The following is a 112,031-nucleotide window of genomic DNA, read 5'->3' on the forward strand; positions in this document are numbered from 1 at the left end:
TCTTCGCAGAGACGAATTTTTATTGGAGGTTATTCCTCTGTAAAATTATTTTGCAGAATCTAGATAATTACAGGCTAAATAATTTTTCAGAAGCCAGATGATTAGAGGCTACATAATTTCGCAGAGGCCTAGCCTCCAACGTAAAATCGTGTCTGCGGAGAAAGACATTTTGATTCCTGATGATTGGAGATGACTTAAATTTTGCTATATTTTTGAAATTCTTAGATTTATAATTATTAATAATATTTAAACATATAACTGCAAATAATAATAAAATATACAGTACATAAGACATTTATATGTTATACACACATAATTAAATATAGAGTAAAATCAATAAAATGTATTTATTCTGTACGTTTTGTAGACTTGACTCACGAATATTCCTGCCGAAAATTTCGATTAAATAATTAAAATTTGGGATAAAATGTAAACTCTAATAACATTAAAGTCGATTTTAAATGCAAATTTTCAGTAAAATAAATACAATTTCGTATAATATACATTAATTATATAATATTGCAGAGTATATTATTTCCCATAGTAGGTTTTACTTTACAGTACTGAGGTTTCCTTAACCTCAAATTATAAAAATATATTATCTAAATTGAACTGCTTTTCTGCCAACTTACCTAATTTTCTATATGAACAATGCATATCAGATAGTGTAGTGTATTGAATGGTTGTGGGCCTTCCTCTGAACATATTCTTCTGAATACAACAAGAAAATAATCATTACATATATCCGGGATACCATATTTATGTATGTTTGTCACGAGAGCAATGCAACTCTCGAGGTTTTAGGCTGATAATAGTAAATAAAGTTACATTCAATAAATTCCTATCTTCAATTGTCTCAAACTGTATAAAGTGCGTTAATATATATCCTAAAGTCAATAAAGTGTATTGTTTTGTATACGTTACAGACTTCATTGACGAATGCTATGTTAAGTATTTGGGTATCAAGTCTATAAAATATTTTAAAAATATACGGCTTATTTATGAAATATCCCAATACAAAGTATTTTTTTTTAAATGGATAATACAGGTATTTATTTCAACATAAGTTTTCGTTTTATCCCAAATACAAGTAAACTTGAAAACTTGTTATTTTAGAATCATTTTAAAATAGATTTTAATTATAAGTTTCTATTACATAAACACAGTATTGTAGTATATACATTATGGAATAGTGCAGAATATATTATTGGCCTGTAATGTCACACATAATTAACTTTGCATATTTAGTTGCGTATTGTTATTGTTTCAGTTCATTTAATTTAATTTATTTCAACTAAATCTCTCTCACTTTTAGTCGATGCAAAACAACTTTCTTCACGAAAAACAAGTTTGAATTTAGTGACAGAGAAGAACAGAACACTTAAAATTTTAAGAATTGTAAAGTAGCAAAAGATAAACATAGACATTTGAGAATGAATACATTGTTCTTTAGTCTATTTCGTTTTATGTAAACATTATTAGTCAAAATTACTTGCACATGATACGAAATACTTTCTTCAAAAAGGTGAAGAACTTTTTGTTTTGAATTAAATTAAAATTAACAAATGAGAATTGCTACTTCATCGTCACTATCCACTTCAATAAATAAATTATTATGGGCTCGTTGAGCAGTTCCGGAAAACTATCCACCCTTAAAACAGAACACAGTTCGTTTTTGACTCAGTCTGTTCTTCCCTAGACGCAAAGGTAATGAATGTTTAAATGTTGTTAATCTACGTTAGTAACTGAAGAATTACGACATAACTATTCTGCAGTTCAAAGTGCAATGTTCAAGAAATAGCAATACGTACAACACTTTACAACATCTTGTGGAAGAAGGATAAACTGTTCCAGCATGTTGCAAACGCTTTCCCGCTATTTTGCACTAACTACTGGCCTAAAATTATAGGAAAATCCGAAAATGCCTCAGGATCATCTTTAATAGTTAATACTAACAGTTAATACAGGATCATCGAACAGTTGACACTAATTTACTTTATTATTTGTAAAATATATTTTGATTTATATACTAGCTGATCCGGCAAACGTTGTTTTGCCATATAAATTATTTCTAGGTAATTTCTAGCTGACCCGGCCACGCGTTGTTGTGGCTCAAAATGTATCTATTATAAATGTATAACACTTCTCCCGTGGGGGGAATTTCAAAAAATCCCTTCTTAGTGTACATTCTCTTGACGTACCCTATTAAAACGCAATCAAAAACGCATCTAAAATAGTATAATAAAAGCCGAGTTCTTCACAGTAAGCCTTAATCCCGTCACTTTTCCCGCTGGGGAATATCGAAAAATCCCTTTTTAGTGTATATTCTGTTGACGTAACCTATTAAAACGCAATTAAAAACGCAAAAACCCGCATGTAAAATAGTATAATAGAAGCCGAGTTCTTCACGGTAAGCCTTAATCCCGTCCATCTCCCCCCACTGGGGGGAATTTCGACATGTATATTATATAAAAACACGTGCGTATTCGAATGCAACGTTGTGTCAAAATTTCAAAGGAATCGGTAGGAACGAACGAACGTTATATTTTATTTATATAGATAGATAGAAAATGATCTGCTTCAGTCCATTCTCACAGAAAAGCATAATGCCTGACAGAAAAGCAAACTTAGGTCGTCGGAAGTTAGCGCCATCTGTTGGACATAAAAGCCTTAATCCATATATAAATATATTTTTGAAAGGGGGGAAATGGTGTAGGGGTATGAAAAATAGATAGTAGCCGATTCTCAGACCTACTGAATATGCATATAAAATTTGGTAGAAATCGGTAAAGCCGTTTCGGAGGAGTACGGTAACAAAAATTGTGACACGAGAATTTTATATATAAGATATTTGTTACTACGTACGCTATTGTGAACTTCTTTATAACATTATTTACGAATTATTTTGTATCTTATATACTCCATTATGTAATTTGTTTTGCCTCTATGAATATATTCAAATAGATACAAGCACATAAAAATTTGAGATATGTGTAGATTCCTATTTTATGTTCGTCAGTCACGACAACAGTGCAGAGCTCAAGATCTGAAAAAATAAAGAAACGACATTCAACAAACTGTAAATATTAAGTGTTTCAAACCACGAAAAGCGCGTTAATATAATAGAAATAATTTTATTCATATTAAAACGTGCTTCAGTTAATTACGTACAAGTGCAATATTTGTTTTTTATAAATCCAATAATTTATTATTAATTTATGATATATACACTTTACTATTATTGATTATCATAAAATCAATAATGAAATTCATTTGTTTCGTGTATTTTAGATATCTGATTCTTGAATTACATTTTAAAATGTAAATATGTAATAGAATGTAAACTTATCTAATGTTTTCTAATAATTTCAAAGTTGATTTTGACTGCAGATTTCAAGTAATAAAAACATAGTAAATACAGTCAAACCTGTTTTTATGCGGGGGATAGGGACCGCATTAAAAAAAACGCATTAAAAAAAATCTCACGAAACTTCACGAATGGCTGTAAATAATAGTTTTCGCAACACAATTAAAAAAATAATTTTTTTATGCGGTCAATATGGACCGCATAAAAGAAGTCTCACGTAGAAAATAACTCAAAACTAAAGTGGCTAGAAAATATAGTGTCGAAAGCGCTATATCCCTCTATTATAACCGTTTGGTCCTGCGTCGAGGTTAGTGACGTCACAGAAAAGGTGGCGCTGATGTCAATCGTAGCGCTACTTTCGCGTTGTTTACATAGCATCTTTTCATACAACAACATTGAAAGCGATTAAATTTGTGTTTTTAAAGTAAATATATTCGTAGGAAATGTTAATCAAATAATGGCTAAACAAGAACCAAACACCCGAAAATCAAAATCAGGTACGTGTTTTGTTCCATTGTGTAAAACAGGGTACCGATCCTGCAAAGAGAAAAAATCTCTTTTCTTGGCACCAAAAGACGACAATCGTCGAAAAGATTGGGAAAAATTAATCAGACGCAGTGACTTAACTTAGGAGCCCTGGCATAGGGTTTGTGAATTACACTTTGAGGAACATTTTATAATCAGAAATTGGAACAAGGGTGTTCAATTTGAAAATATTTCACCAATTTCTTCTTTGCAGCAATTGTTTTAACATATTGCTTGAGTCTGATGTTCCTAACTCTGAAAATGCACTAGCAGAATTTACAAGGAAATTTGATAAAGGTGGTCTATCATATCCCACCAAATAACTGCAGGTCTTAATGATGAAACTAGAAGATAATTATACTTTTTCATTTAGTGTAAGAGAACTGCACAAGAATTTTGTACAAGATGTTTTGAATGATTTAATTTCAATGAAACGTATCAATTTAGTTGGCTGCAGTGAAAACAGAGAAATTGTCACTAAATATATTGTAAAATTTTACTTACTTACTAGATTACATTTTCTCATAAAGGGTCTAAATAAATCTAAAGAATACAAAAATTCTACCTAAAACAGAGACGAATCACATAGCTATCATACTGCAACTGCAGAATTAGGCTAACAATAGATGATTTCATCCAAGTTTCTGACCTAATTTTAATTTCACTGACTTGTGTATTTTTAATTTATAGATTTTACTCCACTGTAATTTTTAATTCCTTTCTTTTTCTTGAAAAGGTTGAGAAATCTACATGCCTATTAATCTGTAAATTTTTTAAGAGAAATTTTTCAAGTTTTTATTCAATGTATGAGTAGTAACATGAATTTTGTACCATTTTGAGAAACAGCTGCACATTAATAAGTTTAGTTATTGTGTGTGGATACTTGGCAGTAGGCTAATAATTGTTTATTTGTTACATACTTAATTTTGTAATTTTATATTGGAACAATAAAGTAACATTCTGCCTTTATATTTTATATACTGTGTAGAATTTAATTGTAATTTTAATATTGCTTTATACTGTCACATAATACTGTATGAACAGTATACAGTATTATGTAACTGATAGAAAAGAACTTATTAGGCAAATGCTAAGCCCTCACAGTGGAACACGTTCACAAAGCCATATAAAAGTTACATTTTATTATTAAAAGTAGGATAAATTCTATATTTTTTAGTAAATATAAATAAACCTTGTTGGTAATAACAAGAGTAGAATACTCTTGTACTCTAAATAATACTTGTTTGTACAGTACTCAACAGTTGTAATGTAAAAATAGACAATTCAGTATAGGCTATTTGATTTTAAAAAAATCTTAATTAGCATTAATAAAATCTAATTCCTTTATGTATAAATGTTAATAAAATGATACTATATAATAATTGATTGCTTGTGATATGATTTATTATCGATCTAAATTCTTTTACTACTAAAAGTCCAACGTAAAACCAATATAAACATAGGATGATACAGCCAACGTAGCACAACGATTGACAGCAGCGCCTCTAGCGACAACCTCCAATAGAGGGACAGAAAATAAGCTCGATTTCGACACTATATTTTCTAGCCACTTTATCAAAACCGCACGAAATAAAATTTATTGACAACAGATGTCAGCACTTGACTGCATCGTCTGGTCTATCGTCTGTTTTACATATTTTTGTCCAGGTGGTGTTTTGTTGACTTAAAAAGTAAATTATTTCATTTTTCGCATATTCATGCAATAATATTACTATAATAAGTGCATTTATGCTACAATAAGTTTATTTAGCTATAATAAGTCAACGTGAGACATGACGAATCGCACGAGACTAGTCGCCAACTATACCGCACAAATTAAAAATTCGCATTAAAAAAATCGCACAAATAAAAATCGCACATAAAAAGAGCGCATAAAAACAGGTTTGACTGTATATTCTGCAATATTATGTAATCAATATATATTATTGCCTTTCAATTGCCTTATTTCTTATAAATTTTGATCTTGACCATCTTGCATTACTTATACGTTTCAATTTATCACAAGAAAATTCGATACATCACTCTGGTTTCTTGATTTCAATACGACACAATTATAAGTCTTTTGTTCTTATCGTTAGATACATCACTATGCACTCATAAATACTTATGTAAATATATATTACGAGGTTTCCCCTCCAGGATGGAGCGAGGCCAGTCGTCCTCCATGCTGAATCTCACTTTAATGAACTCGATACGCTTTTTTTTTTTTTTTTTTGAAAGGTGTTGCGCCTTCCCGTGAATCCTTATGAACATTGACCATTTTCCACGAGGAATTTTAACAAAGCAAAGACTTTATTCATTGTTTAAATTTTTTTACCATAATTTAGATTTAAATTATTAAATTTAAACTCTATTAATCTATATTAATATAGGCTCAAACTCTGGAACGTTAGAAATCAAAAACTTTTGAAATACAAAATACAAAATTTTCTGCAAACTTCGAATTAAATTGTAAGTTTTGCTTTCATTATTCCAGTTTTATTAAATTACGCATTATTTATAAAATAACTATTATAAGTAAGGGAAAAACTACAGGATTCTCACGTGACTCGCTTTGCTCATATCCTACATAAATGTACTTAATTTTTTTGTTACCACCAAATTACATGCAAAATCTTGCTCAATTTTTCCTGTCACATCTGATAGTCAGCAGTGCAATTTATATGTGATCATTGCATTTGCTTTTGTCTCCATACAAAATGTATCCTTATATGCATTTGTACGAATACTGGCAAAATATCGTTGCAGAGATTGTATCTTCACACTAATATTGAACTTTCCAAAAGTACGGCACAACCAAATGGAGTGGACTTCGATCACTCATGTATTCCGTTGCCTTGCTCTGTCAATCCACTGACACAAATCTTAATGCTGACGTTTTAATGTTTTGTGAATAAAGTTACATTTCACCTTTTGTATGTACGGAAACTTTCGGGACACCCTGTATACACTTTTATGATGGCTTTTTTGTCACAAATAGCGAATTCGTTACACACACTGATGTACTAATACAAAACAATAAAATAAACTGTAGAATAAAATAAAGGTGGAAGCTGAACATACGAAAAGTCTCAATGCGATATCAGCAAATATCAGTTTGTCTCCAAAAAATGGGAGATTGAATTTTTCGTTTTATAAATATTAATAATAATAGCAAAATCATCGATCATAGGATCGATGAATCTGAAGTATTCTTGGAATCAAAAAGACATGTAGCTCATTAACAGTGAAAATTTTACAATCACATCAGTACAAATTTTAACAATACAGTATCTGCCGGTCATTAGAAGAAGGCATCAGATATCTGCCTCTTCCTCAAGATATATCTATCACTTATAAGAATTTACAAGACAAAGTTAGGAAATAATAAAATTTTGCTTTATAAATATCCATTAATAAGTTTATAACATAATACTATAGATAATATAGCAAAAAGTAAAATAAATATCATTATTACGAAGAAAATGGCAGTGAGGAACAATACCGAAGATGAATCCCAAGCATCGCCTTCATTATATCAGCTTAAATCCGGTTTTGTATTAGAAAATATGCGTCACATAGTTAAGAATATTCTTGAATATTTACCTAACAACAGTGGTGATATTCAGCGGGTTCGCACAGGTTCGGCCGAACTCCGTTGTTAAAATTTTCAGTTTTTCGAACGGGTTCGCCCGAACCCCTTGTTAAAATTTTCAGTTTTCCGAACCTTGTTAAACACACGGAACATTTCTCAGTGGTTTTGTTTTTTTTTAATATATTAAAATATACGTATTATACTCTGTAATACTGTACTACTAAACTAGAGCCTTATACTCCGTTCGCACCGAGCATTTCAATCTAGATTGTGAGCAAGGTCGGGGACTATGTCTTGGTGCGATCTCTCTCGACCGTTTCAATCTCGACCGAAACGAGGTTTAATCGCGATCGATTCAAGAGAGTTCTTGAAACTAGATCCAGTCATAAGAAAGATCCCACAATCTCACGCGCGCGAGATAATACAAGATGGCTGTGGAACACGTGTCGGGCTATGGATAGCGAAATAAAAAGGATATTGTATTTCGAGAGAGATGATGACATCTGTCTATTATCAGCAGTGGCATTCAGGGTGAAAAATTTCTCTGCCTAAAAAAAAAAAAGGTCGACAGCACTAATATATTATTGTTACCTGGTCTTCGCCCAGGGCCCCTTACGTTCCAAATACGCCACTGATTATTAGATATGTCGCAAGAAAAGTTATTGTATTTATTTCTAGCCAAAACTTCCATTTCGTTTGTCGGTGATTGTCAGGGAAAAATTTTCTGCTAGCGAACCCTTTGTTAACTATTTCGAATATCATTACTGCCTAACAACGATTTAAACATATGCAAAAATGTATGCGTTCTATGGAAGGATGTTGTAGAAGAAATCTTAATAATAGTAACTAAGGTAAGATTATCAATAATTGCATTTAAAAGTGTATAAAAAAGCAGTTTGTAGAAAACCTTCGCGTTTAATTAATCTAAATTTTTAAAAGTTTTTTCGAATTAGAAATTTCCACGATATTTAGCGTACAATTCCATCGAATGTCCATCAATTTTAGGCAAAATATAAACACAACAAATATCGAGTGCTGTTTACCAGAAACATTATCAATAGGATGGGAAACACCAATATGTAAAACCTGCGATGAAAGGAAGATTTCATTTCATAGATCACTATGAAGTACGTGTACAAGTATTGTATTTTACTGTACATATTGCACGCTTTATTTGACTGAGCATTTTGATTGTTTATTCTTTCAGGTGGAGACTCCGAACAAGATCAAGAAATTGAAAAAGACAACCCTTCACTGTTACATATTGAGATTCTTCCACCTTTTGCCGAAATTAACGTCCATCGCTTAGAGTTTTCTCCGACAGAAGTTCATAAAAAAATAAAAGACGGAATAAGAAACTGAGAAGATATTGTTAATGCACATCAAGAAAAAATCAAACGTATATTATTGTTTGTAGAAAGTGATGTGAGGCAGTCATTTACGAAAGTGCCACCGACGTGTGCCACTGCTGGAGTAATCAACAGCGGTGAAAATGAAGAGATTTATAAAGCAATAGTATTCACGGGAACGAATGTTAATGCCCTATCTTATGCATTGATAGGAACGGAAGGATCAGACGGAGGTATCGAAGTAGAGAATGCGAAAAACATTTTCCAAACATATAAGCAGCAATACAGGAACAATCAACGAAAATGTCTGGCTTTCATATTTGGCTATCTCTCGTGCAAATGCAATTTGAAACTCACTTTGGAGTTTAAAAAATGTTTTTCTCAGATACCGATTTTATTTAATTTTGATCGTACGGATTTCGGTTCGAATTACATTCCGAAATTAAGAGAACAAACAAAATACTTTGCCGAATTTTGTATGCCCTTGGTGTATTGATCGTACGAAGAAGCGTTCCAATACGAACGCTTCTTCTAATTTGGTTTAAATCTTATCAATTATACTTTTATCCATATATAGGTTTTTATAATATATCCAGTTTAACAATTGTACATTTTAGCATCATGTTAAGAGATAATCGTATTATAAACGGTGAGGTGTCACTCCGCTGTTAATCCCTTACAAAATTTCCACTAAATTATTTTCCGCGTACAAACAATAAGGCGATAGATCATCGTTAGCAAGAGAGGAACCTTCTGAGATTTTTCGGGAGGTCGTGGAAGGAAAGGGTAGTTAGTTAAACTCGCGTCAGGATGTACGAGGGGTTAGAACTGTATATAGGTAGTGGTGGACACACACTGACTCAGGTACCATTACAAATGAAACCCGTTTATTTGACATCAGAAGAGCTTATAATGTCCTCTTATATTATATTATATAAGAGCTTATATTTCTCTTTCTCTCTGACCGAAATCTGACCGAGTCCACAGATGCTAATTTGTAGTTGAGGGAACCTCGTCGGGGCCCCGGGGCGGTGTCGCCGGTAGTCCAGCGGACGGAGAACGAAGGCAAAGCGAAATCAGGAATTTCGTCCGGAGCGATGGCACACAAAAGCAGAGGGGCACGGGTTACTTTGGGTTACAAATAACAGAAATCCGGAGTATTTAAAGGATTTCATCTCCGAATTTCCTTCTCCGATTGGTTCCGATTCCCTCTCGTCGTTTCCCGATTGGTCTCCTCCCTTGTTTTCAGGTGGAAATAAAGTCGGATTGAATGACGAGAAAGGTCGATCTTAGTCAGTGTCAAAGTTCGAACTCTCCGGCCTGACACTGATCTATTGCTTAACACGTGTCGGAATCGCACTTGGAACTCGCATTGTTTACTTTCGCGTCGCGTTTATGTATTTCAGTTTTTCTTCTTCTATTTTAAAATATTTTTAGCGCGATTAATAACGGGATCGGACTCGGTCTATAACCCCACAGTCATTCTGCAGAAGGTAAACTCTCTGACCTTTCTTGAACGTTCCCTTTTATTTAATTCACCTTTCCTACGTATCTGGACATACCCAAATTTGGTAAAATCGGATAGAGAGAATGAAATTCGCTCCTGACTATATCCTAATAAGTTTTACGTCATCAGAGGAAGAAAAATGTAAAAATTAAAATATTGTTTAGAGATGATTTTTTTTCTTTTTAAACTACTGAAAATGTATTGTTAAAATTGATTGTGTATAAAATAAAGCATAAAGAACTTTTCGTTACCGATATATAAATATTACTTAAAGTTGGAGTTTTTGGGAGTTTTACTCAAAAGGGCCTTTCTATGTCGTGACAACATTATGGACAGAGCTAACGAAATTGACAGAATTCTACAAGTAGCCGAAGCCTTAGGGTAAAGAAAGACAATAACAGGAATTGTTAGAAGATGCGAGATGAGCATAGCAAGGAGCTCAAAACGAGGTCCCGGTAAAATCACAAAATTCACTTATAACAGAAATGCAAAAGGCATTATGTAGGAAATTGCGGACCGCAAAGAGACAACAATAATTCTAAAAAGAGCCCCGAACCTGTATAAAATTTTAATAAATGACAAGGATAACACAAGGAAGGAAGAAAAAGCAGGAGTGTATAAGATTCCATACAAAAATGCACAGCTGGGAATTAGGAAAGAATATATCGTCGTTACAACAAGGAATTTGAGTGTAAGACTCAAGGAGTACCAGTATAACATCAGAAAAAGTTCCAACGCGACGGTACTATCCCAGATGGCTCAAACCCAAGGCTCGGTAGTTAAATGCGATTATCAAACCCGTGAGCTCCCCAACGTTAGCGAAGACCGCTAAGAAAATAGAGATTTATAAGAGCAAAATAGAAGAGGCATGTATAAATGCGAGAGACGCGGAAGGCCTTCCATCGACCTGGAAATATATTTGATCTTGTGGAACGAAAATGTTCCAATTGCCCGTTTTCAACCTGGTAATGGCCTATGGAATAGGTCGAAAACGTTTGTTTTAAATAAACTTTATCGGCAATGATAAAGGTGTTTGATTATTGTACCATAGAGGTAGAAACAATTGTACTTCGATAAGGATTAATTGACAGTACCAATAAAGTAACATCCTTAATCTGTAAAAAAATTTAAATGTAAATTAATTATAATATTTATTACTTTACGAAATAATAAAATAAATATCTATAGATATAATCGAGACAAGTTGATGATAATAATAATAATAATAATAATAATATGTGCTCTCCCGTGGTCACCACCTGGTCGTGGTGGGAGAGCCCAGTAATTTTACTGATCCATAGGGCAATGCAGGCTGGAGCATAAGCTCCTGGTAGGGACACCCATGCCAGTAAGGTCTATGGGGAGAAATGAAGCTAAGAGTGACCACGCCCACATTCTGTGGAGATATTCATCATGGTAATAACTAGATCAAAGTGTGATACCGGCTCGGACGTCGCCCGGGTTAACAAGGTCCGCGTTCGTGGGTTAGGCAGAGGCTCACGTTCGAAAAATAGGTCACAGTCTCCCTTGGTTACCGGTGGCGAAAGCAGCACCGGCCCAAGCATGGCTACTGCAATGCCCTCAACAGATGTGAGGAACCAACCCAGCCTTGGTGTTTCTGTGGCAATGCATCCACAGACCACAAAGGCTGGAAAACCACGCCAACGGATGAAATGGACAGTAGAAATGAACGAGTTTATCATCCGTACTTATTACACCATCACAAAACTCGAAACAAACATGACAGCATACAGACAACAACTACACCATAGATTCACACAACAGTATCCTCATCTCACTGTCACCGAACAAAGGGTTGTTGATCAAAAAAGAACAATTATACACAACAACCTTATTCCACAAACAACACGAACATCAAACAACAGGTTGCTGATCAAATACATCAACAGACAGAAACATCTAACATTAATGAAGATCATGTAACCTGTCAGGATAATCCAGCAACAAGCATTGATAATAACACACATACAACAATTACCACTAATGATACTACAGACACTTCCTCATCCATCACTGATAACATAGACATGGATTTAGTTAATACGCTCTCACTTATATTTCAGGAAACACTCACTAAATATACAGGCACAGATCCCACACAAAGACCACGAATACCAAAAATCAACACGTCGAAGGAAGTAGGAAAAACACTAAATTATGTAAACACTCACTTACTACCACACTACATTCATTCAATTTCTACACTCGCAGACATTCATACATTAGTTTATGCTGGGGCAGTCACAGTAGTGACACACCATGGACTGAAAGTACAATCACAGACAAATACACAGAAAACACAATTCTATCACAAGCCTGCCTGGCAGAGAAGAATAGAAACACAAAAAAATGACATTAGACAGCAATTAGGCAGGCTGACACAATACACTAAAAACAACATAACACCCAAATTAAGGAAACAGCTGAAAATCATTTTCAAGAAAATAAAAACACACACAAAACATGAACATCATAACACACGCATTACAGAATACATTGATACACTAAAACAAAAACTTGCTGCCAAAGCATGTAGACTCAAACGATACAAAACATGTACACTACGAAAACAACAAAATAAATTACAGTCAAACCTGTTTTTATGCGCGATTTTTATTTGTGCGATTTTTTTAATGCAAATTTTTAATTTGTGCGGTATAGTTGGCGACTAGTCTCGTGCGATTCGTCATGTCTCACGTTGACTTATTATAGCTAAATAAACTTATTATAGCATAAATGCACTTATTATAGTAATATTATTGCATGAATATGCGAAAAATGAAATAATTTACTTTTTAAGTCAACAAAACACCACCTGGACAAAAATATGTAAAACAGACGATAGACCAGACGATGCAGTCAAGTGCTGACATCTGTTGTCAATAAATTCTATTTCGTACGGTTTTGAGTTATTTTCTACGTGAGACTTTTTTTATGCGGTCCCTGTTGACCGCATAAAAAAATTATTTTTTTAATTGTGTTGCGAAAACTATTATTTACAGCCATTCGTGAAGTTTCGTGAGATTTTTTTTAATGCGTTTTTTTTAATGCGGTCCCTATCCCCCGCATAAAAACAGGTTTGACTGTATTTACAAACAATGAAAAACTCTTTTACAGACAAATTAATAACAAAGCAAACACTGATACACAGCACAGTGGCACACCAACAGAAGAAGAACTCACAACATATTGGTCTTCTCTTTGGTCCAGTGCTGTCACGCACAATGCTGAAGCAGGCTGGATCGAGGAGGAGAACAGAAACTTGCACAACATACCAACTATGCCCTGTGCTGAAATAAGCATACATGATTTCCAATACACTGTTAACAGAACACACAACTGGAAGACACCTGGTGTAGACAACATTCACAAATTCTGGTACAAAAAGTTTACATCACTGCACCAGGAACTAGCTAAACATCTAACACACATCATCATCAATCCACAAGACATGCCAAATTTTCTTACTCAAAGCATCACCTACATGAAACCTAAAAACAACAATACCACAGACCCCACACAATACAGACCAATTACATGTCTTCCAACACTCTACAAATTATTGACATCCTGTATTGCAAACAAAATATACAAACATGTTGAAGAACACGACATTCTAACAGAACAACAAAAAGGTTGTCGTAGAAACCACAGGGGATGCAAAGAACAGTTACTCATAGATTCAGTCATTCTACGGCAAGCACACAGACAACACAGAAACATACACATGGCATATATAGACTACAGAAAAGCATTCGACAGTGTTCCACACAGTTGGCTGCTACATATCCTACACATGTACAAAATACATCCATCACTCATTGCATTCTTTCAAAACACTATGCAGCACTGGAGAACAACACTACATCTCAGGGCCCATAACACTTCCATACAAACAAACCAAATTTTTATTAGGCGAGGAATTTTTCAAGGAGATTCCTTGAGTCCTCTCTGGTTCTGCTTAGCCCTGAACCCATTATCCAACATGTTAAACAACACGCAATATGGTTACAATATCAGACACAAAAAAACAACACAGTTTACACTGTCACATCTTATGTACATGGATGACATAAAACTTTATGCATCCACACAAAAACAACTTCATCAACTCCTACAAATCACACATTCATACACCAAGGACATACAAATGGAATTTGGCCTAGATAAATGCAAAACAGTTCACATAGAAAAAGGAATCCTGAAGAAAGAAGATTTTGCACTTGGAAATGGAGACATTATTGAATCCATGGAAGAGGGCGAGTTCTACAAGTATTTAGGATTCCAACAGGCCAAACTAACAGAACATACACAAATAAAGCAAAGATTAATTAAAGAATACCAAAGTAGGTTAAATGCTATTCTCAGAACACAGTTAAATGCAAAACACACAGTTAAAGCAATAAACACATATGTCATCCCAGTACTCACATATTCTTTTGGAGTTATACATTGGACTCACACAGATCTTGAGCAACTCCAAAGGAAAACAAGAACAACACTTATTAAGCATAAACAACATCATCCTAAATCCGCCACAGAAAGATTAACCCTTCCACGTAAAGATGGCGGACGTGGCCTGATTGACATAGTTAACCTTCACTACAAACAAATACAGTCACTGCGAGAGTTTTTCTACAAAAAACAAGAAACATCACAATTACATAAAGCAGTAACTCTAGCAGACTCAAATAACACACCATTAAACTTACACTCACATCATATGGACACAACACAACATATAAAAGGCATAGACACCATTAAGCAATCGTGGGCTCAAAAGGCACTCCATGGCAGGCATCCTTATGATCTGGCCCATGATTTTGTTGACAAAACTGCGTCAAACAGCTGGTTAGCTCGGGGATGCCTCTTTGGGGAGACAGAAGGATTCATGATTGCCATACAGGATCAGGTCATAAATACTAAAAACTACAGAAAACACATACTCAAAGATGCAACACTCACGAATGACATGTGCAGAAAATGTCACATCATGCCAGAAACTATACAACACATCACTTCTGGTTGCAAGCTCTTGGCACAGACAGATTATTTACACAGACATAATCAAGTAGCAAATATAATACACCAAGAGCTTGCAAAGAAACACAAATTAGTAGACATCCACGAACCATACTACAAATACATTCCACAGACAGTATTGGAAAACAACACGCACAAAATGTACTACGACAGAGCTATAATCACAGATAAAACAATATACCACAACAGACCAGACATCACACTCATTGACAAACACAATAAAATCACATACATTATAGACATATCCATTCCAAACACTCACAATATACAAAACGCATGCACTGAAAAAATTAGCAAGTACACAGAACTCGCCCAGGAAATAAGGCATCTGTGGAGGATGGATAGGGTGCTTATTGTACCTGTTGTTCTCTCCTCTACAGGTGTCATACCACACACACTACACAAAAGCCTGGGCACATTAGAATTGAATAGAAACACATACATCACACTACAGAAGGCCACTATATTGAATACATGTCATATTGTGAGAAAATTCCTGAATACAGACACACACACTGATACACTTCTTTAATTTCTGTTTTGGTTACTATGCCTTGACTTTGGTCCGGCATAGTACACAGCCACCGGTGTTAACCGAGTATATCTCACTTAACCCAACATAATAATAATAATAATATTATTATTATTAACTCTCCCGTGGTCACCACCTGGGCGTGGTGGGAGAGCCCAGTAATTTTACTGATCCATAGGGCAATGCAGGCTGGAGCACAAGCTCCTGGTAGGGACACCCATGCCAGTAAGGTCTATGGGGAGAAATGAAGCTAAGAGTGACCACACCCACATTCTGTGGAGATATTTATTATGGTGATAACTAGATCAAAGTGTGATACCGGCTCGGACGTCGCCCGGGTTAACAAGGTCCGCGTTCGTGGGTTAGGCAGAGGCTCACGTTCGAAAAATAGGCCACAGTCTCCCTTGGTTACCGGTGGCGAAAGCAGCACCGGCCCAAGCATGGCTACTGCAATGCCCTCAACAGATGTGAGGAACCAACCCAGCCTTGGTGTTTCTGTGGCAATGCATCCACAGACCACAAAGGCTGGAAAACCACGCCAACGGATGAAATGGACAGTAGAAATGAACGAGTTTATCATCCGTACTTACTACACGATCACAAAACTCGAAACAAACATGACAGCATACAGACAACAACTACACCATAGATTCACACAACAGTATCCTCATCTCACTGTCACCGAACAAAGGGTTGTTGATCAAAAAAGAACAATTATACACAACAACCTTATTCCACAAACAACACTTGAACTTATCAAACAACAGGTTGCTGATCAAATACATCAACAGACAGAAACATCTAACGTTAATGAAGATCACTGTAACCTGTCAGGATAATCCAGTAACAAGCATTGATAATAACACACATACAACAATTACCACTAACGATACTACAGACACTTCCTCGTCCATCACTGATAACATAGACATGGATTTAGTTAATACGCTCTCACTTATATTTCAGGAAACACTCACTAAATATACAGGCACAGATCCCACACAACGACCACAAATACCAAAAATCAACACGTCAAAGGAAGTAGGAAAAACACTAAATTATGTAAACACTCACTTACTACCACACTACATTCATTCAATTTCTACACTCGCAGACATTCATACATTAGTTTATGCTGGGCAGTCACAGTAGTGACACACCATGGACTGAAAGTACAGTCACAGACAAATACACAGAAAACACAATTCTATCACAAGCCTGCCTGGCAGAGAAGAATAGAAATACAAATAAATGACATTAGACAGCAATTAGGCAGGCTGACACAATACACTAAAAACAACATAACACCCAAATTAAGGAAACAGCTCAAAAACATTTTCAAGAAAATAAAAACACACACAAAACACGAACATCACAACACACACATTACAGAATACATTGATACACTAAAGCAAAAACTTGCTGCCAAAGCACGTAGACTCAAACGATACAAAACATGTACACTACGAAAACAACAAAATAAATTATTTACAAACAATGAAAAACTCTTTTACAGACAAATTAATAACAAAGCAAACACTGATACACAGCACAGTGGCACACCAACAGAAGAAGAACTCGCAACATATTGGTCTTCTCTTTGGTCCAGTGCTGTCACGCACAATGCTGATGCAGGCTGGATCGAGGAGGAGAACAGAAACTTGCACAACATACCAACTATGCCCTGTGCTGAAATAAGCATACATGATTTCCAATACACTGTTAACAGAACACACAACTGGAAGACACCTGGTGTAGACAACATTCACAATTTCTGGTACAAAAAGTTTACATCACTGCACCAGGAACTAGCTAAACATCCTAACACACATCATCATCAATCCACAAGACATGCCAAATTTTCTTACTCAGGGCATCACCTACATGAAACCTAAAAACAACAATACCACAGACCCCACACAATACAGACCAATTACATGTCTTCCAACACTCTACAAATTATTGACATCCTGTATCGCAAACAAAATATACAAACATGTTGAAGAACACGACATTCTAACGGAACAACAAAAAGGTTGCCGTAGAAATCACAGGGGATGCAAAGAACAGTTACTCATAGATTCAGTCATTCTACGGCAAGCACACAGACAACACAGAAACATACACATGGCATATATAGACTACAGAAAAGCATTCGACAGTGTTCCACACAGTTGGCTGCTACATATTCTACACATGTACAAAATACATCCATCACTCATTGCATTCTTTCAAAACACTATGCAGCACTGGAGAACAACACTACATCTCAGGGTTAGTAACACTTCCATACAAACAAACCAAATTTTTATTAGGCGAGGAATTTTTCAAGGAGATTCCTTGAGTCCTCTCTGGTTCTGCTTAGCCCTGAACCCATTATCCAACATGTTAAACAACACGCAATATGGTTACAATATCAGACATGAAAAAACAACACAGTTTACACTGTCACATCTCATGTACATGGATGACATAAAACTTTATGCATCCACACAAAAACAACTTCATCAACTCCTACAAATCACACATTCATACACCAAGGACATACAAATGGAATTTGGCCTAGATAAATGCAAAACAGTTCACATAGAAAAAGGAATCCTGAAGAAAGAAGATTTTGCACTTGGAAATGGAGACTTATTGAATCCATGGAAGAGGGCGAGTTCTACAAGTATTTAGGATTCCAACAGGCCAAACTAACAGAACATACACAAATAAAGCAAAGATTAATTAAAGAATACCAAAGTAGGTTAAATGCTATTCTCAGAACACAGTTAAATGCAAAACACACAGTTAAAGCAATAAACACATATGTCATTCCAGTACTTACATATTCTTTTGGAGTTATACATTGGACTCACACAGATCTTGAGCAACTCCAAAGGAAAACAAGAACAACACTTACTAAGCATAAACAACATCATCCTAAATCTGCCACAGAAAGATTAACCCTTCCACGTAAAGATGGCGGACGTGGCCTGATTGACATAGTTAACCTTCACTACAAACAAATACAGTCACTGCGAGAGTTTTTCTACAAAAAACAAGAAACATCACAATTACATAAAGCAATAACTCTAGCAGACTCAAATAACACACCATTAAACTTACACTCACATCATATGGACACAACACAACATATAAAAAGCATAGACACCATTAAGCAATCGTGGGCTCGAAAGGCACTCCATGGCAGGCATCCTTATGATCTGGCCCAGGATTTTGTTGACAAAACTGCGTCAAACAGCTGGTTAGCTCGGGGATGCCTCTTTGGGGAGACGGAAGGATTCATGATCGCCATACAGGATCAGGTCATAAATACTAAAAACTACAGAAAACACATACTTAAAGATGCAACACTCACAAATGACACATGCAGAAAATGTCACATCATGCCAGAAACTATACAACACATCACTTCCGGTTGTAAGCTCTTGGCACAGACAGATTATTTACACAGACATAATCAAGTAGCAAATATAATACACCAAGAGCTTGCAAAGAAACACAAATTAGTAGACATCCACGAACCATACTACAAATACATTCCACAGACAGTATTAGAAAACAACACGCACAAAATGTACTACGACAGAGCCATAATCACAGATAAAACAATTTACCACAACAGACCAGACATCACACTTATTGACAAACACAATAAAATCACATACATTATAGACATATCCATTCCAAACACTCACAATATACAAAACGCATGCACTGAAAAAATTAGCAAGTACACAGAACTCGCCCAGGAAATAAGGCATCTGTGGAGGATGGATAGGGTGCTTATTGTACCTGTTGTTCTCTCCTCTACAGGTGTGATACCACACACACTACACAAAAGCCTGGGCACATTACAATTGAGTAGAAACCACATACATCGCACTACAGAAGGCCATTATATTGAATACGTCATATTGTGAGAAAATTCCTGAATACAGACACACACACTGATACACTTCTTTAATTTCTGTTTTGGTTACTTGCCTTAACTTTTGTCAGGCATAGTACACAGCCGCCGGTGGTAACCGAGTATATTTCACTTAACCCAACATAATAATAATTAGCGCAGAGTCCAAACGGTTAGGAGTTGAAAGATGAAATTTGGTACAGTTAGGGTAGGTCACGAGAAGGCACACTAAGAAGAGATTTTTCGAAATTCCTCCCCACGGATTAGTTCGGTTTTTCTCGACCTTTCTTTAGAAATACTTAGTTCGTTTACTGGAAAATTACGAATGGAATGTAGCAACAAGAGAAAGCGACGTGCAAGATTTACCGGCGCTGGAAAAAAAGAAAATAAGAGAAGCATCGCAAAAATTTAAAGAAAAGAATCCTGAGGCAAACAAAAGAGCTGTAAAGAAGCATTTTGATAGGAATCCCGATGCTAATAAAGAAGCTGTAAAGAAGCATTTTGATAGGAATCCCGATGCTAATAAAGAAGCTGTAAAGAAGCATTTTGATAGGAATCCCGATGCTTATAAAGAAGCATTTTGATAGGAATCCCAATGCTTATAAAGAAGCATTTTGATAGGAATCCCAATGCTTATAAAGAAGCATTTTGATAGGAATCCCAATGCTTATAAAGAAGCATTTTGATAGGAATCCCAATGCTTATAAAGAAGCATTTTGATAGGAATCCCAATGCTAATAAAGAAGCATTTTGATAGGAATCCCAATGCTTATAAAGAAGCATTTTGATAGGAATCCCAATGCTTATAAAGAAGCATTTTGATAGGAATCCCAATGCTTATAAAGAAGCATTTTGATAGGAATCCCAATGCTAATAAAGAAGCATTTTGATAGGAATCCCATGCTATAAGAAGCTGTAAAAGAAGCATTTTGATAGGAATCCCGATGCTAATAAAAGAAGCTGTAAAAGAAGCATTTTGATAGGAATCCCGATGCTAATAAAAAAGCTGTAAAAGAAGCATTTTGATAGGAATCCCGATGCTAATAAAAGAAGCTGTAAAAGAAGCATTTTGATAGGAATCCCGATGCTAATAAAAGAAGCTGTAAAAGAAGCATTTTGATAGGAATCCCGATGCTAATAAAAGAAGCTGTAAAAGAAGCATTTTGATAGGAATCCCGATGCTAATAAAAGAAGCTGTAAAAGAAGCATTTTGATAGGAATCCCGATGCTAATAAAGAAGCTGTAAAAGAAGCATTTTGATAGGAATCCCGATGCTAATAAAAGAAGCTGTAAAAGAAGCATTTTGATAGGAATCCCGATGCTAATAAAAGAAGCTGTAAAAGAAGCATTTTGATAGGAATCCCGATGCTAATAAAAGAAGCTGTAAAAGAAGCATTTTGATAGGAATCCCGATGCTAATAAAAGAAGCTGTAAAAGAAGCATTTTGATAGGAATCCCGATGCTAATAAAGAAGCTGTAAAGAAGCATTTTGATAGGAATCCCGATGCTAATAAAGAAGCTGTAAAGAAGCATTTTGATAGAAATCCTGAGGCTCATAAAAAAGCTGCAAAAAACATGCAAGCAATAAACGTACAGTAAAGACCTTACAGTGGGAAAACAAGGAACGTTCTGTTTTTCAATACCGAGCTGAAATTGATTATGCTGGTGATGAGAATGTGTTTATAGGACAGATGAATAAAATATGCAAATTTTGCAATGTCAAAAAATTTAACGATGAGATACCTGGTATGTGTTGCGCTAATGGAAAGGTTATGTTGCCCGGATTCAAAGAAGCACATGAGCCTTTAAGTAATTTTTCTTACAAAATAAATGAATCAAGTGGCAAAGAACTGCAAAAGGAATCAAAGAATTTTCTAAAAAATGCAAGAAAGTATAATGGATGTTTCGAAATGACTTCGTTCGGCAGTAAGGAAGTGAGAGAAGAGAATTATATGCCAATTTTTAAGATCCAAGGACAAATATATCATAGGATTGGCAGTCTTTTGCCATCAGAAGAACAACAACCTGTATTTCTTCAAATATATTTTGTAGGCAACGATGAAGAAGAGGTGAATATTAGGTGCAATAATTCCACAGGAGTGGATAAAAGATTAGTTTCTCAAATACAAAAGGCTCTTCATGAGCATAATTCATATGTCAAAGAGTTTAAAGCAGCTATTGAACGATATTCAACCAGAGAAAATTTTCAAATTGTAATTAATCCTGATAAACGACCTGCTGGTGAACATAAAGGACGATTCAATGCACCAACTGCACATGAAGTTGCCTTGGTGATTGTTGGACAATCTTTTGAAAAGCGCGACATTATTATTCAAAGCAGGGATAATAAGTTGATGCGCATTCCTGAAACGCATCGCTCTTATGATGCATTACAGTACCCATTACTTTTTTGCTATGGAGAAGATGGGTATTGTGTTAATATTCCTCAAGTCGATCCTGTCAGTAAACTTCCTGTTACAAAAACAGTATCAGCTTCCGATTTTTATGTGTACCGAATTATGATTAGAGAAAATTCACAGAATTGCATACTATATTATAAAAAATTGTTCAATCAGTTTTTGGTTGATATGTATGCAAAAATTGAAACTGAACGCCTTAGCTATATAAGAAGAAACCAAACCAGGTTGCGAGTAGAAACTTACGCGCATCTCAAAGATGCTATTAGTAAAGCTGCTGCTGAGGTTTCTGAGTTGGGTAAAATGACTATTTTACCAGCAACAATTCATGCAGGTGATAGGTATATGCATGAGCGAACTCAGGATGGTTTAGCACATGTACTACGCCATTATGGAAAACCAGATCTTTTTATTACATTTACATGTAATCCAAAGTGGAGCGAAATTAAAGGTAATTTGCTCTTTGGCCAAGAAGCTCAAGATCGTAACGACTTAATTGCGCGAGTCTTCCATTTGAAGCAAAAGAAATTTATGCAACTAATGACTAAATGTGCTATTTTTGGAAAATGTAAAAGCTATATGTCAACTATTGAACAGCAAAAAAGAGGTTTGCCTCATAGTCATAATTTATTTTTCTTAGAGGAATCTGTTAATCCTAATGATATTGACATGATTGTGAGTGCAGAAATTCCAGATCCTGAGAAAGACCCTGAGTTATACGAAATTGTGAAAGCACATATGATTCATGGCCCATGTGGCTCATTCAACAGAAATTCTCCATGTATGAAGGATGGATTTTGCAGTAAAGGCTTTCCCAAACCATTTTCCAAAGAAACACAATACGGTTTTGATGGTTTCCCGAAATATAGAAGACGATCAGCAGAAGATGGTGGATTTACAGTAACTTTAAAAAATAATGTACTTGATAACAGATGGGTAGTTCCATACAGTCCAGTGTTAAGTCTCACTTTTAACGTACATATTAATATGGAAATATGTAATTCGGTGAAATCGATCAAGTACATTAACAAGGGTTCAGACCAGGCTGCGTTTGCAGTTGAAAATAAGTATGACGAGATTACTAAATATGAAGTTCGGCGCTATATCAGTAGTTCTCATGCTGCTTGGAGAATCTTAGGATTTCCTATTCATGAACATTTTCCCCCTGTCATGCACCTTGCTGTACATCTAGAAAATGGTCAAAGGGTCTATTTTACTGAAAATACTCTTCAAAACAAAATTAGTAGCCCTCCAAAAACAACGCTTTTGGCATTTTTTGAGTTGTGTAAGGTTGATGATTTTGCCAAAACGCTTTTATATAACGAAATTCCAGCATACTACGTATTGAAAAATGGTAAATTTGTAAGAAGAAAAAAGGGAATGAATGTATCTAATCACACTGACATTAAGAAAGATCATGTCATAGGTAGAGTTTATACAGTACACCCGAACAATGCAGAATGCTATTATCTCCGCATGTTGCTGCATGAAGAGGACCTACATCATTTTTAGATCTAAAAACTGTTAACGGCACAGTTCATCCTACATTTCAAAACGCATGTAGAACATTAGGATTACTAAAAGATGACAAGCACTGGGAACACACACTGGAGGAGGCAAGTCTTTGCGATTCTCCAAAGAAAATTTGAGAGCTATCTGCTACAATGCTAATGTTTTGCCAATTGCCAGATCCCCTAAAATTATGGGATAAATATAAGGATTATTTAGGTAAAGATGTTAAACATCAATTGAATCGTGAGTTTCAGACGTTGAACATTCAAATTGATATGAATGAGGTTTACAACAAGTGTCTTTTGCTGTTACAAGAAACTTTGTTTGAATCGGAGGATTGCAAATAAATGAATATGGACTCGCGATCGAATAATAAAATTCAAAATCACGACTATTTAAAGGAATTGGCGTTTGATGTAATTGAGCAATCAGAAAAGGTATCCAAAAATAAACCACTGCTGATGATCAAAGAAAGATATTTGACGAAGTCATGGATAGCATTAATTCCAGTAAAGGAAATATATTTTTAGACACTCCAGGCGGAACTGGAAAAACTTTCTTAATAAATCTGATACTTGCCAAAATAAGAGCAAATAAACAAATTGCCATTGGCGTTGCGTCCTCTGGAATTGCGGCTACTTTAATTGAAGGTGGAAAAACGCCCATTCCGCTTTTAAATTACCATTTAATTTAAATTTTTCGGAGACCCCGGTATGCAGCATATCAACACAAAGTGCCATAGCTCAAATATTGCGGGAATGTAAGATCATTGTCTGGGATGAAGTCACCATGGTTCATAGACGATGAGCAGTTGAAGCTTTAAATAGAACACTCCAGGATTTACGACACAATAATGATGTGATGGGCGGTGCAACGGTTTTGTTATGTGGAGATTTTAGGCAAACACTACCTGTTGTACCCAGGGGTACACGGGCTAATGAGGTGAATGCTTGTTTAAATTCGTCCTCTTTATGGCTGAAAATTAAAATACTTCATTTGAAAACTAATATAAGAGTTCATTTAAATGGAGATGCTAAAGCGAAAGAGTTTACAGATTTACTAATTTAAATTGGAGATGGAAAATTAAAAGAAAAATAAGGTTATATTACCATTCCTAAGGAGTTGTGCAAGTTAGCTGGCGATTTGGAAGCGTTAACTGAACACATCTATCCAGACTTAGTAAATCTGCGAAAGAAACCGATTTCATGGCTGAAGGAGCGAGGAATTTTATCACCAAAGAACGATAGAGCTCAAGAAATCAATCAACTTTTATTACAAAAATTTGACGCAGATGAAATGACGTATAGTTCTATAGATTCAGTTGTAGAAAAAGAAGAGACTGTAAATTATCCCGTTGAATTTCTAAATACTCTGAAGCCTTCTGGTATTCCGTTCCATAAATTAACTTTGAAAATTGGAACTCCTATCATGTTGCTAAGAAATTTGTATCATCCCAAACTATGTAACGGTACGAAGGTACAAGTTAAAACACTACATAAGAATGTGGATGAAGCAACTATTATTACTGGTTGTAGCGTTGGTGAATCAGTATTTATTCCTCGCATTCCTTTAATTTCAACTGATTATCCATTCCAATTCAAGAGGCTTCAATTTCCCGTAAAATTATGTTTTACTATGACGATTAATAAAGCACAAGGGCAAACTTTGAAAAAAAGCTGGAATAGATCTGAGAGAGAATTGTTTCTCGCATGGCCAGTTTTATGTTGCATGCTCCAGAGTTAGTTCTACTAAAGATTTGGCCATTCTTAGCAAAGAAGGCAAAACAACTAACATCGTATATAAAGAAGTACTGTGGAATTAAAATTAAAATACTTCATTTGAAAACTAATATGACGTTTTTTACCCGAGCAACGCCGGGCTTATCTGCTAGTATAATAATAAAATCAACGAATATGAGAAATTTAATTTTACTATATTTAGAGAGTATTAAAAAAACATGCGTTTATATTGTCAGAATCTTTCTTATATTCTGTTGTATACAATATACAGTAATTAATACATTTATAAAGATCAAAATACTTACAATATTCAATTAAAATTGACGCAATATCAATAAATTAAGTAAAATTTCTTTCCAAAACGCAGTTACTCGACTTTCAACAATACAGATCAACAATAGACTAACAATGGGCTATTTCGTATTGTTGAGAATTTTTTTTTTTTGCATCAAATATGAAAAATGAATATTTTTGTTTTATATTCATTCCTTTTGCTAAAATTGAAAAATCAAACAACGAGTTGCATAACTTTTCAGCCGATATGAGATATTATTTTAAAAATAACTGTTATATCATCAAATATAATAAATAAAATTGTGTGTGGCGCCATCTGTTATGAGATTTTGTTATAAAATCAATTTTATATTATTAATCATTATAAAATGGGAAAAAGCTTAATTTTGTGGATACAGATGAGTTTTATTTAAAAAAAATTGTAAATGCTAATAACGAGGTTAATGTTACTCTTGGTGCCAAGATGGCGGCTTGTCTCTGATTCCAGCAAGGAAACAGTGGGACGCACGTTCTAACCTAACCTATTCTAATGAATTATTGTAATTATTAGCAACCAAATTATTAGAATAGGTTAGGTTAGAATGTGCCTCCCACTGTTTCCTTGCTGGAATCAGAGTCGAGCCGCCATCTTGGCACCAAGAGTAACATTAACCATAACGAGTATAAGGTTCACTAAGTCCTACCCCCTTCTCGAAATACGTCAGGTTTAACAGGTTTACGAAACTGTTTATGGTTTGACGAATGGCAATTTGTCTAGATGAAGATATTTGTGCTTGAGGTTCGCAGATTGTATCTCTTTCTGAAGCTGCTGTCTTTCGGAGGCCCCAAGAATGCGCTTCTTGCGTCTGTGCGATAGTCCACCACCGGTAACCACGAGAAACTGCATGATTGAGAATGGCTATGAGAAGAAAATCATTTTCCTGCACTATCATCTTCCTACTCTTCAATCCTGACTGATAATTTTGGAACGTGATAACGCACCTGCATAACTTTTATATCAAAATGTCGCAGTTTTGCGCCGCATATAGAATTGAGTGCAAAGTATTTTAACGGCTTATGTTCTGTCACTATCCTAATCTTACTATCAAAGATAGTGCACAAATTTCTTAAGATGCCATACCAATGTGAAAGGTTCCTTCTCTATGGTTACCCTACGTAATTCACTTTTCTGAGCTTAAGATTAGTGAACGCTAACAGGTGTTCTTTTCCTTCCTGGGTTATTTGAGCAAGACGCTCTCCTATTTGTCTATCTGAAGCATCTCTTAAACAATGTGTATGGTTTATTGGATTCAGGGAAGAACATTAAAGATATTTCCCGGTTTGTGGACCTCATTTTTCGGAATGTCACATCGCGCAACAGCTAGCCATTTCATAATCGCTCCGCTAATCACGATACAGTTTGTATTAAATTTTTGTTTCTTTTGATGTGGATTGTATTGGTATTCATTAGTTAAATGATTATAAGGAACATTACGAATCAGTATATGAAGTCGTCCTTAAATTTTCTAACCTCATTTTTATAAACTTTTGAACTACCATCTCGTGTTCGTGAAGCCCTCCATAACGCCACATAACCACCCTCAAAATTATGTAGGACTAACACACATCCTCGATCAACCCTCTTAATTCTACTGAGGAATAATATACAGCACGGAGTGCTGAACGCTACATTATTTTATTAATTACGTAAAGTACAAAGTACTGTAAACAGTATACAACACTTTGGAAACAAAAATGAAACATACTATTCCTTAGAGTTGAGATCCTGGCATTAAGAAAGTTTTTGTAAATACCCCACCTCCTTGTAACGCATAGTAATGATTACCTGCAAACCCACCCACATCTACATTACGTAATTTTTGGATAGCCCTATATTTATAAAACAAAGACAAAACCAGTTGTCGCGATTGGCGCTGTTTGCCGTAGCGGTATAATTTAGAACTAATGTTTACCAGAGAGCTAGACTCTTGTCAATTCACATTAACCTACATGAGAGTTTGAATTATTGTATATTGCAAAGAATGTACAGGACAGTACTATGGAAATTTTAGTTTTGTTTCCTTTTATAACATGAATTAAACTTTTATTAGGATTCAGTATTGTATTCTAATTACAACTGTATGTCAACTTTTTCTCATAACCCACTGAGGTGGCCAGAAATTGTACCTCAAAGGTGGCCATATTATTCTAATTTTTAGTCATTGTTAAATATTGTATTTCAATTCAAAACTTGAAAGACATTTCAACATTAATTTGTTTTAGTAACTTGCAAAATCTTTAATCACAATGGTACAAATTTTGTTTAATACAGTATAAATCACAAGTTTAAATTTTGAAAAAATGCAATTATTAATGGTCAATATGCCAATAAATAAATAGCCAGAATCCATAATTATTTCATCTAGATAAGTTTTATAACTATTCCAGAGTTTAGTATAAACAGTTAATTATTTTCTCAATGAAAATTCCATCTAATTGGCGTTCCACAAATATTTTCATACATGGCAATAAATCTTACATTTAGTCTTACAGAGAGCATTTTGCTATAATTTTATACTTTTATTCATTAATCATACATCATCTCGCAGAAAGAATTTTGTAATCAAACCTCTCTCAAAACAGCCAATCAAAATAAATATCTACATAATTTGTATTAGAAAGAATTTTTGCTGTATATGTAGCTATTTATGGCAAAATTGATATCAAGTTTCCAATTTGTTCTGGATTTATATCAAAAATTTTGTTAACATTAGTCTTATCATTCTATGTATTTAATTATTTGGCATAGAAAATTTAATGCATTTTTCTAAGCATTTTCTTTGTTTTTAGGCATTATTATAATAAAAGAAACCTGGTTTATTGTGTATCAATACCCTGGATAACTTTTTAAACATTTTTAATCATATTAATGATGTTTAAATTTCTCTCTCAATCGCAACATTTTAATAAATAAATAAAGATCCACATTTTAGAAGTTGGAATAAAAACATTTATGAAAAAGTTCCATGTTAGTCTTTCTACTCTGAAAGAAAAAAACATGCAAAATGAAACACAATATTTCAACATACTACAGATAAAGGGCTATTATAGTTTTAAGGATGTAGCTATATATAAAAATTATCCATTAAACACACTGCAAACTGTATACATAGTATTTCTTTAAAAAATGCACATGAAAGATGGTTCTTAGTAAGCAGAGGTATATTACTACATTTTAATAATTTATCTGAATTTAATTAAAATCTATATTGATTAATTTGATACAGCAAGTCCTTGTTATTGTTTTTTGTTTTTCAATTGTCTGTTACTTCATTAATGACAAACTAGCCATTGTAGTTAATTCAACATTAACAAGCAAAAAACATTTTGCATTTTCTTTTAAAGTTAGTAATAAATACATAAATGCAATTGTTAATTTGTGAAATTATTTAAAATAATTATACATGACTTACGCAATATAAGAGAACCTTCACAACTGATGATAAATGTAATTGAAAATAAGACAAGACTTAATTTAAGCAACCTTATTTTTGCTTAGTTCACATTTGAGTCTTTAGGTTTCTTTTTAATCAATTTAATAAAACATGAAGTATATGAAGTGAAAACACACATAAATTAAACAAAAAATTTTTCATAAGAGCAATCAGTTGTGAAATTTCTCAAATGTTTAATTAAAATAAATGCAATATAAATATGTTTATCACATAATAAATATATTACACAAGGTATGTTGATCCCAATATTCGTTGCTTTTGCTTTTGTTAACAATTTTGAAAAAACAAGGATGACTTACTGTAATAGATGTTTCTTTTGACAGAAGTTTCACAATAAATTTCATAAAAACTTTCCGAATTCCAAAAAAGTAATAATCTAAATAAAAAATAATTTATATTATTTCTTTCATTTTTACGAATAAATATTAAAGTAGTTTTATTTATACACTCCGAAATTAATGAACAGCCAATAGAGAACTAGTGCCAATGATTTCAATTGCAATACGTCTAATAGCTATTCAGCAAACATTACAGAATCTTAATTATTAAAAAAAACAAGTTTTAACAATATCATAAAAAGTGAAAAACATTACAATTAGTTTACAATTTGTTCAGTATTCACACAATAACATTTATGAACTATGATAACTATATTTTCAGGATGCACTTGTTCATTGTGTCCATGATTTTCCACATCATTTCACAAAACACCATTGATTGTTCAATCAATAACACAATTACAAAATTTCATATTTATGTTAAATTTATAACATAAATTAGTTTGAGTATTCTTTGATATCTTTCATTCTTATAAAAGCAACAATAACAAATTATCCATATAAAAGTTCACAAAATATTACAAGCATAATGATTTACAATATAAAAATGAAAGCACTATGATACAAATATACACGGCTACAACTAAATTTTGTAGCTCTTGATGTATTTAACTGCCTTGTTTGGTCTACAAATAGTGTGCAGCAATCATATTTGTTGACTGATTATTATAATTTAGGAAACTAAGGCATTATATAAGAATGCATGATACATATTTAGTATAAAACTGCAGTATGATAAATATATATTTGTGTGTGTTTTGTGTGTGTCTGTATTTCTACACTAGAAAAAGTTATTTCCTTATTGACTAAACATTATTCGTTTTAACTATATGAAAAATTGATGCACAATGAAAACATTCTAAACTTTGCATCATTACAACTTGAATGGACAATTTCAAACCATTTGTTAGATTAAATTGACAAATTATTCAATATTTACATTTCTTTTTTTAATATGTATATGTATATATATAATATATATATTTAGAAAATGTAGGTAATCCCAACAATAGTTCGTTTGACTAAAACATATCTAGTATGTTAAGATTGTAAAGTGAACAGAAGTTATTAATTACAAAATTAACATGACAGCATTACCCGCACTCATTACAAAAACAATTCTAAAATGCATTAAAGTTCAAAAATATTTTAAGAATATTCTTTGAAATTTAATGCAAATAATTTTAAATGGCATTACTGCTGACAATAGGTTAATTAAATACAGTAATATATCTATATACAACTGTCAAATATATCAAAATTTATACAGTTTTGCACAAAGATTTCACATCATCAAAAAATTTCTGATATGAATAAGGAAGTCAAAGCAAAAATATCACCAGGAGAGCCAAGACTGCAATATTTAAATTATATATATATAAAAAAATATACACGATCACATTTTGTTTTAGAACAGAAAGATTTAATAAATATTGAGCATTGAAATAGTAACAATATAACTTTGGACTTTGTACTTAAAACAAAAAAAAAAGAACTAAAAAAAAGAAAACAAAGCTGTTAAAATAATTTTAATTTGGCAAATGCACATTAATAACATGTAAACAAAAGGTATTAAAAAGATGCAAATATATTAGTTAAAACATATTTTAAAGCAAAAATTAAAGCAGGTAAATTACCTACTTCGAAAATTGGCACCTGAGAACTATACATTAAAATATTAATTTGAAAAGTTTAGACGAAAATTTTGTATCAAGACAGTTTATAGCTTAAATAATAATCTTCACATGTGAAATAATACATAAAATTAAAGATTTTATGCTAATAAATAGAATGATGATTTGTAAGAAGTTAAATTTATTATAATAAACTTTCAAGTATGACCTGCACACAGTACATCGTTTTAAAACATTGCACAACCACAACATAAATTTTCCTTATATCCTAAAATAAGGATTTGTAAAGATCTTTTACAAAACTACAAATGATAGTCTGCTTTAATTATTTAGGTTTATAAAAAAAAGGAAGCAGACAAAATATCTGCATGAGTATGGATTTACTTTTGACAATAAATAATGAGAGGAAATTTAAGTACAATGGTTGCTAATGACAGTTCCAGACATAGAAAAAAATGACTACTTTGCAAGGCTTTTCAGACTATTGCATTGCAGTATATGTTTTAAATGGACACATTATGGTAAAGACGGAATGGAAGATTATAAAGAAGCCTACAATGCTATAGTTTTGCCTTGCAAACTGTTAGAATGCTTTTGCTAATTTTCCTATGATGATGGGGCACCAAACTGCAATGGCAGTCACACTGGAATCAACATTACCTACAAAATAAAAAAAATATATATTTTTACATTAAAATAAGCAATTTAAATAATATAAAAATAAAAAATTTAAATTATTTTAATATTTCATTTTAACTCCCACTTATTATTTGTATTATAAATGTATACAGAAATAAACTTTGATATAGCACCATTCTTGTAAAATAACAATGCTTAATTATGAATAATGGTCCTTCCTGTATTAAATGTAAAACTTTGCATTGTAATAATAATATCACAGAATCGTGCAATTTTCAAACTTTCAAATTTGAACTCGTGCACAGATTTCATTATTATATACATTTCTTACTGTTTGAAATTCTTCAATTTAATGCCACAGTCGATTCAATAGATGAACAAATTGTGATACTAAACCAAGGTTTGACTGTGTACAGAATTTTGCTTAATGCTTTTAAAGATGAAAAATAACACATCAAATACTTGTATAAATATAATAATCATTATTCAGTCATCTATAATATATATTATTTTTATTTTCTGGCTTTATAGTCATATTTTAAGAAAAATTCTAAAAAATGAAATATCCAGAACTAGGCCAGCTCTAGATATTTAATTTTTTATATAAGCCTGTTGCACCTCAACTTTTAAACTTTATATAATCTAAAACTAATCTGATATTTCAGAAAAAAGATGACCACATCCTTTCCATCACTACATTATATGTTTTGCTACCATAGGTATGTACCTAAATTGTCTAATAAATGTGCTATCCCTGGAAATATCTTATTCAATATTAAAATATTTAATAATTCTAAACAGTTTTTTGGTCTAATATTTATGAATTAAATATTCAAAAATATTTAAGATTAAAAATTTAATAATTTTAACTATATAGAGTTTTAATGTATGATGCTCAATTATTTAAAATGAAAAAGTTTTTCAAAATTTTAAACAAAATAATGCATAAGATAAAAATATACTGCTCCCTCAGCACTTCTATCAGACAGGACAGTATATTTTTATGTAATCTCAGCTCCTAATTAAAAATAGGGCAACATATACAACAAACCAATTTCTGTTATCTTTTTTGTTCGCTGTTAAATTTTAAAACCAAAAGTCAGTATTATTCCTTATTTTTATTGGATTTTGTTTTTTGTGTCATCATTATATATAATTCTTAAGTTTTTCCATTTAACGAAATTATATACAGGTACTCCTCAATTTACAACGGAGTTCCGTTCTGATGACTACGTCGTTAAGTGAATTGGTCAATAAGCGAGGAGCTTGCACCGGGAATATAGGATCATTGTAAAATTATACAAATTATGCAACAAACTTCAAATTTATTCGTAAAAAGACTATTATAGTACGCTATTAGCCGATTATAGTACTATAAGACTACTATAGTAAACGCAAGCCTATTATAGTACGCTTAGTGCACATGTCACCATTTGCCACTGACCAACACTCAAGCTGAGAAAGGGGATTCCCCGAATTGCAGGTCGAAACTCGATTGGTCGTAAGTGCAAGTGGTCGTTAAGCAGATAGGTCGTAAAGTGAGAAGTACCTGTATTATAAATTAATTATTATTATATGAAACTTATTATAAAACAATGAGCTTAGTTTTTATAAGATTTAATAAAATTTAGCAGAATAAGTAATTAAAACAATTGTGATTTTTCAATTTGTTAAGTAGATAAGACATTATCAATATAGTGTTGTTTTTATTTTAGTCATTTTAAAATAAAATATATTGCTAAAATTTAATTTTTTAAATACATGTTATAATATAATTAGATATTAAAATAAACTTTTTCAGACAATAAAATTCAAATATTCAATTTAAAATCATGTATTTTATACTAGGGGACATTTCCAATATACATGTCTTGTAACAAAAATGTTGATGTTTTATAGATTCCCTGTGCTGACGTTTCTATTTTTATTTCCATTCTTTCATGTATATAATGTATACTTAAACATCTTGCTGCACTTCTATATCTATAGTGAATAATCTCTGCATTACAACACCATGCCATCATCTCAGAAGTGGTAAACGGATTTCCTGTAATTGCCACATCACAATTCACTGCAGTCACTGACATGTTGACCTGTCATATGCATATTAGAAGAAAGCAATAGTTACCAGTCATGGGCAAACAGGACAACCTGAGTGATTTTGAGCACGGACAGATCACTGGGGTCTGGAGGAATGGTACCATTATTTCCGAAACAGATGCACTCATTGGTTGTTCTTGTACCATGGTGTCAAGAGTGTATGAATGGAAAGGTCATGCACAAACATCACCAAAAGATCAAATAGCGACTGGCCACATGTGATTGATCCCAGAAGTGAGCATTGTGTGTCAAGACTGGTATCTGAACAAAGACATGTCACAGTTGGCAAAGCATGAACAGCTTACCTGCCAGAACAACAGTGGGCAAAGCAAAGATGTTTCAACAATGACTGTGCAACGTAATTTGCATTGACAGATTCAATAGCCATTGATGTGCATGGACCTCTGTTGACTACATGTCATCTCAAACAACCCCTCACATGACAAGAAAAAGGTGTCATTGGACCTTGGACGTGTGGATGAAGGTTGTCTGCATTATTTATTTGTTGGTATAGATGGATGGCCTGAGGCAGCAAGGATAAAAAGCAGATAAAAGTTATTTATGTGTTTATTCCATGAGATCAGTATAGAAAGAGAGCAAACATATACAATAGTACAAGGACCCAAAAGGATCACGGATAGCAAGATAGATCAGATGTCATCATCAACCAAACCCTTCCTACCATCCAGGAGATAATGGTTAAAAACATGTGATAGCCACACATTTAACAGTATGACGTGATGAGTCCCTTTTCATGCTAAACCATGCTGATGGTTAGGTCCAAACCTGCTGTAAACAGCACAAAGCTGCATCCCTGGTTGCACAGTTGAGATTTCACAAGCTGGTGGTGGTTGTATCAAAGTCTGGGGAGCATTCTCTTGGCAAGGCCTAAGACTATCGGTCATCATCCCTTAATCCTTAAATGATACAGGAATTTGTTAGATAATCATCAGCACACATCTCCAGACTGTTTCCTTACAATGATGCCATATTTCAAGGTATATAACACAGGTCTGCAAGTAAAAACTGCATAGGATTTTTATATATTTTCTCTTAAAGGTTTCAACTTGGTAAAAACGAAAAAATACCAAAAAAATTCCATCTTGTCAATTTTTTTTGTTACACTCAAGTTTTTGTTTGTATTTAGTTTACGCTAAATTCCTAGTTTATTCCTAGTTAACTTAAAATTTAGTTTATTTTTTTTAAATGGCCTTAAAACGAAGACTTCTCACATTAATTCTATCAATTATAGCTGGACCTGGCAATAAATAAAAAAAAAATGTTAATGGTTGAAGAGAGTAGTGGTAGGGGAGATGGGTTGAGTAGTTTTAGCATTAAGAGGAAGGTTGCATGATCATGTAGAAACAGGTTAAAAGTTGATAGTGAGTACTATTACTGGTGACGTTGAGCATGTTTCGACATGTTATCTGGGATAATAGGAATAAATATAAATAACCTGCTGTTGGATTAGATCATGTTTCAACAAGCTAAATAAGTTCAGTATCTCACTGGCCATCTAATGCCACACTCAGTTTATATCCAGCATTCAAACGCTACTGTGCTTGTATTTTTATTTCTGAAATATGGCTCGCAGAGGTTGTGTAATTTCGCCCGACAGCTTCTGTTATGTTTGTGGTGAATACACAGTGAAAAGTCAATAAAGAAACATATTAAACATCATCAAGTGAGTTTGTGAAGAAAGTTTATTTTTCATATTTCAAATTGAAACTTGGAGATCAAGACAAAGCATGGGCTCTGCGTAAGGTGTGCAGAAGATGCGAGGAAGATCTTTGTTTGTGGTTTAAGGGTAAGAAAAGCTAATTTTGTTTTGGTATTCCTATGATATGGCGTGAATAGAAAAATCACACAACCGACTGCTACCTCTGTTCGGTAGATATTAAAAGATTTAATACAAAAAATAAAACGAAAATATTTAACCCTAACCTTGACTCAGCTATTTGTCCAGTGTCTCATCATTCTGAAATACCAGTTCCACAGCTGCCTTCTAATTTAGATGACATCCTGAGTGAGTCAAAGGACTCAGAAACATTAGCTTCCCAGGACAAATCTAGCTTAGATTTTTCTGTTGACAAAGGACCTTAACTTTTTTCTCAGAGTGAGCTCAATGACCTAGTAAGAGACTTAGGTCTTTCAAAAGATGGAGCCAAATTGCTAGGATCAAGGTTAAAAAACAAAAAACCTGCTAACATCTGGGACCTCATTTTTGTGGTACAGGCATCAAGAGAGAAAATTTACTCAGTTTTGCTCCAAAGAGGGAAATCTGGTTTATTATAATGATGTCATAGGTTCACGAAGTGAGTTAAATAGAATATGATTCATCAGAATGGCAAATATTTGTTGATTCATCTAAAACTAGCCTCAAAGCAGTCTTGCTGCATAATGGAAATGTATTTGCATCTCTTTCTATGGCAAACTCGGTTCATATGGGAGAAAACTATACTGACTTGGCTACAATTCTTGAGAAAATCAAATATCAAGAGCATCAATGGATAGTTTGTGGAGATTTCAAAATACTAACCATGTTGTTGGGTCAGCAGGGAGGTTATACAGAATATCCTTGCTTTCTTTGTTTATGGGATAGTAGAGTGAGACAACTGCACTGGACAAAAACTGACTGGCCACCATGAGACAGTTTAACCCCTGGCAAGAAAAACGTCATCAATACGACATTGGTTCCCCCAGAAAAAGTGTTATTACCACCTCTTTATATTAAATTGGGGCTCATAAAGCAGTCTGCCAAATCACTGCCAAGATATGGGGATTGTTTCAGATATCTGTGTTCCAAGTTCCTGAAACTGTCTGAAGCCAAGTTAAAAGAGGGAGTAAATATCTGCATCCATAATTTTTCCAGTATAATAAGTCCTGTTAATATATAGAATGTACTAGTATACAAAGCAAATTTTAAATAGTGTTAGAAAGGACAAAAAGGCATAATAATTGAACATATCAGAGCAATCAAAGGAAAATATGCAAATTCGGCAGTATCGGAACATTGTAATACAGAAGGTTGTGCAATAGATCTAAATACAGCAAAAATTAGAAAAAAGGAAAAAAATAATTTTAAAAGACAACTGTACGAACATTTAAATATAATTAAGCAAACTAACAAAATGAATAACAACAATGGTAGAGAGATCCACCAATCATGGTTAAGCATTATAAAAAGGGGGGAGGAAGAAGTGTAAACGACGAGATGGGAATGTATTTGAAACAAAATTGCGTGGAACGAACAATCCAAAAGAAGAAGTAAGTGAATAAAAATAATAATTTAGATAATAACTCAATTTATTGTTTTAAACTAATTTTAATGTAAAAAATTAGGAATGTTTAAAATTGTTTGGTGGCTGTGGGTCATAAGTTTAAGTGGAAATGTAAAGAAGACTGGAAATACAGAAATTGTAAGAATTTTAGATATTTATTGTCGGGAAATGTTTGTATTCTTAATTAATTTTAGTAATAGTTGTATCGAAACAGGTTTTTATTGTTGATTATTGTTAATTACAGAAAGTGTCATTTAAAGGCCTGCTGAGGAGGGACGAACAAGTCCGAAACACATGTTTAAAGTGTATGTGTTCAGGTGAACTAAATAAAGAACATTATTTTTGATCTGTATGACTAAATATCTGCATCCATAATTTTTCCAGTATAATAAGTCCTGTTAATATATAGAATGTACTAGTATACAAAGCAAATTTTAAATAGTAAAAGAGGGAGTTTTCACTGGCCCCAGCATAAGAAAACTTTTATCTAATTCCCTCTTTTTGGAAACAATGGGAGAAAAGGAAAAAGAAGCATGGGACTCTTTCAAGAATGTAGTGCATAAGTTTTTGGTGAATACTAAGGACCCTAACTACAAAACCATTGTACAACGCATGCTGGCAGTGTATGAAGCTCAAGGATGCAAGATGAGCTTAAAAATTCATTTCTTACACTCCCATATTGACTATTTTCCCGAAAACTTGGGAGCCTACAGTGAAGAACAGGGTGAAAGATTTCACCAGGATGTCTGTGATATCGAAAGACATTACCAAGGAAAATGGGATGTCAATATATTAGCTGACTACTGTTGGATGCTCAATCGAGAAATCAGAGAAGGAAATCGGAAAAGAGTTTGGAGAAGCATCAAAGAGAAGAAGAAAAGGTTTCATAAGAAAAAAGAGTAGACCTAAAATAGTGTATAAATATCAAACAATTTTTTGATTTGTTATAAGAAAATATAATATATTTAGTTCATTGTAATAAATAAGAGTTTTTATCAAAAATTTGTTTTTATTTTGCAAAAAAACCTATACGTGATGGGATGTTACAGAAGTCATTTTTAGAATCTCCGATCTTTAAAACATATAGTTCAGCAAAAATATCCCATGCAGCTGAAAAAATTTTTTTTTTGCAGTCCTGTGTAATGCGCTGTGCCATCTGGCGAGGTTCACTTGGAAAGAGTTGAAAGAACATGACAATGAATTCCATACACTTCCTAGGCCCCAAACCCACCAGACTGGACCCCTACTGAACATGTTTGGGCTATGCTGGAATGTGTGGTGAGGTATTCACCCACTCCTTGAAATGTGCACCAACTGACAAAACTGCTCGAGCAGACATGGGTCCAGTTAAGTATAGAGAATGTTCAGCATCTGTTAGAGTTCATACCTGACATTTGTAAGCCATAATCACCCAGAAAGGTGGACCAACCTGTTATCAGGCAGGTGTTTCTAATGTAGTGATCATTCAGTATATATATGGAACTAGTGGTCAAGCAGAATAGCGTTGTCAGTCAATAAAGGTGAAAGAGGCAAAAAGTTCTCAGTGGAAGGAGATCTTGCATGAAGCCCTAGTGCTAACATCCAATGATTCTGAAATGTCTCTACTAGCAGTGAGACAGGATGATGACTGCAATGTGCTTATAAGGGCTGAGTTTTGGTGATGATCTCTGGTGAGTACTGGCTGACACTGTGTGTGTCACCACTGAAGTTCTCAAGCTGCAGTACACGAGATACAGGAAGGCCATGCAGCCCATGATATTTATAAATATATACATTGTATATATTGCTTATCTCATGGACTTTGCTCACTTGTTCAAAAATTTCATGATAATTCCGTGATTTTGAATACCACCATTTCTATCCCCCGTGATGAAAAAGTGTTGTGATAATTTTAAGCTAAGTATTTTATTTATAGAGAGTAAATATGCAAAAGTTAAAAAGAATTTTATGGTAAATTACCTAAGTAATGAGTAGAATTTTCCTCTGACGCTATAAACATTTAACAATTGTTGTATAGGAAACATTCAACATATGATGTTGGCACAAAACCTTCTTCTAAGTTACTTCTTCTAACTCTTGTCCATCCATCCCCTTGGTCCAATTCTACAACTTCAAATTCCTCACCCTCAAACATTGGAATAGAACCTTCACTTTGTGCTATTAAAAATAAAACACAAACTATAACAAATGCATTTTTATTTTTATATATATTGCAATTTAGCTGTTAATACAAAAAGCTGTTTATTTTAAATTAAATTAATCATTTTAATGCATGTTCAGATGGTAAATTTTCAGCATTTGTAAAATAAGAATAATCTCATTTATCACATCAGGTATTTTGTTAGAAAATTATTTAATAATTGGTAATAAATTTCTTTTGGATTACTAGGCTTGTTCAAGAAGTAGTGCCTTGAAATTTTTGCTATAGCAATAAAATGCCTTAGCTATGATAAAAGTGAAGTGGAATTTGTGAGTCTCCTTATAATGGAATACTGTTTCAAGGTATAAAAAAACTCATTTTCTGTCCCGTTTGTAGCCTACCAATGGCCCTACTTAATCCCGTTTGTAGCCTACCAATGGCCAAGTGGATAAAATCACTAAATATTGGTGTTTGGTGCAAAGTTTGCACCTGACCAACAAACTGGCCATGTGGAATTTTCCAGGTTTCTTCACATGCCTAATAGCTAAACAGGGACTAGTTTTTCCATAGAAAGCATTCTGAAAAGCACCCCCCCCCATTATAGTGCATTCCATATCAAACCAATTAAATCTGTCTTATATGAAACATAAATTTTTCAGCACATTTTTTATTCATAAGCTTATTGCTTTAACCTAATTATTATTATGCTTAACAATATAAAATTGCCCTCATAAAAGAAAACAATGTACTCTTTATTGTTAAATAGCATATGATTCTGCATGAAAACAACTTGGCAATTGATTCATTTGGTAGAATATAAATTAATTAATTATATTAAATCTTTTAATTAATTGTGATAATTATCATTTACCTTCAAAAGGATATAATGCTCTTGCAGTCCCTAATACAGGCAGTGGTTCCAGATCAAAATCTTGGTTCTCTCCATTGTCATATTCAGGTTCACCATCTGCATTCACATCTGTCTCACCATCTGCATCAGGTAAACTAGGATGACTGGTTCCAAGACCACTTTCAGGACTAAAAATTTTGTTCAGTATAAATAAAAATAATTATTTAATGTTAAATGATTCAGTACATTAAATGGCAAATATTCAAAGAATCATTTGATTTTACATTTTTTCTTTCTTCAATTTTATATAACCAATCAGAAAACAGATCTGATCTAATACAAAATTTTTTTAAATCAAATTACCAGATTCTCAAGTAAAAAAAATCTTTGATTATTTACACAAAAAATTGTTTGGACTAGAAAATGTGATTTTTCTAAACTCAAGTTTATGTATTTCTGTTACATAAATTTTTTATGAATTATTTTAAAACATCAGAAAAGTAAAAAATTTTATCAATATCTGGACATTTTAATAGAAGTTAAAAAAAAAACAGTAAAACAATCTTTAAAAACTGACAACTGTTTTTGTATTTATGCTGATTTCAAATTAACTAAAGTATATGTAAAGATAATCTGACAGAACTTATCTTTGAATATATATATATTCTGTGAATAAAGGAATATAAAACCTGAATCCCAGTTTTATCTGTATCTGGGTATCTATTCTGTATTAATTTCAAATCACTATATCCATCATACATACCCCTATAATGGAGATAATGATTTGAAATTAATGGAAATAAAGAAATGAAATTCATTTATCAACTACAAAAAACATATTCTAGTAATATTTCTCTTATGTGGATTAATTAAATTTTTTTTTAATACAGAGGTAGTTGCACTAAATTATTGATTCATTGAATCAATATCCAATATACAGTATAACAACTCATGTAAGTGATCGAACAGTACATATTGCATATATAAACAATAATTAAAGTCAAAAAAGAAATAATCTGGATGAAAGCAATTAAATAACTCAAAAAATCTTTAAATTACAACATTGCAATATTGGAGTTACATCTAACCACAGTAGAGAAAGATGCCAGAGATAATTATTATTGAACCAAAAGCATTATTACTGACATAACATAAACTAAAGGTAAATTAGAAGTAAAAATTTCTTTTTATGTACTTCCTTTGTATTATTAGATTGCAAAAAAAAAAAAAAATTATTGCACACGATACATAAACTATAAAAATGTATAGAAGTAGAATAAATTAAAAACAAAAGTAATAAAATGGAATCTAAAATATACCTTGCAGCTTTTTGAGACAAATGACAATGTGCTTGTAGGGATAAAAAATAAACTGTATGCAAAATAAAGACACATCAGTATGCCAATCCACTTAAACAAAAATATTTAATATAATGAACGTTTTTGTCCATATCAATCAAATTTCTTCAGGTTACATAAGCCTATATACCAGTTCTTAAGGTGTTTAATATGCAAAATTAACACATTTTACAATTAACATTTAAAAATATTAGTGGAATAACAAATCTCAATAGCAACCATTTTAACATTACAATCTTGAATGTATTGAAGCAAAACAAACAAAAATAAATAGCATTAAATAAAAACATTTTGAAAATTATTGCTCAAAATCATTAAATTAGAAGTCAATCCCAATTATAAATGATCATTTTTCAATATTTTACATTTTTATTCTAAAATGATACTATCATTTTCAGATAATGTTTTCTGAGTAGAATAGGTGATACTGACATATTCAATTATAAAAGGCAAAAAAATATAATAATTATGCTAAAATTTAATGTTTATCTAAATATATTAAATTTTAAGTTACATAACAATGCAGGTTTTACCATTGTTCCTTTCTTTCAAATAATATTTGTAACTTTTATAAGTAAAAGAAAAGCATGAACTTTATTGCTTGATATAGAATACTGTATTACCTTGAATAAGCATCTGGCATTTATTTATTTCAATGGGTCAAAATCCCTGACATTTACTCAATGCTAGTGCTATTTGAGACTTGGTGCTTAATTTTTATAGTTAGTTGATTATTATGACTACTATAATTCAATTTGTTTCAGTACAGTAATACAGAATTTTAGCAAAAAAAAAAAAAAAAAATGAAAGAAAAAAAACTATGCTTTCCATTGCTAAATTATAAAGAACTAGTATTTCTATTATTTTTTATCAGTAATATTTTTATCAGTAACTTACCATAAAGTTTAAAAAAATTATTATTTTATTCAACTTACAGTTCAATTTTTTTTCTACAGTCCAACTAAATACTGATAGCCATATCCTTGCAATAAAAATATCATCATGAATGCAAAATGTGCTGTTGCACATTTTTCATGCATGGTATTATTTTTCATGTGAAGATGTGCTATTTTCACATGAATTTTCTTAAAAAACAATAAAATAATTCTTCTTTAAAGAATTAAGAAAATAATTATATTATTTAATGCAAGTCAACAGAATAAGTTTATTTTGTACAGTGCAACCTAAAAATGCTCATATATAGGTACTTACTAGGTAAAATAATACTGTATTTTCATGCAAACAACATTCTCTTACATGTGAAAATTGCTTGTTTTGAAACATGTCTTGCTTCACTTACAAGAGCATGTTTTTAAATGCACCAGCTTGTTTTGGCTTATAAGGAAACTACACTGATGCATAAATGTAAATTAAATGTAAAGGTATTGATATAGTAATTATTCAGTGACATCTCTGTGGTAACTATTATTTTTAGTTTGGCTTTTTAATGTTTTTGAAACTATAAAAGTTTTATTAAAAATAATGAATTTTTTAACATACTTTGCAGAATACAGTGCCATTTTGTCCAATTAAGAGCATGCTCTTATATACACAGAAACATAATATTCTTAATTTTTAAAAGCAAAGTTTATCTTTTATCTTATTTTAAGCCATAGTAATTTAGCTTTCTTAGCTAAATATAATCAATTGTCAAATACAACCCTGGTATTTGATTTTCTGTTTCAACAAATTTATACATTGCAATATCAAAATAAAATAATCCTAATAATATGAATCTTTTGAAGTGTAATTGCAAAAGCTTCCAAACTTCTACTAGTAAACAAGGGATGCAATGAATGATTCTGTTCCTATTGTCTGTTTTCATTTGTTTCAATAGTTTTGTATCTATGTTCTAATGTTATTGAATAATTTGGTAATTTTTTTTTATAAAATTTGAGCTTATTCTTAACAGTTCATTGTAATAGTTTCATTATCTTATTTGTTTATTTTCATTGTTATTCTGTTTTTATACAGCAATATTTTAATGTAAAATGTACAATAACATTATAACATTTTCATTACTGTCTTTACAAATGACAGTAATGAAAATGCAGCTCATATATACAATTCCTAATAGGGGCACTAAACAAACTTATTTCATTTTATAGTTGCTTACAAATATATCCTTTCATAATCACATTGTTTGTTAATAAATTTCAATGGCCCTACTGTTATATTTAACATCATGCTACAATCATGGACTGATGTATAGTTGTTTTGTAGTGTTTTAGTGTCCTTTGGAAAAATTAATTTGGATTACTTAGATCAGAGCTCTGCAACCAGTGTGCCCTGGCACACTTGTATGCTGCAAGATGAGGCTAAGTGTGCCATGGCACAATGCCTCCAAGAGGAGGAAAAGTGCAGAGTTTGTGGTGGACACATGAATATGATTAATACAGGTTGATTGAAAAGGAACAATGATTTGCCTATTACATGTTTATTGCCACTGATGTTTGTGACAGAAGGGATTGTTACAAGCTTCAAAGGTTTACACCTATGCAGTGATATTTCACAGAATATGTGCATCTGTTTACTCACAAACTCGTCTATAAATTTAGCACCATATTTAACAAAATCTGTACATGTGAAATTTGCCAAGTTGCATGTATCAGTTGTGCACTCTGTTGCATCCACCCTTGAAATGAAGATTCCGATCATGTGCTTTTCATGCCAGGCCTGCATGATACTTCGTCTAGGGTGGTTTCCATTATTTCTTACTTATGCTAAGTAAGAAATAAGAAAATTGATTACAAACAAATTTAAAATATTCTTATATTATGACAAGTAAAACAACAATAAATCAGTATTTTTTGTTTTTGGTATACACTTTTTAATGTCTATATTTTTTGTATATTTTTACTTGTGGCATACCACGGAATTCTAGAAAGTATCTAAGTGTACCACCATGCACAAGAAAAGATTGCAGAGCACTGATTTAGATGGATGGAAATCAGATTTTTTCCATAATAATTCCATAAACATTCCTCAAATTCTAAATTTCCAATATTTGAATCATTTTGAAAAATGAATTAGACTTGGATAACAGGTAATGTGGAAGGATATATTTTGCAGTGTACAATGATGAGATTGCTGCTTTGCTTCTTCATTTCATGCATGAAGTTACAGCAAATGGACTGCAGATATATGCAATCTAAATTACATGTTAGTTATTTAGAAACTGAGCTGATCTAAATAATTTAGCTTTAATTTTACAATTTTTTTTCTGATATCCCAAGCAGAAATTACATTCTGCACATAATGTAGGCATTTGACTATTTCCAAAATTTAAAATTTGAACTGCCTCTTCATAAAGAATTACTACATGCTACAGTATTATTGTGCATATAACCTGCAGGTTGTCTGTGTTGAAAAGACAATTTCAAAAAGGGCATGGGTTATATAAGCATATTTTAAATTGCAATTAAGAACTTGCACCTATGGAGAAATGGCTGCTCAATAGGCATAAGGTATGCAATTGTATATGTTATACAAAAGACTTATTTTTGTTCTAGCAATTTTCTATGAAACATATGCCAATGTGAGTTAAACACCGCTGCAGGTTACACAGTTGTACACAGGAAAATATGATACTAGAAAACAATTTTTTTTATACTATTTCTGATAAAAATATACGAATATAGCAACGACCAGAATTAAAGTAGAGGAGACTGGGCTGGTTGTAGTACATGCGGATTGTAACACTAGCAATATATTTTATTCTAGTCAGTTGGCATCATTGTAATTTTACATGCACATGCTTATGTAACATTTATAACAAAAGGAAGAGATGTATATATGAATTATGAATGTGTTACAGTTAATGTGAAATTGCAAATTTTAAAATTTTGATGTATGAAGTAAATATGTAAGCATTTTAAAAAAAATTATGTTTTGTTTTTTAAGTCTAATCTATATAACTAACAGTTTAAAAGTGGTTACTGAATATTACTGAAGATTTTCGGCAATTAAATGCTTGCCATGCATTCCACTAAAAAGTGTAGTGTGGACAGGTTTTAACATTAAATGTTGGATATGTTGTAATGAGTTAAACATAAGCCCACCAAGAAATATTAGTATATGATAAAACTTACTTATGAAAATGATGTGGGGATTTGGTTTATAATGAAATATATGGAGACAGTTAGATAGGAGAGCATAGGTTCAGTGTATTCATTGCAAACAGTAAGCCCACAACAACTGTACTCTTAGACACTTATCAGATAGCTATGTTGTGATTTTTGTGAGTAGTTACAGCTATTATTCTGCTACTTATAATTGATCCACATTCTCAATTTGGAATAAAACATTCTTTCAATTAATTACTGTTTATACTGTAGGAAATTTTATAACATGCCCCAGCAAATGTTACAAACCTGCTGGTGCAACTTTAATTTATGGTAACAGTTATGAAAGTCCCTGGAATTAATAATTTTCTAGAAGTGCAAAACATGTACAAACATTTTGGTATCTAGAGTTTCATAAAAAATCTAGTATTAATTTCTTTATGGTAAAAAGTTTTGAAAAGTGTTATGACCAACCTTTGTCTTTTCCTACTATTTTCAGACAACCATTACTTATATAACTATTTAAAATCTAAATAAGTAAATATGTAGGTACAGTAGTCCCACAAACTTGACTTAATGTGGACTGAGATGACAAGTTACCAAAAACGATGAGTTTTATGGACTCCTGTGTTAACAGTAAAGTGACCAGCAAATCTGACCTCTTTTCATCTGTGGAAGCATGTTGCTTAACTTTAGCAGAACTCTGCTAAATTAATGAATATGTTTAATGTGCAGTGGCATAGCAATGATGCTAGTCTAAATAGCATAATACAAAATTAGTACATCTATGAATTTTTGCAAATTTATACATGTATTACTGTAATTACATACCATTAGTGACTATTTCTATTTGCAGTTAAATTTTAATTTAAAAATAAATATGTTGGCTGTTCAGTGGCTACTTTTGAGTTAGTGACATTTGCTTCATGGCGTTTTGCAATGGAACCTTGGAAAAAGGATTATATTCTTTAACACTTGGAACTGATGCTATTACCAAGTGTCACCAATGAAGAATGATAACTTATTTGATTCTAGAGTTAAGTTATAGATGTAAAAATTAATTATATGTATTTTGTTTTTGAACAAAATGACAAGTTTGATGGAATGTCAAGTTATGGAGAGTCAAGATTCTGGAACTCTACTGTAACTATAAATATTTGGTTGCCTGAAAATAGTAATTTTATCCTGGTAATTCATACCATGGTGCCAAGCTTAATGTATTTTCATGTAAGTATATACAATACTTATGTTAAAAAGTGTTTATTTTTGTCTACAGACATCTTCAGGATAATATAATAAATGATGGAATACAACAAAATTAATTTAAATTCAGAATATTCTCAAAGAAAAGATCAACCTGGAGAAGTACTCAAACCTGCAACTCCTGTTAATATTTAAATTAATTAAACTCTGAAAGCAAAGATCAAACAGTGCATCCAGGTGGCATAATTGGCAGTGCATCTGCATGGTAAACAAAACTGAACTTGCTTTAAAATATTCCAGATTTTCAAATAACTAAAATATTTAAATGTACTGATTTTAATCATAGATTTGAGCTTTACAATTATAATCTGATCAGAATAATCTTATGTTTAGAAAGAAATAAGATAATAAGTTTGACTTATTTCTCTATCCAAAACTATCACGGTTTATCAAATGATACATTCTTACATATTTATGTAATATATTAAGAATAAGAATTCATATAGTAGTTTATTCACAATATACTTTCATGTAATATACATTACATAGTTAGACACTAGCAGCATACCAGTCACAATTATGATTTTAGAATTTAGTAGAATTTTAATGCAAAAAAGACATGATTAAGATCAAAGATTATTTTGCAAATTTCTTGTAGTCAGTTGAAGAAAATAAAGCAACATTGTATTGTAATAAATTTATCAAATATGTAAACCTTTCACTTCTTTCCAGCATGCAATTTTCTGAAAAGTAGTAAGAAGTGAAAGGTATGCATTTGAATATTATTCCAGCTTTGTTGATATTCTTATCAAATGTGAACTATTTAAAACTACATTGGTCTTTCTTAACAGGCTTCTTCAGTTAGCATTCGAGCAGTGCAATATGCCTGACAGATTAAACTATGCATCTAAACAGAAAAATTAAAAAGCTAAAATAGTAAAAAATTGGGAAATAATAATAAGGAATATAGGTATTTTAACAAACATATTAAATAGATGACAATAATGAAATTCAGGTAGAAAAACTAACAAACTGTCTATTTTTTTTATCACTTGACAATAAATTCATTGTTGTAGCACTTAAATATAACACTATACATAAAAGAAAGACTTTATACACAAAAGACTTCCACCAAGTTAACAGACTTGGAAATAAATCTATTGTTAAATACCAACAGGAATAATTCAAACTGTTTGAAAAAGTAACAAGTTTGTTATTATTTCTTCCATCTGAATATTCTGTTATCTTGTCATTAGAACCAGCACATAAACTGACTTTTCATCTTCATTTCATTATAATAACTAATATTCATTATTAATTCTCAATTATTAGATTTTTGAAATTTTAGAAATATAATGTTATAAATAAAGAAATTCATATACATTACATAAGTAAAAATGAATATGAATTATTTTAATGAAACCAAGATGAAGTAAACAGAAAAATTAAAATTTTAACTAACTATTCATATTATTTTGTACATTTTAAATATGTTTTTTAAAATTAACTCTTGTTCTGCTTGAATGCTAACTAAATAAGACTATTTAATAAAACTAAAAGTTTTTTTTTAATTTTATACTTGTATCAATACAAAATTGTCTAAGCTGGAGCTTCACCAATATAAGACGACACTAAACACACTTTTACACACACTTTTTTAATTTAATGAAATAGAGATTCTCTCTTTAAATGTCATTCTGCACAAACATGACAAAGTCTTATCAATCAGACCAAAAATGTGTGTAAGGTGTGTTTAGTGTCTTATTATACTAGTTTATACTTTATTATTTAGTTATAATCAAGATAGGCATTTGAAGTGGTCTTATGTAACATTAATAATTTCAATCTCAAATCATATTATTTCATTATGAAAAATTTCTTGTCCATCATTATCCAAATAATTCTCTTTCTATTGATATAGAAAGCTTTTGCTGCATCCACAAGTTTCCAGAGAAGGTTCATGTATTTTCTGTACTGTAGCACCACCATTGCCTGACCTTAAGATACTACAAGAACTACAAAACTGTAAACCAGTGTTTCCCGACGTGAGGCCCACACCCCACAGAGGGGCAATTCGATTGTTAAGGGGGGCAATTCGAAAATGCACTTGTCCAGAGTTAAAGTTAACCATATAGCCACTGTACGCCATATTTATTGTAAATATTGATTTTGGTTAGTTTTAGTTTTCTTTGTTCTTCGTTTCCCTTTCCTTCTAGAACTTTCCTTTATAACCCTTTTCCCTTGGGTAGGATTAACAATTCTGGGAACCACTGAGAACAAAGAGATGAACGAGGCCCTTAGGCTGGTGAAAGAGGAGAAAGGACTCTTTGCCCAGACCTCAAGGTGGACAGACACGAGTTGTGATGTTTCAGATCGCGTTTGGCAACGACTGGAAAGTGCAAGAGACTTTGATGAAAAGATCGGGTTTTATCGTGGTTACCATAAAACAGTGTGGCAATTAAGTGCAAGAAAAACTTCAACGAACACAACAAGAGATCTTCCAAAAGAGTTCAACGTATACGTGGGGAGACACAAGAATTTTAGAAAGACTTAGGTGGGGCATAGAACAAAAAAGGGTGGGAAACACTGCTGTAAACTATATAATTAAAAATATAATTGATTTTTAAATGACTAATAGAAATTTGTTCATAACACCCATTTTGTTAGTAATTGTAAAGGTTTTTATATTTTAAATTATAAAGAGAATATTTTCAATAATTTTTACACAAGTTTTAATTTTTTGTAACAAAGAACAAAAAGCCTGTACATGGTGGGAAAATATTTTTTAAAACTGATAAAAATTTAAAGTAAAATTAAGAAAACTTAAATCCTATTTTCTTAATTTTTCCTGGAAGGAAATAATTGGCAAAATTGACTTCTGTAGTTATACTAATATTCCATTGTTATTATCTATCAGAAAATATTTATATTGCCATTTAATTCATAAAGTAGTCCAAAATATTCACAGAATATCACAGAATTAAGTCGAATGCAAACTTTTTGGGTTTTTGTATAGTTTCTTCTACAAACTTTTATTTTCTAATTTATTTTCATCAATTAGAACTATAAAATCATGGAATAATGACATGAGAGAATGACCACCTTTGGAATATCCAGCTATATTTGAATAATTAATGAAAAGGAGTCTTGATTCTCATAATTATTTTTTCAAGTGGTAAAGTAGGTAAAATTTTAATTACTAAATTATCATAAAGCATTTGTGTCCTTAAGACAAATGTAGACTCCTAATATAGGGTCATCACAAAGCCTATCTGCAAGTAATCATTCTGTATGACCTGTATGTCTAATGATGGCAAAGTTATTTATCTAGATGGATGTACAGTACTTGCATGGTTGGTTACCCATCCTCTTAAATTTTCATCACATGAAAATGAATGCAACTGGAAGGTTGAATACATGGGCAATCTCGATTCATCATGTTTTCATGAACATCACATATAGCTTCAAACCATTTATAAATAACTCTCTGGCTATTATGGCAGCCAAACTCTGCACAATATCTATCTGAATTGATTTTATAAGGTATGTCACCAATGAAAAACTAAAAATTGTAAACCTACACTAACAATTATCAGTAACTTAATAGCTGTCAAGACACACCCTCATGTGGCAGAGTTCAAAAATGATTTCTAGAAACTTGTGGATACTGTTGCAAAAAATGTAATATTGTTTCAGTTATAAATGTTCAGTATAACTGTTAAAATTCCTTATTTTTATAATGTTTAATGTTATAAGTAACAGTTTTTATGTGAATATTATATGATATATCTGAAACATTATCTGCAGATCTCTACAATAAAAACGGATAAAAGAGCTTGTTAAAAGATGTAATTGCAACTAATTCATTTCATATATTTAAACTCTTTAAACATAACTTACCTATAAAGAATTAATTATTAAAAACCATTAAAATTCACCAGATAATAATCTAGTGAACTTTGATTATTTTAAGAGATTAACTGTAAGTATTCTTTACAATAAAATCAGAAATGGAATTTTCATATTATTTATGTAATCTTTTTAGTAATTTACAGTGTGATTATAAATTCTCTATCCATTTTTGTGAAAATGGTAACAAAATCATTTGTATGCAAGTTGTGCGAAACATGCTGATCCAAAAAGACATAATTGCTGTTTGGACATGTTTTAGTGGATTAAAATACATGGAAGTAATAAAATCTTCATCCAGAAATTCGGAAAGTCTGATCATACTAGAGCCAATATCAGACTGTTGGTTAACAAATTAAGATGAACAGATAATGTATAATGTACACAATGTTCAGGAAATCCATTATACTGGATGAACTGGTTCAACATGTAGAAACTGTAACAAGACTGAGTCTACGTCATTAACCAGAAGACTAAGCCAAATAGGTTCTCACTGTGTCACAACCAACAGTGTGGGAGAGCCTTCATTACAAAGTCATAAAACATAAATGGCCAGGTGTTACTACACTGTAGGAGGAGAAAGACAACTATGCACCTGCCAAGTAGTGTTATGATCTCTATGGAACAAGAGGTTTTGATGATACTTCCATATATGTTAATCCACTGAAACATGTGCAAACCACAGCAATTTCGTTTTCTTGGGTCAGAATGCTTCTCATGACTTGCAAACAAATGATTTTGATACCATTTTCACAAAAATGGATCAAGACTGATAATCACTCTGTATGTAAATACCAAATAAAAACTCCAATCACAATAAAACTTCAAAATTTGCTTTATTGGAAGTCACTGTGCTTTTATCAAGTATCACCTTCTCAGGTACTTTCAGGTAATCAAACCCATCATCAATGTTGTTTCTCCTAATAATTGAGTTGGTTGCCTGAAAGAATTTGATATACTTGATGCTAGTTAGTGATTCCACAAAAACAAATTTTTAAATTTATGAATATACATGAAAATTCTAAGTAATTTAAAGTTTTACTGTAATAAAATATGGTTCAAGTAAATTTAAAAGTTACTTAAAAATTACATTAAAAAATTAAACTTCTTTTTTTCTTTTTACTGTTTTATTTATAAAGAATGATCTAAAAGTCAGCTGTCCAAGATATATTTTAAGAATAGTTAGAATTAATTTGGAATAGCTTGCCACTTCTAATGAAGTGACTGAATCATAAACAGCAATAGGCTGATATTACTAAGTGGTTTTAACTATTCTTAAAATAATCTTCAAATAATAATATAATTAATGACTTTTGAACTAACTGTATTTCTGCTACATTTTATTATTAAACATTATAAATTTAAAATATTTACACATATATTATTTAAATTACTCTTGATATTTATTTTAAATAAGTATGTGATAAGATTTTTATTATCAAATATTGGGGACATAAATCAGGCAAGATGATCTTACCCATTGGGAGGGAGTGCACCCAGAGTGGCATTTTTGTTGTTTGGATAAGTAACACTTGAATCTGATGCACTTCTAGATAATGAATCTTCAGATATACTGCTTCTACTTCTTTTTTGAGTAGTTGGAGTCAGAGCTTTACCTGTTACTTCTGTTAGGTATGTCTGAAAGTTTGATGGAATGCTACTAAATTTATAATAGAAGAAATAATCAACTTCAAGCAGTTGCAGACATGCATAATAGCATGAAAAGCACACAAAGCCAAGGTGTAGTTTTATATTGATATATTATATACACACATTAATTGCAAAGTGGAAGGAAAAAAGCATTTAAAAAGGTATCTAATTATCATCATCATTTTTAACTAAAGTTCATGCTTTATGTAGAACTACTGTTTGTAATTTACTGAATGTTTTAAACATTGTAAACAATAGTTGAACCATATAATGTAAAATAAAATAGTTTTATTTAGAAAATCTTTCATAAATTTCTATTATGTATTAATATTTTCTAATAGTTTTATTGTACTTTATTATTGAGAGTAGTTAATGACACTAAAATAATTCAAAGCAAATATATTATTAAAGTAGCTAAATTAAATTTCATTATAATAAAAAGTAACACTTTAAAAATACAATAAAATTTAGAATTATACATTTAAGAAAAATCCAAATTCATAAAAAATTCAAGAAAGAATGTTAAAAGTATTAAATAAATGACACTTCCGTGTTGCGGTGTTACTAACAGCGATTTATTAAACTTTGAATACCTTTATTATCGAATTATCAGCTGATAATTCGATAATAAAGGTATTCGATTTTCATCTGAGGATGGCAGCTGTAAACTGTTGAAAGTACTTGCGAGTATATCTGAAGTTTAATAAATCGCTGTTAGTAACACCGGAACACGGAAGTGTCATTTATTTAATTTCTAAACGCTGGCATGAAGTGTACTATATGTTCATTATGTTAAAAGTATATTTTCTGTTTTCAATATAAGTCTAATGTCTGATTTTTCTTTATTTAAAAACAACTTTTTTCAATAATTTATATTAACCCAGCAGTGCTTATAAAAAATATTGATATATCTTAATAAACTCTTCTGCATTAAAATTAAAAAATATATATATAAAAAAGTTGTGCTATTTATGATTTTCACAAGGTAAAGAATCTAAGAATCACTTTTGATATATAATGAACTTAAAAAGTAAATGCTGGAAATCTATAACTAAAAATTTTATTTTGCTTTAAAAACATCTAAATTTCAAAAAAAGTTAATTCATCTATTAAAATCAAAGCCAAGAACGTGCCTTTTAACAATGTAGAAATAAAAGTTCAACAAAACAAATATTCAGAAAGATATTCTTAAGGTAAAATTACCATCAGTTAGAAACTATTCAAATTTACTGTTGATTGAAGCATTAATAAATAAATCAAAATATGATTAAAAGTAATCAATTCAATACAGTACTCACAAACATGACTCAGAGTTTGTGTTTTTATGGTTAAACATACATTTTCAATGTATTTATATTCATAAATACTATTTAAATGTTAAATTGGTGCTTAAATTAATTTTATTATTAATTATTAAATGTCTGTTCAGTTTCTCACTTATTCCAACAAATTTAAATATGAAACAGCTTTCTAAATGTGAAATTAATAGTTTTCTTTAAATAATTTATTATAGATATCTTACTTGCTTATGATGCAATAACATTCATAAAAATCAGTATCACAAGTAAATGATTTCTAATTTGAATTATTGAACATTTATTTTAGCATTAAAAATTATAATAAGAGGCTTAATTTTAAGATTTCAACTAATCTCATATAAAATTTACAGTTGTAGATTGTGAAGACTCTCTATTGAAAATTATAAGCAATGAACATAAACTAGTAAAAACTGTTTCCTTTAGATATCTGTATAATTCATTATTTTACAAAAGATAAGAAAGTACAGTGGAACCTCGCTTAATGAGCATAATTCATTCCAGAATCTTACTTGTAATATAAAACGCTCGTTAAACGAAACAATTTTTCCCATAGAAATTAATGTAAAATATGATAATGCGTTCTACACCGAAAAAATAGTCAAATATTTTATGTATAACATTTATTCAAAGAAAATTATGCAATATACATTGTTAAAGAGTATGAATCATCTTCATATTTCCTTCTAGCATGGAATGAAGCAACCTGTAATGGCAATTCGATTTGCAGGGGAAAAAAAAAAATCAAAAAATATGTCAAACAATATGCCAAATTTTTGGGCTATGTAAAGGTTATAATTAAACATTAGAAATTAATTAATTTGACTAGAGGTAGGTAGTTATGCTTTCATCTCGTATTAAATTTATTAATTATAAATAATTAATTTTTAAGTTAGACATTTCTAAAATTTAATTTGGAATTGGTCATTAAATTTAATGACCCAAGAATTTGGCATATCGTTTGGTGTGTTTATTATATAACGGGCTATGGTCATTGATGTTTATACATAATATGTGTGAACACAAATTTGGAAAAATATCTGATCACAAGCAACACTAAGATGCTAGAAGAACGAGTGCTAAACACAGACTGATGGAACATGCGCACAATCGGGACTTTCCCTCTCTTTGTCACTTATGCAAAACATCACTCATTAAGTAAGTCATTTTTGTTACAATTTGTTTCGCTTGTTATGCGAAATACTCATTGTGCGAGATGCTCGTTAAGCGAGGTTTCACTGTACTTGTTTTTATTTGAGGAAGTCTTTATGAAAAGTATAGAAATGAAACAGATACTAATGTCTATGAATTTTCATTGTCTATTTATGTTTAGGTTATCTCCAAAAAATTATGTATTGTTATATCTAATAATCCTTTGATCAATGAAAGAGACAACAAAATCCAATTCAGATATTTTATGTTAACAATATAAAGAGGATCAGATTACAATGCTTTACTTTTATTTAAGAATGTTTCTGTTTCCTGTTATTAAAAATTAAGGAACAAAAAAATTTTTTTAAATCTTTTTCACTAACAAAAATTAAAATTTTAAATTTTCTTTGGAAAAAACATCTTGCTCAAAAAAGTGAATTCTGATTTAACAACTAAGCTTTCTTACTCTTTTCTTCAAATTTCAACCTGATATTAAGACCAATGGATTTTTAAAACATTCATTAACATTTATTACTTAAAAGTAAACTTATAAATGAACTTAAATATAATAAAATTAATAAATTGTTCCATTATAGCAGCATTACCAAATGCAGTGTTACTTCAGGTAAACATTTCATAAAAAACTAGTTAATTTGGTCTTAGTATATCTTTCATAAGATATTTCATCTTTATCTTAGTTTAATGAAATCTCAATTTTAAATTAAATAGTTGTGCTAAACACCGACTGATGGAGCATGCGCACAATCGGGACTTTCCCTCTCCTTGTCACTTGTTATGCAAAACATCGCTCATCAAGTAAGTCATTTTTGTTACAATTTGTTTCGCTTGTTATGCAAAATACTCATTGTGTGTATTTTGCTCATTTTCATTGAGCAAAATACTTATACATTGCAACATTATGATAATATAGAAATTAATTTCAGCAAGTTATTAAACATTTTATAATATATCATTTAAACTGTAATGATTTTAATTTTCAGAATATCTCAGAATCTAATATAAAATATAATCTTGGTTAAATACAAATAAAAATATATTTCTTGTAAAATTTTTCATTTTCTATTTGATAAGTGCAATATTTTTATTAAATATATTACAAAGTTGTCATATTGTGTAACTAGTTTAACATAGATACATACAGAAAATTATTATAAAAGGATATATATTTGAATATAAGAAATATAAAATACAGGGTGTTAACAAAATTCAGTATCTATACAGCAGGTAGTACACATCATACTGAGTAAAAAAACCTTAACAAACATATGCTGAAAACTCAATCATTTCTGAGAAATACTAACATATAAAATTGTTACTATCTGTATGATGCATGCAATGCAAAAAGAGAATAATCTTGCTAAATCTTCACCTCAGTATTTATGGATGTTCTACATGTCCTCCTTCCATTTCCATGCACTCTTGGCATATAATTCTTATACAGTTGCAAACTGTCCCAAAAATTTCAGATCTTCATCTAATTATATATCTCAAAAACCTTAATAAACATAAACTGAAAATGGTCAAGTTTTCAATATTTTCTAAGGATTATTTTACTTCGTATGATGTGTACTATCTATCATATAAATGCTGAATGCTTTTTTAAACACCCTGTATGTAACAAATTAAATAAAAAATTCTATATTGGTATATTATACTATTCTTGGAACAATGCTAATTTTGTTTGTTTTCATAATTTGTTTTTTCTTTAATTCTATTTACATGAAAATTTTCAAGAAATTGCCTAACAAGATTAATATATATACATAATACTCATATTCAATATTTTTAAAACACATTTATTTATAGTTCATTCATATGCTTAATGATAACAATTGTTCCATAAACAAGATAAATAATTTAGAATTTAACGTATCTATTGCTCTTAATTACAGAAACTGAAAAGTGTCTGCACATTAAGTAAAAGATATGCAATAAAAGGCAACAAATATGTTAATAGATAAATCTTGTATAGCATGAATGGAAACAGTATTGCTTTAATATATTTATCTACAGCAAACAAACAATCAAAGCATGATGAATAACATTATCTATTGCAACACTTTTAATTAGTCTACAATAAAAAAAATCAAATAAGACAGATTTAAGTGCAACTTTCTTTGTAGTATTTTATTTGCTACATAATCATCTTTGCAATTTACTTTTCATAAAATTGTATAAGTTCTGAAATGAAGCTAAATGATCTACTATAATCATTTCCTTATGCTTTTTACATAGAATTTGTACAATACAGCAATAAGTATTGGAATAAGGACAAAACAAAATAATAATAAAAAGAAAATATTCTAAATTATGAATGGAATTCAATTATGATAATCTAACTCCAACAAAATAGAGAGATTTCCAAAAGATGACAAGCTTCACATAATTAATAAGAAGAAGAAAAAAAATGATACTAAGAAACAGTAAAAACATTGGATTCAGCAACTTACTCTAGCAAATAATATTCTTAAAAAGTTCAGGATAAAAAAAATTTTTGAAGTGAGATTAAAAACTTGAAAATCTTTATTGAAAAGTGAAATGATGAAGCAGGAAAAAAAATACTAATATTTCATTTCCTTTATCAACTGATTAACTATCATGTCAAATAATTTTTAAATGGTTAAACTTTTAAATTTCAAAATACAGTAATAACTACATTATAATATATTCTCTTTATGTAGAAAGAAACTATGAAACAAGAAGTATCAAATTACTATAAATTCAGTTTTATTTCCTTTCACTAGGCTAAAATATAATGTAATTTATCTTCATCTACGAATAAAATAATTTTTAATTCACACTGCAAGAATGAGTTAATATAATTATTTATTAAACATTTAGAATTTTAATAGATTCATGATCGACTGTAGCATAAAAACTTTTTTTTATAAGTGCCTCTATAAAAGTGCATGTGCAAAACTGAATGAAGCAGGTAAGTGAATACATGCATATCTGTATATGATTATGTTTAAATGTATATGAGTGTTTTTCTATTTGATGTTTGCTAAGAGAATTGATATAAAGCTGAAAATTGGCAGTTAAAATGGTTCTCATTGATACACAGTAATTATATCATGCTTTTTTGTTAGGGTATTATTTAGTTGAAAAATAATTTATCAATTTTCGTAGGGTTGTGATTTTTCATGCATTTTAAAATCATGCATTCTGCAAGCAGGCAGGAATTATGAACAGACTGCCCACCTGATATTTCTGTAACTCTGATTGCAGTTTTTCTAATTTATACCCAATTTCAACCAACTGACCCTCTAGACTATGAGGGTTACCCAAGGCTGGATTCTGTTCATATGCATTTTTCATCCTCTTCAATCCTTCTCTACAGTAAAAAATGACATTAATATTATCTTATACTTTTGAACATAATTAAAATAAAAAAACCAAATGAGTGTACCTTATAGATGTTAAGAATTACAAAATGTTCCCATACTACAGAATATTCAGAAAGTATACTACAAATTTCACAAGTAAAATTCTTGTTTTGTTAAAACACAAATATTATTTAAAAAATGTATGTTCACTTATTCAAACTGAATAGCAGATAATATCAGTAAATAAGATATCATTATTGAATAATAATGAAACACACATCACCTTATAAATCATTAAGCTGAATCTACCATATAAAAATATATATATATATATATAATAAATATGATGATTTTATTTAGATTCATATTAATATAATTCATTATTTACAAAGAGAAGTTTAAAAAATAAAAATCATGTTTTAATAATATTTAAAATAATTATAATTTTCCATAATTTTGATTATGCTGCTGTCTCTGATGTATTCAATAGATAGTATGAGTTTAATATAACCAGACAATTTGCTGAATTATCAGGCTTTGACTATTATAAGTTAAAAGTTAATAGTCATAGACCAATAATTTGGCAGATTGTCTGGCTTCAATCAAAAATCAGGTTTACTAAGTTGTTGTTGATAAGTTTAATTATTAATTTATTAGAAAAAATCATCATATATTTCAAGGAAAAGGTTTTCTTCATCTGATATCAAAAATACAAAGAAATGACAGCAGTCTCATATCATTAGATATTAATCATTTAAGAGGATGCTAACTTTTATTTTTAACAACAGAAAGAAAATTCAGTTTTATCTTATAGAACATGAAAAATCTCTCGCAAGATACCAAATACATATTTCTAAAACTATTAAACATTATCACCAATCAAAAAATATTCCTTACATTTTTATTTAAAGCAATGTCAAGTGCTTTTTGTTTTCTTTTTACAGTGGAATCAGATCTGCACTTCATATATGTTTGAATGATTTAAAAACTAGAGAACACACATTTTAAATTTATGCACTATATACACACACAGTCTTCCTAAATAAATGCTACCATTTTCAATTACTGTAATTACATTAATCATCATCTGAGAAGTATGCAATGTATGCCAATCAATAGAGTAATTGTATGAGATCTATCTCTCATCTGCATTCAAATATCTTGTCTACTATCTCTAGGAAACACTGTAAATTAAAATGGCAAATCTGCAGTAAAGAAGGTAATTTGTGTTCTTCAGTTTGCAGTCAGAATCACTCATCATTGTTGCACAAATGATGAGTGATTCTGACTTTGGATGAGTAATCTGCAGGAGCTGTAGAATTGTAGCTACTTTAGGAAGAGTGACAATAGATATACTGTAGTGAGTGTAAGATTTGAGTATTGGCCAGGTATGTATAATATGATATGACTTGCACACAGTGAGAAATTGTAATGGGGCAAATGTGTTTTCTAAAGTTTTAATGTACATTATAATATTCCCAGATAATAAAAAACAATTACAATAATTTAAAATGGTAGTATTCTTGTTGGAAGACTTGTTAGACTTGTATTATAACTTCTGAAAAATTAACATTCCAAATAATACTATATGTAATATAGATACATAGTGATCAAAAAATGCATTATCAAAATTTAGTGACTATAAAATAAAATAAAATCACAAAAATATAATATCAAAATATGTTATTTATCAAGTATTTAGATGATGGTAGATTTTATATAGTTAGTTTTCCTTACAAATTATTTGCAAAGAAAAATTACTAACAAGAAAAATAATTTTCTTGATAAACATACATGTTTGTGTAAAATTTCACAAAGGGTTTTTGAGATTTAATTAAACATCAGTAGTTATATAAAATACTAATAATCAAATAATATACAATATAAAAATTATGCATTCACCTTAGTGTCAATAACAAATATCTCTCAAAGAACATTTGATTTCAGCATATTAAGATTCTAAAATCATTAAGAATTTTAGTTTTTCTAGTTTAAGGTACAGACACAAAGATTTTAAACTTAAGATTTTAAAGAGTATTCTTGAGAAACCATTGCTTCTAAAACTTGGTGATAAAATAATGAATTTAAATTCAGAATTTCTTATTGGATTTAGAATTTTCTTCACTGGAGTCTATATTATTCTAATATTTAAATTAGTACTGTAATAAAACAATCTAATACAATTATAATCTTGATAGTAAATAGCAATGATAATTTAATACTAAATTAAGTTATTTAAACTCAAATTTTTAAAAGATTGGTTTTTTTTAAAAATATAGAATTAGATGTTTTGAAAATTAACATTTATTTTAATATAAGAATACTTTAGTGAAGAAGAATAAGTATTCATCCAAACTAATATACTTGATTACAGTATTTAAAATCTGCTACTTTAGCTGCTTGACCATTGATCAGTACAAACTGTTATCAAAATAGTTAAAGAATTGTTCATATACATAAAAATAATCTAAAAAATTATACTTACACTTATAAAAAAAAAATTAAATTTTAATTAAAACATACTGCACTGATTCTAAACAAGTATTCAGGTGATTAAATAAAAAAATTCTGTATATAAAACAGGTAATAATGATTAAGTTGATAAATATCATTTAATCAATAAATTTTAAAACTAATTTAGCTTAATAGTTTCTCACAATAGAACAGCTTCTCAGAAAAATAAAAAAATAATTTGTAATTAAAATTTAGAAACAACTTTTAAAACTTTTTAAAAAAGGTTGACTTTATGTTCATAAATTAAAAGTAATGGCAAAATTTTTTTCTTTCTTTTCTATTTTTTTTAGTAATGTGTTATTTATAATAATATATATGTTTAACATGTTTGCTATCATTCTTAGAATATTTGCCATTGTTAATAAATATGCTTTAAATAAGTATCATTTTATCTATTTCATTACTTAACTCTCATTAGTATATCATGCTAAATGACATTAATAATAAACAATAATTTCAAATTAAACAAAATGATTTTCTAGATAAGATTTAAATCAGTAATCTTAAACTATTATCATTATATAATCAATCATTATTTAGAAAAATTAATAATATAGTTTTGAAAAGTTTAGCATGTCGATGACATCTTACTCTTATACATAATTTGTAACAACTATATTAGTAAATCTTTAAATTGAAATTTACATTTCACAATTCTAGTTAAACAGCAAAATACTGATCGTCACTTGGTTAATAAAGATTACTGGTTTAAATCTGATTTTAACCAAATATGGTACCAGACCAAATATCTGAATTCCAGAAATCCAAAACTATCAGGAAACCAGATATTTTTGGACTGGCTAGTTTTGAATTTGGCTGGTTGCAGTAAGCTACAGTTAACCATGCACCACTTTGTTTTGGTTTCCATGGTGTATGCATATGTCTGTGGCTGCTGACGTATGTCAGTGTATGCATACCATATGTAAGCAGTCACAGTTTTCATGGTGCATGCACCATGAAAACTGTGACTGCTGACATATGGTATGTTAAAAACAGTTCAGTTTTTTACTTTCCATTAGTTTTATATTTAAGTAATATATTTAGTCTAAGTCCACAAAACTGAAAGTCCAGAAATCCAGACCACTTCTGGTCCCATACTTGCTGGATATTTGGTCCAATACTATGTTCTAATTTATTCCATTTACTTAAAAGATACATCCTAAATAATTATGAAATGTCTAAATATATCTTCTTTTTTAAGAAATAAATAAAATTATAATACATAATTTTAAAATAATCTTAAATTACTTATTATATTAACTCATATAATAAATTTTTTATACAAAATTGTAAAACTATAAATTAATATTTAATCATTTTTCATTTATATATGACTCTCAATTGACTCTTAATTTTAAATAATGAATATTATATAGTATCAGAATATAAAATATATATATTATTAACTGTATATATTTATGTAATAAATTTTGGAGATTTTTAAAATGGTAACTATCTAGACAGGATAGCTCAAGCAATATTATATCAGTCTATCAGTTGAGTACTAGAGTAAGCTCAACAGATTAGTTCTTTATCTTTAACTCTATCGCATGGGCTCTAAGGTAGGAACTGACTAAAGTGATGGGGTAGGAAAGAGGGGCTATGTCATTGTTCTAAATTCAGTTAGATATGTGCAAGGATAAAATTATTTTTACTTCAACAATAAAGATTTCAGATTTCTTAAATAAATTCTCTTATAAACATTTATTAAAACATTGTTACTGTTATGTCATTCTTATACTTTTTAAAAATTTTTTCAATGATTAAGCTATATCATTAATTAATTGAGAATCAGTATATAAAAAAATGAACAAGTTTAACAAGTTATATTGAAATTACCTTGTTGCAGATTCTTGTTGAATCTGATTATTTATATGTTCAATTTTTTGCTGAAGTTTCTTTTTCCTTTGATTAGGAGGTAAATCACTATAATCATCTTTTGAATCATCAATATGATGCTGTGGATTAATTTATATTATAAAAATTAAAAATAAAAACAACTAATTTAAAGTTGATTACATTTAGTAAATTAAATAAATTCAAATATTTTTTTAACTTTAGATATGTTGTTTTATGAAAATAATTATTAATTTTGTCATTCAATTTTTTCACAGAAATACATAATCATCATTCAAATGCTTTGTTAAAAAATTTCAAGATATATTGTTCTAAATTAAAAACAAATTTAAAATTCTAAAATGTACAATTCAAGTTTCTGGTTAGGAAATAAACTGTACATTTGATCTGATTTAAAAAAAAAAACTAAATTTTATTCATTACATAAGTAAAATTATATAAATACATAAAAAGTTCTAATCTAGAGCAAACTAACATTAATAGAATCTAGACACTCCATTATAAACAGCTTATAGAATATTAAATTAGCATAAGATTCAAATCTATTGATATTCTGTAGTTGTATTATAAATAATATAGGTTATGATTGGCAAATTATAATTTTAAACATAAAACTCATTACATATTTATATAATTCATTATATCTTATTTTCCAGAACTATAAAGCTAATAAAGTAATATTCATTTTCTAAAAAAAGATTTTGCTTGATTATTAAAACTATTTTAAGTATAAAACTTAAAATAGTTTTAATAACTTAACTTAAAACTTAGTTAAAACTTACTTTCAACTAATTTTCTAATTTTTCATAATTTTATTCCATTAAAAAAAAACAATAAACTGATTTTACAAAATACCATTTTTCCTCAATTCTAAGATGAACCATGAGATTGGAATAAAATTTTAATTTTTTTATAGAGGGAAATCTTTCAAGGAATGATGTTAATTAACAACAGGTTATAAAAACAATATAGATGCCATAAAATAGATGAACAGACTACCTATTTATGTATATTATCTATGTATTTCATGGAAATTTGGTAACTATTTCCATGCTCTTCTGCATATACTGTACAATAACATTTCTTTTAATAAAGCAGCATATCATTTCAAAGATAATTTAAATAATAAATAGTAGTTTCAATTAAATGCTAATTACCAGCAAAGCTTCTAATTTGTACTGATGTGATTGTTGAGCAGTATAGGCAAAAAATGTCCACTATTGGTGCATAACGCATCATCACACATTCTACTTGTGATGATTTTTTTGGATCGTAAATTTAATGAATTACAAATGAATTATACAGAGAAAGTCTGGTTCAATAGAGATATTTTTTGTTTAATTGTTTGAACATTTTCTCACAGAAGTGCATAAATAGCAGAATAATCTCTTTAAATTTAATTTTGAGGAAGGTAAATTTCTGATTACTGGCAATACAGCATTTCATTTTAGTACCAAACAATTATAATAGCAAAATTAGAATTATATTCTTGCCCTTTAAATTAAAAGGTAACTTGAAGGTGGCTTAAGTAGTAAAATAAATAAAATTGTTACTTTTTAAATTATATGTAAGAGTAATAAAACATGCTCTTTTCCTTAGCTATCATTTAAGAATTCTTAAAACAGATAATAGAAAAAGTGTCTTAAAACAGATAATAGAAAAAGTGTCTTCTAACTGTCCTTTTGCATGCACATGAGAAAATTAATAGTTTCACTGCTTTCATTTGAGGTTACACATCTGCCTCAATATGTAAAGGTTTAAAATCTTTTCTATGGTGACAGCACAATTAAAAAATAAATTTATTATTTTTTAATTGTGCTGTCACCAGAGAAAAGATGTGACAAATATAAATTAGATAAACCAATGCTTTTCCTTTCTACCAAATATATTTAATATTTGATAGAAAGGTCAACTCTGCCATGAAACTGTTAATTTCCACACATGCATGCAAAAGGACAGAGTTAGAAGACACTTTAATGTATTGTCTATCTTAAGAATTTTCTTAAATTTTGTAAGTTTAAACTTATTTGTCACGACAACTTTTTATCAAATGTATCATTTAGAGGTTCACTACTGATTTTCCAGCACTAATAGCTCAACAGTTCTTTTTATCTAAGCAGAATTATGAGAGGATACTTAAGAACTTCAACAATTGCTTGACTTGTTCACTGGATGACCATAGATACCATTTTGTGTAGTGTATGTTCACTTGGAATATATCATAATTATCTTTCTATTGTAATTTCTATCTCATTTTACTTATGTTCAATGTTATGTTATGGTTTCTAAAAGAGATAAAATGTCAGTAATTTCAAATGTAAACACCAGTACACATTTAATTTAATTTTTTTAGTAATCTATAGCAGTATCAGATCCAGTAATTACATGATGAATTCATAGATATGATAGGTATGTAATTACTGGATCATTAATTGTACTATTGTTACATGTTAAATTTGTCAAACTGTCAATTTGGAAAGACTTTTGAACAAAGCATTCCAGAAAAATCATTGGTTTATCTAATTTATATTTGTGACAAAATTAATTATATTTGCATATCAGCTTATATATTAGTATTATGTCTATAGTACAAAACTGTAATCTTGTTTTGGTGACTTTTTAGACTATGTATTGAGAGAGACAATTTGGAATTACCAATAACTAGTATTATTGGACTCCATCTGTCAGTTCATTCTAAAGAAGAGTTACTGATAAAAACATATGCATAAATAATGTAATTCATGATAACTGTTATTTATCCACAAATTGTCTCTCAAAAATTACAAAATGTAATATAGTGAGTGTAACTCAAAAACTTAAAATTAATTTAATTTCTGAATATCATCTCATTCAATTGACTGTTAATTAGTGATGGGCTCATTCAAATAAAAAGATATTTATTTGATTACTATGTATTACTGGTTCTCAACTGTACAAAAAAACTTTTTTGATAAGACTTCACCAGAAAAATTATTTTACTCAAACATTTTCAGCCAAATTTGATTATGAAAACTGTTGTGTTTATTTTGTTAGTTGAGAGGGGAGCTAACAACTTGCTCCCTTCCTTTTGTAAAAATTTTATTAAATAAACTGACATTAAAATACAATTATTCAAATGAACCCATCTGTACTCAAATTGAGATAAATTTATAAATTAAAAAAAAAAATTTAATTATTATAGTTAAATAATAATTCTTACTTTATTTGAACTAAAAATGCCAAATATTCCCCCTCTTTTCTTTTGTTTATTTGCAGAATATGTTCCTTTTATTGTTTCAGACTTTAAAGTTGATACAGGAGTAGTATTTGATGTGCTATCAGATGATTTTTGATTATTGAGATCCTCAAAACCAAAATCTTCTGGAGGAATATATCCTGTTTTATGCTTTTCTATCACTAATAGGGAATCCTGAAAAAGAAATGCATTTAAAATAAATTAATTATATTTTAGTTTTGATTTAAATAAATTTACAATAAAATAATGATTTTAAATATTCATTTCTCAGTTCCTTGTAAATGAAAAGCAAATTCATTTTTATTTTCTTGACTTATTTAATACTTCAATGTTTACTGTTTGTGGAAAATTAGATTTGATCTACAGAACCAATATTTCACATTAAAAATGAACTTAATTTAATAAAATTTTAGATAAAAACAAAGCCATTATGAATTACGGCTTATTTATAATTAGTAAATTTACTAGGTATTTTCGAAGAAAACAAAACTGAGCTCTAGAGTGTAAAAAAATTAAAACTGGTCTAAATCTGAAATAAAAAATTGCTGTACAGAACAATGTAAATTGACACCAATCAGAAACTCAAGTAACATGTTGCATGCAACCAGCAAACAACTGCCAATTGTATTCATTGCGTACTGCCAGTTGCATACAGACTTTACAAGGTGACTTTAAACTTGAATATCTCAGCCCATAGACTGAATTTAAAAATTTCAGCCCTCATTGACCTTGCTGAGTTGTACATATTTGCAAAAAATCATGTTTAGTGGGTGTACAGTTGCTTTAAGGATTAATCACAAACAAAACACTGTTATGCAGAGCTCTACTCAATACTAAAAACATAATTTGAAAGTTTTTAACTGTTATTTGGTTTTTTTACTTTGAATCAATCAATTAGAAACTAAAGAAATAAAAATGTTAGCGACTTAAATTTAGTTAATAAAACTGTGATTATGTTCTTTTCTTTCAAACATTAATAAATTTCAGAGTTTTCTTTCCAAAACTTAATAAATTTCTAAATAACATTCTTATTTCTTCTTTCTAGTTCTATAAAATATGACCACATCATCTTGCCCACTAGATGTCAGAGGCAATTAAGGCATCAGCCTAATACTCTGGGAAAACAATATCAAATCTGAGTGAACTGAAAAAAACCTCAGGAATTTTTTGGGCTGGTTCTATCTATATATGTTGGACCCCATCCTTCACATTTGATGTCCCACTGTGGATCTGCCAAACCTATAACGGGGCTTGATAAACAAGGCCCTCTTAGTGCCCACAAGGCAGAGAGTTAAAAAGAAAGCCACATCATTTGTAACATAAAAACAAAATATACAATTCAAATTTTTAGTTATCAATAAAACACAAAAAGATTTACACAAAAGTCAGCTTTTGAAATTTATATTTCATTTCTTTTAATATATGCATATTTAAATTCTATTAAACAAATTATAAAGCTTTTTAATAAAAACATTTTAAAAATTTATAAAATACTTTGAACAACAAAAACACTCAAAATAAATTGCAAATTGCAAATAGTAATACAGAACTTCAAGTTTACATTTATGCTATTAAATGTGAAAATAAATCTTCAATCTAAGCCCTTTTATTGAAGATACATACTTAACACTAAAATTTGAAAAAATGAAAACAAAATAGTTTTCTTTTTCTTCTGTTAATAAATTATAAAAGATTTTATTTAATAAGCTTATACATCATATTTATCTAATATTTTGTTGTAGTCTTTAATTCATATTATGACCTAATTTTAAAAATAAAATTAGATCATAATATATAAGTTGATTTCAAAAATAATTTTAATAAATAATCAATGAAAGTGTTAAATGATATTATGATGACCAATCAAATTCCAAAATATTCAATTAATAGCAATAAAATAAAAATAACAATACCTGTCTTGGATCTATAGACTCTGCTGCTTTAATCATTCCATCTAAACATTGATTAATTATAGGAAATACCTGCCGCTGAATATCAGCTGTTTGCTTCATAAAATTTTGAGCAGCAGTAATTCTTTTCTCATCCATATCTTGCAATTGCTATAATACATTTACTATTCATTAATATAATTTATATAATAAAACATCATTTTTCATTAAATAAACTTATAAATAAAAGAAAAATTTATTTTGTTTGTGACAGACTTAGATCTGTGTAAGGCATTTGTAGACAAGTTTATGTTTGGATTTGCAGTAACATTGAATTTTATCATCTTTTCCCTCAAATGTTTTTTGGGAAATTTATCCTTATTTTAATCTGTACACTTTGCTATGAGCTCGTATTTAATATTACTCAATTTTTTTAAGTAGAAAAATATAAAAGTAATGAGCATTTACACAAAAGTTTTAAGAGATTAAAAATTTTGTCCTTTTGAAAAGCAGAAATTCTTTAAATACCATTATTCAGTTAAATGAACATTCTAAAAAAATTAACATGTAATTGTAATTACACATTAGCATTTACAATAAGCACATATAAATATCAACCTTTTCTTAGAATCTCTTTTCTTTCATTTAAACATTTTCAAGATAAAGCTTAAGATCAGTGTTTCAGTTGTTGAAAATTTTAAACCAGATTTCTATGCAGAAAACTAAATTTAATGACAGTTCTACATAATTTAAAAAAACATCTCAAACAGAAGCAGAGATTTTAAAGAAAGAGTAAAATTAATTACTGACTATTAAAAGGCCTATTAACCACTGCCCTGTCAACATGCCAGGGATTCAGACATGAAAGTCCATTTCTATCAGGACAAAATCCAAAATAGAACAGCAGATAGATCATACATCAGATATCTGGAGTTAATGGAAATATACAAGGTGGCTGCAAGAAAAAAAAGCCATCAACTATAAAGAGGATAGAGCAATCCCAAACACGTGGAAAATATATATCAATTCAACAGAATCATCATATTCCACGCAAGATGCTACATACAACCTTTCCATCAATCTGTGACTATAAACTATCCTCCAATCAGCTGCAGCAATGTAAAGATTAAGATCTGTTCAAAAAATGAGCCATTTGAATTTTGAACACCAGCACAAAGATTGTAATAGCATCCAGCACTACATGCCTTTTAAAAATGGATGACAACATTCACTTTCCAAAGTGAGTGGTTCTTTTGCTGGTTTATTGGTTTAGTGACAGTGGAAATTTTATTATTATTATTAACCAGTAATTGGGTGCTGTTTTTTTATTTTTGACTGACTATTTAAAATGAATAATTCATATAATATTTTTCTGTATTTGATTAAAGAGAATCAATCAATAAGTAATATAATTACATATATTTTAATAACAGTTAAAATTTTTAAAAATATTTATACAACCTGAAAAACACTAGGCATAAGTTCATAATAATGCTGATGTTGTAAATCATTTGTTTTTTGAAGTTGATTAGCATATTCTGTTTTACTATCTTCACAAGCTTGTATTTTAGTAGTTAAAACTGTTCTGGCCTGGAAAAGAAATTAATTTTATATACATATATACATTTAAACTTATTTAACTTGTTAAAAATATAATTATTATTGTTAAATAGTTAATCTATTGTCAACTTTATCATTCCCAAATTGTGGAGCAGTTTTTTAAAAATCAAATTATATATCTATAAATTGTTGCAATGTTTGCTACAAAAACTGACATTTAATATGTTTTATTTAAACTGAATGTAACTAGTTAATAACATTTTTTTATTTAAATGCAGTAAAACTTCAATTATCCAAATTAATTGGGATCTTGGGCCATACAGATATGTGGAACATCCAGATAATTTAATTTTTGTTCAAAATAGTCTTCTTCCATCCAAATATCCTGTACGTGTGCATAATTATGTACAAATAAAACATTAAATGCAGAAATGTACATAGAAATAAATACAATTTATTTTCTACATTTAGAAAAATTTAATTTTTATGCATATATGGAACATATACATACATGCCTGTTTACTTTTAACAAAGTTGGAGGGCAATTTGGATAATTGAAGTTTTACTGTATATTGAAATTATTGAAAAAACTTAAAGTTAAAAATTTGAAACTAGTTTTAAGTCTTTTATATCTAATAGATTATAACAAACTAATAATAAAAATAAATTTTATTTCTCTCTTTGAAAAAAATAAATTTTTTTTTCTTCAATATAATAATTTTTTTTAGTGGCAAGAAATTTTTAAAGCTTCTTTGAACATGATTTTAAATTTCCTGTCCAATTGTCCTATTTTAATGTTATCTTATAAAGAGATGGCTTGTCTTCAAGTTGTACTATTAGCAATGTTGGCTCTGGTCCAAGCTGTATGGCCAATGGCAAATTAAAAAATAACTGGCAAACTAAAGAAACTAAAAGAATTCAATTTTAGAATAGTTTCTTATTAGAAACTAATAAAATTCATTGGTACAATCGAAACCGTGTTGTTATTTATATTTGGTATATTGACACAATGAAGTGGCGTTTTCTTAATCAACACTGGGCGAGTTTTCCATCTTTATTTAGTTAGTAAAAGTAGTTAGTTAATAAAATCCAAAATATTCAAAATAATCGACTTACGTGAACCTTTTACTGCTGCGTAATACAAATTCTCACTTAGAAATCAAACATTTTCTTAACCCCTTCCGGGTTCTTCCTCAGGAAAAAACAAGCTGGATCTTCTAAACAAATTTGAACCGTTCAAATTCGTTTAGAAGATCCAGCTTGTTTTTTCCTGAGGAAGAACCCGGAAAGGGTTAAGAAAATGTTTGATTTCTAAGTGAAAATTTGTATTACGCAGCGGTTAAAGGTTCACATAAGTCAATTATTTTGGTTATACACCCTGCTGTGCGGATTGACTTTATATGAAAACACTATCATTTTTGAGACAAGTTATGTAATGAATAAGTTAAGTTTTTAAATTCCTGATTAAGTCTGATAAGTAACATAGAACTAAAAATTGATTATTTAGAAATTATTACTTTATTATCATGAAATTAATCATTTTACTAAAATTACTGAAATTAATCACTAAAAACTAATTACACTTTTGTTTCTTGACTATTATTAAGCAAGCAATTGCTTCAATACATCTAGGTGGATAAACTATAGATCATCATAAATAATACACATGACAAAAGTAAACACTACATGTCATCCATACACGACAAAAAGTGAAACTACTGCTAACTGAAATTTAGAACCAAAAGCAGAATCAAAATCATAATTGAAACTGGAAACGCAAAGCAAAATCTAATACTGAAAATGTAATGTTAGAAGTAGAAACATTACTCAATTGTCAATGTAATTGGTCTGGTAGCCAAGTTTTGAATTCTAAATTTAATGCTATGCTGTTATCAATGAAGAAAGATTGCTAATTCCTTGTTTGGCATTGCCTAAGAAAAAATGTCCAATCACTAGAAACAGAGAATTCACGAAAATGCACAGACAGTATTTTTAATTCTCAAAATAAAGATGTCTTTGGATAACAACTATGATAATCCTAATTAAATCTACATTGTTAATTGTTTAAATTACAATAAACTATAAAAATAATAATCTGTTAAAGAAATATCTATAATTTAAGAAGAACTTAAACTTTCAAAATACAGTGTGTGATTAGTTATAACGAACAGTTCAGACTACGAGCACTTTTGCAAAAAATTTTTATGTTCGGATAACAAACATCTCACAGAACAAACACAAGTGACAAATATAATGAATACCAATTGGTCTTCCCTTGTCTTCAGGTAGCAATTCGATACTTTTTGTAGTGTGGGAGACATCGACATCAATGCTCAACCTGGTATATACTGATCGGATAGTATTCCTCCGAACTTCGAAACTCTCCCTTGAAATTCCAGCCTTTTATTTTTCTGACAGAAACAATTCTTTTATAGTATTTGCGAGACTGTCAGGTGGGCACTCATTAAGTTTTACATGGGTTTTTATTTTCGAAAGGTGAGAGTATAATAGCAAAAGTAGTGTGTGGGCAGAAGATGTCTGATGTTGCTGGAAAGTATGGCTCAAACAGGTCTACAGTAGGCCGCAGTTTAATCTTATCTAAGAAAGATACAGTATAATCAAGAAGACTCAAGCAGCTAAAGGAGTAACAAAAATTACATCTGAGAAATAAAGAACATTGAAGAGCTCATAATGAAACATGAAACTGATCTGACGACAGAAGAATGCCAAGAACCTTTGAAGGAAGAACACCAAGAAACTCGTTGAGATATGTTTTCTTCTGACAAAGAGGCTTAATGCCGATATCTGCTATTAAAGAACTTTTGAAGAAGTGGGAGGATGTTAGAACAATGGTCTTAGAATGGCATCCAAACCAGGTTGAGGTTAATAGGATTGATGATCTCTACAATTACAATGCTATTAATTATTTCTGAAAAATCCTGAAGAAGAGAGAAAAGCAATCAACATTAGACAGATTCTTTAAAACCCACAAATGGAAAAAATATGACTAATGAAAATGCAAAACTGTGTATATATGTATTTTTATTATTACATATAAATAAACGTAGTAAGAAAGTATATATTTTTTATTTTTTGGGATTTCCAGAATGAATTAATCAAATTCCTATAAAAACTTATGGTAAATCAATAATCAGTTAACGAACAAAATTTTGGAACGGATTATGTTCATTAACCGATCACCCACTGTAGTGTGCTTCTTTAAATTAACAAATAAAAAAATTAAAATTCAATAAAGAGAATGAAATTTCATCATTAAGATTAAAAATATTAAAATTAATTGTGTTAATCCTAAACTGTATTTGATAAAACCACCATCATAAATGAAATAATAAAATTAGCCTGTCAATCAAAACATGTTAAATCCATATAGTCTAACTTGAATTTTAAGAAAAAAAATATATATATAATAAATTATATTGTAAAAGGTTAATTATAAATAAATTGAAATAGCTTTCCTATATAGATTTCTTCCACTGAGAGATAATATTGCAAAATTACATACAAATTAAGGCAACAAAGTTTAATATATAATAATAATTCACTGTTGGATTTAGCATGTTTTGGAAATAACTTCTTCAATTATCAACATGATAAACTTAAATTTTGTTATATAAAGAATAAAAAATTTCTGATATAACTTACTTTTTCTACTTCAGCTCTTGACAAGTTTAAATCTGCATCAGCTTTTTGAAAATTGTCATGAGCTTTTTCAGCATCTTTAAAAGCTTTTTCATACGCTTTTTTTGCCTGAAAATAAATTTTCATCAAAAATCAAACTTGATGTTATTAATTAGTTATGCCATAAATTATTAAAATCTTCTATCTTATATTATTTAAAGTAACATTCAAAAATAGAAATTTAATGTAATCTTTTATGCATGTTATCTTTATATGAAATGAAATTATATTTTAAAGTAATCGTAATTTTCTTAAAAATTAACAGTAAAAAATGATAAAGTTTAATTCATATATGTTGAAATTACTTATTGTATTTATTAAATTATTTCCTTGACATAAATGTACTATTGGTCACACAAAAAAATTAAAACTAATACTCTAAATAAATCTAAACAATATTCAGAGATTCAAGAAGTAAAATTTTAATATAGAATATTTACAACTATGAAAGATTTAACAAAAGCTCTTGTAAAAATCAGAATTTGGTGTTCTACTTGTATGTAAAAAAATTCAGATATAAATAATTTAAATTAAGAAAAACTAAAGAATATACAAAAGGTACTAAAAACAATTTATGCTTAAAATAAATTTAATGTTTATTTTTATCCATATAAAAAATTTTTAAATATTTTAAATTAATTTTGATCAATTGTAGTTAAAAGAAAAGAGCAATGCCATAAGGAAAAGCGTTAGAGAATTATATAAAATATTTTAAGAATAAATAATAAATATGAACTCTCATTTGATAAATACTGACCAGATCATTAGTTTAATAACAAAATCATACCAGCTAAGAAAGAAATGTTAAAACTCAAATGAAAATTTATATAGTATTCAAGTAACTTCAGAATTCAAAATAATTTTATTTTTTTAAATTAATAATTTTTCACTCTTATAATTTCATATAACAACATAAATTATTATATTTCACTACAAATATGACTCACCTTGTCTAGCTGACTCAAAGATGCTTGTAGATTTGTTTGAAGTTTTGAACCATCATGCAAATGCTGTTAGAAATAAATCATCAGTAAAATATAAGTTAGTATTATAAATTTCAAATAAAAATTATCAATATTTTTAAACAACATTTTTATTGTTGAATTCATGTCTAAACTGAAAAAAGTCATTTTACTTTCAAAATCATAATTTCAAAATAGATTAATCAAATCAGATCAGATTAAACTATTCTAATTTTCTTTACTGTATAACATTTACATTTATTTCAGTTTTTATTAATGTTTGAAACACAGTAACATGTTCACTATATCATTTTCATTAGTTAATAAATTCAGATAAAAACGTATGATAAGTTAACACTAAAACATTAATTTTAATTACAATACAAAGTAAACGCATAAATTTTAATTATTAAAGCATTATTACTTAAAATGTAACATTAAAAATAAAAAAAATACATAAAATTAGTATTCAATGAAGAAATTTTTAATTTTCATTTCATTTTTAATTTAATAGACAAAAACTTAAGATATTCAGATAGAATAACTGATAATATTAATATTACTTATTTATCAGAATGGGTTATGTATAATTAAAAATTATAATCTCAGATTTTAATTCAAGTTTTTGTTTTACTAACTTAAAAAAAATCATAATTATTTTAAAATTCAAATAATACTTTATCATTCTACGTAAATATGGTACAAACTGCTTATTTACAATAACCAAAAGTGGATTTTATTGGAAACATTTTCAACCTATGATTCAGCCTACATTGGTCAACTGTACACAACTCCAATAAAATCCACTTTTGATTACATGAATGCTGATCATAACCACTTTGGTTATGCATGACCTCCAATAAATGGCATTAAAAATATAATGTCATTTATTGGAGATTCATCCTTTTTCAAAAATTCTCAAAAATGGAAACAGATAGAACCAAACAGTTTCTTTATTAGAATCATATTGTTTTTCTATTAATGTGTGATTCAGAATTTTGAAAATCAAATTCACTGATTATCTGTCATTTTTAAAATTATAAAAAATTCATATATTTGAGTTTCAAAATTCTGAACCAAACATTAATAGGAGAACTAAATAGGATTCTAACACATGAAACTGTTTAATTCTATCTGCTTCCATTTTCAAGATTGTTTGGTAAAGTATTTTTCTCATAAAGAAAGCATTACTTTTTTTAATGCCATCTATGGGAGATCACATGTATAACCAGAGGTTACAATCAGCCTTAAATAAGCAGTTTGTTTCCTTTCTATATAAAATTATGTAAGATAGAACAAATTGATATTAGTTGAAAATAATTTAACATTATATGATAATAAATCTAAATTACTAAGTAATTAAAGACATCAGTAATTTATTTAAACAATCAATCACTAAATCAAACCATTTCGTAATCCAGTAACAGTAAATCTGATTCAAAGCAGTTTATTTCAATGTATTTTGATACATAAATACCGTATTTTACGGACTATAAGACGCACCTTAATTTTTAAGCAATTTTTTTTAAAAAAATACCTATAAGATGCACCTGAATTTTGGAGGCAATTTTTCGAAGAAAAAAGTGCGTCTTATAGTCCGTAAAATATGGTATATATAACTTCTGGACATTACCATCAATTTGACCTTTCATTAAAGAAAACATTTAAAATTATTAAATACCTTTTTCCTTTCTTCCTTCAATTCTTTAACTAGACTACCAATTTCTTTAACTATTTCACTAGTAAAATTTTCTCCAATTAATTCATGTTGTTTAGCAATATCATTCATTTCATTCATTACTTGAAGAAATGATTTATATGAAGAAAACCTAAATATTTAAAAATATATTATTACATATTTGAAACAACTTAAGATGATGATGATCATCATCATCAAAAATACTGAATCACTATCTGTTTATCTTGTATCTTCTTTATAAAATAAATGCTTAATATACTCTATTCTTAATATATTTCTTTATTTTCTCCTATAAACACAATTTTAATATTGATACATGCTTCTTGTCCTTAATTACTTATATTATACTTTTGTCGACTTTGGAATTCTTGTGAACTAGGACTTGTTACGCCGATGGAAGAGAAATACACAATTTCAAATTAAAACATATTTAATGTAATGTAATCCTGCAGGCCACTACAATTCAGCATTTCGGGTAAAAAAAGATAATGTCTGCTGAGGAGGGGCACTGGCCCAAAATGCTGGATTGTAGTGGTATAAGCGTAACAAAAGTATAACACAATTTTAATATATTTGAAAAACTCAATTCTATAGTAATACATGATTTTTTTTAATTTTTTGTCTTTATTACTAGCACTTTTTTAAAATAGAAAAACTAGTTAAATCTTCAAAAATAGTCTTTAATATAACATTTACTTTTTATTAAACATTTTAGGACTTAAATTTAAATGTAAAGACAACAATTAATGAAAAAATTCATAATGACAATACAGAAAAATTATAGCAAAATATATTCACAAATTTAAATATTTTCTAACTGTAAACAATTAATTAAAATCAAAAAAAATGATACTCATATTATAGAAGCTACAGGTAGTTATACATATAGCATAGTTTGTTTAATTTTGTTAAATATATTTGTTTCTGTAATCATCATCAAGAATATTTCAGATTTCTTTAGTAATTGGACATGACTATTTTTAAGATCAACTGATCAGAATGACAAAGTTCTTATGAAACCTCAAAAATTTACAATAATCAAAATCAAAATTTGTATCAATATAAAAATATACATGTCACTTAAATTTTTCAAAATATAAAATTTATTAAACTTTTTTATTTGGAGAAATATGTTCCTAATTTATGATAGATTGAAATAAAAAAGAGAAAAAAAAAATAATAGTTATTTATTGTCTGCCTGAATCCCTAGTTATATCAAAGTTTGTAAAATATTACAAGATATAGCTCAGATCATACATGCAATGCTGATATCACTGAAAGTATTGAAAATGAAATCAAATAATAAATATTTTGTTACTCTATTAGGAAAATTTTCTAGTTACATTTAGCATCACAAGGCCTAAATTGATAATGTGAGTAAAACTACATTCAATACTAATTCAAGTCACTTATATTGTTGATATATTATAAAAAAACAAATAGTACTCCAACAATATATACAAAATAAAAAATAAAATAATTTTGTTTAAATTTCATCCTCATTAATCTGTCTATGGAAAGAATAGACTTGAGAGAAATATCATGCATGATGATATTTCAGTTAAACCAATCAGCACATTCCCTAATGATATTAGCACTTTTCGCTTAATATGTCAGACAATGTGTGAATTTGTTTTTTTCTCACTAGATGGCAGAACGACTTTTCCATTAATTGCGTTAATTTTTATAGCGGGTGATGAAAAAAAGCATTCACACCAGACAACAAATAAATCACACTATAAACCTATTGTCTGACACTGAATATAGTTTATAGTGCAATTTATTTTTATAGCATGCATTAACAGTAAAGAATGATGCATTTAACAACCACTATAGCAAACTTCCTCTTATTCCAATACTAGAACATGTATACATAACACTGTTTATAATGGTGGTGACATGTTTAACAAATGAGGAAGAAACAGGAGATAACTTGTCACAACTAAGTGATCAATGGCTAATATTCATTGGTTAATGCCCAAGTTAATGCAAGACAACAAGACGTTAGTGTCCAATGGGATCAGGTGGCAATCATCAGAACATCATTGAATAGGCAAGCAGTGAAGCATCTTGAGAAATTAGAAATCTTCAAGGCACACATGGGAATTGGTTGTATAAACCATAGAGATGCAGATGCATTGTCAACCGCTTGGAGATCATTTTACAATAATTAATGATAATGCTAATTTCAATGTTATATCTTATATTTATTCTTTTTCACTGTATTTTGACCTCATTTAAGTTGTTTATTTATTTATCTGTACTTTGTCCGCAAGGGCATTTTTCTGTTAATTTTTATATTTATTTCAAATTCATGTTATGTTTGATATTTTATGTTTGATTTTTCTGTAACTGATGAAGAGCATTTAAAACGATTGAAAACATTTTTATTGTATTAAAAGTTTTGCTGGATTTAGTTTTTTATGTATTCCGTTTCCAGTATGTAGTTTATTATATCCAAAGTACAGTAGAGCATCGATTATCCGACCCCCGATTAACCGACTTATCGGTTAACCGACCGCGTTCTAGTCGGCAAATTCAAATGTCTGCTAGTGATGTGGCGCTACAATATTTGGTTGTCTTGGCTACTTTATTATTATTTTTGTTAAATTTTTGCATGTTTTAGCTGGCAGCACTGGCTTGACCATGAAAGGGAGACTAGTATTTAAACCACGCCGAATACACTATACTAATAATGTATTTTTTCATACTTTTCAGTTATCCGACCAACCCCAGTCCCCAATTAAGTCAGATAATCGATGCTCTACTGTAATTCTTTCCATAGACAAACTTTAGTAAAAAGCAAACAAATTTGAAATTGATCATTGATTTATACTCAAGTAAAATTTTGATAAAATATGAAAAAAATTCTGCAATTAGACTTTATATAAAAATCTATTAATAACCGGATTGGAATTTTTAATCATATTTTTAATTTATTTAATTTAAAATATATGCTCTCCACCTCAAATTAGTAGTCTCTTGCCCATGTACATTGTACTTTCCTGCTAGCAATAGTCATGTCAGTCATTTATCTAACTCCATTCTCAAGATTAAGGAAGGACAAACAGACGGCCAATAGTAGGAATTTATAAATCTACAATTTTTCAAATTGCAGCCCAATAAAATAAAGAGTACCATGCAAACAAAATTATTTTAAATTAAATTTGATATTATAATTATTATAGTCCACATCAATACACATTGAAAAATTGTTAATAAAAAAAATGACTTTTCACCTTTGTCATCATTCATTTTTAAGTTATAAAACAACCAGTGAGTAACATTTTATATCAAAATTATCTGTTAATTGTTATTAAATAGTAATTTTAATAATTAATAATAATTTTTTATGATGATATGGTTTCATTTTACTTTCAATATTTACTTATCAAATATAAAACAGCAGAAATTTGAGAAAACTATCCAAGGTCATTTTAAAATATTTCTATTTCACTTGAAACTATATGACTCATTCTTACTTAAACAAACAAAAAAAATCTAATTTAGTCAGACTTTAGTTCTTTCAACAGCCTGAGATAATATATATATATTTATTTATCTAATACACTAGATTTAATACTTGACAGTAGTTAAAATTTCTGCAAGAATTATTTATTAGATTAATAATGAAAATCGAAGATTTCCAATTTATGCTTACTTGATGATGTTCTTTCCTAAACTCCATGAATCATTTTTTTTTATGATCAAAATTAATTAAATAAAATAATTCTTTGGAGTATTTCAATAAATTATATATATATATATATTATATATATATATATAAAATTAAAATCACTTATTATTTTTTTCTTTCTCCTTTCCTCTTTAATTTAAACATTTATTACATGATAAAATATTTTATTTCATCAAAAAATAACTTTTAATATATTTTACCAAGTCAATCAAGTTTGTTGGTTGTATTTTATTGATGTCATAAAATTATGTTCAATATTAAATCACATGATGATATTGACTCAGTGAACAGAGCTAAATTGTTAGAATTTTCTCATACATAACATTAAGATAAAAATTTAATTTTTCATTATCAAAAAATGTTAATTCATATACAAGAGGTATTTTATCTTTTTTATTTGAAATAATGTTTCTTGGTGATAATTTGAATTATGGGATTGGAAAAAGGCTGTAATCAATTTAATTTTTAAAAAGTGATATTTAAATATACTGGTAAGTATTGTATACAGTATTGTATAAATATTGTATACAAGCATATTATTGTATAAAGTGATTTTATAAACAGATATGTAATATTTTATATGGTTAGTTTTAAAAACACTTCAATAATCTAAATTAAAAAATTCTTAATTGTACATAGCAATTTACAGCAATCGACATTTGCATTTATTTGGATTAGTGTTGAAAAAAGCTGAACATTCTCAAAATCGATTAACCAGTTTTCAACTAAACCGATTTCTGTAAAAACTGGTTTTTAAGTACCAGATACTAAACTAGTTTCAAAACCAATTTGAATCCAGTAGAATTAATATTTTATTATTGCATTTTATTACTATTAATAAAGTATTACAGTAAATTCTACAAAATTCACAAATATAACTATCATGTATTATTTCTACCAAAAGAAAAAAAAAACATCAGTGTTTCTTCAATGTTGGTAAATGCCAAAGTCTAAGTGTTTAACAATTAGCATTCAAAAACTTTGTTGTTTTAAAATTAATTCATGCTAGTTTTCACATTTTAATTTTAAAATTTAAACATGAGTACTATGTTAGGAAAGTTAAGGATAGTAAATTGTGCTACATAAAACTGTAATATTTTAGAAATTATTAGTAATATATCAGTTCTGTGTAATTAAATTAAATCCAAGCATAGTTTACCATCATCAAATTTAAAAAAATTAGTGAAGTCAAACAAAAGCAAATAAACACAAAGATACCAATTTCATTTTTTGATTTTGCTAAAACTGCAGTTTATCAAAGATCAGTTAACTGATTTTACCAAAACCTCGTTTTGTTGTCTTCACTAATCTGGATATTATCTACAAGAGTCAGAACCACAATAAAAATTAAATACCATTTGTATAAAAAAACAATTGTATTAGTATGAAAATTTTGAGGATCTAAACAATTATCTCAGAACTGCTACAATCTGTAAAATAATCATCATCATTATTATAAATGCAATTAATGCTAACAGATAATTGGAATAAGAAGATCATGTAAGGAACTCCTTTACCAAGCAGCTATTTGAAAAATTTACATCATTTATACAATTATTAATTTATTGATAATTGTATAAATGATGTAAAGAAGTTCCTTATATGAGCTCTTGATTCAGCTTTGAAACCACTTTTTTTATGATCTGAAATATCAGAGGTCAGAGAAGTTGAAACAATCTGCATCTCTCACTCAACTTGAATGGTCTATCTCAGGGCTTCTTAAACTTTTTTTAATCATGACCCCATTTAGGATTGTGATTTTTTTCGAAACCCCCCTCAAAAAAATATATAAAATAAAGATATATAAATATTTTGTAATATACATATGAAATACAATGAAAATATACATATATATTGAAGATATATACAAATTTGCAAAAACAATAATGGTGTACTACCACAGTTTCACTCTTGTGCTACAATGGAACAGAGACAACTGAAAACACTGAAAAGCAACAACACTACACTAGTTCACACTACAATCAGTGTTGCTGAATCGTTGTCTCGCTGCACCAGAAGTGACACAAAGTGCAACTCACGAAACCTACGACACAAAGCATGCCATTTTCAAACTCTCACAAATTATTTTCAATATTTTTCATTAAAATCTCGTGACCCCAAGATTTCGCTAAGTGACTCCAAGTGGGGTCTCAACCCATAGTTTAAGAAGCCCTGATCTATATGGAAGTTAAAACAGCTCCTAAAAACAAATCTGAAAATAATAATTTAACTTAATATTGAAAATTACAGGAATAAAATCCAATCTAACTCACAATAATATAAAGCAGAATTGGTAGCATATCCAGATATCATTAGAAGTCATTAAGAATAGGTTTGTGCATAAATATACATATTTCTTTCTAGCTCATCTAAAAATACATATAAAAATGTATGTGTCTGAGAGAGAGAGAACGTGTATGTATTTTTACATTTAATATATATTATTTTAATTTTTGGTTAATAAACTTGTGCACCCTCTGCTCCTAAACACACCTGAGCAGAATTATTCAGAATATTGAGTGAAGTATATTGCTACTATCTTCCAACGAATTGCATTATATATCTATCATTCATTTTAAAAAACTGAGTATTTGTAATGCAGTTGATTGGAAGATAATAGCAATATACTTCACTCAATATTCTGAATAATTCTGCTCCTCCTGAACACACTTGTTATTTTATTCTTAGAATTTTTTTCATTAAAATTTTATAAAAAGTTGCAAATAAATTTATGAAAACTATTAAAGAGTGGAAATTTCTCCATAATTTTTAAAACTAGCTGTTAATCTGTTTTAAAAAAAATTTATGAACTTTTACTTTTCAATATTTTTCAATTTTTAAAAATTAAAGGAAAAGAAACTAATTGAATTTATAAAATTCAATGATCATCACTAAAAATCAATGTTTGAAACCTTTCAAATAGGTATATTGCTTTACACTAATTTCAAAAACATATTCAATTTTAGAAAGTATAACTGTTCTAATTACAGTAGCTTCGAGACAGTTTTCTTTAGGTAATTTTTATTGCATCTATAGAGAAAATATTTAATAATGACTACTAAAGATTTGTAATGATAAATTCATAACTTATAAATTTAACAAATAAAATAATTATTTTAAGAGTAAATCATTTTAAAAAACTTTTATGTTTCTTAATTAAATTAGTTTGAATATACAGTATTAACATCAGAAAATTACTTACTGGTATTCCTCCTCATCTTTCTTCTTTGGCTGATAATTTTTTACAAGTCTCCTAGTAAATAATATAAAATATATTTTTCAAAATAATTTAAACATAATAAACTTTTGAACTAGTAAAAGTTCTAACAAACAGTACACCTTTAAATCATCATTACTGCATTATTATTTTGAAATCTACCAAATCCATTTCAATGAAAAATGAACATAAATTTTCAAATTGCTAAATCAATCAACTTTTATTTAAATTAAATAGTAGATTATTATAAAAAATAATTATTACTCCATCTCATAATTTTTCATTTGTTAATGACAAATAAAATTGAGTATTTTTTTTCTCTAAGTGCAGTTATTGATTATTCTCTTTTGATTAATAGACCAATATCAAGCAAGATATTAAACCTTTCTTGATATTAGTCTATTAATAACTTCATTTTCATTGTATATACTAAAGTGCTTTTTTTTTACTTGAAAAAATTTGTAAACAGAAATTCTCTTCTATTTGAAAAAATTTTTCAATATAACAAATATTAAATTAATGGTAATATTTGTTCTGTTTAATAACTAATATAATTTTTATAATGTCAGAGTAATATTTGGCATAACTAAACAAAATTAAGACATTTTTAATCAAAAACTGTTGATGAGAAAAAAGTTCTTTTGATTATCCTTGCAGAAGGGAAATAGCTAAATAAAAGTGAAGTGTCAGAATAAGCATTAGTAAGATTTAAAAAGAATTTTCATTTGGAAATTTATTTAATAATTAATCAATTATATTATTTTTGACAGATACCAGAAAAATAATTTATAATAAAAGTTACAATTAACAAAAACTGTAATGAAAAAGTTAATTCATTGCATGCATATATATATATTGTAATTTATATACAATTTTTTCATATAAATTATAACTATTTTTTTATTATAAAAAAAAAGAAAATATTTAGAAAGAAATTTTTGATGTTTTATTTTTAACTATTCAGACTGCATATTACCATCAATATAAATTACAATACTATATTTTCTCAAACTTTATGAATTAAGAATAAATAAATAAATAATCACAGCAAACAGATACTTCAATGGATAGTTTGGGTTATAGATTAACTTTCTGTTACAAGAAATTCAAATCAACCAAAATTAATATTATAACATTCCAGAATAAAAGATGATCAATCAATAGATGACATTCTACTGTTGTCATGGCAACCAAACATTTTCAACATTAATTAATAATAAAATGTAAAATTACAATCAGATTATGCATAAATTATAGAATGTATAGATTATACAAAAATTATAAAATATTGAAATAAATTATACTATAAACTTATAAATCATTACATTAAATCATATTTAAATTTAAAAAATATCTAAATACATTAATAAGTGAAAATCATTTAATATAAAAACAGACATTAAAGACGTAAATCTAATTATTAATCCTCAATGTAAATTAAAACTTTAAATAAACTCCCTGAAAATAATATACTTTGGATTACACATTACTTGGTTTGAAATAAAATAATTTTTTTTTTAATACTTTTTCAAAATATTTGGAGTGACTTTGAATTTTATGACCAAAAAAAAATTTATTTACTTTTATTATTTAACCCATTAAAACTTAGTAGTATAATAATGAATCAGTATATATAAGTAGACATTTCATGATATATTTTTACAAACTTTTCCATAAAATTTCTATAAAAATATTATTTTAAGTTCAAAAAATATAAGACTATACAATAAAAGAATCTTCTCTTTTCCTTTTCTCACATCTCAGGAAATAACAGCCTTACAGAAGAGCTGACCTTTATTTAGAGGCTTCTCATCTGCCTCAATATGTAAAACATTATAATCTTCAAGCCGGTGAAGGCACAAGTAAAAAATAATGTATATTTGATAAAAATGGCCAGGATAGTAAATACAAATTTACAAAACAAAAGAGTCAATAAGAGTCTTCTTTTGTCCTTTTCTCACACATAATGAAATAACTATTTTGCAGTGGAGTTGACCTTTAGAGGTTAGATCTTTATTGAAACAGACAAAAAGCCTCTAAATAAAGGTTGACTCCACTAAAAAACTTACTTCCTGAAGTGTGAGAAAAGGACAAGAGAAAACTCTTTTATTGTATAGTCTTTTATTTTGTGAATTGTATATTTACTGTCCTAGACATTTTTTATCAAATATTATTTTAAGATTTATTTTAATTTATTTGTGGACTTTTTCACTTTTTTTTCAGTTTAGACAGAAAATTAAAATAAGAAAAGATGTGACATTCCTAAAATGGATTTTGAACAGAGGCAAGTTATGTACTTTTAAAATAATTATTTTGTTATTTAATAATTGTGACCATAGTCCTAGTTAGTTCACGAGCTATACTTTGAAAGCACTTTAACTAAAAATTATCCTAATCGTTTTTCATTGAAAAACTGAAGATATAATGTTGATACATTTCTGGGTGTCTCCCTCTAGTGTGTGTAGTTTGCTGTTTTCTTAATGAAAAACTTGAATTTTTTCAAAGTAAACTCTTCAGATTTTGTATTATTTTAACCTACTACTCATACATAGAATGATTGCCAAATCAAAAGACAAAGTATATATATTAAATTTATTATAATCCAAAGAAATCTAGCCCTAATATTCTTATAAACCATTTTTAGAAAACATTTTAATTCAGGTTAAGTGTTATTTTTGACCTCTAACATAACGCAAAGACATTCATATGATACATGTTTACATATATATGTACAGTACATACGTACATATCCAAATGTACGAGGGTGGATCCAAAAAAAAAGATTACAAGGGTAATAAAAAATTATTTATTAATAATAGACAGAAAATACAAAAGGGAATTAAAAGGCATACTTACTAATCACTTTTCCACATAATCACCACATCTATTTAAGCATTTATCTAAACACAGGACCAACTTGTATAACCTGGCTTGGTAGAAATCACATCCCTGCCCATTGAGCCAGTTCTCGGCAGCTGTTTTCACATCACTGAAGAGAACCTTGTTCCAGATAAGTGTTTCTTCATTTTCGGAAAAAGAAAATAGTCACTGGGTGCCAAATCTGGGCTCTATGGGGAGGTGGCTCCAGACTTCCCACTTAAACTTTTGCAGCAATTGTTGAGTTTTGCAAGCAGTATGGGGCCTGGCACTGTCATGCAGGAGGATGACACCATCACTCAATATGCCAGGGCGTTTGCATCAGATGCCCATAAGAAATGAATCACAGCTTGCACCTCCGAGCGAGACCACTTTTCTAAACATCTTGCCATTTCAATCACTCTGACACATCAGCGAACTTACACTACCTACCTGCACAACCGCTATAAGACAACTAGTACCATCTGTCTCTGGGAAAAAGTATTCCCTCCACATTAATTACTTTCAAATGCTGTTGTTTGTAACCTTTTTTTTTTGGATCTACCTACGTAAAACAAAAACCTTCTCGAATGTTTCGGTAAAAAAGTCTTCAAGTATACCTCATAAATCATATATTCAATTTTAATCATACGGAGCTGAAGCTAGGCCCTACTGACAGCCTGAAAACATTTCTCTAACTTAGTAAAAACAATTTTGGTTCCATTAAAAAAAAAAAAAAAAAAAAAAAAGAAGAAGAAAATTTTATTACCTTTCTTGGTCATTATCATAAGTCCATCAATCTGACCCAACATATATCAAATATCAACATAATAATCTTGCAAAATGCTTAAATTCTTGCTAACATAAATTTTCAAAATATGTCAGATAATATAATAAATGAAATTGATTGAATTTTCATCAAAATATAAATGCAATGATTTTCATAAATCAAATCAATCATAGTGAACGATTTTGAACATGAAAACTAGATAAAATCTTTCTACTGATATTATTATGAAGAAATTTGTCATAATAAATATACACACATAGGAATTAAATAACAAATTAATGTAAGTACACCCTGTATCATTTGGATTTGAGAACAACAATGATCTCTGACAAAAAAAAAACAAATTCAAATGCTTTATGATATAGTATCTATGAAGAAATGAATATATATTGAAATATTGATCTTTCTTAAATATGATGTCCAAGAATAATGTCAAATTAATTGTGAATGATGAAAACATTGCACATATATAATTGCCAGAAAAATATAGACAGGTATTTAAAAATTACTGTTTGCATATTACATTGGATGAGTAGAATCTAATAAAAGGTTGACTTCACTGCAAAAAAAAACAGTTTTGTTCCTGAGGTGTGTGAAAGGATACAATAAAGACATTTTTAGTTTCTTCTATTTTTTAAATATTAATGTCATCCTGGCCAATGTGTTAATTATATATGACTATCAAAAAATTTGTTGAACATATTATTTATCAACAAAGGCAACAATTCTGTTAATTTCTGTATCTGTACTAATTTTAAATTATTTATTTATTTTTGAATTATTGTAAAGTCCTGAATAGCTTTAGCTATAAAAAACATTTAATTCTAATAAAAATAATTTTATTTTATGAAGGAATCTATTTATTTAATATAAATTATTATAGCATTTAATATTGTTTAAATTATAATAATAAATTTTCAATTATTTACATGAATGACAAAATAACAATTTGAGTAATTCAATGATAAAGTATATCATTATATTAATCATTAATAAATCGCTATGTAAAATAATAGATTAATTAAAAAAAGTACTTCAACATTTTTTATTATTCATATATGCCTATGACAACAGCAGCATCCCCCATTAAAATAATTAAAATGATATAACTGAAAGAAATCCTCTATTTCATCAATATGCTTATGATATTCAATTTAATGTCGTTTTGATAAGAGAATAGTTGCATGTTTATAAGAATAAGCTTTATTTCCAGAGAGTAAGTGTTCTATCTAATAAAAATATCAATAACTGTCTTCTGAATGATAATAAAGTCATCTCTAGCATAAAGATACGTGTAGAATTTTTGACACACACACACACATATATATATATATATATTTCAACGTGAATCTGCTTCTCATTAGAATAATGATATCCAGATTTGAAAATATTTAATCAATTAAATTAGTAGCTTGCTTTTTGCAGTTATTTTTAGTATAATGTTTTCTATATCTGCAGAGACACTTTTTATATTGGATTATTGTTATTAATTTCAACTGATTTCATACAGTTAATTAAATATTATCATCTTTAACATTTCGGAAATTTCAAGTAAATGGATAATTTCACTCAATAAATATAATCATTTTAAAACTCAAAATATAATATATGACTTACAAAATATAATTTAAATGACTTACTTCAACTTATTTGCATATTCAAATTCAATAGCACATCTGTCTTTTATAAATTGACTGTATTTTTCTAAAAACTCAATTCCTCTTAATGTATGAGCTGCTAAATGATCATACTGGTCCTGAAAAAACAATTATAAACATTCATTACAAAACAAGAAAATAATTTGCAAATTATGTTAAAGTTAAATATTTTGTAAATTATATTTAAAAATCAAAAACTTTAACTGGTAAATATTAACAATGGCACTTTGTTTACACAAAATTGTAATTGACTGCATATTTCTTCTTATCTTCAAAATCATTAATGATTATTTTATCTTATACTTTTATAACAAATCTAACAGAAATTTAATGGTAAATATCTAAAAAGTGTAACAATTCCAAAATGTTTTAATATTCAATATTTTAATATATTAGCTCCAACTTTCAAATGCTGTTTCAAACTAAATAATTACAAAATATGAATACTTTTATATTTTGAATTTATTTTCTATTCTTTAGTGTTTATAAATGCACTGTCTTTATGCCACTAACAGTATTGAAATCATTTATAACAACATGACAATCGAAGAACTGCAGACATTTGTTGTCTATAAATAATTTTGACTATTTCAGTACAGCTGGATTGGAATTTTTTTGTATGGATGATCAATGTTCCATTTACCCAGGACTCAATTTGTCAATGACTTTATACAAAATGAAGAAATTTAACGAATGCATTAGTACTCAGATTTCTAGACCTGAATGCAATTGGTGCATTTTCCTTCTTGGAATCTTTTATAAATAAAAAATTTTGCCTATTATAGTAATCAATATAATTTCCATTCCTTAAGTTGTTGATCAATAACCAGTATGATTTATCACTAATGAAAGTTTGACCAGAAGAACTGATTATATTACAAATTAAGTTTGTTTACCAGTAATATTTTATAAAATGCACTAATTGTCAAAATGTTTTCAATCTTTCAATGGCCATCTTCTGAAGAAAAGAACAAGAAAAGAAATGGAAATATATTTAAAATTCAAAGCAAAAAAATTAGAAAATTCACTGAAAAGAATCCTCTAGTAATTTAAAAATCTTTTCCTGCACTGGAATATTTAAGAACTGAAAATTAAAATGCAATGGTTGGAATTTTGAACGTGCTTCTGTTTCTTCTCTTGTTCTTTTGTAAAGACTGACAAGGATGACCTTTGAAAGGCTGAAAACATTTTAGTGATAATACCATTTCCTGCTGAAGTTTAAAGTAAGTGAAATTTAATTTAAAACTTCACTTTTGAAGAGTATAAAATTAATAAAACAAAATTCAAAAGGAATAAAGATAAAAATTATAAAAGAAATATTTGTATTAAAATTTTTTTGTTCTATTGGTAATCTTATTTTTTTTAACTCTTTGAAACAGTTAAAAATAAACTTTACAAAAATTCTTCTTTTCAACTGGACAGTTTATAAAAAGAGAGCACATACAACCTCAAAATTAGTCCAGCTTCTATTAAATTATTTAAAAGTTCTACAATACTTAGTAATATTTAAATTATAAGGCTATTTGTTTATGTAAATTCTGTGTTCAAAGTTTTATTTTCTTAAAAAATTTATTTAATTCCATTTATTATTATTCCTTAATATTTCAATTACATTTATTTCATCATAATTACAATAAGTAATTACTGTATTATGAAATTAAAGTGACTTTTAATTACAGTTAAAATTCAAAAACTATATATTTCTTTAGCTGTTTTGATTAATTGACTATTTTATTTTTCTTAAAACAAAAATAAATAAATGTTATGGAAATGGTCAAGAGAATGATTATATAAAACTGTTCTCCAAAAATATCTCATTAATTTAAAATACAGTCTTCACAAAATAACTCTGAAATTTCATATATAATTTGATAAGATTGGAAATTTCACATGAATTAAGAGATAAAATGAAAGGACACAGCTTAAAGTTTTTTTTATTTTTTTTTGGAAATTTGTTCATTTTGATATATGCTCACTTTGTGGCTCTGCAAACATCCAATCAATATTCTATCACTTTCCTATGTCCATGCCAGCATGTCAAATATGATAATCAGTGACATTTTCTTGCATGTTCAACATCCAGATATCTACGTTAACCATGTGCTTTACATACTCCCATATAAAAAAGTCAAGAGATGTTATGTCTGGATTCTGATATGGCCTCAGAATCAGACCACCTCTTTCAATGCAACTGTTAGGAAATCTTTTGTATAAAGCAAGAACATGATTATTGAAATAAAACAGGTTTTTTTGTGTATTGCTTTGTGTATGGTGATAATAGAAATTTGTAATTGTGTTGCTCTAATCACTTTTGTAGACTTCAGATGCAAGGAAACTGATTCATTCTACATTATCTTCCGATATGCATGACCTCCCAGACAATTTCCTTTTTAAAATGCTCTTAGTGTCTCTAAAATTTTGCAACCACTGACAAATAACCTTATATGAAGGTACTTTACCACCATATTCACAGTGAAAATTATATTAAGTAGTAGCAACAGATTTAGTTTCAAAAACAAATCACATACTTCTCTTTCTGCTAGATACTGATGCTATAGTGCTGCATGGTATTACCTTTACTCAATGTGATATATACTAAAAAACTTATTGAATTTCGATTAATATAAATTTTTGAAATCCCAGAATTATTTTACAAAGACCCTGTATAATATAAAAAAAACTCAGCAGTGAGTTATGCAACTTTCCTGGCTATAACATTTAAAACTACATGTGGCACCATCTGTAATGATATTTTATTTAAAAACTTTTTATATTTTTAATTATTTTAAAATGACAAAAAGCTTAATTGTAAAGGCAGAGATGAGTTTTATAAAAAAAATTGTAAATGCTAATAACAAATAAAATTTTCATCAATTCTGACCCTACTCAAAATATGACAACCTCCCTATATCTCCCTACTTCTTGATCAAAATTTAATAGCATCAATCCTCCTAATATACAAACCTCCCTGTAAAATTTCAACAAAAAGCATGAGTCATTAAGCTTCAAAGTAGGTGAACGAAATCATGTGCACGTGCACACACATACTAACATCCATACATACAAAAAACCCTCAGATTTTTTTACATTTCTCAACATTTCAAGGTCCTGAGTCCAAAAATATAAAATCTTGGGGGTCATTTTTTGACCAATCACCAGACTTTCTCTCTGTTATACAATATATAGCAGAGCCAGAAAAGTAAAAAGAGATGATATCATAATACCAAATATCATGTAACAAACAATTTTTTTCCTTATCAAAATTAGGACCATAGGAAATTAAAAAATTAATTTTGATGCTATTTATCAATCTGTTAGAATATTTGTACAGTAAAAATAAATTATTATATTTATTATTCAATGTAGTTGTAAATGTAAACAAAACATTTACAACTACATTGAAAAATAAGCTTAGTTGCAAACCATCAGTATGCAGTATGTGGCACGACGAGCAGCGTTTTGTATGATCCATCAGTGGACAGACCACTTTTCCCTTTTGTCAACATTTTTAAAGAATCCGATATTATCACAAACAATTCATTTAATGAGTCTAATACCAATATATACCACATATATGCCAAAGACATTATATTTTATTGTGAAGAACTGAAGCAAACCAGAACAATGTTCTCAGATGCATTTAATTGAGAAAGAACCAAGAGTAATATTTTTATATATGTATGTCAGTATATGTATGAGAATTTTAGGTCAAATGTGATAATTTGAAATGGCAGATAAGATAATGCTACAGAGTAAACAACCACTCACCATAACGGGATATAGTTAACCACGTTTTCTGAACTAATTAACCGGGCCAAACTCATCCTCGCTACACTCCTCACAGAACACCTCACATGGTTGGAGGTGATGCACATTTTTAAATCCAATTTTACATGTGCATAAATTATAAAGAGGAAATAATTTTGTCAATGGCCTGACAAGAGTTGATTGACAACACGGATTAGCCATTTGTTGAGTCCTGGTAGGGTGACTCTCTGCACAGACATGATATGGTTTTCATAATTTTTCAGACTTATATTCGAACTCTTGTTCGAATTTTATTCCAAAACGAAAATCCATCAAGGAATCATTAAAAAAAATCCTGATGGAGGACTCGGAAAGAGTTCAAAAACGTTCGTTTTTTGTTTGTTTTTGTCATCTACACACCATAATTGGTTCAGAATATGTGATTAAGATAAATTGCATCTACAAGTCTGGCAACTTTAGTGCCATCATGTTGGTGGTTAAATCAATTATGGCTGACTCATCAGTGGAAGGAAACAAATTAAGAAAGCTTAATTACTTTTACAGTTAGACTAAATTATTGAGCAGCACTGTAGTTTCTCCACCCAAAAGGACGAAACATTTGATTCATCACTTAAGAATATACAAACCATTTGGTATGAACTTTCTCAAAAAAGAAAACTAGATGGTTTTTTTGAGATTTAACTCCCCTGCATTGCTGTGTGGCAAAAGGAAAAAATATTCAGTACAGTAAGAAAAACAAAAAGATAGGAAATGATCCACAACCAGAAAAATTATTGTCACTAATAATTGCAGCGAAAGTTAATAAACTGACTGATAGCAACTGTCATGATTTCCATAGTAAGAAACAAAATTATTAACAAAGCAAAATATCACACGAAGGTATATAACAGGAGGCACTCATCATGAAATATTCATGACACATCAAGATGGAACACATCATCAGATGTAGATTTATATGTCCCGTAAAATATTTGACCTTTTTTAAATTGTGATGTTAGAATATAAAGCTATTGCTATACTCTTGACAGAGTTTATGGCAACAGCTTTATAAGATATCATATGCATAGATAACATTAAATTTTGTTTATTAAAGGTATATAATATAAGCAGTGGTGATATTCGAAATATTTAACAAAGGGTTCGCTAGCAGAAAACTTTTCCCTGACAATCACCGACAAACAAAATGGAAGTTTTGGCTAGAAATAAATACAATACCTTTTCTTGTGATATATCTAACAATCAGTGGCGTATTTGGAATGTAAGGGGCCCTGGGCGAAGACCGGGTAACAATAATATATTAACGCTGTCGACTTTTTTTTTTTTAGGCAGAGAAATTTTTCACCCCGAATGGCACTGCTCATAATGGACAGATGTCATTGTCTCTTGAAATACAATATCCTTTTTATTTCGCTGTCCATAGCCCGACACGTGTTCCACAGCCATCTTGTATTATCTCGCGCGCGTGAGATTGTGGGATCTCTCTTATGACTGGATCTAGTTTCGAGAACTCTCTCGAATCGATCACGATTAAACCTCGTTTCGGTCGAGATTGAAACGGTCGAGAGAGATCGCACCAAGACATAGTCCCCGACCTCGCTCACAATCTAGATTGAAATGCTCGGTGCGAACGGAGTATAAGGCTCTGGTTTAGTAGTATTACAGAGTATAATACGTATATTTTAATATGTTTTTAAAAAAAAAAAACAAAACCACTGAGAAATGTTCCGTGTGTTTAACAAGGTTCGGAAAAACTGAAAATTTTAACAACGGGTTCGGGCGAATCTGTGCGAACCCGCTGAATATCACCACTGAATATAAGCACTGTGCAATATCAATGTTAATAAAGAATTTTTTCACTTTTTACGCTATCAGCATTCGTATTCAAAAATAAGTGTTTTTCTACCAATATCTCAGCTATTCCCTATTCTAAAGGTTGGCAAATATGAATAAGGCATTAAAAATTTATGAATATAAAAGTAAAATAGATAAATCATGAGATGAGATTAAAGAATAATTAAGATAAAATACCTTTACTTCACTGTGCCTTTGCTTTCTCATATGGTGGTGGAATCAAACAGATATGCCAAGCAATTCATAAATGGCATGGGGGAATGTACCCCAATTGAACAGCCTATGAATTTTTTAAGATATAAAACACACTAATATCCAAAATTCATTTTTGAAAAAAAAAGTATATTTAACAAAATTTATTGAGATTTGTCAATCATATATATAATTACAAGATTAAAAAAACAGTTAAATATAACAATAAATCATTTTGGTAATCATAATCATAAGATTCAATCTGAAATGTCACATCATCACAATAGAAAATTAACTAGAACTATAATCATTCCTTCAGCTAAATTCTCAGATTAAAACTTATGCTGAATAATGATCAGTATGACTTTTGTTCCTTGACAAAGATAGAACTGCATGTTCAGATAAAAATTCATCTCCTCTACATATTGATGCATGTTCTATTGTGTTCAGATTACAGTATAAATCTGGTCTGACAATCCACTCTTCAATTATCATATTTTCATTTTCATAGAAATCAGTGTCAAACTGAGATATAGATTCTAGCCAAAATCAAAAGCACTTCAACCTAAGGCTCTCTAAAAGTTCAGATAAAAGACATTTCTGTGGAATGGTAGCTGCGCAGTTACCATAGAGAGCATTGTTTCTTCTCAAGACACTGTAGACATAAGACAGAAGAATTTGTTTTTAGTTGGTTAGTTGCTATGAATGCTTGTGAACTGCTGATTTCAGGTTTGAAATAAAAATTTGTTTGATTAAGAAACACTGTCAAAAAATGTTTTAAAGCTATTATTAAATGCTAGTTTATAAATCAGTACATTTTGTTTTATTGGCAAAGACACTTTTCTCAACCTCCATAATATTTCAGCATCTATCTTTTCTATGTTCAGATCACTCATGTCAGATTGAGGATCTTTCTACAACTGCATTTTCCAAATCCATCACTAGGTGAACAATAGGTCACCTATGCATTCTCTGTATAACTGATGCTTCCACTTATGTGAATTATTCAATATGATGCAATAGCCCATAGCCAATCTGTGATTGCCACACATCCATTCTGCTACAGCCAATACAACTGGTAAACTATGTCATTTTGCAGCTGCAGACTTTCCTTCAAGTGTGAATTATTACATTTAAATTAGTACAGCATAGCAATTGGTATAACTGCTACACAGTAATAATGCAGCTGACATTCAGCAGAAATTCAACTTGTTTGGACTGGGCCTAAAAGATTCATTGCAAAAGAACCAAATAAAAATAGCAGATTTCTAAAGAATAGCTAGGTAATGCCACTAGAGCTCAACAAAGAACTCAGTTGAACAAGTCTATCTAAGCAAAGACCTGCAAACTCACAAATGAAATATAGAGTCCACAGAGGTGACAGAAAACTGATGAAGAAAGTTTCAATCAGCACAAATGTTTGCAAATGTGACCAAAACTGATTACAATGCTGATTAAGAAGTGAACATGATCTTGCTAAAAGCTGGAAATATCCATAGTTTGTACAGAGAGCAAGCCAGGCAAAATCTCTTATTCTGGTTTAGTCCAGAAGTTATATTCCACTATTTCATGTGACAGGAAATAGCCCAGTTTTTGACAGCTACATAAAAAGTACTAGAAGTATTAGTACTGTGAGCTAGTTCAGGACCAATAAAGAAATACAAAGCTCTCCTTAGCTAGTGGATCAACACTTACATTAACAGCAATTTCTTCATGCTTTCCACCCTGCCAATGACTCTTACCTTCTTAGTTAAACTGAGAATAGCCCTCAAATGAGGGTGAATCCACTGAGATGCTGCAGCACAGATCACAAAGCTCTCCACCACAACATAGCGAAGAGAACTTAGAATTCTGTACAGATGAATGTACTGTAATAATTCATAAGAAGTAAATTAGATTAAGTAACACTTAAGAGGTTTGAATAACATTATAAGACCTTTTGTTTATAACAGGGTGTATCCTATAAATTCATGCACATGTTTCCACAACTTCTGGAACAACAAATCACTGCTATCTCTCTTCTGATGCAAAGAATATTGTCTAAATTTCTTTTTTTTTCTAATGGCTGTCTTCTTTCTGTTAACAGAAAATATTGGCTAGATTCCAGTAGCAATGGCATATATATCAGTTCAAATGAACAGTTTTATGAAAAGGTCAAAGGAGAACAACAAATCTTACGTGAAGACTACTCTTGTTAAACTTTTGATATTTTATTTGCTTTGAAATGTTTATCCTAGCAACTAAAGAGAATTGTTTAGAAAGTTGTTTAGCTTTAGGTTTCCTTGACATCTTGCTATTAATGCAAGACAGCAGTTAATATAAGTCATAAAATCTTTAAACAATCTATCTACGCTTCTCAACATTTCACTAGTCTTTTGAAATTGTTAATGTAAGTTAAAAAACTATTTCTGAATAATAGTTATATCTTTTGACAGACAACTGTAAATTGGCCCACTTTCAAGCTTTTTGAATCAGATAAATGTTTATGAAATTCTGTTAATAACTTTCATTAACAAAATAACACTTAATTAGACATACTTTTCAACAAGAAATAATAATCTTATTCCATGTTAGCTTTAAATTACTCAGATTAGTTTATTTTGACATTGAAGAGTGAAACTGCAAATCTAAATTACAGAAATTAATTTATTATGTTAAATTAATGTGTGTAATAAATAATGTAAATAAAAATCTTAGTTCGATTAGCAAACATTTTTAATAGTCCATTAATTTTCAACATTGATGATATTTCAGTGTTCTTTCCAGGTGATATGACATATAAGTGCAAAACTGTAACTAAAAACATAAATGAAGTGTTTTTATAATGGAGAAAGTATTATGCAGAAAATTTCTAATACATAATTGTGAAAATGTACACTGAAAAATGGGATTTGACTATATTCTATAAAAACAAATCTATTATAAATGAAATTTTCAGTAACATCAATGAAATCTGTTGTAGTTCATTGAAAATGGTGATTTAAATGTAAAATATATTCTAATATTTATCAATATTGAAAATAAAAAAGTAAAAATATTTACTTTTTGAAAATATACTCATTGTAAGTATCATCTATATTTACAATGATTATCTTGAAAATCTGATCTTATCTTTATAACTTCCTTCTTTTGATAATAAATAACTTTCTTCTTTTAGAATCAAATAAGGCTAATTTAATATTTGAGAATAAATAATGCTGAAGTCAAACAATTTTGTGAATTTCTCATATATATTCTATAATAATGGGAAAATTTTTATGTTTAATAAATAAATATATATACCGGTACATATATTTAGATTATTATTTTGCTAATTTTTAATTATTAATATTTATATTCAGCAACAATCTAAAATATATTTAATTTTTCATTCATTCCTGTCTAATGCATATCATTCTGAACACAATCAAGTCAGTAAAATTTCAAATTAACTAACATGGGAAGATCACAGGTGTACACATTGAAGCTTTTAAATGTGGGTCAATCTTTAAAGACAGCAGACATAATTAGCTGTGAATAAGAATAATTAATATGAAATACATTTAAAAAGTACTAAATTAAATTGTTATTTTCTTAATAAACATTATACATTTAAATTTTTCAAATAACAATTCTGGTAATATGAAAATGTTTTATGGAATTTTTACATTTTTCTAATGAAGATTTTATGATTTTTTTCTTTTTTAGTTTAGAAATAAATGATTCAAATATTGAAATGTTATCTTAATATTAAATTTAAAATTCCAATATTTAAAAAATCTTAAGGAATTGTTATATATGGACAATAAAAACCAAAGCCTGAATCTCAGTTTAAATTTGGAAGTTTAACATTATAATAATGCATGTTAAAGTTAAATTACTCAATTAGAAGCCAAATATGACACTTAACAGTATAGAATTTTTATTATTATTGTTATTATTGATTGTCATTTTTCTTTTAGAAAAAAAATCAATATCGAATTATTTTTTATAACATGGTGTCATTTTTCATTAGATAAATTAGAAATTTGGGTTATTTTGAAAATTAAAAGTCAATATCAGTTATTTCTATTAAAAAACTTTCAAGTATTTCGTTATTAGAAAATTACTATATATATTAATCTTTCAGAATTCAATTATTACATCGAATCTCACAGGAATGAGAAAATATTCAAGATAGACACAGGTTTCAAGATATAGAGGTTCCTACACTGTAAACAGTAATAGGCCAATAGGTTTGATTGGAAGTATGATATTTTATTAATAAAATAGCAAGTACAGTATATACCTATATTAAGTATAAATAAAACATTTTTGACATACCTTAACAGAAATAGTTTTTCAATAGTTTCTAATGCCTGACTTTCTTCAACCAATAAGATGCAAGCCAAACTCAGAAAAGCAGCATTAATTGCAGCTATGTATTGTATTGCAAGAGATGTTTCTCAACTCCAATTTATGCTATCGAAATGTAAGTTGCTGAGCTCTAAATTTGTAACTGCACTCAGTCCATAATTTGACATATAGAGGTTTTGGGAGAAAATTTTTTGAGATAAACATGAAAAATATATGGCTGAAAATGCAGGTAAAAAAATAAATTTTGAGATAAAAGAGGTTTTTCAAGTTAAACATACTCGAAATAGACAGATTCAATTGAATATTTATTTTACACCTATACAGCAAATAATGAATACATTATTTAATGGTTTTTGGTGTTTAGGTGTATTTATTACTAAATTACACCAGTATTGTCATAGAGACTGTGTAGATATATATATATGTGTGTGTGTATATATATATATATATATATATATATACACACACACACATACATACATATCTTTATTTATTTATTTATATTAATTAATTAATATAAATAAACATATGTTCTATGTTATCTCATTCTACAATTCAAATGTATTCTGTCCTTTGGTATTGGTCTAATAAAGACTGAAAATGTTTATAGATTATTATTATTATTAATAAAATCCTTTCAGTTTACTTAAAAAGCAGCTATTTTGACTTTATATTTAATTAATCTATTAATCGCATTTCCAAAATTTTACTATAATAATCTACATGAGAAAAATAGCATTCATTTTACACCATTTATTGAGAAAGATTAAACAAAAGATTTTGTAATTTTATGGGCATCTAAAAGCTTTTTCTCCTATTTATCAAAATTTATCGTGTATGAAATCATCATATTCTAATGTTTTCATATGCTGTCAGTAAGAATAAAACTTTTTCTTACTTTGTATTTATTCATAGTTCATATGCCAAACTGTATATAATGCAAGTGTAATTAAATTATTTAACAAAATAAAGATGTATTTATATCTTTTAATAAAACATTCACTTTCGGTTTGCATTTTAGTATATAATAATATCATAAAAACAAACAGAAAAAATCATAATTATGTTATAATGTGAAAGTTGTTTTTCTAAATAGGTTTCCATATTAAAAACTAGACTAATTTATTTAATATTTTTGTCATTACAAAACTGTATGCAATGCTTTAATTGATGATTAAACTATTTTGTTAATGTTATTAAAGTAAGATTCTTAATTTAATATTTTTTATGATGTAAATTTATTTTAAAGATTTTTAAGAAATAAAACACAAAGTATATTCAAGAAAAAGTTATGTTCCTCCATATTATGAAAAAAACAAATTCTGTAATTATTTTAAGAAGTCATAATATCATTTAATTCTCAAAGTTTATTTTTATTCTTAAAATATTTTATATACTTTTCCACATTAAAAAAAACTGCTTTACAATAATTAATTCAATTTCAAATACCTTGAATTTATTCAGTTTTTAACTGTTTCCATTTAGAGAATTTATTAAAACAAATAAACCAGCAACAAGTTGCTTACCTTTCCCAGCAACATTTGATGGCACCATCTGTTATGATATTTTATTTAAAAACTTTTTATATTTTTAATTATTATAAAATGGCAAAAAACTTAATTTTTAGGATAGGAATTGGTTTTATAAAAAATTTTAAATGATAATAACGAGTAAAATTGTCATTAAGTCCGACCCCACTTGAGATATGACATTACTCCCTACATCTATCCACCTCCTCAACCTGTAACCACTAAAATTTAATAGCATCAATCATCCAATACACAAACCTTCCTGCAAAATTTCAGAAATTTTCAACAAAAAGCACAGGAGGCTTTTTTGTTAGGCTTCAAAGAGGATGTACAAAATCATGCCTCCCACACACAAGCATCCATACATATAGAATCCCCAAATTTTTTTTTGCATTTCTGGGCATTTGAAGATCCAGAGTCCAGAAATGTAAAAATCTTGAGGAGTCATTTTTTGACCAATTGCCATACTTTTCTTTTGTTATATATAACAGAGCCAGAAGAGTAATAAAACTGATAAATTGTGAAAATCTGGACTTTGTATTTTTAGAAATTAACATCTATACTTCTTTCACAATTATTAAAAAACTGAAAAGATGTTTAAACATTCTATCAAATTTCCTTCTTTATCATTGAAACAATTTTTTATGATGATTATCTCCTTGTATTTTATTGTTCAACTCATTAACATTTTCTCTAATAAAATTTTGTCAACTATTTTTCTTGTCCATTAAATGATTATAGTAGTATATATTATATAATAGCTATAAATGACATAAATGGTTTTGAAAATAAAAAGCAATAAATAAAATAAGAATTCATTATAACAATAATTTAATGATGTAATAAATTCATTGCTTGATTGCATTACTAACAATTGCAGGAATTACTAAGCATAATGCTTCAATGAAGTGTTAGTTTGATATATTAAATGCTACATTACCAGAATTAAAGGTTTAGTAATGGTGAGCATAACACTTGTTAATTTCTACAAATTATTAATTTTATATCTCATGCACAAGATACAAAATTATCTTTATAATTTGTGTGAAGTGAAAATAAGATCTCCATTAGAAAAGACTATTATACAGTCCCTGATCAAATATCCAACAAGCTTAAGACCAGAAATGGTCTGGATTTCTAGACAAAGACTAAATATATACAGTATGTACACTGTAATATAAATTTAACAATGGAAAATAAAGAACAAACTTGTATTTAACAGATACAAATTAATACATTTCTAAAGAAAAGCTTGTTTGATCATTATTAATTTTCTTAAAATATAGAATAGCATATATAGTGTGATATTTAGGAAGTTAAATGAAGTAAAGAACACAATTTTATTTAATGCCTTTATATAGGATGAATATGAAATAAAGAAAAGTAATGAATATTTCTTTAACATACAATCTGCACATAACAGAACTGATATTGTGAAACACATACACAACAGAAACAAAAATATAATGGCTATATGTCAAACTACATCCCACATATTCAAAATAGCCAGTTTTCTAACAATTCCAAACTTTTAAAAGCCAGATATTTAGTCTGGTAATGTAGTGTAAAGTAACCATTTATATTTTGTGTCAATTTTAAAATCCTTATATTATAAATCACCAATATATAACCAAGTTAAAAATGGTGATAGACACATATATAAAGGGATTGCCAGAATTAATTTTGCACATTAATTAAATCCTGTGTTAAGCAAAGGATACCTGTAGTGTTATTTGCAGTGTGTATAAATGATTTTAATGTGTGTGTACAGTACATGCATAGAAATATACACACATGAAATAAGAAAATGAAACATTAAATGTTTTAGACTATAATTTTTTAAATTAACTAATAAGGAAACTAAAAACATATTTAATCACTACACCACAAAAAAATCTTAAAATGCAGTGATATTTTTAATATTCAAACATTTTTGGTTGATTTTATTGACCTTCTTAATAATAAAAAATAGTAATTGAATGACAGTTTTCATTTGAAACAAACAGAACATAAACATATATTTAAATCATCCAAGCTGAACTTTATAATAATCAAATCTTTACATGCCAGATTATATCAGGTTATATTATGGCTAACTATTAATTATTGATACAAACTACTTTGTAATGATAATTAATAGTTATTAAAATATAATCCAAAATAATCTGGCATTTAGAAATTATTATTATTATTTATAAATAATACTTTGTTTCTCATTTATGTTTCCTTAGAAATAAAAATTTTGTTAAATTCCAAAGGATAAAAAACTTAATGTGAACAAACATTTTGATTCATAATTTTCTCATTGGCTTTAAGAAAACTTTTTAAATTCTTTTTCTAAAATCAAAACATTATTAAAAAACCAATAACTGAAATGGCTTTATTGGAATTAAATATATCATCTTACAGCAAATACTTTCAGACTAATGTAATAAAGAAATAAACAAACACACACATACAAAAAAACAACATACACACACCTAACATCAATTATTTAAAATGACATTAAAATTTATCTTTAAATGTTTTAGCAACTTATTCAATTAATTTTGTTTCATAAAACTTTTTCTTATTTAACTGTGTTTTATTTTTTTAAGAAAAATTAGGAAGCCTTATACTGAAGCCTCTAAGGAAAGATATACTTAAATATTTAAATACATTGAAACTTTCTTTTGAATATATATTGTTTTTTACTTTTGTTTAGAGTTCAACTCAAGCAGAAATGATATCATACAAAAAAAAACAGTCTGCTTTTTGAAGAAATTTTTTTCAAACAACATTTTCAAGTGCTTTTAAAGTATCCTATATATCTTGATAATGAGCATAATAAGCACTTAAAATGTTAGCTGAAATGAATTGTTCTGGAAACAGACTTTTTTACATATCTTGTAATTTACAATAGAGGAACAGATAAACTAAATAAAACTATTGTAAATGATATGTTTAATTACTAACATAAAATTTAACTAAATTAAATTGAATAAAGAATAAAATGTAATTCAAATAATCTTTTTCTTTACAAAATTATCAATTTTGTACAATAAATTTAGTCTACAGTATAACAATTGCTATACATGCATTTGAACTTATTTTTCATCTGACAATTGGAATTTTGAGATTTAGTTTGTTAATTAGAACCTACTTGCAAAAATAAATCTCAAAATTTTGATAGATAATATTCCAACCAAATACTGCATCTTAAAATTTTTTAAAATTCTACGTTACTAGGTCATCAGATAAAACATTTTCCTGCAAGCACTATCATATTTAATATTACATATTAAAAGACAATCATGGAGAAAATCATTAATGAATGACATGCTACAGGAAAAATATAGATGACATATCAAGGAAATTATAAGAAGTTTGGAAAAATTTTCCTGAAATCACAAAATAGAATTTGTAATAATTTTATTTCATTTTTTGATTATTAAGGTATAAAAGTAAAATCTTCATTTTTCTATATATTAATTAGTTTTCTAAAATTTATTTTAAAATTTATGATATAGGCTAATCTATCAGAATTTTGAATCACAAACAATAAAAGTTTTATAATCTTCAAAAAAAATTTTTGCAATTATTTATTTCTTGATTTAAATCATTATTATTTTACTTAGAACATTCTCTACACTCTTACAGACTATACAACATGGAAAAACTAATCTTAATTTAAGAAATATGAAATATATTTTTTATAAATCAACATAATTATGAAGAATTTTCATATTAAAACTGAATATAAAGTTTTAACCTGGCAAATGGTATTTTTTTATTATTAAAGTACTATGATTTCTATAAAACAAGCCATGTTTCATTATAATTTACCAGCCAGGAATTTGAAACAATAGAATTAGTTTAGTAAAAAAAAAATTAAATTGAAGAGACCATGCATGTTCCAAGATCAAAGACAAAGCATATAGTTAAAGTTTCATTATATGGTTTCAGAATACGTAAATTTTTTTATATTTTTATATGATGAATACTATAGTTTTTGTGAGAAATAATAAAACTTTTGATTTTATACTTTAATAATCAAATTATCATAAATTTCTGATGTTTTGTTTGTTTAAAATAAAAAATAATTTAAATCATCCTCAAAATTATTATTTTAATAAATATCAATAAATAATCAAAACAAAGTCCATTTAAAATTGACTTGAAATAAAGAATATTCCATTTACGTTTTATTCAGAAATTTTTAAAAGTTCAAAAGAATATGATATTTAGAACTAAAAACAAATATTACATATAATAATAAAAGTAAAATTAACAATAAAATTAAATTATTAAAGCAAGTTTCAGTTTTTCTTATTAAAGTTTTTCTTATTTCAGTTATTAAAGCAATATAAACTTTTATTAAAGAATAAATTCTTTAATAAAAGTTTATATTGCTACGATTCAATTTTCATTCTCCTATAATTCACATGTTAAAAAATCAATTTATCACAATCATTTCTCTAAACATTATCAAATACTAAGTATATATTTAATAAGTAAACCAAAGAAACTGACATTTGATTATAAAATATTTCTATTTACTGAAATATTTAATGAAATGAAAATTATTGAACAGCAAAAAAATATCAAAATGCATTAGTGCATCTCATCTAGAAATTTTAATTAACAACTGTCTACTAGACAATTTAAAATATTATTATATTTACATTTAATAAAATATTTGATATTACTATATACCTTATTGCAGACATATATTTAAATTTTATATTTTCAAAAAAACTTTTGTATCCTTGTTCAGAAAATATAAAAAATAAACAGAATGGAACAAAGAAAATTTTTTTCTTTCAGTATCTTATACATCCAATACATTTTCTTTTGTCTTCTAATAATATCACTTACTAGTATACTCCATGTATCTTAGCTTTATCTTTATTCTCTCTTACCATCTGTCAAACAGAGATTTTATCTATACATTTATTTTATAAAATAGATACGTTAAAGAAACTTTGCACAGTTGTCAAGGAAATTTCATTAAAAATCAGTTTAGTAAAACTGGTGTGTGTGTTAATTCTGTAATATCTTATGATGCTTTCTAAAATATTTCATATTAAATATGATTTATAATCTATATTTTCTTTTCATATTATTCATCTATTATAACATTTGGTAGCTATATAGGATCAGTAGTATGTTCTTATAAAACAAAAATTTGTTGACAGTTTGTTTCCATGGAGTCTAAAAAATGAAAGTAATATCTGATTATTTTTTCTGTAAAAATATATTTAATAGTAGCCTATTTGTTTCTTAGTTTAACCTTATAATCCATTTCAAATGATCTAATATTAATAAGTATTTAAAATTACATCATGTGAATGAATATATTTGATATCTATCTTCCATTAGACTTTATATATTATATATAAAACATTTCTACATCTTTCTATATCAGGTGTATTTTGTTGAATATTAAAAGATATATCACACATTTAAATTTTGATAATTCAGACAAAATCGAATATGATAGAACTTTAAGATGAAGATTATTTGAAATGAAAACAGATATAGTGAATATGATAGCCATCATATTAGATTTTTGTGCTCATATATTTTTTTTTGTAATCTAATTCCATTTTTATAAAGTTTATAAGTTTAAATTAATTTCAATAGAAATTAACATTACAATTAAAGAATACATCAGTCAAATAGCAGCAAATTAATTTAATATTTTATAATTTGTCAATTTACTTAAAACACTTCTTGATTATTAAGAATACAAATATAATTAATCATCTAAAACAGCCTGCATAAAGAATAGACATACAGGATGCTGTGAGGTTGTGATAACAATAGAATGCAATAAATTTTCTATAAAAATTACCAACTTTATAAAATGATATATATATTTTAACTTTTTTATTCTTTTAATAAAACAGTGACTATATTATTGAATATATACATATTACTATATTTATGAAAATATGACAGTTTCTCAAGAATTATATATTGTTTTGTATTAATAAAACCTATATATTAACGTTAAATTCTTTAATAAAAGTTTATATTGCTACGATTCAATTTTCATTCTCCTTTAATTCACATGTTAAAAAATCAATTTATCACAAAAAATTTTCCGAGTTTCTTTCCATATTCTTTAAATAGGCTTATCTTCGGGACGAATATATTGGCAGTAACGTTTTAACTTCCCTCTTTAATTCAAATTAAAAAAGTATTCAGTCCAGTTTTAATTAACCAAAAGTAAAACTGAATTTAATTTTTAAACAGCATTAAAGACAAGGAGGGAAAATCTAATTAATTGTTTTACTTGTATTATCATAATTCTTCAAGTAGCTATTTTTAAAACACCAAAATTTTATTTTAGTCATTACTAAACCATTATTCAACACTTATCATAATCAATATTTAGTTGATTGAAAATACTTTATTCATTTCACATTCTTTCAGTTGTTAAACAACAAAAGTGATCTTTAAAAAACATATATATGTTAGGTAAGAAAGAAATTTTTATATGAGTATTTAATACATAAAACTTCTGAATGCATTAATCTTGAAAGAGAATAAACTTAATCCTGAAAGAAAGACATCTGCTTCTTTTAAGCATTCAAAACAAATTCACAACCTACAGGATACTCTAATTGATTCTAACCTGTAGATGCTTTTTAAATCTAAAACAAGTATTACACTATTAACAGTAATGATACAATTGAAACAGAAGCGGCTGTGTTTAATGATTTGAAATAGATTATTTTTAAAATAATATATTTCATTGAAACTGATTATTTTTAAAGTAATCGATTTCAAATCTTCCTTTTTATTTCTGTTTATTGCAATAATCTCACGTTTAATCGTGTGTTAAGAGGCGAATATTTTGTCCAGGATGAGATCTTAGGAAAACAAATTCTCAAACGTCAGAAATGCACTCACCCAAAGTTCACCTCCCCAACTCATGCTGTCGTTAGATTAAGAGAACGACCCTCATATAATACGCTTTCCAGTCCTGTAATTTTTAAATATTATGCAAAACCACACAATCCACTTAACTGTCATACATCCCAATACGAAATATTAACCCGATTCATTCTCCTTCCTGAGAAGCACATTCAGTTGGTCGATGGGATATATGACGTCATCGCTGGAAATCGTCACACTGAGTAACCTTCGTAAGAACCGTCTAAAAATATAATACATAAATACTTATATATATGAAATTTAAAAAAAAAAAAATATATATATATATAGGTTTATTTTATATTATTATTATTATTATTATTATTAAAGTATATTTTTATATAAATAATTCCGAGAATTTAAGCCGAATATCTTATCTTAACGAATTTGCTTTTATTAGACTCTCAACTTTACTTTTTCGTGCCTATTTATTATATGGAAAGATAACGGGATAAAAGTCATTTTTGGAAATTAAGAAAACACATAAAATGACGATATCTTTACTTATTCATTAATAAGTGTTATTTATATTATCGGTTGGTGTATTTGATCTGTATTGTATAATGCAGTTCGTATTAATATTACTTTTGTAACTTGCTGCAATTTGATAAGGTTAGAACTGTGTGCAATGGAAGCGAAACAATGGGAAATGCTAAACTTTTATACATTTATACTCGATGGAATGTTCCCCTACGTGCGTTCTGCCAGATGGCGTTGGCATCGATAATGACGTCAAAGTTTGAATCGAATTTAAAAAATAATATAATCGATGTTATTGTTTTTCGATGATTTAAGTAGATATTAATATTAAAACATTCGTTTTCTTTGCTAAAAAGTATATTTGTTTAGCCGATAATATTTTTTAAAATATTAAATGGATCCAAATTTAATAAAGTAATTAAAATAAAGTACAGTATTGATTCTTTGTGATGTCACAATTAGATTTAGTACAGATCACTTCTGACAAAACATTAACTTTGAACTGTAAATGGCATGAGTGAATAATTTCGTAAATATAAAACATTCTGAAAAATATTTAGTTTCAGAGTTACAATATGGCTAAACAATGCCATCATATTAATTCTTATGGCTCAAAATAGTGCTAGATATATCTATTATCATCGGATTATTATTATTATTATTTTATCTTTCAACTGGATCGGATTTATACACAAGTTAAAGTTTGATTTCACGTTATGAGGATACAATTTAGCGCCTCATGTTTTTAGATTTATTAATATTTGGTAGAGGAAAAAGGCCTCTTAAAAGTTACAGCTTAGAGCCAATAAATCGTATCACTCTTATTTTTAAGAATTAATTTAACAATTTAGGTGTGAGGAATCATTGCCATGAGCCGATTATCATAGATCATGGTTAAACTAATTCTAACTGTTAATGGAATATATTTTAATATAACGATTTCCGAAAGAGTAATCAAGGGGAGATTTAGGGATCCGCACCTTCACTTTGTAAATAAATCAAGAAAAAATCAAATAAGTATAGTAAAAATATTTGAATGTGACAAACGCACTTACACGCATGTACTTTTTTCTCTCTCTCTCTCTTTCCGCCCTGTGCACACTAAGAGGGCCTCTTTTAGAAGGCCCATTATGGGTTCGGCCAGGCCCACAACGGGGCGACCGGGTGGTGAGGGACGGGGCACGACATATCCGAACGGACCACTCCCCGAAAAATTTCTGGGGATTAATTGACCCGTTCGGATTCGATGCCGGGTCCCCCCAGAGCGGTAGGCTGACACCTTGATCGCTCGGCCATCCGGCCATCTATATGCATGTACTGTACAGTATATACAATATCTAAGAGTTTACACTTCATTCACATAATTAGTGGTCCACAATGGTACAGGGGCGAAAGTAAGTAAGTTTGCACGTTCTAATTCCTGCCCCTCTAACATTCTTCAGGTTATGCTACTCTTATAAAATTTTGTTGTATATGAAAAATCTCCGAATCGAAAATTAGTTCGTCGAATTAAGAATTGAACTGATGACTCAGCGAACAAATAAGTTATCTTGATATCCTTCCTCATAAATATATAACTTCCTTTATAAATAAAATGAATACTATACTCTTGATAAAAAGCAAACTAGTTTATTTCGCACTTTTTATTTATTTTTAAAACATTGTATATTTAATAAGAAATTAGTTGTAAAAATATTAATTTGATCGATAAAGAAGAATAAAAAAATAAAGTCTCTAATGTAAAAACAATTTTCAGTAAGGCGTAGTAATTTTATATACTGTAAATTGCTAATATTCAGTTTTAGTTAAAAGGAATTAAATAATACTGAATGATAATTGATGATAGAAAGATATTAGATAATTATTTTAATATTAAAATTTTAAAATTTAATAAAAGTAGCAAATTTCTTTTTATATCTACTCTATATACATGAAATATTTCGCTTAATATCGTCATAGATTTTTTCCTTCACGGGAGGAAAAAATACTAAATAGAAACATCGGCACAGGTAATCAATGAATCGTCACGAAATTTTAGAAGAAATGAGCGAAACGAAGGAGGGTGACCCGAGGGGGCAAAGCAAGGAAGATTGGTCCGAGAGGGGAGCGAAGCAACCAGAGGGATGCAATGCAAACAGGAGTTGGGTTGAACGAAGCAAGCGAAAGTAGGGGTTTGGCTGAGAGCAGAGCGAAGAGAGCGGGAGTGGGAGAATTGGGCAGCCCAACCGCGGGAGTTAGAGCGAAGGGAGCAAAACAAGCGAAGCGACACAAGTGAGGTTTGACCCGTGGTGGATTGGCCCCTCGAGGAGGGTTGAATCGTCAGAAATTTTTGTTACGAAGGGGCTGTATTGGGGAACAAGTGGATCAAGCCCGTAGGGCGTGTGAGAGAAGCCAACATAGGCGAAAACGTAGAACTGGAACGTTTTTATTGGAGACGTTCGGAAACAACGTGATGTTCGACCGATTCGAAATTTTTTTTTTGTTCTTGAACCTGATTATTGCTCTATATTCGATTTCTATGGAGAAAGTCTGAAAGGAACATTGTTTTTTTATATGATTTGAATCAAAATGTTTTTTTTTTCAATTAATTTGATTGTAGAGAGATGTACGGTACATTTTGAAACGGATCTAAACTTATATTATTACATTATGGAATCCTAATTCGGAATTAAATGAAGCTACACATATTACTGAAAGTTTTGCTATGAATAGTTTATATGGAACAAGTGGGCGATGCGAGAGGAAATTGGGTCTCTGTAGGTGGCCAGGCGGCAAAGCCTCCTTAGTGTTTGCATAAATGAATTTATGAAATTAAGCTGATTTACCCCCCAAAATGCATCGGGATTTTATTACGAATACGTTTTTGAGGATTATAATAGGCTAAGATTTGGTTAATGAGAATAGGGTAACACAATACAGGCAATCTGTCAAGAGGGATATCCCCTGAAGACTTTCCATGGGAAGCCGGTCCCTAGTTTGGTTGTTAAACACGTGGAGATAACCCGAAAACTCCACGTGGTAAGCTCTTGGGAGGTATAATTTTACCAGCTACAAGTGTTCAGTAGTTTTATCCATTGGCCCACTAGTGAGCTTTAAGATATGTATGCTATTAGTTCCTAACATTAATCAAACTTATATATTAACAATGTCATTTTGTTTATTTTTTCAATCTAATCTATGAAAAATATATATATATATAAATTTCAGAAGTAACTCGTTATTAATATATTGAATATGCAATATTGATTGTCATGTGAAGTCTAGCAGTTTAGTCAGGCAAATACTAAATTTAAAAAAAAAACTAAACACAAGAAATATAGGAATTTTAATGTTTTTCTTTAAATTAAATTTAGGGTTTTTTAATTTAACATATACTTTATTAATTAAATTTAATGCATTTGTTTTAATTATTACCGAGCTGCAATTTGAAAAAATTGTAGACATATAAATCCCCACTGTCATCCGTCCAACCGTCTTTCCTCAATCTCGAGAACGGAGTTAAATAGATGAAAGCTGAGACCAGATATGGAAATATTAGGGAAAGTAGGGTCCGATTAACTATATAGAAACTTCCAATACTGTTGAAAAATAAGAAAAATACCCCTACTTTTTTTGTTCTTCTCTTCCCGCCTTTTTTTTCTTTAGACGTGTGAAGTTGTAGTTTGAAATTTTTGTTAACTAGAGAAGTATGTGTTAGAGGTTCTGACATCAAGTCTCAACAAATACAAACCGAAAGTCACGTTATTACAATTGAAAAGTTTCTCCTGTAAGGAGTTAGATGGCTTGCACGACTCCATTGCTAAAGGAAAAGTATGATGTACAGGGGCAAGACACTAATTTGAGGTGGAGAGCATATATTTTAAATTTAAAAAATTATTAAAAATATGATTAAAAATTAAAACCTGGCATTGTGACGACATCACAATAAATAAATACTCATTTTAATTAATTTATTTTAATTTAGATGAATGTTTGAAATTGTGTTAAGAATAGAAAATTTAACATAGATTTATAAGAACAAATGTACTGTTATAAATTTTATTAGAAAATAAGGAATATTGACCACTCATTTTCAAAGATTAAAATTTTTATCAGAAATTTACGTTACATAATGACCAGATTCTGTTTTAAATAATTTATAACATAGAAGATAAAATTGTTCATATGCTAGTCCGTCGAACGATATTAATATATTATAATTTCAGCTCTAGTTTGCAGCTGTTCCATTAGCACATATATGAAATTCCTTCAGATAGTCGTAATACATATATTTCGGTATTGAAGAAAATTTATGATAGTAAAATTGCTCGTAGATGTGGCCTTCATATAAACCTACGTTAGAGTTTTTTAATTTGTGGAAAATCAATATTTTAAGAGCCTGTATCAAATAGAATCTTTTATTTTTATCGTAAATAATCCAAATAATCAATTAGTAATTTGTATAATATTTAAATTAATAAGTTGGTCTATAACCAGGACTATAGTAGAGGATATAAAGCGGCATGTGTCGTATAACCCGTGCTTTTTTCGTAGAAATTTCGTATACCCAGTGGTTATATAATTTTTCTTTTAGTCAAAGAATATATGATAATAAATCTAAAGGATAATTTATATTATCTGAAGCAAGCAAACCAATACCTTTAATTTTTACAAGCTGTTCGTTTTCTTCTTTCTAATACCAATTTCAAGTGTTTGAGGAAGTAGAAACTACATAATTATTAATTATAAAGTTTAGAAATCGCGTTTAATTTTATTTGTTTATATAACTTACTTTTGTTAATTAAGAGTACTCTCTATTAATTAATTTTTTCCGAAAAGATAATTTACATCATTTTAGTGAAGTGCAAAGAATAACGAAAAAAAACATCTGTTTACCAAAATGAAAAAAGAAGCACAAGTCAAATATTCTTTCTTTATATGAGTCCACCAGTGGCTGAGTGGATAAAACTACTGAACACTGGGCTGACCACGTTAGATCTTTCGGGTTTTCTTCACATTTGTAACGTCTAATTAGGGACCAGTTTCAC

At 28.9% G+C, this 112,031-nt stretch overlaps 1 protein-coding gene across 2 annotated transcripts; it reads right to left on the reverse strand.

Moving 5' to 3' along the window:
- Positions 1 to 29,730: 29,730 nt before the first annotated feature.
- On the reverse strand, positions 29,731 to 106,691 carry Cip4 (formin-binding protein 1-like Cip4). Of its 2 annotated transcripts, XM_067277010.1 has the most exons (15): positions 106,501 to 106,691; positions 87,908 to 88,023; positions 82,607 to 82,657; positions 75,690 to 75,837; positions 73,994 to 74,056; positions 73,011 to 73,115; positions 69,249 to 69,377; positions 67,812 to 67,958; positions 65,863 to 66,072; positions 62,646 to 62,764; positions 58,168 to 58,300; positions 52,305 to 52,465; positions 40,315 to 40,481; positions 39,263 to 39,460; positions 29,731 to 31,943 (listed from the first exon to the last, which is right to left on the reverse strand). In XM_067277010.1, the coding sequence occupies exons 1-14, from the start codon at positions 106,522 to 106,524 to the stop codon at positions 39,303 to 39,305; spliced, it is 1,731 nt and encodes a 576-aa protein (XP_067133111.1). In that variant the 5' UTR covers positions 106,525 to 106,691; the 3' UTR covers positions 29,731 to 31,943; positions 39,263 to 39,302. The 2 variants fall into 2 exon arrangements, with proteins under 2 accessions (XP_067133111.1, XP_067133112.1); XM_067277011.1 differs by lacking the exons at positions 52,305 to 52,465; positions 58,168 to 58,300.
- Between the last annotated feature and the right edge of the window lie 5,340 nt (positions 106,692 to 112,031).

This window comes from Centruroides vittatus, unplaced genomic scaffold, assembly GCF_030686945.1.
Source record: "Centruroides vittatus isolate TY-2023 unplaced genomic scaffold, ASM3068694v2 contig_726, whole genome shotgun sequence".
NCBI classification, from domain to species: domain Eukaryota; kingdom Metazoa; phylum Arthropoda; class Arachnida; order Scorpiones; family Buthidae; genus Centruroides; species Centruroides vittatus.

Bases quoted from the DNA above. Each gene is read 5' to 3' on its own strand.
- Cip4 (XM_067277010.1), bottom strand. From the start codon at position 106,524: ATGAGTTGGGGAGGTGAACTTTGG. The intron at 73,116-73,993 runs GTGAGTCATATT...ATTTATTTTCAG, and splicing joins CTTTGAGTCAGCTAGACAAG to GCAAAAAAAGCGTATGAAAA. The intron at 67,959-69,248 runs GTTGTATAAATA...AATGTATTATAG, and splicing joins TTATGCCTAGTGTTTTTCAG to CAATTGCAAGATATGGATGA.